Genomic DNA, 144179 nt, shown 5'->3' with positions numbered 1-144179 from the left:
ACAGGGATCTAGTCTACTTATGTGCAAGACCAAGTATAGCCTGAGAGTTGTTCTCTTGATATGTTTGTGGATATTAGCAATGGTCCTCAGTACAAATGGAAGGAAAACTTTCCCTCTGACTTTCCAACATGATTTTCTAGTAAAGTAAAGTTTTATTATACCTTGCTATGCAATATAGATGTCAGAACAGTTCAAGGCACCAAGCTTACATGAAGGATCCTGCGAGTAGAGTCTAGGAATTGCTCCCATAGCTCTTTTTGGCAGGACATGTACAATGCTATGCTGGGACTCTCAGAGGTATAATACTTGAGCCCTGAGGCTGAGCTCAAACCAAGAAGGAAAATACTCTTCCTCCAATCCCATGAGAGGACAATTTTGCACACAAGAGCACAGAATATTATCATATGTAATACCTTCATTGATATAGAGAAGTCACAATGTTTACAATCTTTATTACATACAATTATTTAAACTGTCCTATTTTGAAGATAGGAAAACAAACACACAAAGGTTAAGTAAACTAAGATTGTATTCAAATGGAATATAAACATAGGAAAATTTATTTGAATTTATTTAGAGTAAAATAAGCAGAATCAGATGAACAAAATACACTATGACTTCAGCAACGTAAATCGGGATGTTAGGGGAAGATCATTTATGAGTAACTTTAAAAAGTTTCAGTATGAGATAATAATGAAACACACAGGAGAGGTGAGAGACTATGAGTACAAGTGTGGACACCAAATCTCAATTCTATTTTCAGTTCAATTCAAGAAGTATTTACTAAGCACTTACTTTGTGCCAGAAACAATGCAAATCAGTAGGAATAGAGGTAAAAAAACAGAAAAATAGTCTCTACCAATACTTAATAAAAGGAAGCTGGGGGGCAGCTAGGTGGCACAGTGGATAAAGTGTTGGCCCTGGATTCAGGAGGACCTGAGTTCAAATCCTGCCTCAGACACTTGGCACTTACTAGCTGTGTGACCCTGGGCAAGTCACTTCACCCTCATTGCCCCGCAAAACAAAAACAAAAACAATAAAACAAAAAATCCATATTGGGATAAAAGGAAGCTGGAAAGAGTAGAGAGACATCCAAAGTTCCCAACCTGAGCATCTTATTCCATATAGCTCAAGCCAAGCAGAGCTGCAGATGGAAAGTGGAAAATGAGCTAAAAAAAAAATCCAGGTCCTGCTCTTTATAAAGGAAAGCTTTAGAAGGAGTTTAGAGTTCTACCCTCCAACTAGTGAGGAGAGGCAGCTGAGAGAATTGGGAAGGTGTTGAGTATCCAAGGCTGACTTAAACCACATGAGGAGGAGATTTCAAGTGATCGCTCACTGTGGGAGGGATATTTTAGCTATTTTAATTGTATTTCTTTATCATAAATGAGGTTCTAATACCAGTGTGGAGGTGGGAACAAAGTTAATTATATCCAGTAATTGACCACAATATAAAAACAAAAGGCATCAATAAGATATTTTTAAATTACATTCAAAATCACTAGCAAACCAAAATAAAACACTTTAAAGTTAATCAGTTCATCCCCTTCTCTTATCAAGTTACTATCATCTATTTAGCAAATAGTTTTGCAACATAAGGGGTCTTGGGGGCAGCTAGGTGGCACAGTGAATAAAGCACTAGCCCTGGATTAAGGAAGACCTGAGTTCAAATCCAACCTCAGACACTTGACTTACTAGCTGTGTGACCCTGGGCAGGTCACTTAACCCTCATTGCCCAGCAAAAAGAAAAAAAAAAGAAAAAAAAAGATAAGGGGTCCTAATAAAGTCAAAAAAGGTTCATAAATTTATAAATTTGGAATATGATTTTAGTATTGATCTTCATATATATTTTTATATTTTTTTGTTGTTGGAAGCTGGGTGGCATAGCAAATAGAGCACAGGACCTCTAGTGAGGAAGACCTGAGTTCATATGTGAACTTAGACACTTACTAGCTCTGTGATCCTGGGCAAGTCATTTAACCCTGTTTGCCTCGGTTTCATCATCTATAAAATGAGCTGGAGAATGAATCAGCAAATCACTCCAGTACCTTTGCCAAGGAAACCCCATATGGGGTCACAAAAAGTTGGACATGACTGAAGCAACTGAACAACAATAATAAGCCGATGATAAGAAAGTAATGATGACAGAATAGTTGAGAAAGTATTGAATAAACCTGCCTCAGAGGCAACTTTTCTGCTTTTATCTCTCTTTTAACAGAGATATATTACCTTATAAGCATAAGAACAAGAAGCAAAAATAAACTGGAAATGTGCAAAATTAAATATCAGATGAGTTATATTCAAACTCTACAGAAGAAAAAAGCAAGGTTGTTTTCCATAAGCCTGTTACAAACTGTCTACCATATCTAATATGATTTAGTGATGGACATCAATCTAGGTGGGGTACAAGAGTTTATGTCATTGTTGTTGTTCAATCTTTTCAGTCTTCGCAATGTCAACTTTTCATGACCCCATTTGGGTTTTTCTTGGCAAAGATACTGGTTTCCTTCTCTAGCTCACTTACAGATGAGGAAACTGAGGTAAACAGGGTTAAGTGACTTGCCCAGAGTCACACAACCAGTAAGTGTTTGAGGCCAGATTTGAACTCAGGAAAGTGAGTCTTCCTGAGTCCAGGCCCAGCCCTCTCTCCACTATGCCACCTAGCTGCCCTGTGTCCCTGTACCAGAGCCATAACTAGGATAAAGTAGTTGAGGTTTTGCTGGGGGAGCTTTAATTTAGAAGGAATGGAGAGTACCTATAATCCTTTGTTATACTAGGATGAGCTCCTCCCAAAACTCTTCCAAGCCACCCATTCCCCATTATCCCAGCATTTGTCTCTATCTCTGTTTTGCTTTCTTTGTCTATGTCTCTATTAGTCTCTGTTTCTCTTTCTCCTTATGTATATATGTATGTGTATATATGTGTAATATATACATATCTGTATGCATGTGCATATATATGTGTGTATATATATGTACATATATATACACATATATACATGATGTGTGTACTGTACTAGTCTGAGACAAGATTTGAATGCAAGCCTTCTTGACTGCTAGTCCTTTAGACAGCCACTGCACCTTGATACCATCTCTACTCCCACTAGTGAAGTCAGTGACAGTTATGGACTTAACACTATCTCCTAAGACTTTTTCTAGTCTCTTTACTTTACCTGTGTCAGAGGTCATGGGTCACTGTCACTTGATTCCATTCTCAAGAGGTTTTAGAACCATCCTTATAGCTTCCAAGGAATTATCTAGTAAAACAAAAAACAAACCTTTCATATATTCAAAACTTCATAGAATCATAGAATTTGGAGCAAGGAAGGACCTTAGAGATCATCTAATGCCATCTTCTTATTTTATAGATGAGGAAAAAGTGAGTTACCCAAAGTCACACAGGTAGTAAGCAGCAAGCTTAATTTCAAATGCTGTCCCCTAACTACAAATCAAAAGTCTTTTCAATACATAGTGCAACTGCTAATATCCAAGGTAACGACTACTCTGTATACTTTAGAGGGCCACCCAGATCACAACCCCTCACTGTAATTAGAGAGAAATTTTCATTTAATTTTGCAAAAGACATATAGAAAAAGAAATGCTATTGAAACTTACATTACTGAAATGAGTTTTATGATCACCATCAAAGCTAGGTGGTACAGTGGATAAAGTACTGGGCCTGGAGTCAGGAAGTCCTGAGTTCAAATCCAATCTCAGACATTAGCTGTATGATCTTGGGCAGGTCACTTAATGCTAGTTGCCTCAGTTTCCTCATCTGTGAAATAAAAGAGAAAGAAATGGCAAATCACTCTATTATCTTTGCCAAGAAAACTCCAAAAAGGATTATGAAGAGTCAGACATGACTGAAAAACAAGTAAATTTTAAATTTTCTTTTTGGTGAGGCAATTGGGGTTAAGTGACTTGCCCAGGGTCACATGGCTAGTTAAGTGTCTGAGGCCGGATTTGAACTCAGGTCCTCCTGACTCCAGGGCTGGTGCTCTATCCACTACGCCACCTAGCTGCCCCAAAACAAGCAAATTTTTTAAAAATTAAAGAATACATGGGAGCAATAGCTTTAAGAATTACATCTCCTGAGAAAAAGTAAACCCCTACTACCAATGCACTGGTTCTCTAGTGTTAAGGCTAAAATTCTAGCTAGTCTGTCTAAAATATCTAATGAGTGGTCGCCAATAATTTATAAGCTTTAGCAAGAGTTAGACTTTTCAGCATTTATTAAGGAGAATAAGAATTTGGTAAAGAGAGAAGAAAAAGGCCTACATTCCTGTCTATTAAAGGGAGAGCACATTTCTAGCTCCCTTCTCCACCAGCGTCCTCAGGAAAGAGCGCTAGTCTCTTCCCTCTTCCTCCCACTAGCCAACGTCACTTCCTGACGCCAAAGAAAAGACTCCTGGTCTTGCCCTCAAAGACCTTTGCTTCATGGGTGGAACTCTTCTACAGTAAGTATCCAGCAGGTGGCGTCATTCCAATCGTTACACTAGGAAATCTCACATCCCTGAAAAGAAGGGCCAGACCCTTCTGAGACTCTTCTCCTTGACTCTCTATGCCTTACCAATGTACTATATGGGCAGGCTCCAGGCCAAGGCCACTCTCACCAGGTTTGGTTTTGAAATTGTTATGTCAGAACATGTCATTTTCAGTGACAGGAAGCTCAGCAGCTGCTCACTGCTTTCATGAAGAAGTTTGTGCAGAGGTAAGCTGATGAGCCAGATCAGATGAGTGAAGGAAGCAGCCTGAACAGACTTAGATGTAAGCAGTGCAGTAACCTGAGAACCTGGGTGCTTGGCTGGCTCATGGTAACTGCACAAGCTGCACACTTACCCTCAGGCTGGCATTGAGACTGAAACACCTGTAAAAAAGATTAGTACAAGGACAGCCATGCAAACTGTAAGGAAGCCCTGGGGTGCAACTAGAGCTACCTCATCATTACCATATTCCTAAACCCCTTCCTTCCTTTCTACTTTAATTTGATGCATGTGACTATTGTTATTTACTGCTGTCTTTGCAGACGTTTTTACAGTTTTTTAAACTTGACTGTGGACAGAGAGGGTTGGCAACTTTAATGATAAGAGTTTAAATTATACGATATAGGCTTCAAGTATGAAATAGCCTTTATTTCATTAATCACTGAAAAAAACATAATATGTAAACAAATACAGAAACATAAAGCATTCCAAAAGCCCATTGGACTCATTTGATCCCCTCTAAGATAACCCTAAAGGGTTACTGAATGATTCCTTTTTTCATCAGACCTGCACTGTCAGAATAATTGACAGCAATGGCATGGAGGGTTGGCAAAGTTCAAATCTCCTATCCATCCCTATGGCATGGCTTTATTTCTACAGAATGATCTTCTTTCTCTAAGGAACAAAATTTTGAGTTTATCTTCTTCCAAAAGATAACCAATGCCTGAACAATCAAATTCAGAAATTCTTGGGAACTCTAAACCATGCATAGAAAAATCTATTCTCAGGAATTCTAGTCTCTGGCCTGTGCTCAGAAAAGGGAAACATTAAGGAAAACGGCAACCAGAATTGGAAGTCCATGAACTGCCTCACCTGCTCATCTGGACAAATACAGGCTACTTATCATATGCTTCTCCTGCAAATCACCATTTACTGTTCCTGGGGAATAAGAGGGATTAGAAATTCCCTCCTGCCCCTTTTTGTACTCCATTTTGGAAATCCAAGGGAAATAAAGTGCAGGGAAAGAAGGGAGGTGACAAGATGTTTCACAGCTTGCATTACTATAGACTATGGGGGAAAGGCAGCCTGCCTAAGGAGAGTCTATCCATCAGACTCTCAATGGCCAATCTGCTTAGAGATGATCTTATTCACAGGAAACCAATCAGGAGTTCCCTATGTACTCTCAGCAAGTGTGAGGGTATATTTTATCTCCATAGGAGGTTCCCTTCCAACAAAGGCCCATATGTTGTAATCTTATCAAGTTAATTGGGGAACTCATCAAGTTGATCAGGGTTGCCCTGACCATCCCTCAACCCCTTACAGAAAGATAATATAAACAATATGAGCTTGAAAAACAACTTGACCTTCCACCTAATCATAAAATCAATTTCAAAGAGCTGTCATACAGTGTAACTGATTCTTTCAGACATTTGTTCTAAAAGTGACTCTTTAAATTATTTTCTTGTTTCAGGCTACTAAGAGGACCCATGAACATATCTTCCATGCAGTAATATTAAATGAACTTTTAAAATGAAAACCAAAAATAATACATGGGTTCTCTAGGTTTCAAAAAATAAATTTTATTGATGTCTTTTCTTTTTATGTCACAGCCATTTCGAGGTATAGACTCTCCATAACAACACCCATCTAAAGCACTCTCCTTTGTAACAAGGAAAACTATTGAAGCAAAATCCACCAACACAGTGAACAGGTCTGTCAAAATGTACAATCCTTTATACCTATAGCACAGTGCTTGTCTCTTGAAAGACGAGTTGCCATTTTTCAGGGTTATATATTATAAAAATAAGAGATGTTAGCAGAGCCATAATTAGAAATATTTTCACCTTGGGCCAAAACAGTTGCAGGGAGGGAACAGATCACAGAGGCAGGTGGGTGGATAGAACACTCAGCCTGGTAGTCACAAATACTTTTTAGTTATTTGACCCTAGGCAAATCATTTAACCTTTGCTTGCTTCACTTTCCTCCTATGTAAAATGGTGATAATAATAGCAAGGTTGTGAGGACCAAATGAAATAATATTTGTAAATCATTTTGAAAACCTTAAAAGTGATATATAAATTCTAGCTATTGTTATTACTATTCACCCTAAAACTAAAATCACCCCAATGTGATCAAGACATATGTAAGATATTAACTCTTCCAACTGGCCTGATTATAGGTCATGGACATTTGTCTAAAGACACCTAAAAGGAGCTTCCCATGGATGTGAATGTGTATCTCAAGTCCTTGTAAGAGAATCCCTCTAATTGGTTCAGTTATTGACACTCAAAAAAGAAAAACTCAAGGGCCACCCCACACTGCGGCCTATAAAAAAATGAGTTGAGGAAAATAATAAAATACTTTTATTTTTTAAAAAAATGAGTTGAGGGCAGGAAAGAATTCTCTCTTCTTTCCCTTTTCCCTCATGTCTTCCTCTGGAATGCAATAAGAGCTTCCTTTCTCCACTACCCCTCCCCCAGTTGTTCAATCATGTCTGACTCTATGTGGCCCCATTTGGGGTTTTCTTGGCAAAGTTCCTGGAATAATTTGCCATTTCCTTCTACAGCTTATTTTACAAATGAGGAAAATGAAATTAAGAGGGTTAAGTTACTTGCCCAAGATCACATAGCTAGTAAGTGTCTGAGGCCAAATCTGAACTCAGAAAGATGTCTTCCTGTCTAGCATTCTATCCACTGTGCTACCTAGCTGCCCTTCTGCTAGATTAATCCTTGCCTAAAGTTTGCTATTGATGTCACTCCTCTGCTCAAAGATTATCAATAGTTCACCATTAGCTACAGAATAAAGTTCAGATTCTTTAGTATAGTATGCAAAACCCTCATATTCTAGTGTCAGTTTACCTTTCCAGCCTTATCTATTCCTCCCTTTGACCAACCCTATACTTCTGCAGCTCCCTAAGCATACTCAATGAATTATTTCTCAATTTACTCCTACCTTAGCCTTAGACTATGCTTTAGTTTATACAAACCCCAATATTAGAAATTACTCCTTCAATTCTACTTTCTCTATGTTTCAGCCCCCACTATTCTTGATCATTTGATTTCTATACATCTATCAAGTCTTCTCTTTCCACAGACTTTTCAACATTTCTTCCAGTTTTTGTCATCTTGGCCAATTTGTTGAGTGTGAAGTGAAATCTCAGAGATAATTTAATTTTAGTGATTTGAAGCATTTTTTTCAAGTGGTCATTAATGATTTGCAATTCTTTTGCATATCTTTTGATTATTTATTTATTAAGGAATGATTTGGGGACAGCTAGGTGGCGCAGTGGATAGAGCACTGGCCCTGGATTCAGGAGTACCTGAGTATAAATCCGGCCTCAGATACTTAACACTTACTAGCTGTGTGACCCTGGGCAAGTCACTTAACCCCAATTGCCTCACCAAAAAAAAAAAAAAAAAGGAATGATCTTGTTCTTATATATCATTGTAATTCCCCTTCATATCTAAGACAGCAGACCTTTATTTTATCTATTCGAAGCAAAGATTTTTTCCCACTCAACAATTTCTCCTTTTATCCCACCTGCATTGATTTTATTAATGTAGCAGATTTTAATTTTATGTAATGGAAATTGCCTATTTGGGGGTTTTGTTGCTTTTTTATGTTGATAAAAAGACAAGGTAGCTAAAGTTTAAGATTCTAACATAATTTTGGTTTTTGTGTGTGATACAAACAAGTCACAAACAATTTTTAATTTCAGGACAAATCACTACTCTGTCTCTAGGCTTCATTTAATTCAAGTGTACTACAAGGAGATTGGACTGACTAAGATTCTATGCTTCTCTGCCTATAGTCTCAGTAAAGAAAGTATTTAAGAAGATGTCTGAGGAGGTTACCATAAATTAGAAATTATTTCGAAGCTTTTTGCTTAATGGCTTCTATTTATTTTGCTCAATTCAATTCTCCAAATATTTATTGACTGCTTATTAGATGCAAAGCACTGTGTAGGATATAAAGAACAACATATGAACCCTGCACTCATAAAATAGAAAAACTTGTTCACTGATAATTTGCTTTTCACATTAAGCAACACTCTAGCTGTTCCCAATACATACACATTAAGCTTAGGATTTAAGATAATATTACAGAAAATTCAGGTTAAGAACCAGCTATGCAGGGACAATATGAGCTTCAGAGATCCATCCTGAAATTCATTTTCTGCTCCACTGGCAGAAGGTAGTCTGTGATAAACCTACAAAGAAGGAATAACATCATGTTACTTTTAACTGTTTCTTTATTAAATTTCAAAAAAAAAAGGTTCTTTAATAAATTTCAAAAAAAAAATTGCACTCCTTTATTAAAATTTGTCAATGTAGATGCTTGATCTTAAAAATTCCATTTTGTACCAATTTTTAAAAATAAAGACAGTATCATAAGCAGGGCTGGCTCCAGGCAAAATTGTGAGGTAAGAGTTTGTTGTGGGTATCCCCCCTGAGCTTGCTTCCTATTCTGTAAAACTGAATACTAATACTTGTAGGATCTACTTTATAGGGTGGTAGGGAGGATCATATGAGACAATGTATGTAAAGTGCTTTGCAAAGTCCAAAGCATTCAGTAATATTCGTTATTATTTTCTCATTTCTAAGTAGCAGCTAAAATCCCTTCTTCCACAAGAAGCCATTCCCAGTCCCCTTTAATGCTAATATCTTCCTTTTATTGATTTTATCTAATTTGTCCTATATGAATCTTGTCCGAGCACATTTGTTTGCCTGTTGTCTCCCCATTAGACTGTGAATGCCTTGATAGCAAGGATTGTCTTCTGCCTTTGTAGCCTCAGTGCTTAGCACAGTACCTGACACATGCTTAATGTAAAGAATTAATTGTTATTTGAGGTTTTTATGCCTCTGCGTGCACTGGCCTGGGGCTCCACAAACCGCATGGTGCTCCACCCACTGGTTGTAGCCGATGCCATGGCGCTGGCATCTCAGGTCATCACTACTGGCAGACCCCTACATGGACCTGGCAAAATTATAATGATTGGAAACCTAGTGAGGGCAGTCATATGACTGTCAGAGTGGCCATCCCATTGGCTGGGGCTGTGTGGGTTTTTTCTGGGATTGGGGGAGGAGAATTGGGCATTCTAGCTGGATGCTAGAAGGCAAAAGGGAATTTCTTCTGAGTATTCTCAGCTGATTCCTGGGTGGTGGTATTTTTTCAGGTTGTATAATTTCCCTTTCCCCATTTTATTTCCTTTCTCTTGATCCTACTGATCCTGTTTGTGTTTTTTTTTTTAAGTTTGTTCTTGTTAAAATAAATCCTGTTCTGCCGGTCTCCTTCCTTGCCCCAATATTTCAGCGAGCCACTTAGCTAACACTCCCCAATTAAAAATTGGTCCCCATATTAATAAATGCTTATTGAGTCATGGACTAACTCCACCCTGATTCTCTAGAGTCTCTCATTTTTAATTTACCAATCTGATTGTCAGCCCATGCTCTAGAACTTCCTTTACCATGTTCCCCTCATCAAAACATTCTTCTGCTGTCTCATTCTTAGGTAACTCATCTAGTAAACTAACTAGATATAAGATTGACAGCTGACTGGTTCAGTGTATTAGTTCCTCCAGATACTGCATGCATTTTAACAGAGGCCTTCAGTTCCTTCACCCAATGGCGATTGTGTTGGGGAAATTTCAGACATCATGGGGCCAGTAGTGAAGAACTGGTGGGGGAAGGGATTGGGGGAAGGGAGGAGTTAAGAAAGTCTTCTAGCATCTCTCAAATATTTTGTCGACACATTAGAATGAGCCTGGTTTGTATTTCATGATAATAGCAACAGGAATAACAACAATCACTAGCATTCATATAGTACTTTAAGACTTACAAAGCACTTTACAAAACATCTCATTGATCCTGACAACAATCCTGGGAGGTAGGTGCTATTATTATCCCCATTTTACAGATGAGGAAACTGAAACATATAGAAGTTAAGTGAATTGCTCAGAGTTACATAGCTAGCAAATGTCTAAGGTCAAATTTGAATCCAGGTCTTCCTGACTTCAGGTCCACTGCCCAATCCACTGCAATACCTAACTTCACTGGCCTCCAGATTCCTTCAACACTGGCCTAGATTCATTCAAGTTTGAAATTCCCACCTAACTTTTTTCAGAACAGTACAGCACAACATTTATTAATAACTACTCTTTGGGGCAGTTCTAAATTCACCCAAGTGTACTATCATCTAGCCCACACCTTTTCATCTTGTGCACAATAATAGAATGAGAAACTGCTGAAATGTATTTAACTCATTTTTGGAAATACTCTTAGATTTCTTCAAGAGAGGTGTATTGTCTTGACAAGATAGTAGGAAACCCCTTGTTTTCCAGAGCTAAGGCCCAGCAAACAAGCTGTGCCCTAAGCTTGGCAAAACAGTAATACCTTGTCTTCACCCTCTAGATGATCTTATCCGTTGGCAAAATCACATAATTATAGTATTGCTTTGACCAGTACCAGGTGTTCTCTGAGCTCGGACAAGTACTGGACAAGCTTGGACAGGTACTTATGTTCCAGTCAGGAAGTCCTGCTATGAATCAAACTTGTCACATTGTTGCTCTTACCCCTCATTGTCAGATCTACAAAGCACTATGTAGCCACTGGTCTAAGTACTGAGATCTCCCCACACTGAGTCAGGTCCCCCCAACCAGGGATGGGTCTCCAGCACATGTGTCTATAGCCCCTCCTTCCTCACAAGTCATTTCTCTTACTTTGAAATAAAACTTCTATTTAATTCCTGCCTCTCCTTTCTCTAGCCTGTTCTGTTCCTCTCTGGTCTTCCACAGATCAGAGGCTGGTTCTGGTCTGATTGACAGCCACAAAGATAGAGATGTGGGAGATGATTCCTCCATTGTTTTACTTTGTCTTTATGAGAACAAATCTAGAGTCTCATAATTATTTTGGGCCACCAGATTCTAGGAAGGATATTGATAAGCTGGAGTGCATGTAAAGCACTCCAGCAAGGACAATGAAGATCCTTGAGAGCATACCATATAATGACTGGTTAAAAATATTTTAAAAGAAACTCTAAGGGCAGCTAGGTAGCACAGTGGATAAAAGCACTGGCCCTGGAGTCAGGAGGACCTGAGTTCAAATCTGACCTCAAACACTTGACACTTACTAGCTGTGTGACCCTGGGCAAGTCACTAAACCCTAATTGCCTTACCAAAAAAAAAAAAAAAGAAAAAAAAACTCTAGGTAAAAGAGGAAGCTGAAGTAGCACTGTTTAATAAAATTCAAACTTTTGTGAAGAAATCCAGGAGTCAGTGGTGGTAAGCATAGTGGAAAGATTTGAGGTTGAAATCAATGGAGGGAGAGATAGAAGCATTTAAATAGAAAGAGGAAATAGATGGGGATTTGTAGGGAACCAATTACAAGCTTGACATGGAAGCATAATATTGTAATTAAGGGAGACTTAAATTATCCAGATACCTAATGGAGCTTTCTCTTGGCTAAAAGTAAAAGTCACTGACTTCTTCACTTATCTTAATGGCAATGATAATTTAAACCATGCACTTTAGTCTTTGGAAGAACAGATTTCAAAGCATTGAGAGGAAAGATGGTAAGGGCAATAAGCTTGACTTGACTTCAATTCCTGGGAAATAGAGATGATATGTGGCATGGTCCTGTAAAGCAAAGCTTCTTAAACTATGAGTCTCAACCCCACATGGTGTCATGTAACTAGATGTGGGAGGGGGTCACAAAAAATTGGCAACAATAAAAGGTTATATATACCTATTTTATACACCTATATACCTAGGGTGAGTTGCACAAAAATTTCTTAGGCAAAAATGGCTTGCAAGTAGAAAAAGTTCAAGAAGCCCTTCTTTAAAGAAAGTGTTAGGGGTGCTAAAAGTTACAGTGAGTTTTCTCTGACAAGTAACACCAAAGAAAACAAAGAGGTTTCTTGTTTTGTTTTGTTATGTGAAAGATCTGCTTGAGGTGGATGTTTTGTTTATTTGTTTGTCCTTCATTTTATTTTCAATCTTAATTGTATTTTATTTTTTCCAGTTACATGTAGAGATAGTTTTCAACATTTGTTTTCATAAGATTTTGAATTCTCAATTTTTCTCTCTTCTTCCCTTCCCTCCCCCTCCCCAAGACAGAAAGAAATCTGATATAGGCTATAAATGTACAATCACATTAAACATATTTCCACATTAGTCAAGTTGTGAAAGTACAATCAGAACAAAAAGGAAAAGCCTCAAAAACCAAAAAAGTAGAAAGAGTATGCTTCAATCTGCATTCAGCTTCCACAGTTCCTTTTTCTGGATGTGGAGAGAATTTTCCATCATGAGTCCTTTGGAATTGTCTTGGATCATTTGTATTGCTGAGAGGAGGTAAGTCTATCACAGTTGATCATCACACAATATTTTTGTTACCATGTAAAATGTTCTCCTGGTTCTGCTCATTTCATTCAGCATCAGTCCACTTAAGTCTTTCCAGGTTTTTCTGAAATCTGCCTGTTCATCATTTCTTATATCACAATAGTATTCCATTACATTCATATATCACAACTTGTTCAGTCATTTTTCAATTGATGGGTATCCCCTCAATTTCCAATTCTTTTCCACCACAAAGAGAGCTGCTATAAATATTTTTGTACATGTGAGTCTTCTGTCCTTTAATGACATCAGGGTGATGTCATGACTTACACTGAATTGGATTTAAGTGAGGAAGGGCTGTGCAAGGTCAGCAACCTCACCCTCTCCTCCAGAGCCATCTGAGTCCAGTGGCAAGATATACATCAGGATGACTAGAGATGGCCTCCAGATGTTTAAGGCAATTGGGGGTTAAGTGACTTGCCCAGAGGTCACACAGCTACTCAGTGTCTGGGATGAGATTTGAACTCAGGTCCTCCTGACTCCAGAGCCAGTGTTTCACCCAGGTGAATGAAATGATGACAGTTAACAACAGAGAAAATGCACAGCTGCTCAATTTTAATTTTGCGCGTTTTCCTTCTAGTTAATAATAATGATAATAACAGCTATAAGGTTTGCAAAGCACTTTAGATGTTACCTCATCTAATCCTCATAACAACCCTATGGAATAGGTGCTATTGTTATCCTCACATTACAGATAATTAAGCTAATACATAAAGAGGTTGTGACTTACACTAAGCACAGTATCTGACACATAATAGGTGCCTAATAGTTGTTTGTCCTTCATTTTCCAAGAGAACCAATGATATCATGGGGTGATGTCTAGACTAGAACATGAAATTGGATTTAAGTGAAGCAGAGTTATACAGTTTCAGAGACGTCAAAATCCAGTGGCAAGACAAAAGTTAAGATAACTGGCAATGGTCCAGGATGCAGTGCATGGTCTTGGCATTTTTTATATCTGATTGAGCTCTTAGCACTGCATAGCACCTGCTTTAACCATTTTCATGGTGGTTGGAAGAGACTGTTCTCGTGTGTCCATTCTCCTGGGGGTGGAATCTTCACATGCTTGGGTAAATACACCCCCTAGCTCACCAGAATTTGAGGCCCATGGGTCACCCTCAATCTGGTTTAGCCTGTCTTTAAAGACAGTTTACTATGGTGTGGCTGCTGTGCATGCTACAGCTTCTTGGAGCCACTGGTAAGAGCTGAGTACTATAAAGACACCAAAAGTGAATGAGCAGCCCCTAAAAGTTCTCACACCAGAAGTGCCAGCCCTCCTTGAAAACTCCATACACCTTAAAGAAATCTAAAATTACATGGTAGATTAGAGGATTTCCATAGATGAGTTAACTACATTTCAGCAGTTTCTCATTCTATTATTGTGGACAAGATGAGAAGGTGTGGGCTAGATGATGGTACACTTGAGTGAATTTAGAACTGGTTAAATAACCTTACCCAAAGAGTAGTCCTTAATGAATATTGTACCGTACTGTTCTGAAAAAAGATCATCTGGCTTTACACAGGAAGCTCATTATCCCTCCACCCACTCTTGTTTTCACTCTCCTGGAGATCCTGTCCCTTGCAAGTCCCCAAAGGGGGCACTGACTTAGAGTTGTGAGAGTCTGTTCTTGGACTGGCTAATGGAGAATTGAAGAAGAGAAAAAAATTATTTCAACCATTGCAGTTGAGGGGAGAAAGGCATTATAGATGTATTCTCAGTCTATTAAGTTGTTACTCTGATACACTTTCCTATGCACATGCTAATTATGTACTATAGTTATTAACAGCACTAAAACCAGAAGTTTCTCAGTTTCAGGCATCATTCTAATTAGGGCCAACTTGTTGGGGGGAAGGGATGGAGAGGGAAACTAATTGGTTCACCAGATTTCTTTACCAATTGCCACTGCCTGTGGTTTACTACCATACTTGAAGTTTTCTAAAGGTATTTTTATTACTAATAAAGGTAAAAAAGGAAAAATGAGGTGGGTGGCATAGTGGTTACAGAGCTGGCTTCAAAGTCATGGAGACCTGCCTCTGAACATATTGGCTAGGAAATTCCCTTAACCTCTCAATGTCCCAGACAACTCTCCAAGACTGGAAATTGCAGAGGGTATGGCTATCTGCATTGGGAGAGGAAGTGGCTCCCCAAGAATTCCTTAAATCTGATGAAATTTTAGCTCTAGTGAAAAATAGATAGTTTTTTTTAAAAAAAAAAAAAAGGAGAAACCAACAGGAGGAGTAGAGTCAAGATGGTAAAGTGAAGCCAGTATTTTACCAACATGCCTCCCTCTAAAACAAACTGGAAAAAAAAAAAGATGTCAAACTAAATTTGGGGCAGAAAAACCAATTAAAAGTCACTTTTCCAGTTTAGGGAAGCTATAGAAGACAGAAAGGTCTATGGACACTGGAGTTGGGACTGGCCGGGAGTGCAACATGATAGAAGTAGCACCAGTTGTTGTAGCAGCAGCAACAGCAGCAGAGAGCAGCCCGATGCTGAGGTAAGTAAGGTAAGGGGACTAAACTCAGTCAGAAATAGAGCTGAGCGGATCCTTGTATGAGTACTGGGAAAAGGAACCAATGCCATGTGGCAGCTCTCTCACCCATTACCCAGTTCTAGATCACAACTTCAAGGCAGAAAGAGGAGTGGTTGTCATCACAAGGGAGCAGGGGCCCTGCCTAGGTAAAAAGCAGAGCATAGATCAGGAGGGCTATAACCAGACCTCTCCCAGATCTCACCATTACTAGTCAATTTTGTACTAGAAATATGAACTATAGCAATAAGATAATAAAAAGAAATTGAAATAATAAGCATGGGCAACAAAAACAAAATTATTGCATTTTACAAATAATATGATGGTATACTTAGAGAACCCTAAAGAGTCAACTAAAAAACTAATCAAAACAACATTAGCAATTCGCAGGATACAAAGCAAACCTACACAAATCATTAGTATTTCTACATGTTACCAACAAAACTCAGCAGGAAGAGATAGAGAAATTCCATTTAAAATAACTACAGACCATATAGAATAGTTGAGAGTCTACCTTTCAAAATGTACATAGGAACTATATGAACACAATTACAAAACACTTCACACAAATAAATACAGATCTATACAGTTGGAGAAATATTAACTGCCTGAACCAATATAATAAAAATGACAATACTACCTAATTAATTTACCTATTCAGTGCCATTCCAATCAAACTACCAAAGAATTACTTTATAGAGCTAGAAAAATAACAAAACTCATCTGGAGGAACAAAAGGTCAAAATTATCAAGGGATTCAATGAAAAAAAAAATGTGGAGGGGACCTAGTAGTAAAAACAAACAAACAAAAACCCTCAAACTATATTACCAAGTAGTAATCATCAAAACATTTTGGTACTGGATAAGAACTAGAGTTACATATCCATAATAGATTAGGTATACAATACATAGAAGCAAATGAACATAGTAATTTAGTCTGATAAACACAAGGATAGCAAATATTGTGGCAAGAACTCATTATTGAACAAAAACTGCTGAGAAAACTGAAATGTAGTCTGGCAGAAATTGGGCATAGACTAGCATCTCACAGTTATAACAAGAAAAACTCAAAACAAGTACATTATTTAGACATAAAAGATAATGCTATAAGCAAATTAGGGAAGCACAGAAAAAATTACCTGTCAGATCTATGGATAAAGGGAAGAGTTCATGACCAAACAAAAAAATAAAGATGTTCAATCTAAAGTAAAACGGATAATTTTGATTACATGAAATTAAAAGATTTTGCACAAACAAAACCAATGTAACCAAAATTAGAAGAAAACTGGAGGAAGGTGGAAATTACAGTAAGTTTCTCTGATAAAGGTCTCATTTATCAAATATACAGATAACTGAACCAAATTTAGAAAAAAAATAGCTATTCCTCAATTAATAAGTACTCAAAGGATGTGAACATGCGGTTTTTAGAGGAAAAAATCAAATCTATCATTAATATGAAAAACTCTTTAAGTCATTAGAGAAATGCACATTAAAACAACTCTGAGGTACCATCTCATCCCCATTAGATTAACTAAGATGACAAAAAATCAAAATAATAAATGCTGGAGGGAATGTGGGAAAACAGGTAAAACAAATGCACTGTTAGTAGAATGTTCTGGAGAATAATTTGGAATTATACCCAAAGGACTATAAAACTGTGCATGCTCTTTGACCCAGCAATGCTGCTACTAGCTCTATACTCCAAGGACATCAAAGGAAAAAGAAAAGGACTCATATGTACAAAAATATTTATAGCAGCTCTTTTTGTGATGGCAAAGAATTGGAAACTGAGGGGACACCCATCAATTGGGGAATGGCTAAACAAGCTGACAATCATAACATGTGAATATGACGGAATACTATTGTCCTGTGAGAATTAATGAAGGATATAGTTTCAAAATAACGTGGGAAGATTTCTATGAACTGCTATAAAGTAAAGTGAGCAGAACCAGGAGAACAGTGTGCATAATTAATAATAATATTGTATATATTATCATCTGTGAAAGACTTAGTGATTCTGATCAACATAATGATCTACCACAAGCCTAAAGCACTCATGATGAAAAATGTTATCTACCTCCAGACAGAGAAGTGATAGTCTCAGAGTGCAGATTAAAACATATTTTTTTCCTTTTTTTTCTTACTTTTTAAAAATAGAATATGGCTAAAGCAGAAATGTTTTGCATGACTTCACACATATAATGGGTATCATATTTCTTGCCTTCTCAATGGATGGGGGAGGAGTGGATAGGAGAGAGAAAAAGTGGAACTGAAAATAAAAAGAAAATTTTAGAAAGAAAAAAACCTGACAAAGTAAAAGCTTTCCTTTTCTATTAACCCCTTTCTCTCCCCCCGCAACTTGTGTTTTTCATAAACTATTCAATGTCTTTAAAATTACAAAACAGTAGTTCATGAATGTCAAGCATACCTGGGAAAATCAGGGGAGAGGGTACAGCAGGCACTCAACCCAAACAATGAAGCTTTGCTACTGACTTATAAAGAAAAGAGACTTCATAATGGAGATGACAAAAATTAAGAGATATAAAACCCACTATCACAAAGAATTAAGACTTCCTAACATAGACATGATTTAAAAATATTTTCAGGTGAGACTATTTTCTTTCCTTGGTGTTTTTATTTTGGAGGGGGTTGTTTTTTGTTTTTGCCAAATGTTATAGGGAGATTTTATCTTATATATAGAAAATATATTGGTTTGTATGAGTCATAGGAAACTGATGCAATGAAAAGATCACATGTAAATTAACATCTATAACAAATTCAAGAGAAGATGTCACTTTAAACTTTTTGGCATTTTAATTAGTGTGTGAAAGACTGATTTGATCTGGATAGCCTCCATCTTTATAAATCTCCAGTTTTGCTGTTAGAATTAAATTTTTTTAAAGTAGATGTAACATTAATTCCCTCAGAATTCATATGTCAGAACCCCATATTATAGGACAGACTTGAAAATATCTTTCAAAAAGGGATTAAGCCTGAAAAAAATTTAAGTTGAGACACAAATTCATTATTGTTTCCCTTACATTTATCATTGTAATCACTTTTTCTCCAAGGGCTCCTGCACCTTAAGTTATGCTCTCTACATCACTATTTTGTGTATTTTTTTAAAAGAACCTAAAAATATCTGTTTCCAGGAAAAACACAGGCTTATTATACATGTCCCATATCCTATCCATGGCAATACACCAGAGCTTTGTCTTGGACCCTTCATTTTCTCCTTGCTACATTCTAATTCTTGGTCTTCACTTCAGTTTCCACAGATTTAATTACGATCTTTTCATAGATATCTCTCAGATCTATATATCCAAACTTGATCTCTCTCCTGAACTCCAGTCCCACTCACATCACCAGCTGCTTCCTGGATATCTCTATCTAGATGTCTCATAAGCATTTCAAAATTAACATTTCAAACCAGAATCATTAACTTCTCCCCAAAGTCAACCCTACACCTACGTAACTTCCCTATTTCTGTTGAGGGCACCACCATCCTTCCAGTCACCCAGTTTTAAAACCTCTGTAGTCCTTGTTCCTTTGTTCTCCACCTAATTCTCCCCAATATCCAATCAGCTGCAAAGTGTTGTCAAGTCTACTTCCACATTTTTCCTCATAGACACCACACTAGTTCACTCATTGCTTCTCACCTGAACCATTGAAAAAACCACCTGGTTGGCTTTTCTATATTCAGTCATTTCTTTCTTCAAGTCATCTTTCACATAACTGGCAAGTCAATATTCCTAAAGCGCAGGTCAGATCACTTGACTCCCCTGCTAAAGAAGCTTCAGTATTTCCCTATTGCCTTTGAGATAAAATACAAGCTCCTTTTGTTTTACATTTAGATTTCTTCATATCCTGGCTCCCACCAGGATAAATCTTTCTGCTCTCACTTCACGTTATTCTCTCATCAACATCCTTTTTTGCAGACAAACTGGCCTATTTGCTATTTCCTCTATATGACATTCCATCTCCCATCTCTACACCTTTGTACCCACTTTCCTTCATGTCAGCAATGCTCTTGATCCTCACATTGGCCACATAGACATCCTGGCTTCTTTTAAATGATAACTCCTTCTTATATAAGGGATTTCCTGGTGCATCTCTCTCCTCAGTGTTAGTGCACTCACCCTTCTAAAATTACGTTGTATGTATTTTGTATTCACTTATCTCTGCAAATGTTGTTTCTCTCTTTATGAGCACCATGCCTGACACGTAGTAGTTGCTTAATAAATGCTTATAGAATTGAAATAAACTAGGGTAGGATGACAAAGGTTTTCCCCCAGAATGAGTCTTTCTTTTCTAAAAATAGGAAGCTAACAGATGGTATACTTCGACCCTAACTTCAGCTGCTCCCCAAGTGTGAGTTCTTCTATGGTCTTCCTTGCTTCACCCTACTTACCCAGAGCAACTTCCTCAGCAGTGACTTCACAGTATCCCTGGACCAAAAGATGGGCTGAATGCAAAAAAAAAAAATTTGAGATATTATCATCGACCTAAGTTTGAGATGGAGAGAAGCAAAATGTTTTCTGTTTTCTGTTTACTTTGCATTTAAAATACAAAAACATATATATGAGAACCTTGCAATTCAATTCAGTTCCACATACATTTAACCTACTGTGTGCTAAGCACTATGCCATATCCCAGAGGTACAAAGCTGAAATATAGCACAGTGATATCAAGAAAATCTATTTGGAAAATAAAACATGCATGAATAATTTTAAGGCAAATTAGGTGATAAGTCCAAAGTGCTCTGCGAATGAAGAGCTAACACTTGTAGGGTAAAGTGTGGAGACAGGGAATCTTTTATGGAAGAACTTGGCCTTGAAGAAACAAAGAGAAAGATTTCAACAAGCGGCAATGGGGCAGTGCATTGAGGCAGTGGGAATGCTGTAGGAACAAACACACAGGGATAGAGAGAGTAAAATGAATACAGAGAATAATTGGTAATAGAGTTTTGGATGAAACATGGAAAGTATGGAGAGTAGTGTGGAATAAGCCCAGAAAGGTAAGAAGGAGCCAGACTGTTAGGAGCTGTGAAGGCCTGCTAAAAAGTTTTGACTTGATTCAACAGGTCATAGAAAGTCATTGGATAGCTACCCTTCAGCTCAGGTAATGGATCATATGGCAAGACTTGGAAATAAGAATAGAAAGAACTCAAATAACAACCAGAGCATGGCAGAAACGGTTTGTCCTTAAACTTATTATAACACACATCAAAATCTATGACAATAACTGAATGCTGAGTCTTTCTTTTCAGTACATCGACTACACTTAATCACCTATTTTAAGGACAAAATGAACATTTTATCAGACACACGATAAGAAATGGAGATCATGACAGAGTAAATTCATTATTTTTGAGGGAGTAGAATTTATGTTAATTTTATGAGTCAGGTTATTTCAACATTTTTCAGAGGCTAAAATACTTTAGTGAAAATGGAAATCAACTGATTGAACTGAAAGTCCTGTATTCTATAGTGTACTTTGCTTAGTATTGAATATATAGACCTTTACACTTTGGCTCCAGCCTATGTTGCTGGGTTTATTGCCTTTACTGTCCATCACATACTCTGGGTTCCAGCCAAACTGGTTAACTTGCTGTTTCCTCTACACCAAATTCCACTTCCTGTCTACATTCCTTTGCATAGGTCATCCCCAATCCAGGGCTGTGCTGGTAAACATTTAACAATCAACTCTCTGGAGGAAAAAGAGAAATGTGTGCACAACACATTTTAAAGTTTAGCTTTCATTAACATTTTTGTGCCCTTTAATTCTAGTGCCTTCCCTCTATTGATTATTTCAAATTTATCCTTGTATATAGTTTTTTTGTAGTTTTTTTCATGTCGTTTCCAACATTAGGCTGTGAGCTCCTTGACAGCAGATTGTCTTTTACCTTTCTTTGTATGCTCAGCACTTAGCATGGTGCCTGCCACAGAGGAGGTACTTAATAACTGTTTATTGACTGACTGGGGTCTCTGGGGTATTCAGAAAGGACTAGTACCCCTGGTGTGAGCACTACTGAGCCCTTTTGATGGCTACTTATCCACCTTCAATGTCTGCCTGACACACAGTTCTCAACTGTAATTCCAAGAAACTTTAGTAAACACTCAAACCCTTCAGTAATTTAGGATGAGTGTTTACCCAAGTGAAGACTTTCCTGCTGGAATAGGTAGATGTGAGCATTTTGTTTCAATAAAAATGGCCTGCCTACCATAGCAGGAGGAGATCCCATCCTGCAGTCAAAACACATAAACATGTACAAAAACTTTTGAAAAGATATTTTCACTATTGGTACATGGAATGTGTGCACACTTATAGAAAACAAGAAATCCAGTATACCTGAAGGATGAATAGCCATGTGTGTGCTTTTACCATGACAAACCCTGAGGAGGTCAAAGAGAAATTTTATGAAGACCTGGAGACCCTTATCATCAATGTGCTGAAAGAGGACAGGCTTATAATTCTGGATAACTTTAATGACAGAGTAGGCACAGAAGTAGGACAAAGTAGACTATCAGAAATGGCAGGGAGTCCAGGGTGGAATGGAGTCAACAACAGCAACAGCAACAGTCAGCTATTATTGAAGGATTGTGTGTTGCATGACCTTTTCATCACCAACATTGTCTTCTGTTTACCTAAAAGCAACAAAACTTCATGCATGCACCCTCACAGCAAACAATGGCATTTCATAGACTGTATCATTGTAAGGAGAAGAGACAGATGGTATAAGAGTAACAAAGGTGATATGTGGCACGGAGGTGCTGGACCAATAAGAAACTTATCCTCTCTAAGCTAAATATTTTAATTTCACAATAGCTGAATCCCCAAGCATGACAACTAGCAGGAAATTGTCAACATATTAGAGTGCTTCTCCATATGTGAAAAGTTTGTTACTGACTTGGAAGGAAAACTGAGCCAATACAGTGTTGGTAATAGTAGATCACAAAAGGAATGGGTAGTTTTCAGAGATTTGGTGTACAGTACTACATTTAATTATCTGGGCCAGAACATTTGCAAACATCAGGATTGATTTAATGAAAATGATGGAGAAATTCAGAAGCTACTAAATAAAAAATGGGAACTCTATGGGGTCTACCCACAGGACAGTTCATCTGTCTCCAAAAAGCAGCATTTAATTCCATCAAAAGTACAAGCAAAGTAGAGAGATGCAGGATTCTTGGCTCAGTAAGAAGGCAGATAAAATTCAGTTTTACACTGATAGTAACAATACAAAGTATTTTTATGATGCCCTGATAGCTATTTATGGGCTAAAGACCTTTAGTATAGCTCAACTACTTGGTACTGATGGAGCCACATTGATTAGTGATAAGGACATGATCCTGGAGAGATATGCTGAACACTTCTATAATTGTCATCACCAACTGTTATCAACCAATGCCAAAACTACTGACCATTTACCTCAGTTGGAAGTCAATGCCTCTCTAGACAAATTTCCAATTTAAGAAGAAGTTTAGGCATCTTTTCGTGGCAAAGTGCCTGGTACTGATTCTATTCCAGTTGAGATTTACAAGGCAGGGGATCCACTGATCATACAAAAGCTAATGAAATCTTGCAGGTTATATGGCAAGAAGAAGTTATTCTTCAAGAGTTCAAGGATGCTTCCATTGTCCATTTCTATAAAGGTAAAGGAAATAGATTATGCTGTGGTTTTCATGGGGAGAGGGGGGTCTCTTTCTTAGTCAAGACATCAAGATTCTTGTCAGAGTCTTCCTTAATTGGCTGATCCTTCACCAGGAAGATAGTCACCTCCCCAAGAGCCGGTGTGCCTTCAGAAAGAGCCAAGGAATGGCTGACATGGTGTTTGCTGCTCAGGAGCAGAACAAAGGTCTGTACACAACATTCTTCAATCTAACCAAAGCCTTTGATATTGTCAATCACAAAGGCCTGTGGAAGATCATGGCTAGCTCAGCATTTTGGAGGCCCCTGAAAGAATATGTGGGAGAGAAAGGGTATTAGATTTCTTACCAAACTGAAGGTCTACAGAACCATTATGCTGACCTCATTATTGTATCCCCGTGAAGCCTAGACAAGTCTATGCCCCCACCAGGAAACAGAATCACTACCATTTGAATTGTCTTAGGAAGATTCTGAAGATCTCCTGGCAAGATAAGGTACTGGACACTGAGGTCCTTTCTCAAGCTGAACTGCCAAGCATTCACACTCTACTCCACAGAGCACAAGTCTGATGGGCTGGACTTGTTGTTCAAATGCCAAATGTTCATTTGTCTAAAAGGCTATTTTTACAGAGAACTAACATGCAGCAGGTACTCACATGGTGATTAGATGAAGCAATAAAAGGATATTCCCAAGGTCTTACTGAAGAATTTTGATATCAACTGCGAGACACGTGGAATACTAGCACAGGATCATCCAGGATGGCATGCCCACATCAAAGAAGGTCCTGTGCTCTATGAGCAAAGCAGGATTTCAGTAGCTCAAAAGAAACATGAGATGTGTGAATTTAGAGACATCTCCCTCCCAAATGGTCATATGGACTATTTTTGCCCAGTGTGTACTAGAGCCTTCTGAGTCTGCCACAGCTGAACACGCTGTACATTGGCCCCAACATTGTGATGTCTTTGAGCACAAAGGACAAAAAAACAACAAAGACAGATTGACTGACTTTCTTTGTTTTTGGTCAACAATAAAGAAAACAATAAATTGAGCCCTAATTTGTAGTGTTTTCTGATTTCTGAGATATAAATGCTCACTCTGAAAAAAAGCTGGCTCTGGTATGCCTCTTGCACTCTCATGCCTGAAATGGACTTCTTCCTCACCTCTCCCTTTTTGAATCTGTAGCTTCTTTCAAAAACTGAATTCAAGGACCACTTCATACAAGAAGCTGATCCTGATGTCCACAATTATTAGCATCCATCTCCTGGAAATTCCTTTCAACTTACTTTGAATATTATTTTTGGATTTAATTTTCTAGATATGTGCTTTTTGCCTGTCCCCCATATCCTAAGTTCTTTTAAGTGCTTCATTTTTGTCTTTTTATCTTCAGTACATAGCACAGTATTAGACATATACTGGAGGCTAGATATTTACTTTTTGAATGAATTTAAATTTCTAGTAACATTTTCTCCAAATGATGTGGACAAGTGTAATACAGAAGAAATAGCTCTGGTCTTAGAATGAAAGGAATTGGTTCCAAGTCCAGGTTTCAACACTAGCTGGGTGACTTACGGCAAGTCATTTTCATCTCTCAAATTCAGTTTCTTTATCTACAAAATGTGGGGGGTAATATTAATACTATCTATCTCTCATTTTTGCAAAGTGAATGCTATATGCATGTAAGCAACCATTAGATTAAAAACTACACATATTTTCAGCAAATATCTCTCACTTCTTTGCTGAAGACATAAATTTATAGTGGTATCTTAACTAAAAATGTAAATTTTTAACATACTATAGTATTTCCAATATCTTTTTGTATCCTTCTTGTGTATTTTATATGAGTATCTATCAATTAAGCAATGAATGATGCATTTCTATCTTTCCTCCCAATTCTCTTATAATTTTCTAATTAGAAATAGCATATCCCTTAAGCAATGAATGATGCATTTCTATCTTTCCTCCCAGTTCTCTTATAATTTTCTAATTAGAAATAGCATATCCCTGAACTATCATAATATCAGCTGACTAGACTTGAAATGTATCCTCCCTTTGGAAAAGAGGTTTAATTACAAGCATAATTAAATGGCAGGTTATTGGGTATGAGATGTCAGGAAGAAATATCAATTATGTAACAGCTCTGTTTTCCTCTTCATGCTAAGATGATATTGCTAAGTACCCTCCTAGGAAATGAAAAGAGCAATATAACTCCACAGGATATCCACCAGTCATAGCACCTGACATCTCTTAACATAACCAGGAAGTTTTCCACAGAGGGAACCACTATGATCATTTCCTCTCCCACTTCTCCCCACACCTCCCCTGCCCAAGAGGAGCTGCCTAAAAATATGATGCTGACATGGGGTAAGCTGTTCCCTAAGAGGTGGCCAGGTGGATAGAGTACCCAGCCTGGAGTTAGGAAGTCTCATCTTCCTAAGTCCAAATTCAACTTCAGACACTCACTAGCTATGTGACCCTGGACAAGTCACTTAACTGTTTTCTTTAGTTTCCTCATCTGTAAAATGAGCTGAAGAAAGAAGTGGCACACCACTCCAATATCTTTGCCAAGAAAATTCCAAATTGGAAATGACTGAAATGACTGAACAACAACAGGATCTCCCTGGATCTGCTCTCAGTAGGACCTGGACTATGAGTTTTACCAAACTGTTTAAAAAGGAGTAGTGTTTCCCCATATGCATTCTCTGCCTAGGGGAGAGAAAGTCTCCCCCTTTTCCTCTTCATCAGAGGACTCTCTTCTTATGCAAATGGAGTGATGATCTTGGACATTTCATCATTTCCTTACATATATTATTAAAGGTTCTTTCAAGCATATGTGCCCTCAATACTATTCTCCTTCATACCTCTACTTACTTATGCTGCTTTCTCCTACTTGGAATGCCTAACACCCTTGGCCTTCTGCCTAAGCACATGATATTTTACTCATCCTTGAAGCGCAATTCAACTGCCATTTCTTAAGCAAAGGAATCCTTAATGACTTTAATTCATGCTAATCTAAATTCTTTTTAAATTATAATCTATATTACACAATTAGACTTTATTATAATTAATGTTCCCTTTCATAACCAAACTCCAAGAAAAAGTTGACTCAATTGCCTTACCTCCCACTCATTTCTCAATACCTTGGAACCTGGACTTCCTAACCTACCACTTAAGTGAATGTTCTCTCCGAGTTGTCAGTGATCTCTTAATTTACCTTACTATCTTTCACCCTGAATCTTCCCCCATTTCTGTCAAAGACATCACTATCCTTCCAGTCTCCCAGGTTCATAACCTTGACATTATCCTCCACTCCTCACTCTCCCTCACCCATATATCCAATTAGTTGCCAAATCTTGTCATTTTTTTACCTTCACAATATCACTTGAATCCAACCCCTTCTCTTCATTCATAAAGATAACCCCTAATTCAGGTCTCTCTCACCTAGATTACTGCAATAGCCTTGATCTTTTCCATCTGAAGTTTCTCACCACTCCAATTGATCCTGTGCAGTGGCTTCCTGTTTCTCTAAGATAAAATATAAATTTCACTGTTTAGTTTTTTAAAACCCAACAACTTAGTCCCACTCTTTCTTTTCAGCCTCATTGGACATCACTCCCATCACTCTGTGATATAGCCAAATTGGCCTTCTCTCTATTTCTTATACATAACATTCCATCTCCCATCTTTGCATTTGCCATCCTTGATACTTGGAATAGACTCCCTCTTTACCTATGCCTCCTAGAGTCCTTCTTTTCTTTTTAAGATTTAGCTCAAGCACCTTTGTCTACATGAAGCAGTTATTAATTTCTCCAAACACTAATGCTCTCCTTCCCAAACTACCTAGAATTTAACTATTTTATATTTGTTAACTTGATGCTATAACTGTATATATTTTTATATGCACATGTTGTCTCCCCCTTAATATGTAAGTTTTTTAAAAACAGGAATTATTTCATTCATACTTGTGTCCCTAGTACCTATAGGTAAACAGCACAGTTGATAGAGCACTTCATCTGGAGTCAGGAAGCTCTGAGTTCAAATCCAACCTCAGACACTTACTAGCTGTTTGATCCTGGGAAAGTCACTTAACCCTGTTTGCCTCAGTTTCCTCATCTATAAAGTAAGCTGGAGAAGGAAATGGCAAACCATTTGAGTATCTTTGCTAAGAATATCCCAAATGAGGTCACAAAAAGTCAGACACAACTGAAATGACTAAACAACAACCACCTTAGTACCTAACACAATGCTTGAAAGATAGTAAGCTCTTAATAAATACTTGTTGGGGCAGCTAGGCAGCACAGTGGATAGAGTACTGGCCCTGTATTCAGGAGGACCTGAGTTCAAATTCAGCCTCAGACACTTAACACTTACTAGCTGTGTGACCCTGGGCAAGTTACATAACTCCAATTGCCTCACCAATAAATAAATAAATAAATACTTGTTAATTGATACATTGAATGATAAATTCAATGGCTTTTTCTCAGTCCTCATTCTTGAATTACCTGATGTTTTTGACACTACTGACCACACCTGGGCACCATCTCCTTTTCTGGCTACTGTATCCCTGCTTTCTCTTGGTTCTCTTCCTGACCATTCCTTCTCAGTCTACTTTACCAGGTCATTATCTTCTTATGCACTAAGTATGGAAGACCCCCAAGAATATGTACTGGACCCTCCTTCCTTTAAACTCTATCTTTTAATGATCTTATCAAGCTCTGTGGGTTTACTTATCATCTCTATGTAGATAATATATGTATATGTGTATATATATATGTATTGTGTATTTGTGTATATATATATGCATATGTATGTATATTCATATATATCCCAGGCAGATATATGGCATGTGTATGTGTGTTTGTTTACAGTCCTAATCTCTCTCTCTCTCTTGAATTCCAGTACTACATTACAGACTTCCTTCTAGACATATCAGCCTAAAAGTTCCATAGGCATCTCAAACTTAACATATCCTAAACAGAACTCATTTAGCTTCCCCCTAAAATCCATTCCTCCTCCAAACTTCCCTCATTCTATTGATGGCACCATTATCCTCTCAGTCATTCAGAATCACAATCTCGAAGTCATCCTTGATTCTTTCCTTTCCCTCTACCTTCATACCCAATTAATAACCAAGTCCTGACAGTCCTACCTCCATAAAAATTCTCATATCCATCCCTTTCTCTCCATCCACACAGTCTCTGCCTTAAGTCAAGTCCTCCTTATTAGTCATTTAGACTATTGCATTATCCTCAGAATTTGTCCCTCTGCCTCCAGCCTCTTTCTTCTCCAATCAATCCTCCACATGGCTGCCAAATTGAAATTCATAAAATACAGATCTGATCATGCCATGTCCATACTAAAAAATCTTCAGTAGCTACATACTACCTGTAGAATAAAATGGAAAATATTTTGCCTGGCATTTAAAGCCCTCAACAACTCACCTCCTTGTTATGATACTCCAACTTTCACCTCTATAATTTTGAACAAGTGCACCCTATGTCCCTCCCCACTTCTCCATTATATAATCTCTAGCATATCTCAGGTCCTACCTCCTACTTGAGACCTTGCCCTGCCTCACAATTATTAGCAATCTCTCCTTCTTGAAATTACCTTGTACCTTCTTATCCATATACCTAGAATCATAGATTTAGCACAATAAGAGACTGTAGACAACATCAAATCCAATCCCCTCATTTTACAAATAAGGAATTGAGGCACAAGGAAGTTAAACGAAAGGCCCAGAGTCACAAAGCTAATAAGTCTGAGATAAGATTCCAAATCTAATGCTCTATACACCAATAGTGTCAAATTCAAATGGGAACAGGACCACTAAACTGTACATAAGGAGCCATCTGGGTACATGTTGACTTTTAAAATTACATATTAATGTTATCTGTTTTATTGTAGTTTTATTTCTTTTATTCAATGTTTCATAATTACATTTTAATCTGGGTCCAGCAGCATTCAGGAGTGTTGTGGGCCACATGCAACTCCAGGTCACATGTTTGACCCCTCTGCTGTCTACTACAGAATCAAATGAGATAACATACGTAAGATGCTTTGAAATATAAATGCTATTGTCATGATTATTAGTATTACACTATGCTATCCCAACATGTTGTCTCTCCCCCCAAAAAATAAAAGCTCTATGAGGACCGGAGCTATTTTTGTCTTTGTATCCTTATCCCATCAAGTGGCTCCTTGCATATAACAGATGTTTTTGTTATTGATCAGTCATTTTTCAGTGGAGTCTGACTTTTTGTGACCTTGTTTGGGATTTTTCTTGTCAAAGATACAGGAGTGGTTTACCATTTCCTTCTCCAGCTCATTTTATAGATGAGGTACTAAGGCAAAAAGGGTCAAGTAACTTGCCCAGGGTCACATAGCTAGTAAGAGTCTGAAGTCAGATTTGAACTCAGGAAGATGAATTTTTCTGACTCTAGGCCTGGTGCTCTATCCACTATACTACCTAGTGTGGTTTAATAAAATATATTCTTTTCTGAACTGAATTAAATTGCTTTCCTCACAACCACACTATGAGGTAGCTATTACATATATTATTAACCTCCCCCACCCCACCCCGTTCACAGAAGAGGTAAGTGTGGATCAGAGATGGTTGGTGACTTGCCCAGGGTCATACAGCAAATGTATAAAACAGAATTTGAATTTCAGTCTTATAAAGTTCAATGAACTTTCAACTATAGAAAATGCTTTTTTGCCCATCATGTTTTTCTATAATTGCTTGAATTAATCCTACCCTTTCTCTAATTCAATCATGGCAGATGTGGTTATCTATATTAGTGAGAAGTTTGAGGTTATTTGGGCTTCCTTATCTACCTGCTCTCAACCTCAATGTATCATTATCTCAAGATTCATCTCATCTTTCATCCTAATCTAAGAGAATGACATGCTTCTCATCTTCTCTAAAGTTCACCTTTGAACCTATATTCTTAACAAACTCTTTTTTTGGGGGGGGCAAGGGGCAATGAGGGTTAAGTGACTTGCCCAGGGTCACACAGCAAGTAAGTGTCAAATGTCTGAGGCCAGATTTGAACTGAGGTCCTTCTGAATCCAGGGCCGCTGCTTTATCCACTGTGCCACCTAGCTGCCCTCACCCCTGAACCTATATTCTTAATCCCAACCTTTCAGACCTCCTCTAGAACAATACAAACTATGTCATGTTCACTTTCACTACTGTACCTATACTCACACTCTTTCCCATATCTAAAAGGTTTATTCACACTTCTCCCCACTATATAAATCATACTCATCCTTTGGGACACATTTACTTGCAACCTTCTGGAACTACCATTGTTCATATTCACTATTTCTATTGAGGGAACCACCATCCTCTAAGTTAAAGCTTGTTAAACTGTGGGTCACGATCCTATATGAGGTCATGTAACCAAATGTGGGGGTTGCGAAAAAATTGGCAACAGAAAAAGTTTATGCATACCTATTTCATATACCTATATACCTGGGATCTCATAAAAATTTCTCTAGCAAAAAGGACCACTAGCAGAAAAAGTTTTAGAAGCCCCCCTCTAAGTCACTCATGTTTGTAGCCTGAATTATCTTTGACTCTTCCCTTTCCCTGTCAAATGAGATAATATTTATAAAAAGTGCTAATAGGGCCCGGCACATAGAAAGTAATATATAAATGTGTTTTCCCTTCCTCCTTCCTCCAACTTTTCTCCAACCTTCCACAGTCAAATCCATTATTAAATCTTCTCAAACTACTTCCACAATGTGTCTTCTAGTTGTCCCCTTCTGTGTACTCACCTTTCGTCAGGCCCTCATCGCCTCTCATGTGGATAAATGCAATAAACTTCCTACTTTTAGTCTTCCTGATTCCAGATTCTTCACCTCTCCAAACTATCGCCTACAGATGAAAAAGTTATTTCCTAATGTACACGTCTGATTCCATCCATCCTTGCTCAAATTTTCAATGCTATCCCATTGCTCATAGGATAAAATTCAAACTCCTTAGCTTGGTGTATAAAACTCTCCTCAATTTGACTCCCACTTACTTTTCCAGTATTTTTTATACTATTCCCAATCATGAACCCCCACATTCCAGCCAAACTCAAATTCCCTGAAATCAGTGCTCTGTCTCCTGCCTCCATGAATTCGCAAATGTGTTCCCCAAGCCTTGAATGTACTTCTTCCTTATCTCTGCTTCTCAGAATTTTTGTCTTCCTCAAAACTCAACTCAGATGTCACTTACTCTGAGAAGCCTTACCCAAATCCTCAATTTATTGATGCTCTCTCTTGCCTCAATTTTGCTTGTATTATATTTATTTTTGTACGTATTGTTTCTCTGTCCTCCCCACCCCCAAACACAAATATAAGTTCCTGAAGGGAAGAAACCATTACCTTTTTGTATTCCCTGAACCTAGAATACTGACATGTTAGTATTCGCTGAATCTAACTGAATCCATAGTTGTCTGTATTCCCTTACAACTATAACCATCTTTTGATCTTACACAGTTATACATAACTAATCCAAATTGACAATTTCTCCAAAAGTTTTGTGTTGGGATGAAATTTTCAAACTCTGACAGTACTTTCATTTGAGGAGAAAATATGTAAGAGTAAGTTTGAAAAGGTGTGAGAAATAAATTAAATCAGTGAAGTTGTTATATCGGGTCCTAACACTCTTGGGTTATGATGAATCATCCACATATATTTTCAAGCAAATGGTAGCTTCTTATTTCTGGCCCACTTTGTAATGGGACCATGCTGTTATGTAAAACACTTGTATCAAAGAGTAATTGTCAATGTTAAGTACACAGACAGCAGATATATAACTCCTTTTACATGTAAGAGAAATTATGCACCAAACCAAAAATAATCCTATATAATATCTATAAGGGAGCTGAAAAATAGTTGAAAGGAATATTTTATGATAAATGGTATTTTTGTGTTGACCATTCCTCATTTTAAAAAAAAAAACTGATAAGAGAAGATTGTAGAGAGGATTTTTGTTTATGTATGGTTTGAACTAAATGGCTTCTGAGTTCCCTTCCTAATGTGAGAATTTATGATTCTGAAAAATTTCATTCACTTTCTATAAATTTCTCCATTAAAGTCCTAATCTTACACTTCAATGGGTGTAGAGGTGACTAGAGTTTTTGAAGGTTATTCTACCAAAGTCAAGCTCTGGTAGGTTTTACCAAACTAGATGAAAGGGATTCAGTATAAGTCCACTAATATTCTTACACACACATATGTATATGTGTTATATGTGTTTTATATGTTTGTGCATATATATACATATATATGTACAGAGGTATGTATTATATGTCCAGCATCAAGGACAAGGACACTAAATGAAGAAAGGCTCACTATCAGAAGGCTGCCCATCAGATAATGAAGTTTGGGGCCAACTCATTAAATGTGGAAGGGTGCAATCTGCATCAATTGAAGTAGTGTCCACAATCAACAGTCTTTCACACATCAAACTTGCATTCATTTACCTTCTTGGAAACAAAAATCGTAATTTCCTTTTAAAACAACTCAGGGACTTCCAGAAACCATCTAGTCTAACCCATTCATTTTACAAATAAGGAAACTAAGGGTCATACTTGTCCAGAATCACATAGCTAGTTAGAGTCAGAGCTAGGTCTATAACCCAGGTTTTCTGACTTCTAATCAAGTTCTTTTCCCTTCACATTACTCTCTTTTTCCATAGAAATTTATATAATCTAGTATATCAAGAATGAAAAAGAAAATTTTAAATAATCTACGTGAAAATCAAGAAATGATTTTTTAACAAAAAGAGAGCATCAAGATTTTATTTTGAATCTATGTCTCCCTAATAGCATCATAAAGTTTTTACTATATCTCTGTTCCATCTGATACTGAATGAATTACATGAAAGAGAATTTAATTCAATTAATTTTGCTTATAATTTAAACAACTACGTTATAGTCATCATTGAAAGTTGCTTTTTTAATGCATTCCTTAAAATTTGTTTATTTAACCAAGATCTCTAGGTAGAGTAGGTTGCTTTGGCAGGAATCTTTATGTGGAGGAGAGAAAGTATCATTCTCTTCTAATGTCATGCAAACTCCCTGTATTTCCTGGGACACTCAGTACAGAAAAAGGACATAAATGGAATAATGGAGAGAACATCATGAGCTATGAGGATGTGGACACTTTAGAGTTATATTTCCTTTAAACCTCTTCCTTTAGGAAGTTTTCCATTATTAACTATACTCATCTCCGACAACTCATTAATTTTGGTCCTCTCAACATTTACAAACTAAGCTATATTATACCAATTTTTAACTTTTTTAAATGTTTCTTTGTCAGTCATTACAAATACATTTCTCGTCAGACCTCTTTATTTAATGTATAAGAAAATAAAGGCACATGGAAGGTTAGTTGGTTTTCCCAAAGTCACATACATAGGTACCAAAACACAAAGAATCCTATAATTTAGCAAAATTTTCATGGAATTAGAATCTTTCCATTCATTAAATCTGTCAAATGTGAGATTTAAAATTGGATATTAGATCATAAATCTCCCCTACTTAACCTTTCCCTTAATTTATCTCCCAAACTAGTAAATGGAAGAAGCTTTTGGTTTTCTAGATAGACCTTTTATTTATTGTTATGGTAGTCACAAGGTGATGTTGATTAGAAGGATAGGAAAGTAGAAACACAATACAAATCGTCTTAAGTCTAAGCTTAGTCTATATTCCTTATAAAAAACTCACCAAACCGAAAAGGCCACCTTTGGAGAGAGACCGTCTATGCCGCGCCATCAGGAGTCCCGCCAAGCAGGCAAAAGCCCCCACTTCCGTACTCTCCACCCTGGAAGTCAAGTGCCCCGCAGTCAGTCTGACATGCGCAGCAGGCGGACTGTTCGTCTCCTCCCCAAAAGGGTGGTCCTTGAAAAACTGGCGTCTTTCAGTTATCCTAACCGACTGTTAAAAACTTTCATATTTTACCACACAAAGAAGAAAAGAATTCTGCTCATTAGTTTTCACAGAATTATCAACAGTTGACATTTATATAGCACTTTAAGGTTTTAAAAGTGCTTTACATAACTCGTATCAAATAGAAACAGATTCCTGTGGGCCAAATATTGACTTACGAAACCACAAATTAACATTATCTATGTTGTAATATATTTCCATTTGTTTTGTTTTGTTTTTGTTTTTGTGGAGCAACAGGGGTTAAGTGACTTGCCCAGGATCACACAGCTAGTAAGTGTCAGGTATCTGAGGCTGGATTTGAACTCAGGTCTTCCTGAATCCAGGGCCAGTGCTTTATCCACTGTGCCACCTAGCTGCCCCCTCCATTTGTTTTGTTAAACATTTCCCAATGACATATTAATTAGTTTCAGGCTGCACTCAAGAGTTTCTCCAGCTCCTTGCTTGACACCTCTTCTTTGTATAATCTCATTTGATGGTGAGGAAGGAGGGCAGGGGAGAGTCCTTATTTAAGTGTGCAGAAGAAAGGAAAAATTTGTTTGAGTGAAGGCCGCTGTCCTGTCATTTATATACAGGTATCAATGAGACATAAATGGAGACAGAGAGAGACAGAGAGAGAGAAACAGAAAAAGAGAGGAAAACAGGGAGAGAGAGAGGCAGAGGGAAAAAGAGAGGGAAAGAAAAAGAGAGAAAGACTCAAAAACTCATAGAGGCTGGCAAATAAGTTACAAATGTTGGAGAAACTAGAGGAAAACAGGTACACTACTAAACTGTTGGTAGAGATGTAAATTTGGCCCAGCCATCTTGGAAAGCAATATGTAACTAATGCCCCAAAAGTTACTAAAATGTATACACCCCTTTACCTAGATTACCACTACAAGGCTTGTATCCCCAAAGAAATCAAAGAAAAAAGAAAAGGCTCTATATGTACAATATTTATAGAAGCTCTTTTCATGGTGTCCAAAAGTTGGAAACTAACAGGTGTTCTATTTGGAATGACTAAGCAAATTGTGATAAGTGAAAGTAATAGAATATTATTGTGCCATAAGAAATGATGAAATAGTCTCATAGGGAAATGGAACAACCTCTATGAACTTATGCAGAGAACACTGAGCAGAAATAGGAGAATAATTTTTTTAATGATAACAGCATTATAGGTTTAAAAAAAAGCTTTGAAAAATTATAGAACTCTGATCAATGACATGATAAAACTTGAGTCCAAAAGAATGAAAAATGAAACATTCTGCTTACCAGAAAAATGATAAATTTAAAATGCAAAGACATAGTTTTGAACATGGCCAGTGTGAGAATTTGTTTTGCCAGATTATGCAACTAAGTATTGAAGGCTTGGTAAGTATAGAAAGCTTTTTTTAAAAATTGTGCTCTTTAATCTGGGCAGTAAATGAGCCTAACACTCATCAGAATTGGCTCAAAGACCTCAATCTCGTTAGAATTGGCTCAAGGAAGGAATAATGTACACACTCAATTGGGTGGAATAATCTCTATAAGCCTGCAGGAAAATAGGAGGGGAAGCTGATAAAGAAAGAGGGGCAAAAGAAGGAAGGGCAGAGTAGGGGAAGGCACAGACAGAAGCAAATCCTTTTGAAGAGTGATAGGATGAAAGAAGATGGATAATAGAATAAATATCATGGGTAAGGGAATAGGATGGAAGGGAAACAGTTAACAATGGTAATCATGAAAAAGAGAAAAGGGGGAAAATTGTACAAAAAATATTTATAGCAACTCTCTGTGGAGGCTAAGAATTGAGAATCAAGGGAATGTCCATCAATTGAGGAATGATGGAAAAAGCTGTGCTATATGATTGTGGTGGAATGGTCTTGTGCTACAGGAAATGACAAACAGGATGATCCCAGAAAAACCTGGAAAGACTAATGAACATTGATGTATAGTGAAGTGAGCAGAGTTGGGAGGACATTGTGCATAGTGACAGCAGTATTGTTCAATGAGCAAATGTGAATGACTTAACTACTCTCAGCAATGCAATGATCCAAGACAATCCCAAAGAACTAATGAGGAAGCTTACTATGCACCTCCATAGAAAGAACTGATAAAAAGAACACTTGTGGATTGTACATATATAACCTGGTTGCAATCTTGTGGAGGGGGGAGAAAAGGGAGGGAGAGAGGGAGAAAAATTTGGAACTCTAAATCTTATGAAAATGAATGTTGAAAACTACCCTTATATGTAACTGAAAAAAATAAAATAAATGTTTGTTGCTAAAAATAAATAAATAAATAATAAATTGTGCTCACTAGGAATGGAATAGGAGGAAGGACAGATTAAGAAAAAGTATTTTCTAAATTGAATGCACATCAAAGCATACTTTTTAAAATTTTATTTTTCTTGAGAGTTTTTTATCTGTTTTCTTTTACAACATGACTAATATGGAAATTGGTTTCATATGGAATCTTGTTTTTGATGACTACACATGTCCAACCTATATCAAATTACTTGCCTTCTCATTGAGGTGAATGAAGAGGAAGAGAAAGAATTTGCAATTCAAAATTTTAAAAAGGAATAATTAAAATTGTTTTTAGCTTTCTCTAAAATAATACAGTTAAGGGGGCAGCTAGGTGGCGCAATAGATAGAGCACCAGCCCTGGATTCAGAAGGACCCAAGTTCAAATCCAGCCTCAGACACTTGACACTTACTAGCTGTGTGACCTTGGGCAAGTCACTTAACCCTCATTGCCCCGCAAAAAAAAAAAAAAAAAAGGTAAAACGTAAAATAATACAGTTAAGATGGCAGAGGAAAGGCAATGACTTGCCTGAGCTCTCCAAGACCCCTCTAAATACCTTCAAATAATTCCATAAGACAATTCTTGGAGCAGCAAAACCCACAAAAAAAAAGGTGAAATCATTTTCCAGCCAAAGACAACTTAGATGTTTGGAACAAAAGGTCTGTTTTATCTAGGCAAGAGTGGAGCACAGTCCAGCACAACCTGTGCTGGTGCAGACCCAGCCCTAGCCACAGCCACAGAAAACCAAGAACAGGCCTTGTGAGCCTCTGAATCAGCAGTAGCAGCAGCAACTGCTTCTGGTACTCAGCCCACAGAAGATAAGGGGGTCAAACAATTGGCCAGAAGGAGATTACAGGGATCTCTTTGCTAGCACTGAGGCAGGACTCTGTTGTTTTGCCCATACTCAGATCGAGGTCACAGTCTCGGGTGGCAGTCCCAGGAAGGGGAGGAGCACAAGCACCCTGGAGTTTGTGGCCACAGTGAAATGGGACTCTGTTCATAGTTTCAGGGCAGGAAAACAGGCTTGCCATTTCTTGCAGACCAGAGCACAAGCCAGGAGAGTAGTAAACATACCTCTTCTTAAATCATACCACCTTGGAAGAACTAAAAACTTACAAATTCCTAGAACTATCTCTGAAAACAGCTACACAAACCCCCTGAAGCTTTGGACAGTGCACCCTCCACCCTGGAAGCAGTGCCCCACTTTAACAAAGTTAAAAGTCAAGAAATAGATGGGGAAAATGAGCAAACAGAAAAAAAACATGCTGACCATAGAAAATATCTATTGTGACAATGTGTTAACTAAATTATTAGGGGACTACACTCCATTTTCTAAAATATTGCTACTTATAAATTCATGGCTATTGCACTAGTTTTGTCAGTAAGCATTTATTATTAATTAATATCACATATTATTAAAGTATTGACCACATGTCTCCCTAACTTCCCCACAAGTCACAGGCTTACAGGCCTAAACAATTATATACCTAGTGTATTGAGCCAAGAGGAGAGCACACATGGAAAGAAAGGAAGAAAAGTGCAAGCCCCCTACAGTTCAGTTTTTTCCTCTTTTCCATAGAGACAGCTCCTTATACATTGATGAAAGCTAATTGGCTAGCCTCGTTCAATTCCATTCGTTGACATGTCAAGTCAGAGGGTAGTCCATATTAAAATGAGCTCTACTGTGATGACATCAGGGTCTAATGGGAGATTCCCTGAGGGGCAAAGGCACATTCAGATAGGTGTGGTTTAATCCCATCAGTTCACTGAGCTGGTCAGAGTCTATTCTTCACCTCTATTGTACATCCTACACTCCCTGCAAAGGATTAGAACTCCCTCCTAAAAACTGACCTCTGAAGTAGGGAAAGGTAGAGAGAAACTGGGTTCCTGGGTCCCCCCCAAGAAATCCATTATTAATAATTATTTTCTCACAACAAGATCAAAATATACTTTCTGAAGAAGATAACAAAGTCAAAGCTCCTACATCCAAATTTTCCAAGAAAAATATGAATTAGTCTCAGGCCATAGAAGTACTCAAAAAGGACTTTGAAAATGAAGTAAGAGAGGTAGAGGAAAAAATGGAAAGAAAAATGAGAGTAATGCAAGAAAAACATGAAAAAAAGTCAACAGCTTGGTAAAGGAGAAACAAAAAAATATTGAAGAAAATAAGACTTTAAAAAACAGACTAGGCCAAATGGTAAAAGAGGTACAAAAAGTCAATGAGGTAAAGAACGCCTTAAAAAGCTTAAGTGGCCAAATGGAAAATGAGGTACAAAAACTCTCTAAAGAAAATAACGCCTTAAAAATTAGGACTGAGCAAATAGAAGCTAATGACTTTATGAGAATAAATGATCAAAAGATATGAACAGTTTTCAGATGAAATAATCAAAACTATCCATAGCCATATGAAAAAAAATGCTCTAACTCACTATTGATTAGAAATATGCAAGTCAAAACAATTTTGCAGTACAACCTCATACCTATTGGATTGGATAATAGAACAGAGGAAAATGACAAATGTTGTAGGGGATATGGGGAAAATGAGACATTAATGCACTGATGGTGGAGTCGTAAACTGATTCAAACATTCTGTAGAGCAATTTAGAACTATGGGCAAAGGGCTATAAAACCATGCATATTATTTGACATAGTAATACCACTAGTAGTAGGTTTCCACCAGTCGTGGACGACCATGGATCAACACCTTGAAGAGCCACAGGCCACAATGTGGCTGTGTAGTCCGATACGGGAGCCGCAGCTCCTGCCGCAACAAGGACATTGGAAAACTGCACTCTCTGTTGCCCGTGGGTTCCTGCGTCTCATTAGTTTTTCTTCCTCCAGAGCTTGGAGGCCCATCTCAGCTGCACGCAAGCTGCTCCTGAGTACTGAACTCCAACAGGCATGGTCCTTGGCCATCTCCTCCCAGCTGCCGGTGTCTATTCCCAGAGTCCTCAAGTCTTGGTTGCATACATCTCTGTAGCAAAGCTGGGGGTGTCCAGCAGGTCTTTGGCCTGAGGCTAACTCACCATAGAGTAGGTCTTTAGGAATGCACCCATCTTGCATGTGGTGCACATGACCAAGCCAGCGCAGCCGTCTTTGTTTCAGTAGCGTGTAGATGCTCAGAAGTTGCATGCGTTGGAGCACTTCTGTGTTGGTGATCCTATCTGACCAAGATATGCCAAGGATGCACCGAATGCAGTGCATGTGGAAGCTGTTAAGCTTCTTCTCTTGTCTAGTGTACATAGTCCATGTTTCGCTGCCATACAGTAAGGTACTCAGGACGCATGCTTTATAGACAGCAAATTTGGTTCGTCTTGTCACTTTACTGTTTACCCAGACATGCTTGGCAAGCTTAGACATGCTTGAAGTAACTTTCCCAATCCTCTGATTGATCTCAGAATCAAGTGACAAATTGTCACTGACAATAGAGCCAAGATATGAGAATTGGCTTATGACATCCAACTGGTAGCTACTGATGTGTATCAATGGAGGTGACATAGCACTCTGACACATGACTTTCGTCATGTAATACCACTAGTATTATTACCAGTAGTAATACCACTACTAGATCAGTATCCAAAAAGAGATAACGAACAAAAAGTTAAAGGACCTATATGTACCAAAAAATATTTATGGCAGCCCTTTTCTTGTGCAAAGAATTTGAAATTGAGGAGATACCCATCAATTGGGGAATGGCCAAACAAATTGAGGGATGAAATTATGATGGAACACTATTGTTCTATAAGAAATGATGAGCAGGATGCTCTCAGAAAAAAACAAGAAAGATTTACATGAGCTGATGCAAAGTGATACAAAGTAATAGCAATATTATAAGATGTTCAGCTGTGAATGACTTAGTTATTCTCAGCAACACAATGATCCAGGACAATTCTGAAGGATTTATGAAAACTGTAATCCATCTCCAGAGAAAGAACTAATGGTATCTGAATACAGATTGAAACACAATTTTTTCTAGTTTCTTTTTCTTAAGTTTTTTTGTCTGTTTTCTTTCACAACCTAATATGGAAATATTTTGCATAACTACACATATATAACATTTAATTGCTTGAGTTCTTAAAGGGGGGCAGGGTGGGGAGGAAGGGAGGAAGAGAATTTGGAACACAGTTTTTAAAATAGACATTAAAATTGTTTGTACATGGGGGCAGCTAGGTGGCGCGGTGGATTAGAGCACCGGCCCTGGAGTCAGGAGCACCTGAGTTCAAATCCGGCCTCAGACACTTAACACTTACTAGCTGTGTGACCCTGGGCAAGTCACTTAACCCCAATTGCCTCACTAAAAAAAAAAAATTGTTTGTACATGTAATGGGGAAAAAATAAAATTCTAAATAAATTTTAAAAAATAGTTGACCTTTTTTAAAAATTTGTTTTCACATGTAATTGGAAAAATAAAAAATATTTGAAAATAGAAAAAAAACAAACTGGAAGGAACTAGTACATAGAAAGTATACATGAGAGCACCGGCCCTGGAGTCAGGAGTACCTGAGTTCAAATCCGGCCTCAGACATTTAACACGTACTAGCTGTGCGACCCTGGGCAAGTCACTTAGCCCCAATTGCCTCACTAAAAAAAAAAAAGAAAAAGAAAGTATACATGAAAGCAAAAAATGCTTGTTAGAGCCAAGTCTTATAGGAAATAAGAGAGCATAGAACCAAGGGCACAGGTAAAGCTTTATCTTATCTAATCACATAGAAATTTCTTCCTCTGAGACAAGAGAGATGGCCAGAATGGATGATGATGTTAAGATTTAAGGAAAGAAAGGAATGAAGTTGAGGGAGTTGCCTTAGGATGACCTCTATGTTCTTGAGGAAGTAGAAACTGCTGTGTGGCCATCTCTGGACTATCATGTAGTTATGCAGTTCATTTTTCTTTCTTTCTTTCTTTTTGGTGAGGCAATTGAGGTTAAGTGACTTGCCCAGGGTCACACAGCTAGTAAGTGTTAAGTGTCTGAGGCCAGATTTGAACTCAGGTACTCCTGACTCCAGGGCCGGTGCTTTATCCGCTGTACCATCTAGTTGCCCCAGTTCATTTTTTTAAAAAACCCAAATACAATAAATACAATAAATCTACATGATTTATTTTTATTAGAATCAGCTCCATGATCCATTGTGTTGAGAGAGATTTGGATTGTAATTATGCCATTATATATGCCATTATATATGGCCAATATCCAGTATATTAACTCTTTTCAAACTCCATGCCATCCACAAATTTGTGTTTGTGTAAGTATGTGTCTGAAAGGGACAGAGACACATATAAACTTCATAAGGTTTAGGAATGTTACTCTGCCTTTCATTTCTTTCTATCTCTCCATAATGTCTCTTACAAGTTTTCCATAAAAGCAAAGCTTCCACAAATATGGTTGGCTAACTTAGTTCACAAGGGAAAAATATGTGTTCATCTTGAATTTGAAGTAACTATCCCAATCCAGATAGCTATGTATCTAAGTGTATAAGTGGCCTGGGTTTCCAAAGTATTCACTCCACCCTTAAAAACTAGAAGGGACAAAATCTAGGCGTCAATGGGAGAACTGTATCCCCTCCATACCTAGCCATAGCTATATATGTGCCCTGAAGGAAGACTTGGACTCAACATGTATTCTCTTATAACTTTTCTCAACCCAAAAGGCCAAAGCATTTTTAGAAGTTAAGATATTTCTGTTAGTACCACTTTGATAAATGGAAGCAAGAGTAAAAGGAAAAATTTCAAAGTGGTCTGTCCAAGAATCCAAGAAAAAGAGTTTCAGACAGTTAAAAGATACCTTTGATTTTTCTGACCCTAACAAAGCAATTATAAAAATGAGATAGTTGTTAAAGAAACAATACCAAGAAAGATATGACATCACCACCAGCCAAAGAGATGCCATCATTCCTTTCCCAATTTCTCTTCCCTTTCTGATGTCTTCTATGTATATACACATGCTACCTTATATTATAGTAAATATATCTCATACACATACCTAACACAATTAGATTTTAAGATCCTTGAATTCAGGGACCATATGGTTTCACCAGAACACAACACAGTACACATAGTCCACTTTGGATAGCAACCATTCAAGAACTATATACTAGAGGACTAACAATGTTCTTCCTCTCCAGATGAATGTCATAATCTGAGTAACATGCATTATTTGTCCATTTTGTTTTTCCAATATAGATGGCCTGGCCAATTAATTTTAATATAGATATCTGGCAAGTGCCTGTGAGATTGCTCAGAGTTCTCCCCCATCATATTTGTTTGGAGAGTCAACCTCCATGCCATATTGCCTGCATCACTGGTTCCATAAAGGTAGAGATAATCTGTTCTCTATTCTTAGTAACTGCTTTTCAGTTGTTACCACATCTTATCTCTAGATGAATCACTGTATAATAAATATTGGAAAATCAGGGCCTGACATGAACCTCAGGAAGAGCAGGTACATGTCTCGGGAAGGTGTGTCCCATGTGAGGGAACATATTTCTAAGGGCATACAGGAGATATTGGGCTTCAGCCTGGTGTTGAAGCCAGAGGATTATCCTGCCAGTTTATAGAGTTTTAGACTTGGAATCAGAAAGGCTTCCATTTAAATCCTGCTTTGGACGTTTACTAGCTGTGTGACCCTCGGCAACCTCTTTCAACCTCAGTTCCCAAATCTGTAGAATGGGGATAATAATAAACCTAATTGGTGGGATTATTATTAGTGTCAAATGAGATCTATAGAAATACAAGTAAAATATATGTAAACTTTAAAGTACTACATAAATGCTAGTGCTGTCATTATTACCATTATCCTACTAGAGTTGGAACTCTCCCACTGAAAGCTAGCATGCTATAGTGGAAAGAATACCACTCTTTTTTCTTGTTTTGTTTTTTTTAGTGAGGCAATTGGGGTTAAGTGACTTGCCCGGGGTCACACAGCTAGTAAGTGTTAAGTGTCTGAGGCCAGATTTGAACTCAGGTACTCCTGAATCCAGGGCCAGTGCTCTATCCACTGGGCCACCTAGCTGCCCCAAGAATACCACTCTTAATATCAGTAGAGTTCTGGGATTAAATCTTACTTCAGGCACCTAATAGTTTTATAACAACAGTCATGTCACAACCTCTCCCAGACTCAGTTTTCTCATCTGTAAAATTGGGATAATGATCCTTTATCTGTATCTTAGAGATATATGAAGAAAATGCTTTGTAAACTTTGAAGCACTATGTGAATGAGAGTGGATATTACTAACAGCGGATATCAATTTAGTATCCTTTGAGGCTGAGAGGAGAAGAGAGATACAGTTGATGCTACTTCATGTACAGATGACTTCCCTTTCCCTCACAATCACAGAGATATCTACAATGAAAAGTCATAAGCCTGGCATGTGGGCATGATATAGTAATGATGGGGAATTTCAGTTATCCGGTGTTAGCATTCTCTTTGCTGCCAAATGGAGAAAAGCTAATTATATCATTCAAAAGATGGAAGAAGCAATGATGGGAACTGCTAAACTGTACCTGATTCTGATCAACGAGGAGGAACTCATTGGTAAAGTAGGAATGATCAGGAGGAAAGGGACCAGTCTATCTCAGGATTTATGACAAAGGAGAGAGAAAGCCCACATACTCTGACATTAACAATATATTTAGGAACTGAATTTCAGAGGGTTCAAAAAAGGATTAAAAAGGATTCCATGACCTAAAATTATATAGGGAGAGTCAACTCAGGAAGAATGGAATGCTCTCCAGAATGAAATTCTGAAGACACAAACAGAAAAAAAGAATTCCAATAAGGAATATAGAGAGGAACTGCTTGAAAAAATCTATGTGAATGCACAGATAACTAATCAACCAACATAGTTTTGTTTTGTTTTGTGATGTACAGAAGATGGAAGCAAGGTCAAGTAACAGACAGATGATGAACACAGAATTTTGTCATGGCTCGACATGAGAAATGTCAAGTTCACATGACAACATGAGGGAAGAATGAATAAACAACTGATCGTCTGAAATATGTCTGGGTTTTTAGGTTGACTGTAAAATCAATGAGTCAAAAATGAGACAGGGCAGCCAAAAAAGTCAGTGCAATTTTAAGCTACATTAAGAGAAAGAGGGTATCCAAAACATGAGAAGTAACAAATCCTCTATACTTTTAGTTCAGACCACAGTTGAATTATTGGTTTAATGTCTGGGTCCTACATTTTATAGAGAATTTTGATGAACTATAACATATGCATAAGAAGCTGAGCAGGTTATTGAAATGCCTCATGGTTAAAGGAAACAGTGATGCTTAGCCTTAAAATTGATGCTTAGTGGGGACATGATAGCTGTCTTTAAGCATTTAAAGGACCAACATGTAAAAAAAGAAGTTAATCTTAAAATAATGTAAGTGATAATAATACTAAAGGACATCACAATTAGACATATTTAATCTTTGTTCAAGAGGCCACTAGGTAGCTCTGTAGATAGAACACTGGGCCTGGAGTCAGGAAGACCTGACACTTACTAGCTATGTGACCCTAGGCAGGTCACTTGACTTCTGTTGCCTTAATCCACTGGAGAATGAAATAGCAAACCACTCTAGTATCTTAGTCAAGAAAACCCCATGGACAGCATTGGCATGCTATGGTTTACAGGGTCACAAAGAGTCAGGCATGAGTGAACTACTTAACAACAAATCTTGTTCCGGACAACTGATAACAAAACACACTTAAATGGTAGTAGACTACAGATGAACATTTTTTTTCCCACATAAAGATGATATATAGATAGGAGGTGTAGTGTTTGTGATTGCTTTATGTAAGTCTTTTTTCTTTGTGATAAGAGACGGTTCTATACAGGATAGGTAAAAAACAGTGATAATAAAACATTTTTTTTCTTAAGGTTAGTCTTGCTCTGCTTAACCCCAGAGGAGTTATGGGTAGAAGTTATAGAGATGCAAAATTAGGCTAAAGGCAAAGAAACTGCTTCCAAATTTTTAACACCATCTAAAGGTAGAATGGACGAGCCTTTGGAGTAGGCAAATTATTCCTCATTTAAGGTCTTCAAGCAAAAGCTAAAAGGCTATTTGGTGGGGATACTGTATAAAGAATTTGGGGGTAGCTAGATGGCACAGCGGATAATGCACTGGTCCTGGATTCAGGAGGACCTGAGTTTAAATTTGGCTTCAGACACTTGATACTTACTAGCTGTATGACCCTGGGCATGTCACTTAACCCTCATTGCCCTGCAAAAAAAAAAAAAAAAAGAATTCTCAGTCAGTGTAAAAAGTATTACATGGTGGGGGCAGCTAGGTGGTGCAGTGGATAGAGCACCGGCCCTGGAGTCAGGAGTACCTGAGTTCAAATCCGGCCTCAGACACTTAACCCCAATTGCCTCACTAAAAAAAAAAAAAAAGTATTACATGGTCTCAGAGGACCCAGTTTTGAGATTGTGTGTATGTTATTGGTGGCTTTAGAGATGGGTCTGGGTGTTGTGAGTACTTCAGTGAAGGAGGAGAATCAGTTGTTATGGTGAAAGCACGTTCCAAGTGTGTTTTGGCATAAAATCAAGGCGTGCATAGGAGAGATTTTTGGAATGAATGTGTTTGAAGGTAATAATTGTTAAAGAGGATATGATAGAAAGAGTCAGCATAACTGCGTGTGAAGAATTAAGGGATTCCTCAGCTTAGATCAGGAGTGACCTGAAAGGGAGAATGAAATGGGAATAAAGATTGTTCTTTTCCCCTCCCCAGAATTCAGTGTATTCCAATACGGAATAAGCCTAGGCAATATCTCTGCCCAGGGCCAAGGTAAATTAAAGAGGACTTAGTCTGGAGAGATAATATGTAGGAGGGCAGAAACATCTCCCAGCATAGAAATTGTCTCTTTTCATGAATAATGATTTTTTTTAAGTCTGTAAGACTGTACAATATAGTGTATCTGAATTCAAAGCACCTGAGTTCCCTTCTGGTTCATGTTTCATTAAAAAGAATATCATGTTTATTTGTCTGTCTTGGAATAGGGTGACAAAGAGAGGAGATGGGCACTGGGGCACAAAATATGAAGTTCCAATGCTGTGGTTGCACAGTCATCACTACTAGAACACAGTGCCATAGCAATGTCTCCAAATCTGCTCCATTTCATGTTGACCCTCTAGATTTATGTACAAATATCCTTGGGTTAATCTTCTTTAGTTAGCTAGGTTTCACACCAAGTTCTAAGAAGGATAATATACCCATAAATTGCTTTTCACAATTTTTGCAAGGTAATAGTCCTAGTAATAATTTTGTCATTCTTCTTTGTAATGTTTTATAAATGAGATCTTAGCCTAAACCAATGTGATCTTGGGTTGCCACATAGCTTTTAAATATGCCCCTGGATAAAATATTGCTAATAAAATGCAAACAAATTCTAAAAAAGTTAACTGCCAGAATAAAATAGGCCTTGAGAAATTATTTGATGACCTTACATAAATACATAAATCTAGATAATTCTTACCTTTAAAGTTTAGATAATTGCTTAATTTTGCTTTGCAATGGAGATACTACAGCTGACCTCTAAACCTTTCTAAGTAGATTCACACCAAGGCCAGATTTTCATGAAAACCTACCAGTGCTTTTTAAAAAGAAAAAGAAAAATGCAAGGACTTTATCTTTTTTAATAAAACCAATAGATATTTATACCAAAGGCATTATTAAGTGCATACCAAGCTAGGTGGTACAAGGTATTTAAGTGCTGTATTAAAGTCAGAAGGACCTGAGTTCAAATACAGCTTCAGATACTCACTACCTTACTTGCCTTATTTTTTCTTAATCTGTAATTATGAGCATCAAAAGAGTTAACAGATGTAAAGCATTTGGCAAACCTTAAAGTGTTGTAGGAATTATAGCTGTTATTTTATTATAAGCATTATTGTTATTATCAACTTTGTAACTGTAGGTATTCAGAATTACAAAAAAGATGCTGATGTTCAAGATAGACAACAGCCCTAACTACCTTTATTTCTTTAAACATATTCTGAATCTCCAAAATAATATTGGCATATGATTTATCTTCTTGTTGAAAAAAAAACTGTCCTGAATGATTCTTTTCTTGTAGATATCTTAAATCTTTCAAAAAATGAAATAGAAGTTATTGTACCCTATGAAAACTGTTTATTTGATTCAATCCATATAAGTTAAATTCTTTCAAATTATTGAAAAACTAGAATATATATGCTACATTTTACATTTTAATGTAAAAGGTCATTTGGATTCTATATTTGTAAAAAATTCTCTAACTGGGGCATTTAAAAAGGAAAAAAGTAATTCAGAAGGGTGTTTGTTAGTATGCACCACTGTAGATAAAATTCTGGAGTAAGTGAAATTTGTCTTTTGATATCCTCAAGTTTCCCTTTCCAGTCACTTGCCCCTGAGGAATTGATTTTCTTTCCATTTTGGCAATTAGTTTCACAGCTTCATGCTCTTTTTCTTCTCTCCTCCCCCAAATCAACATTTGTTCTCTGGAATGAATTTGAATTAGAGTAAGTAATGCACAGGAAGTTAAAAATGACTAAGTGGTTAAATATGTTATCAGACTTCGGAGTATCTGCACTTTAATAGAGGACAGAGCTGTACTATATCTACTCATCAAACTGTCTCTACTGACTACAAAAACAGAAGTTGAGTTGTTCATTATTTATCCATAATTATCATATGTCTACCAGAAAAAGGGAGGGGGGGTTTGACTTGATTCTAGGATTCAAGCAACATGTTTTACTGAACAGAGGGTAGCTAAGTGGCATAGTAGATAAAGGGTTCAACCTGGAGTCAAAAAGGCCTGAGTTCAAATCCAGCCTCAAATATTTACTTGCTTTGTGACCCTGGGCAAGTCACTAAACTTCTGTCTTGGTTTCCTCAATTATAAAATAGGAATAGCACCTTCCTCCCAAGGTTGGTACAAGAAAATATTTATAAAAACGAAGCACAATGCCTGGCACATAGTAGGTACTTAATAAATGCTTGTTTCCTTCCTTCCAAAAGAGCTAGGATGCCATAGAGGATTGGGCACTAAAAGAGTTGAGTTTAAATCCTGGCTCCGTTATTTCTTAACTTATGTGACTTTGACCAGGTTACAACTTCTCTGGGCTGCAATTTCCATACCTAGCTCTAAATTTTATCCTCCTAAGAACCTTTCTTCTCAAAATTTCTAGTCCATTCAAATTTATAGACCATAGAATTATCTGGCCACTATGGGCAGTCATCCCTACAAATGGGAAAGGAAAGATATGTAAATATCTAGACCAGTGAAGTCACAGATGATACATTCAACTTAAATATGCCCATTAAAAAGAAAATTTGGATTAACAAACATTTATTTTCTCTTCCTTCCTCCTTTTTCCCCCAAATGAAACAAAGAAGATCCTTCTAACAAATATGCATAGTCAATTGAAGCATATTCCCACATGGGTCAAAGGACATTTTAAATATATGTAGCTTTCAGGAGAATGACTCAAGAGTTCTTAGATTTTATGCCATTCCTAAAACAATCACTGGGACACCAAATGATGTAAAAAGCAAGACATTCATAGCATTTCCCCACCAAGAACCACAAAGGATGGACCTCATGGATCCCAAGGCAAGAGGCCTTCTATTGCTGTATGATGAGTCTGTTATTGCAAAAGTATCTTTTCTGGCAGGACTAGGTTCCACTCTGGCAATCCCAGAAGCAAACTAATTCACAGGATCATAGAATCATTGATTAGAATTAGAAAAGACCTCAGAGCCATCTACTCTAAAACGCTCATTTTATAGATAAGAAAACTAAGGGCCAAAGGGGTGAAGGGATTTGTCCAAGATCACAAAGATACTAAGTAGCAGAGGCAGAATCCAAATCCAGGTCTTCTAGCTCCAGTGTTTTCACTGTAAGGCAGGAGAGGGCTTAGACACTGAATTTCTCTAGATTGCCAAACCAAATCCTAATAGATGAAGTAACTGTTCATGGTTGCTTCCCCACCAGTCATCTCCTTTCTGCAAGGTAGCAGCCTGCCTCAATAAAGAAAGATTTTCCACTGAGGTTTGACTCAGGTCATTTTGGCTCAGATTTAATCAAGTCATTAGACATGTATGCCATGCTTTCCTCAAATGGAAAAAAAAGAGAATAATAACAGCACCTAGCTCACTTCGTTCCTGTGAGGTTCTTGTGCGAATCAAATGAGATATTTGTAAAAAGTACTTAGCAAGGGACAGCTAGGTGGCAAAGTGAATAAAGCACCAGCCCTGGATTCAAAAGGACCTGAGTTCAAATCCAGCCTCAGGCACTTGACACTTACTAGCTGTGTGACCCTGGGCAAGTCACTTAACCCTCATTGCCCCATCAAAAAAAAAAAAGAGAGAGAAAAGAAAAGAAAAGAAAAGAAACATGTCAAGCAGGTATAGGGAACATTAGTAAATAACTATGCCTTCCTATTGAAATATTGCCAAAATAGTAGTGCTAGAAAAAAACAATGCTGGACAGAAGAGAGAATGGTGAGGAGGTAGAGGAGGAATGTGAAAGGAAGGGAATGTTACAGTACATCTGAAAATTGTGAAAGAGACAATTGGAGGAATAATTCCTTCTTACCAAACTAAATTAATAAAGTTTAGATATGAATCCTTTTTTTCACCATGAGCTAGAGAAAATCATTCACAATGATCCAGTGAACAATGAGCTAATTGATTACATCAATAACGAGAAACTCTAAATTAATTTCCAATCATTTAAGTTACAAAATTATTAGAGACATTATTAATAAATATGCTCATAAGGCTTTAATTTTCCCTGTAAAACAGAATTCTCTCTTTTTCTCAATTACATCCAAAGCAAGAAAGATGAACATAATGTGAAGGTATCTCTTGCGGGGCAAGAGGATTAAGTGACTTGCCCAGGGTCACACAGCTAGTAAGTGTCAAGTGCCTGAGGCTGGATTTGAACTCAGGTCCTCCTGAATCCAAGGCCAGTGCTTTATCCACTACACCACCTAGCTGCCCCTGAAGATATCTCTTTCAAAGTCTATACTAAGGTTAAAGCTGTTTTTTGACAAGAAAATAAGTCAAGGATCTCACTAATTTAGTTGCCTGTGTTCTGATAAATATTTAATAACTTTAAGCTACATGTACCAAGTGAAGTTTTCATTATAAAAATTAATCTTATTTTATTTTTATATGTATATTCATGGTAAGCTCTAGAATTTATATTCTTTCATATTGAATTGTATACAGGAAGATTTACTGAAATTAAAACGTTAAGGAAACCAAAATAGGTCAATAACTCCTAACCTAGGTTACTATAGCAGTTGGCATTTAGCTAGTTATTAAGTGCTTTATCCATAGAGCACTCATGCTATCTTACCTTACATTACCTCCCTTCCCCTGCATGTACAGACACACAAAGAAAGCACATGGGAAGATGGTGGAGAGAAGCTAGGAAGTTGCCTGAACTTTCCCGTATTTCCCTCAAATACAACATTAAATCAAGCCTCTAAACAGATTCTGCAACTACAGAACCTACAAAAAGAGAGACACAATCCTCCTACTTGAGATAATTTAAAAGACTTCAGGAAAGGTCTGTCTCACCTGGGTGAAAGTGGAGGGCATGTCAGCTCAGCACAGCTCAGTTTAGTGGGCAGCTCAACATTGCTCCAGGAATTGTTTTATGGCATTATTTGGAGGTATGTGGATGGATCATGTGAGGAGCTCCCAAAGTTACAGCCTTTCCTATGCCATCTTGGCTCTGCCCCCCAGGGTCATTTCTTTTTTTTTGGTGAGGCAATTGGGGTTAAGTGACTTGCCCAGGGTCACACAGCTAGTAAGTGTCAAGTGTTTGAGGCCGGATTTGAACTCAGGTACTCCTGAATCCAAGGCCAGTGCTCTATCCACTGCGCCACCTAGCTGCCCCTGAGGGTCATTTCTTTTTTTTTTTTAATTTTTATTTATATTTATTTTTTTTTTAGGCAATGGGGGTTAAGTGACTTGCCCAGGGTCACACAGCTAGTAAGTGTCAAGTGTCTGAGGCCGGATTTGAACTCAGGTACTCCTGAATCCAGGGCCGGTGCTTTAACCACTGCGCCATCTAGCTGCCCCCCTGAGGGTCATTTCTTAAAGACCCATCTGGCTGCTTCAACTCTTCTGTAATTAGATACCTTTTCTTTCTGTTAGAGGGGTTCTCAATAACATACTAGAATTTTTTGGTTTCTTGGACACCACCACCACAATACTAGATATTTCATGTCTTCCCCTCTTCCTGGAACTCCAGTAGACAAGATCTCTTTTATATTTACGTCTTTCCAGAAATCTAAGTGTACCAATTAGAGTCCACACCTCATTATATAATCATTATTTTCCTGAAGCACAGTTTCAGGCCAAGTTCCTGGAGCAGCAGAACCCACAAAAGAACAAAGTGAGACCATTTTCCAGTCAAAGACAGCTTAAAAGGGAGGCAGGGAAGGTATGCTGTACTGGGGTGAGAGGGGAGCTGTGGTAAAAAGTTTTAACAGTCGGTTAGATAATGGAGAGACGCCAGTTTTGGGGTTTTTTTAGGACCACCCTTTTGGGGAGGAGACCAACAGCATTGCCTGCTGAGCACTCGACTTCTGACTTCTGGGGTGCGAACTTAAAAGGCAAGGAGAGAACGGAAGTGGGAGCTTTTTCCTGCTCCGCTGGTCTCCTGGCTGCGTTGCACAGACAGACGCGGACTGGAGTTTGACTCGGCATGGCTCTCGGTTAACAGCACACGCTTGACTCGGTCTCTCTCCCCAAAAGTGGCCTTGGGTTTTGGTGAGTTTTATACAGAATATAGACTAAGCCTAGACTTAAGACGATTTGTATTGTATTTCTACTTTCCTATCCTTCTAATCAACATCACCTTGTGACTACCATACAATAAAGGCTCTATCTAGAAAACCAGAAGCTTCTTCCATTTACTAGTCTGGGAGATAAATTAAGGGAAAGGTTAAGTAGGGGAGATTTATGATCTAATATCCAATTTTAATCTCACAGAGCACAGCTGTGCTGTACAGATCCAGCCCCAGGCAGATCATGCCTCCAGAGCCTCAGAATCATCAGCATCAGTGGCTACTTCTGGAACTCAGCTCACAGACCTATTTAAGGGGTCCAGCAGTTGGCTGGGGGGTGGGGGGAGATAGCAGGGGTCTCTGCTGTAGCTGAGGTGGAGCACTGTTGTGTTGCCTGTGTTTAGAACCAAAGAGCAGACTTGATCGGCCCAGTAGGGGGAGGGGCACAGGAATGTAAAGCTTGCAACCACAGTGAATCAGCTTTCTACTTCTGGGTTAAAGAGTAAGCAGGGCTGTGGTTACTTACAGACCAGAGCTTAGGCCAGGAGAGCTGAGAACATGCCTCTCCTTAAATTGTACCACCTGGGACCCCCTGAAGCTTGGGATAGTGTGCCCTGGAAACAATGCCCCACTTTAAGAAGGAGTTAAAAGCCAAGAAGTAGTCTAGGATAATGAGCAGGCAGAAAAAGATGTGGACCATCAAAAGTTTCTTTGGTGACAAGGTAGATCAAAATACACCATCAGAAGATAATAACAAAGTCAAAGCTCCTATATCCAAAGTTTCCAAGAAAAATATAAATTGGACCCAAGCCATAGAAGTGCTCAAAAAGGACTTTGAAGACAAAGTAAGAGAGGTAGAGGAAAAAATGGAAAGAGAAATGAGAGTGATACAGGAGGGTCATGAAAAAAAAAGTCAACAACTTGAAAAGCCAAATTGGCCAAATGGAAAAGGAAGTACAAAAGCTCTCTGAAGAAAATCATTGCTTAAAAATTAGGATAGAGCAAATAGAAGCTAAGGACTTTATGAGAAATCAAGACACAATAAAGCAAATCCAAATGAATGAAAAAATAGAGGGCAATGTGAAATATCTCCTTGGAAAAACAGCTGACCTGGAAAATAAGATCCAGAAGAGATCATTTGAAAATTATTGGACTACCTGAAAACCATGATCAAAAAAGAGCTTAGACATCATCTTCCAAGAGATTATCAGAGGAAATTGCCCTGATATTCTAGAAGCAGAAGGTAAAATAGAAATTGAAAAAATCCACTGATCACCTTCTGAAAGAGATCCCAAAAGGAAAACTTCCAGGAATATTATATCCAAATTCCAGAGCTCCTAGATCAAGGAAGAAATACTGCAAGCATCTGGAAAGAAACAATTCAAGTACTTTGGAACCACAGTCAGGATAACACAAGATCTGACAGCTTCTACATTAAAGAACTGGAGGACATGGAATATGATATTCCAGAGGGCAAAGGAACTGGGATTACAACCAAGAATCACCTACCCAGAAAAATTGAGTATAATCTTTCAGGGAGAAAAATGGGAATTCAATAAAAAAGAGGACTTTGGTGCATTTGCGATGAAAAGCCCTGAACTGAATAGAAAATTTGACTTTCAAATACAAGACCCTAGAGAAGCATAAAGAGGTAAACAGAAAAAAAGAAATCATGAGGGATGTTAAAAGGTTAAACTATTTACCTTTCTACATGGGAAGATGAAATATCTAACTCATAAGAACTTTCTCGGTATTAGGGCAGCTAAAAGGAATATACTTAGAGGGCTCAAGTGTGAATTGAATATGAAGGGATGATATCTGTAAAGCTTTTATTTTTTGTTTATCCTTTTTTTTTTCTTGTGGGACAGTCAGGGTGAGGTGGCTTATTTGGGGGGGCCTGATTAGGGCTCAGGGCCTCCCAGGTCTAGGGCTGGTACTTTGTCCACTGTGTCATCTAGCTGCCCCATGATGACATCTTTAAAATAAAATTAATGGGTAAGAGGAATGCACTGGAAGAAAGGGAAAGGGAGAGGTGGAATGGGGTAAAGTAGCTCACATAAAAGAAACAAGAAAAAGCTTATGAAGTGGAGGGGAAGATGGGGAAGGAGTGGGGGAGAGAGTGAGCCTTATTCTCATCAGAATTGGCTCATAGAGGAAATAACATACACACTCAAGTGGGTAGAGTAATATATTTTACCCTACAGGAAAGTGGGAGGGGAAGGGAATAAGGGGGGAGAGGTGAAGGAAGGGAGGGCAGCTTGGGGCAGGGGGCAGTCAAAAGCAAAACACTTTTGAGGAGGGAAAGGGTGAAAGAAGATAGGAGATAAAGTAAATATCAAGGGGAGGAAATAGGATGGAGGGTAATACAGTTAGCAATAGTAATTGTGAAAAAAATGATGAGCAAGATGCTATCAGAAGGACATATGAAAAATGCAATACATCTACACAGAAAGAACTGATGATATCTGAATATATATTGAAGTATAATTTTTTTGTTAGCTCCTCTTTATAAAGTTATTTTGTCTGTTTTCTTTTACAACCTGACTAATTTGGAGATGTTTTGCATGACTGAACATTTATAACATATGGAATTGCTTGATTTCTTAGGGAGTGGTGACGAGGGGGAAGGAAGAGAATTTGGAATACAAAGTTTTAAAAAAAATTAATGTGAAAATTTGTTTTTACATGTAACAGGGAAAATTCTAAATAAATAAATTTATTATCAAGGAAAAAAAAAAGAAATGACCCTACTCAGAGATACAATGATCCAAGATAATTCTAAAGGACACATAAGGAAAATGCTCTCCATATCAAGAAAAAACAACTGTGGAATCTGAATGCAGATTGAACCATGCTATTTCTACTTTTTTTGTTTCTTTTTTTCCTTTTCTGAGGATTTTCCCTTTTTTCTGATTCTTCTTTCACAACATGATTAATATAGAGATATGCTTAATGTGATTGTACATATATAACCTATATCAGATTTTTTTCTGTCTTCAAGATAGGGGAGGGAAGGGAGTAAGGAGAAAATTTGGAACTCAAAATATTATAAAAACCAATGTTAAAAAATATTTTTACATGTAACTGGGGGGAAAATAAAATACTCTTAAGATTAAAAAAAAGAATAGCAAGTTGTACATAATAAATTTGCAGTTTTATATGCAATCATCTTGTTTTTATTTTACTGTTACAGAAATGCTTGTTTTATTCCATAAATTAAATAATTAAATAAATATTTAGACAATAATGACCCTAAAGAGTTCAGTAGACTTTCATTCCAGCTGACTATAGTGAAGCCTAAAACCCTTCTGCACTAAAACATTAGTTTTGAAAGCAATTATTTCCCAAATGTTCTAGGGAAAGACTTCATTTGATCCTTGCAATAATTCTGTCAGGCTCTAGAGGTATTATCTCCATTTTATAGATGAGGAAATTAAAGACTTGTCCATGGTCACACAGTTAGTAAGTATTAGAAGGAGTAAGAGAAAAGAGGAAAAAATGATTTGTGGGTTTTGATTATGGGCAACTGTAAAATGAAGGAACCACTTACAGAAGTAAGAAAATCAAAAGGAAGAAAAGAGGTGAAACAATTTGCCCAAGGTCATACAGCAGAGCTAGGATTAGAAGAAAAAGAACAAGCATTTATTAAGCGCCTACTATGTATCAGCCCCTTTGATCCTCAAAACAACTCTAGGAGGTAGGTGTTATTCTGCACATTTTACAGTTGAGGAAACTGAGCCAGAGATTAAGTGAATTGCCCAGGGTCACATAGCTAGTGAATGCCTGAGGCCAGATTTGAACTCAGATCTTCCTGACTCAAGGACCAGAACTCTAACCACTACACCATCTAGCAATTCTTAATTTTCCTGACTTCTCCATATACTTCAGTGAGTTATTCACACTAGTGCACTGAGGCTCAGCTTAGAAATAAGAGCCACTTCTGAATAAATGAAAATTAAAAATAATAATATATTTTGTAGCTGATTGTAGACCTACAGAACAATACATTTGAAAGTCATTTTCTGAATGATTTCTATTCTAACTCACTAAATCTTTCAAAACTTTCTTTTCATATTTGTCCTTATGAGTCAGTACAAATTCAATATTAGCATAATTATATTGCAAGCCATTGACGTCACTAAGTTATATTACAGTCTTTTCCTGTTAATAAGGACACAAATAAATCATTGGGATTGAAATATTTTAATTTAGACTGATGTGCAGTGGTCATTGTCTTCTTTAACAGAGCTGAACATTCTGGCTTGATCATTCAGGTAGAAAAGTCACATAAATTAAGTATCATCTAATAGGCAGATAGCTATGAAGATAACTTTTTTATTTGACATAAAATCAATTTTCAAAACTTCAAGATGTAATGATGGATCTCTTAGAGAACAAAATCACCAATGTATACTCATTTTTATTCAAATTTTCTGTCAAATGGCAACTTGATCTAGAGAGACTTATGAAAAATCACATGGTTATTTCTTCCTTTAAAAAAGAACTGGGGCTGGGGGCAGCTAGGTGGCACAGTGAACACAGCACTGGCCCTGGAGTCAGGAGTACCTGAGTTCAAATCCAGCCTCAGACACTTAACACTTACTAGCTATGTGACCCTGGGCAAGTCACTTAACCCCAATTTCCTCACTAAAAAACAAAAAACAAAAAACAACAACAAAAAAAAAAGAACTGGGGCAGCTAAGTGGTGCAGTAGATAGAGCACTGGTCCTGGAGTCAGGAGTACCTGAGTTCAAATCCGGCCTCAGACACTTAATACTTACTAGCTGAGTGACCCTGGGCAAGTCACTTAACCCCAATTGCCTCACTAAAAAAAAAAAAAAAGAACTGGGACCTAAAAATAATTTGTGTACAGGTGTATTTTACTTAATCCAGTGACAGTATAGACCAAATTTATGCAAATGAAATTTAACAAATTGAATCACACTTTCCCATTTGTTTCCATTATATTGTCATATATGTTTTATGTTTATTTTTACATTGCTATTCTTCCCTGTCTCACATGATGAACTGGCCTTACTCATTACCAAGGCCTCTACTTGTTCAAGCAATCCCATTCTATCCTGTCTTCTTCAACAGACTGATCCCCCTGTCATCCCCACTCAAACTCTCCCTTTCTAATGGCTCAATTCCTATATGCCTCCAAACATGCCCATATTTTTACCATTCTAAAAAAATCCTCATTTAATCCCTCCATCCTGCTATCAATAGTCCTTTACTTCTTAAACTCCCCTAAAAAGCCATCTCCAATAAGTGCTTCCATTTTTTCTCCTCTCACTGGCTTCTCAGCTCTTTGTGATGCAGCTTCTGACCGTATCACTCCACCAAAACCACTCTCTCCAAAGTTACTAATGATCTTAGTTGCCAATCCAACAGTCTTTTCTTGATGCTTATGATCCTTGACCTCTTTGCAGTCTATGATCACTCTCTTCTCCTTAGTACCATCTTCTCTCTGGGCTTTTGAGATGCCATTCTTTCCTCGCTCTCCTCTTACCTCTCTGACCGCTCCTTCTATGTCTCCTTGGATAGATCTTTCAGACCGTGTCTTCTAACTGTACATGTCCCTCGGGGTTCTGTCTTGGACCTTCTTCTCTTCTCCCACTAACACTGTTTACTTGGTGCCTCATCAGCTCCCATAGATTTAATTACTATCTCTATGTTGATGATTCTCAAATCTATCTATCCTGCTCCAAACTCTCTCCTGCATCCCAATCACACATCTCTAATCACCTTTCAGGCATCTCAAACTGAATGTCCCATAGACATCTTAAACTCAATATGTCCAAAATAGAACTTATTAATTTTCCCCCTAAAACCTTCTTCCTTCTCCCTTCCCTAATACTGTAGAGAGCAACACCAACCTCCCAATGACTCAGGCTTGGAACCTAGGAGTCATCCTGGATTCCTCACTATCTCTCACCTTGCACCCTATCCAATCTGTTGCTAAGGCCTGTCAATTTCACCTTTGCAGGATCTCCCATAAGCCCCCTTCTCTCCTCCAACACTGCCATTACTCTAGTGCAAAGCTTCTTAAATTTTAATACCATAACCGAATATGGGGGTTGTGAAAAAATTGGCAACAGTAAAAGGTTATGTATACCTATTTTATATATCTGGGGTCACATAAAAATTTCTTGGGCAAAAAGGGGTCACAAGTGGAAAAAGTTTAAGAAGCCCCGCTTCTAGTACAAGTCCTTATCACTTCATGCCTAGAATACTGCAATAACCTGTTGGCTTTCCTCAAGTGCCTTCCCATTCCAATCCATACTACATTCAGCCACTGAAGTGATTTTCTTAAAGCACAGGTCCAACCATGTCATTCCCTTATTCCAGAGGCTCCCCATCACCTCCAAGATTAAATTCAAAATGCTGTTTGACATTCAAAGCCATTTTTTTTTTTTAGTGAGGCAATTGGGGCTAAGTGACTTGCCCAGGGTCACACAGCTAGTAAGTGTTAAGTGTCTGAGGTCAGATTTGAACTCAGGTACTCCTGACTCCAGGGCCAATGCTCTATCCACTGCACCACCTAGCTGCCCCTCAAAGCCATTTATAACCAAGCCCTCTCCTGCCTTTCAATCTTCTTACATCTTACTTTAGTTCTCAGAATATATACTGAACTTGAAAGTTTGACCTTAAAATCCCTGAAAGAAGTCAGAAGCATAACAAATAAAAGCTGTGAAGTTCTTTGGACAGGAATTATGCATGTGCCTTTCCAAAGTGTTTGTCCAGGCAGCTGACATGCATGAAACTCAATGCTATCTTTTGTCAGCTCAGATTATGAAATAATATAAAAAGAATGGTAGGGATGGGATAGTACTGGCAGCCTTCATTACATTTGTTTCTTTTCAATCTGGTGGCATTCTTTGTCCCTTTTCTTTGTAACAGACTCACTCAACCACTTTATACTGTTGACGAATAAAACAAAAATCATTGGGGCACATAGTATGGGGAACAAATGTTCTTTTTCAAGAGATAGATCAGATGACCTTTTGAATATAAATTCACTTTTATTTAATAAGTTCTCAGGTATTGACTTCAAAGGAAAAGTAAATGAGGGTAGAATTAGCTATAATAAATGGCTCCAGAAAGTTGTTTCTTTTTATTGGAAGACAGTAAATCCCAAGCTTTACTTAAAATGACTTTACTAGTTTTATTTAGGACTTCAAGAGTATCTAACAAAAAGTAATAATTCATGATGCCCTTAATGAGAGTTTAAGAGATTTTTGAAACTATCCAGTGACTTGCAGATTTAAAACTATTTGGAAGTTCACATTTGAAAGACTGTTGATGCCAGTAAGCTTGCCAGGATGTTTGACTACTTGGCAGTGTAATCAGTTGTTCCAGCAAAATTGCAGGCCTTGCTGGCAAATCTCTCTCCTTGATATGGAAGGTTTCCCACTTATGATGGAACAGAGAAAAGACCTAATAGCAGACCACTGATGCTGGCTATATGGGTTAACAAGCACAAAAGTGAGACTGTAATATAAAGATTATAAGCAGTGTAAGAGTTTCATGGGAATTCACACTAAAAGAGTCAGTCATCCTCTGCCTATTGTTACAACCTTATTGTTAAAATCACAACTTTTTAATTAGAGTCAGAAATCATGTCTTCTCTTTTAAATCTATCCAGTGCCCAGTGCAATATACTAAACAGTCAATGAAAAGTTTTCTTTTAATACCTGTAGTGACTGGAAATCTACTAGCATAGGCCAGCATCAACATTAAATATGTTGCTAAAAGTAAATGAGAAGTTTAATCATTCTTACTTATTCTTTTTTTCATTTTACCAGACCTTTATTTTTTCAAATTACATGTAAAGATAGTTTTCAACATTCACTTTTGTAAGATTTTGAGTTCCAAATTGTTCTCTCCCCCTCCCTTCCCTCCCTCCTCCCAAGAACAGCTAGCAAACTGATATAGATTATACATTACAATCATGTTAAACATATTTCCACATTAGTCATGTTATAAGAGTCAGAACAAAAGGAAAAAAACCCAAGAAATAAGAAACATCAACAACAACAAAAGTGAAAATAGTATGCTTGAATCTGAATTCAGACTCCATAGTTCTTTTTTCTGTATGTGGAGAGCATTTTCCTTCATGAAGCTTTTGGCCTTGTCTTAGATCATTGTATTGCTAAGAAGAGCTGAGTCTATCACAGTTGATTATCATACAATGTTGCTATTACTGTGTGCAATGTTCTCTTGGTTCTGCTCATTTCACTCAGCATTAATTCATGTAAGTCTTTCCAGATTTTTGTGAAATCCATCTGCTTATCATTTCTTATAGCATAATAATATTCCATTACATTCACATACCACAATTTGTTTAGCCATTCCCCAATTGATGGGCAACCCCTCAATTTCTAATTCTTTGCCACCATAAAAAGAGCAGCAATAAATATTTTTGTACATGTGGGTCCTTTTCCCTTTTTTATGATCTCTTTGGGATATAGACCTAGTAGTGGTATTGCTGAGTCAAAGTGTATGCACAATTTTATAGCCTTTTGGGCATGGTTCCAAATTGCTCTCCAGAATGGTTGGATCAGTTCACAACTTCATCAGCAATACATTCGTGTTCCAATTTTCCCACATCTCCAACATTTATCAATTTTCTTTTGTGTCATATTAGCCAGTTGGATAGATGTGAGGTGGTACCTCAGAGTAGTTTTAATTTGCATTTCTCTAACTGGTAGTCACTGAGAACATTTTTTTTTCATATGGTTATATATAGATAGCTTTAATTTCTTCATCTGAAAACTGTCTGTTCATATTCTTTGACCATTTCTCAATTGGAGAATGACTTGAATTCTTATATATTTGATTCAGTTCTCTATATATTTTAGATAGGAGGCCTTTAACAGAGACACTGACTGTGAAAACTGTCTCCCAGCTTTCTGCTTTCCTTCTAATCTTGTTTGCATTGGTTTTGTTTATGCAAAACCTTTTTAATTTAATGTAATCAAAATTATCCATTTTGTATTTCATAACATTCTCTATCTCATCTTTGGTCATAAATTCTTCCTCTCTCAATAGATCTGACAAGTAAACTATTCCTTCCTTTTCTAATTTGTCTATGGTGTCACCTTTTAGATCATGTACTACTTTTGACTTTACTTTGGTGTACAGTGTAAGATGTTGGTCTATGCCTTGTTTCTACCTTACTATTTTCCAGTTTTACCAGCAGTTTTTGTCAAATAGTCTTTGCATTTATCAAACAGGAGATTGCTATATTCATTTATTGCTGTGTTTTGTATGTCTAATCTGTTCTACTGATCCACCACTCTATTTCTTAGCCATTACCAAATAGTTTTTATAGTTGCTATTTTATAATATAGTTTTAGATCAAATACAGCTAGGCTACCTTCCTTTGCATTTTTTTCATTAATTTCCTTGATATCCTTAACCTTTTCTTTTTCCAGATGAATTTTGTTATTATTTTTTTCTAGCTCTATGAAATAATTTTAGGTAGTTTGATTGGTATGGCACTGAATAAGTAAATTAATTTAGGTAAAATTGTCATTTTTATTATATTAGCATGGCCAACCTACGAGCAATTGATATTTTTCCATTTGTTTAGATCTGATTTTATTTGTGTGAAAAGCATTTTGTAATTATGTTCATAAAATTCCTGTGTTTGCCTTGGCAGGTAGACTCCCAAATATATTATATTGTCTATAGTTATTTTAAATGGAATTTCTCTTTCTATCTCTTGCTGCTGCACTTTGTTGGTCTTATATAGAAATGCTAATGATTTATGTGGGTTTGTTTTATATCCTGTAATTTTGCTAACATTGTTGTTTCAAGTAGTGTTTTAGCTGATTCTTTAGGATTCTCTAAGTATACCATCATATCATCTGCAAAGAGTGATAGTTTTGTTTCCTCCTTGCCTATTCTAATTTCTTCCAGTTCTTTTTTTTTCCTCTTATCACTAAGGGTAACATTTCTAGCACAATATTGAACAACAGTGGTAATAATGGGCAATCCTTTTTTCACCCCTGATCTTATTGGAAACACTTCTAAATTATCCCCATTACATATAATGCTTTGCTGATGGTTTTAGATAGATGCTGTTTATCATTTTAAGGAAAACTCAATTTTTCCTATTCTCTCTAGTATTTTTAATAGAAATGGGCACTGTATTTTGTCAAAAGTTTTCTCTGAATCTATTGAGATAATCATATTATTTTGGTTAGTTTTGTTATTGATATGGTTGATTATGTTGATAGTTCTCCTAATATTGAACCAGCCCTGCATTCCTGGTATAAATCCCACCTGGTCATAGTATATGATCCTGGTAACATATTGCTGTAACCTCTTTGCTAATATTCTGTTTATAATTTTTGCATCAATATTCTTTAGGGAGATTGGTCTATAATTTCTTTCTCTGTTTTTGATCTTCCTGGTTTAAGTATCAGCACCATATTTGTCTCATAAAAGGAATTTAGTAGGATCCCTTCTTCACCTATTTTCCCAAATAGTTTGTATAGTACTGGAATTAATTCTTCTTTAAAGTTTGGTAGGATTCACTTGTAAACCCATCTGGCCCAGGAGATTTTTTTTCTTAGGGAATAAGGTAGCAACCTTGTTCAATTGCTCTTTCTAAAATGGGCTTAAGGGACATTACTCCTTAAAGGATTTTATTTCCTCTTCTGTTAATCTGGGCAATTTATATTTTTGTAAATATTCATCCATTTGGGCAAAATAGCTCCTAATTATTTCTTTAATTTCCTCTTCATTGATTGTGAATTCACCGTTTTCATTTTTGATACTAGTAGTTTTCTTATTTATTCTTGAAGTGATGTATATCAAATGCCATTCAAAAATGCTTTAAAATGTTTCAAGGAATATACATTTCGATCACTGAAACCTTGCAAGATATCTTGAGACTTGGGGGGCTAGATTTTTTTCTCTTCCCTACTTATTTATTCTATCATTTTAAAAAAAGCTGGGACAATTAACTCTTTTGTCCTACCTAGTTTCATTTATAATTGCTTGAAATAGAGCTCTGAAAAACCAGGCTTTGATAAAGCCCATTGGGATTCAAATGGAGCTACTTGACCATACCTTAAACCCAAATCACTCTGGCTCTCACTGATTGACCAACAATAAACTAAGCCTCACTTGGTCATTGTTTGGGGTTTTGGTAACTCAGAGTGAGTATAAATAGCAACTGTTTCTGATCTGGCTAGAAACTTTTTGTGTGTGTGAGTAGGCAAAAAAAGGCCATCTTTTGCCTCATTTCTTACCTAACCTTAAATCACTGAATCCTTGTTGCCTCAAACAGAGACCTGGGGAAGACCTTTGCTTAAAAAGGGCCCCACTGCATCTGGGGTCATCTCCACTTGTCCTGCCCTATGTCTTGCCACTGGACTCCCACTCGACTCAGATGACTGTGGAGGAGAGAGGGGAGCTGATGACATCAAGCAACCCTGTCTAACTTAAATTCAACTCACTTGCAAGTCAAGACATCATCCTCCTGATGTCATTGGTCCTCTTTGAGAAGGAAGGGCAAATAACAACAAAATGTTCCAAGAAGAGGCAGCTAGGCAACACCATGGATAGATAGTTCCTGGAGTCAAGAGGATCTGAGTTCAAATGTGAACTCAGACAATCGCTAGCTGTGTGACCCTTAAGTGACTGGGTAAGTCAGTTAACCCTGACTGCCTCCAAAAAATAAATTAATTTAATATTCCAAGGAAAAGAGGTAGACCTTGAATGAAGTACTAATGATTGCTGTGAATTTAATAATGTAGCATTTAGTATTCCTCCTTGGTCAGGAGGGCAAAAAAGCCACCAATATCTATGTAGATATTCAGCAAAGGCCAGCATAGTACCCCCAAGCTAATATTATTCATACTTCTGACTTTTCTTTTTTTGCTGGTGTTGACATGTAGTTCCTAAACCCAGCAACTATCTGACGTAGCGTTAGAAAATTCTTTTAATTTCTATTAATTTTCTTATTTCCAGACTTTTTCCAGTCACCATCCTGTTTAATCCTCTCTTCCATCTGTGAGAGGGTAATGGATTTTGGGATGCCCAGAGTCCAGTAAACCAATAGATTTGAAGGATGCTAGCCAATTAGCTTTGAGCAACATGGAAGGGCCACCTCTCCTCCAGACCTGGAGGAAGGTTCCACACTCAGACACACTCTTGGTCGGGCTTGTGGTAGGGGACTTGGAGAAGGAAGGAGGCCAGGCTGAGCTCTTATCTATCCTCTAGGCTAGATAGGCTTCTTAACTTTCTGAGCCAAGTATTCTCTCTTTACTAGTATTTGGTATGCTTTAATAAATGTTTAATGCCCAAAACTGGTGCTAAAGCTTCTAATTTATAAGTAACAAATATATTAGAAATCCCAGCTAATATTTCCTAAACTTGGGACAGAAATAAGGTGACCACATTTAATTTTACTCCCCTCACTTATTTCCCTGTTAAGTTTGATGTATTTATATACCAAACTCTTTCTAAGTATCCAATCCTCCTTGGTCAGTTTCAGATGAGAGATTGAGGTTCATCTAATGCCCCCATTCTCTTACACCTTCTTGTTTACTCTTCCTCTAACATACCCCAATTATGAAAAATAGTAAGTTCCACCCCTTTCTTCCTCCCTACATAACTGCATTCCTTTTACCCTTCCCTTCAGTTCCTCTCTTGAAACCCTCAGGACACTCAATCTTTGTAATTTAAACTCCCTTTTTCTGTTTCCAGTATTTTTTTTCCTATTGTGGAAACTCTGGATTTAAGCTCTACTATTCCTAGTATTTTTTTCTTTGAAGTTATTCACAAGTGGACTCATAATTTTCACCTTGTCCTCTGGTTCTGAGAGATCTGAGCAGCTTTCCTATATGGTTTCTTGAAAGGTATTGCCTAGGCTCTTTTTTTTAAAATCATGGTCTTCAGAAGCCTGTGATCCTTAAATGATCTCTCCTTCACCTTTTTTTCAGATGAGTTCTTTTTAAAAGTAGTTACTTTACATATTCCTTTTTTTTTTCAGTCTTTTGATTTTGTTATATTTCTTATTGTCTCAAGGAGTCACTGATTTGCTTGCACTGTTCTAAGTTTCAGGAAGTCCATACTTTGAGTAGGGATTACTACTTTCTGTCTAACCTTTCTATTCTTCTCCCAGTTTTTCCCTCCAGAACTTATATTTCATTTTTTTCTTCATTTCTTCAGGAAATTCCTGTTGTCCCTGAGAGAAATTCATTTTTTTCCTTTAAGTCTCTGCTTGCATTTATCATGGAGTCCTCCTGCCTTCTCAACTGGATGTGGAAGGCATCTCTGGATAGACAATAATTGTTTTTTTTTTCTTTGTTTTCTTTGTTTTTTTTTTTTTTTTTAGTGAGGCAGTTGGGGTTAAGTGACTTGCCCAGGGTCACACAGCTAGTAAGTGTTAAGTGTCTGAGGTCGGATTTGAACTCAGGTACTCCTGACTCCAGGGCCAGTGCTCTATCCACTGCACCACCTAGCTGCCCCCCTAGACAATAATTCTTATCGTGATTGCTATCTTCTTCAATTTATTTACTTCTCCAGCCTTAGTTCCTAGACAGGGACCTTGTGCCAGGACCAGGATTCACCTCTTATGCTTTTGGGTGGGACAGTTGGCCCTGCTTGATCTTAGTATAATGATAAATTGTGAATGACAACTCTTCTTAGCAATACAATGATCCAAAACAATTTCAAAAGACTCATGATGGAAACACATCCAGAAAAAGAAAAGATTGAAGCATACTATTTTCACTTTTTTTTTACTTTTGTGTTTTTTTCTTTTTGGCCTGTTTCTTCTTCCCAACATAATTAATGTGGAAATGTGATTTACATGATTGCAGATATATGACCTATATCAAATTGCTTACCATTTTAAGGAGGGGGAAGAAAGGGAAAGAGAAGAAAATTTAGAACTCAAAGTTTTATTAAAATGAATGTTAAAAATTATCTTTACATGTAATTGGAAAAAATAATATGCTCTTTTTTAAAAGTCAGATTGCAAGAGGTGGAGTATAGGGTGAAAAAGTGTATGCATTGAGATGTAAACAACTTGTTCCAGGAATTCAGCTATGTTAAAGAAGATATTTGACAGCTTCAAGGGATGACATGATTGTGAGAGTATAAGAATGGAAGAGATCTGGATACAGGCTTTAAGGAGAAAGCCAATAGATAAGGAGAGAGTAAAGATAAGCTCAAGATGATTGAAAGGGCAAATTTCCAGAAGGTATAAGAGGTGGGATAAAGGAAACAAAGAAGGTTGTCCCAGGCAAGGAGTCTGTCTTGTCAGCTATTGGAGCAAAGGAAGAGTGAATGGAAAATAAAAATGAAAGTATTTGAGGTGCAGAACTGGGGAGAAAGGGGAGCTCATGATGGATGACCTCTAATTTGTGAATAAAGTATGAGGCAAAGTCCTGTTACAGGAATATAAGTGACTTCAGGAATAGATGTGGAGAATGTGATGAGTTAGAGAAAAATAAAATAATCGGAATGCAATATTGAAAGCCAAGTTGAAATAGATACAATCACTCCTCAACATTCATGGTGATTTTATTAATAACTTCATTTTCACTTTCCCATTGGCAACCACAAACATTCAGGGCTATGCACTGAAGAGAGAGAGAGAGAGAAAAAAAAAGGCACCACACACAAGTTTATATCTGAAAACAAAGGAAGAAAGTATTGGTAACAGTGTTCATGAATCCCCTCCAGAAAATGTTAAAGTAACCTCTCAAGTGAGTGATGAGGGAATCAAAAAAAATGGAAGGGTAAATGAGATGGTAGTCATCCTCACCCCTTCATAGATGCTTACATAGCCAAGCCAGCATCCCACCTCTCCTGCTGCTGGTGGCACTGGAATCCGGAGCATTCTGCAGGAATAGCAGAGCAGGAGAGCAGCATGCAGCAGCATAGCCAGCTACACCAAGCCAGGCTAAGCTGCCCCAATTCAGGGTCTGAGCTCTCGGACTCACCAGGACTCACCCCAGACATGTGCTTTTCATGAAAGAACACTTCAATCACTGAACTAAAAGGATATTAGAGATGGTGGGTGTTGCCCCTTTCCCTTTTGTACCTTTCCCCCTATCCATCCCAGTACTTTGTTGTCTTTCTTCTCCCCTGTACTTTATGGATTATTTTATGGCTACTGTGTTAGGAAAAGTACATATTATCATAATTAATATTTTGTTAAAAAGTATTGCATGCAGAAAACCATATTTTCCGCAATCTCTAAAGAAAGATGAAAGTTTTTAATGGTCACACGATCCTAACCCCCTATTTCCCATAGCTTAAATGTATTGACATTTGCATTTTTTACTTTCACTCAGTTTTCTAGAAACATTACTCCACAAAAGTTGAAAATTGACTTCCAGTGCCAAGATGGCAGAGTGAGGAAGGAACCCTTTGGGGCTCTCCCAAATTTCCCCTCAAAACCAATAGAAAGCTACCTCTGAAATCATTCCAGGGTCAGGGAAGCAGCCTACCAGCCCATCAGGAAAGATCTGTCTTAACTGGGTGGGAGGGAAATGAGGTCAAAGAGAAACAGTAGCAGCAGTTTCTGGGCTCACAGCAGGAACCCTGAAGCAGGGCTCTGAGCCTGGGCCAAATCACCAGTGAGGCTCTGCCTTCCTGCAAACCAGCAGCACCCTAGGCAAGTGGACAGTATGGGCAGCATAGCAGGGACCCCCCCACTAGGCACCCCACTGTGAGAACAGACCACTAAGGAGGCCTTGACCCCACTACTAACCAGCAGTAAAACCCCAACCTAGACTGGTCAACAGCAAGTTCCCGCACCTGGGGCCAACCAGCAGAGAGACCCTTTTTCCATAGCAAACCAGCATCAAGGGGCTCCAACCCTCAGCAGATCTGTAACAAAATTACCCCTCCAGGGCCTGCTAACAGAGTGACTCAATTATTATAGCAACTCAGCAGCAGGGCCCTCACACTTGGATGGTTTTGCAACAAAATTACTCATCCAGGGCCTGCTATTAGACAGGCCCTGCTAACAGAGCAACCCAGCAGCAGGGTGACACCCCTGGGGAAGACCAACAATAAGATGATTCCACCAGGGCCAGCCACCAGAAAGACCTTAAATTTTATAAACCTGGCACCAGGACACAACCCCTGGAGAAGGCTAACCCACACCGAGTGGAGCCCAAAATGGAGGACTGAAGCCCAAATACCAGTCAGAAGGGAGGCTTACTCTACAGAGAAAGCAAGTGGTTAAGCCCCTAAGCTCAGTAAAAGCTGCCAGTAAGATCCAGAAGCTTAGCAAAAAAACTTGGGACAGTGCAGGAATACAGCCCAATTCTCATAAAATCATCAAGTCACCAAAAAAGGCAGAAAAATGAACAAAAAACAAACAATAAAAAAGGTTTGACTATTGACAGTAACTATGGTGATAGGGAAAATCAAGTATAAACTTAGAGGAAGACAATAGTAACAAAATGGCCACAGGTGAAGCTTCAAAGATAAATGTAAATTGGTCTCAAGACCAAAAAGAATTCCTGGAAGAGCTTTAAAAGGACTTTAAAATGCAAATTAGAGAAGTAGAAGAAAAATTGGGAAAGAAATAAAAGTAATGCAGGAGAACCACGAAAAAGATATACAAAAATTTACTGAGGAAAACAACTTCCTAAAAAACAGATTTAGCCAAATGGAAAAGGAAGTACAAAAGGTCACTGAAGAAAATAATTCTTTAAAAATCAGAATAGAGGGGGAAGCTAGGTGGCACAGTGGATAAAGTACCGACCCTGGATTCAGGAGGACCTGAATTCAAATCCGGCCTCAGAAATTTGACATTTACTAGTTGTGTGACCCTGGGCAAGTCACTTAACCCTCACTGCCCTTAAAAAAAAAACCCACACACACAAAAAGAAAAAAGAAAAAAAAATCAGAATGGAACAAATAGAAACTAATGAGATATCAAAATACAATAAAACAAAATTTTAAAAAGTAAAAGAAAATAAAAGAAAATATAAAATGTTTCATTGGAAAAACAACTGACTTAGAAAAGAGATCCAGGAGAGTTAATATAAGAATTATTGGACTACCTGAAAGCCATGATCAAAAAAAAAAAAAAGCCTGGACAATATCTTTTCAGAAATTATCAAAGAAAACTGCCTTAATGTATTAGAACCAGAGAGCAAAATAGAAATTGAAAGAATCCACCAAGAACTACCTAAAAGAGATCCCAAAATGAAAACTCCCAGGAACATCAAAGTCAAATTTCAAAGCTCATAGATCAAGGAGAAAGTACTGCAAGCAGACAAAAAGAAACAATACAATTATCATGGAGCTATAGTCAGAAATACATAAGATTTGGCAGCTTCCACATTAAAGAATGACGGAACTTGGAATATGATATACCAGAAGGCAAAGGAGTTAGATTTACAACCAATAATCACCTTCCCAGCAAAAGTGAGTATAATCTTTCAGGAGGAAAAAAATGGATATTTAATGATATAAAGGACTAAAAAGCATTTCTGATTAAAAATCCAGAGTTGAATAAAAAATGTGACCTCCAAATACAAGACTCAAGGGAAACATAAAAAGGTTAAAAAAAAGAAACAAGAAAAGCTGTAAGAAATTCAATAAGGTGAAACTGTTTATATTTCTATATGATAAGATAATATTTGTAAGTTTTAACAACTTTATTATAAGGGCAATTAAGAGTATGTGTAGACAGAGGGTGTGGTTATAAGGTGACACTGATGGGAAACAATACCCCAAAAAACAAAATAAAGGGGTAACAGAGAAATTGCATGGAAGAAGGACAAGGGAAATAGAATGGGATAAATTGTCCTACAAGGAAAAAAAAAGGCATGAAAGAACTATCAAAATGCAGGGGAAGGTATAAAAGGGATGGGGATTATAAAAGGGGGGCTGATACAAGGGAAGGGTTATTGAGGAAGGTGGTGATCATAAGTAAAACACTGAGGAGGGAAAGGGTGAGGGTGACAGGTAAAAAATAACATGAAGATAGTCATCATAACTATAAATGTGAATGGCATGAACTCACCCATTAAATGAAAGCAGATAGCAGAATGGATTAAAAAACAAAATCCTATAATGTGTTGTTTACAAGGAACACATTAAAAACTGAGAGTTACACGTGGGGTACATGTAAGGGGCTAGAACAATCTATTGTGCTTCATCTGAAGCAAAGAAAGCAGGGGTAGCAATCATGATTTCAGACAAAGCAAAAGCAAAAATAGATCTACTTAAAAGAAATAAAGAAGGACACCATATCTTGCTTAAAGGTATCACAATGAAATCATATCAATACTTAAGATATGTGCACCAAATGGTATAGCATCTGAATTTGTGAAGGAGAAGTTGAATGAGTTACAGAAGGAAACAGATAATAAAGCTATCCTAGTAGAGGGCCTTAACCTTCCCCTCTCAGAATTGGATAAATCTAACCAAAAAATAAACAAGAAAAAAGTTAAGGAAATGAATAAAATTCTTGAAAAGTTAGATATGATAGAACTCTGGAGAAAACTAAATGGAAATAGAAAGGAGTATACCTTCTTCTCAGCAGTACATGGGAACTACACAAAAAGTGACCATGTAATAGGGCATAAAAACCTTACAACCTGATGCAGAAAATCAGTAATAATAAACACATCCTTTTCAGATCATAATGCAATAAAAATTACATTCAATAATGGACAATTGAGAGATTAAAAATCAATTGTAAATTAAATAATCTGATCCTAAAAAAAAAGCGGATCATAGAAACAATTGATGATTTCATTAAAGAAAATTACAATAATGAGACAACATATTCATTGCATGCAGCCAAAGCAGTACTTAAGGGAAAATTTATATCCCTAACTGCTTACATCAATAAAATAGAGAAAAGCAGATCAATGAATTGGGCATGCAACTAAAAAAACTAGAAAATGAACAAATAAAAAATCACCCAACTAAAAACCAAATTGGAAATCCCGAAAATCAAAAGAGATAAATAAAATTGAAAGTAAGAAAAAAATTGAATTAATAAATAAAACTAGAAGCTGGTTTTATAAAAAAAAATACAATACAATAGGTAAACCATTGGTTAATCTGATCAAAAAATGGAAAGGAGAAAACCAAGTTGCTAGTATCAAAAATGAAAGTGGTGAACTCACCACCAATGAAGAGGAAATTAAAACAATTATTAGGAACAATTTTGTCTAATTATATGCCAATAAATTCAACAATCTTTTTGAAATAGGTGAACATCTACAAAAATATAAATTACCAAGATTAACAGAAGAAATAAAATATTTAAATAACCCAATTTTAGAAAAAGAAATTGAACACGCCATCAATAAACTTCCTAGGAAAAAATCCCCAGGACCAGATAGATTCACAAGCAAATTCTACCAAACATTTAAAGAATAATTAATCCCAATAGCATACAAATTATTTGAAACAATAAGTGGAGTTCTACCAAATTCCTTTCATGAGACAAATATAGTGCTGATACCCAAACTAGGAAGAGCAAAAACAGAGATAGAAAATTATAGACCGATCTTGCTAATGAATATTGATGCCAAAATATTAAATCAAATACTAGTGAAAAGATTACAACACAAGGATCACAAGGATCATACACTATGACCAGGTGGGATTTATACCAGGAATGCAGAGCTGGTTCAATATTAGGAAGACTATCAGCATAACTGACCATATCAATAATAAAACCTACAGGAATCATATGATTATCTCAATAGATGCAGAAAAGGCCTTTAACAAAACATAGCACCCATTCCTATTAAAAACACTAAAGAGCATAGTAATAAAAGGAGCTTACCTTAAAATGATAAGTCATATTTATCTAAAACCATCAACAAGCATTATCTGGTGGGGGGGGGGGGTTGTTTGTTTTTTACAAGGCAATTGGGGTTAAGTGACTTGCCAAGGGTCACACAGCTAGTAAGTGTTAAGTGTCTGAGGCCAGATTTGACCTCAGGTCCTCCTGAATCCAGGGCCGGTGCCCCAGGAGTCATTTTTCATAGAATGGCATCTACTCCAGAGCTGTGTCCATATAAGGGAGGAATTGAAGAATTGTCCTTGTATCACCTCCCCCACTGGCTAAGAAATACTGCCTCCCCTTTAGCTAGTTTTTGCTTGTGGATTATAAACCTTGAGTAATCAGAATAATGGTGAAAAAGGGGAGGGGCCAGTCGCCTTAGGGACCAGGAGATAAAAGGCTTGCAAGCCTCCATTTTGGTGGTCACTCCACAAGATGGAGGAGGGATGGGCCATTCTACCGAGAATGACAATAAATCGCTGAGTTCCAGAAGTTATTGAAGTAATTTTTCTCACATCTACTATCTACCTTCAAAGAAAGAACTGATATTGATGGAACAGGGACTGAAGCATGCTATTTTTCACTTTCTTTCATTTTCTTTTATTCAAGTTTTCTTGTACAAAATGACTATATGGCAATGTTTCACATAATCACACTTGTATAATCCATATCTGTTTACCACGTCAGGGAGGGGGTAAGGGAGGGACAGAAGGAAGGATAAAAGTTGGAACTCAAAAGTATAAATGAAAAGGTTTATTTTTTTTTTAAGTTGAGGATTAAATGTAACAAATTTCTGTTGAACCAGTCAATAGAATTATGCAACATCCAGTGTCTCTCAGCATGGTGATAGTCCAAAGTTACTATTCAGTGCTGATATTTTTAAAAAGGTGGAGGGGATGGGACAAGAAGGCAGGGGGTTCAAGGGTAGAAAGCTCTATAAAAATGAATGTATCAAAATTTGAATGGGGGAAAAGTGAAGTTAGAACAAGGCTGATGAACTGGGAACACAGCAAGTGAAGTCACAATGAGAATAAATTTAGGAGGAAGATGTAGAGATGATAAGATTTATGTTCTGAAAAAGAACTGGATCATGGAGATCAAACACTTATGATGATGAGATAAAGGGTGTAATAATAGTAGTAGTTAATAATGGCCAGTATTTATGTAGCACTTTGAGACATTCAAAGTCCTTCACACATAATTTCATCCTCACAATCCTAAAATGTAGGTGCTATTGTTATTCCCATTTTAGAATTGAGGAAACTGAAGCAAAGTTTAAAGGACAAAGAGATGCTATAAACATTTTTGTACAGATAAGTCCTTTTCCTCCCTTAAGACTGCTTTTGGGTAGATGCATATCTTTTAGAGGGAGCCAGGTTAACCAGATTGCAAAAAGGAAGTGAGTTAAGAGGGTAAACACCAAGGGTAGGGTTTTGTTTGTTTTAAACACTCCATAGGGGAGGAGTTCCTTGGAGCACAAAGGAAGAGGGTATAATCAGAAAGACACTTGGAAGGGTAGGGAGGATGGGTACTTGTTTGAGGAAAGGTGGTAGTGTGGGAAAGAAGCCACAAAATGTTATATGAATATAGCATTTCCAATTTCATCATTTTACTGATGATAAAACTAGAGTCCGGGGAAGTTGTGATTTAACCAAAATCACAGGGCTAGTGTGCAGAGATAAGGTATGGAATGTAATAGACTCCAAAGAATAAAAAATGCATATCACAGAGGGCAACGTGAATGTATGTGAAATCAATACTAAGTCATCGGGAGATTAGAAAAGTTCTAGACACTAGAAGGTGGACAGTGGAGGAGTAGCCAAGAAAGATCTCACATATGAGGTCAAGAATGAAGTGAGCTTTATAGGACTAGGGATCTGGAGAGAGGGCGATGAGAAAGGAGTGAATTACAGGTATGGAGGGCAAGCCTATGCAAAGGCACAATCAGCACTGAGCACTCCCTGGGGGTGCCCGCAAAACGGTATCAAAAGCTTGCTTTAAAGGGCAGTTCTCCCCAAGAAACGTCCTCCTTCCTCGTTTCATTCTGGTTCTCGTGAACGTAGCAGAAACAGCGTCCCGGGACAGGAGAGGTAGGGAAAGCTCCCCAGTCTAGGTCAGTCCTCCCCTTCTCATCCCGTTCCCCAGCTCCTGAGTCACCATGGAGATGGGGCGTGAGGGTGGGGGTGGGGGGCAACCAGGCTCCACCTTTCCCGTCCCGGAGCAGCCCAGTCTGGCTGCACACATTGACCTTGCCCTCCTTTCCGAGATCCGCGATAGGGCTGGAGCAGGAGCCAGAGCCGGAACCGGAGCCGGAACCGGCCACGTCAGTCACTGAAAGCCAGCAGCGTCTCCCCAATTCCCAGCTCGGCCCACTCCCCTCCAGTCCTCCGCCCCAGCGCCTCTCCCACAATGCTTCGCGCCGTGCCTGTCCAGGCCACGCCCCCTATTCTCCTCGCCCCGCCCCGCCCAGCCACCAGCTCCTAGGAGTGGACTGGGCTACCGGCCGTGGGCACTGTCTCCTCCTCCTCTTCCTCCTCTCTTTCCTCCTCTTCCTCCGCCTCTGGTTCCCTCGGGCTGCCCCCTCGGCTCCGCTCCCGTCGCCGGCCGGGCGGCTGTCGGACTAGTACGTACTCCAGCCTCTCCCGCTCCGCCGCAGACACCCTTCCCCACGCGCTCCCTTCTCCTCCTGGTCCCCGGGCGGGAGGGAGAGATCGGGGGCGGGGATAAGGGCCCGAGGCGCCCGGCCCCCTAGAGGGAAGCCTGGGCCGAGAGAAACTGCCCCGGGGTTGGGGGGGGGGGCGGCTTGGCCAGAGGAGGCCCCACATCCTGGGAAGGTGATGCCAAAGAAGTTGTAGCCTCCTTCCCTGACGGGGCTGCCGTCCTTACCTCCTTGGGCCTCTCCCTCCAAGTAAGCTGCCCTCGCCCTCCCCGTACTTTCCCTCCCAGCATGCTTCTCACGCCTCCTGGCCCGCCAGAGGGTCCCCACTCTGCCCACTCCCACGTTGTCAGCACTTTCCTCTGCCCGACCCGGAGTCCGGCCAGCTCCACCAGCATCTCCAGATCTCCATCCCCACCGGCTTCCCCAGAGCCCTCTCCGGCCTGACTTCCCCTTTCCTTGGCAGAGAGATGGGGGGTTTTTCACCCAGGCCGTAGAGAGGGGGCGGAGGGAGGAATGAGGCTGACTCCATCCTTCCTAGTTTGTGATAGACTTGCAACCTGCTGCAGTCAGGTTCACCTGGTCCGGGGACTGAGATGTGGACAAGAATGCTAATAGAGGTCACAGTGTACCTGAGTCGAGGTTCTGTCAGTTTTAGTAATTAGTTGTTTTGTTTTTTTCTTGGCATTTTCCCAGCCTCAGTATTTATTCCTAGCCTGTGTGCCTAGTGGGAAGGGTGGAAATGGTTTAGAGCTGAGGACGAGTAACAAACAGGTAAGGAACATAAAAACATACATGCTTCCCTGCCCCAATATATTGAAACTTGAGTTAATAATAATAGCTAGCATTTATATTGCGCTTTAAGGTTTGCCCAGGGCTTTACAGATTTTAATATCATTTTTTCCTTACAATTCTGGGAGGTAGGTGCTGTCACTAAGAAGTAACTGAAGCAGACAGATTATGTGACTTGACCACGGTCACACAGCTAGTAAGTGAACTCAGGTCTACTTTACTACCATCTTTGTCCTCTGTCCACTGTGCAGACTAAGTAATGGAAAAGACCCTAAGAGAGACTGAGACTGACAATGTTCTATTTGATTTTTACAACCCAGTGAGGTAGATGCCATTATCTTCATTGAAACTGAAGCTGAGGATGGTGAAATGCTTTGCCCGTTGTCTCACAGCTAATAAGTTTCTGAAGCATTTTAAATGTAATTTAGCACAGTGTCTTGCCCACTGTAGGCACTTAATAAATGTTTATCAGTTGATTAATTGGTAACTTATTTTACTCTTTTGTCAATTAACAAGCATTTACTTTATCTTCCATCTTCATCCAGATAAAAAAAGCAAACCCTTATAACAAATGTGCATAATCAAGAAGTCTATTGGTTTTTATAAGACTTTGCATCTAAAGTATGTAACTCTGAATTTACTGTTATTAAAGTGAAGTTGTTTTTTCTTTATTAGATTGTAAATGCCTTCAGAATTTGAATTCCATTTTATAAGCAAGATGTTTGTACATAGCACAATACAAACACTAAAACTTGTAGTTAGTAATTGAGTTTCCTTGAGAAGTCAGGAAAAAGTCTAGCTTGTAAATTACTAATGAAAATAGATTGAGAAATTTTTTTTTTAATTAATACATTCAAATCTATTTCTTGGGTGGAGCTACGAGGTAGCAGTAGATAGGGTACTGGGCTTGGAATCAGGAAGACTCATTTTCATGAGTTCAAATTAGGCCTCAGACACTTATTAGCTGTGTGACCCTGGGCAAGTCATTTAACCCTGTTTGTCTTAGTTCCTCATCTGTAAAATGAGCTGGAGAAGAAAATGGCAAACCACCCCAATTTCTTTGTCAAGAAAATCCCAAATGGGATCACAAAGGATGGGACGCAACTAAAATGATTGAACAACAAAATTACTTGGGCACTTGAGGGGACTGACAAACCACTCTATTAGGCCGTCTCTCCCCCTCCCCCTTCCTAAGAAACATATTCAGAAAAGTGAAATGTAGTTAAAATCTTAATCAGTTGAAGAGGAAAAAAAACTGGAGAACATTGGAAAATGCAAATCTTGAATTCATGTGTAGGATTGCTCTTGATCTTTCTTGGTGTTTGATAGCAGCATTAGCTGTTCTTACCTTTTGACTCCTGAGTTACTGCACAAAACTCCATTTGGTTCCTGAAGCAAAGGTGTACTCTTAAGTGAGCCTGGTATAGCCATATATCACAACTAAAAGGTCTAATGTCATCATTTGATAAACAAATAAATTCTATCATTTACTTTTGTGGTTGAAATGGATTTTTAAGTTCCTGATTTCCTCTCTTCAGGTTACAGTTTTTGCAGAAGACTATTTTTTAAAACTTCATACATGGACTAGTATGGACTATATCTCTCAAGGTTCAGTACTAGAATCAACCTGAACTGGCTGTATACCCTAATATTTACTTGAATTAGAACTTATGTAAGAAAAAAGGATGGAAGGCTGGTTAAAGAAAGGAGACTATGTTAAAGACAAGAAAAGGACTTTTCTCTGTTTCTTAATTTTGGTATATCTGACCACTTTAGTCTACACTGATAAGGATTTTTACAGTTTACTTGGAGTTTCTAAAGAAGCAAATAGTAGAGAAATAAGACAAGCTTTCAAGAAGTTGGCATTGAAGTTACATCCTGATAAAAACCCGGTAGGTACAAATTATTTTTACATATCTTTGATAAAGTTACTAAAATGCTACCATGTTTAATAGAATTGTTTTAGCTCATTTTGAATGTTTTTTTATCCTATAATAAATTTAGAATTTTAAGTGATGCATATTGATACATTAGCACCACAATATACATTTTCGTTTGCTATCTTAGAAAAGAGATACCGTATTTAATCATTGTAATAGCTGCTGTTAATAAGTACATTTAGTGGTTTATGCCAAAATATTCCCCTTATGTTATTTGTGTTGGTGTCTAGGAATTTTGTTGTACTATTAATATAAAAGCAATATAGTGCATCAGTTGAAGGGATCAGTTGAAGCTGGTTATTTTAAGCATTTTGGAAAATAAAGAAATTTGTGTCTCCTCCAACATGGAGGGAGGGAGAGAGGGAGACAGAGAGAGAAGAGTGAGAATGAGAATGAGAATAATAATATTACTTAGAAGCAGCTCTTAATAGTGATAAAGAATATTTGCTCTTTGGTACAATTTGGAGAAAACAGCTTGAAAGAGTTTATGTACAACTTATAAACAGAATATTAGTCAAATATTTTAAGGGCACTATAAACCCAAAATTGTTGCTTCAGATAGTTTTGAGAAATAAATAACAATTTAAAGTGGATTTACAATTTACCTATCACTTTTAATTCTTCCACTAGATGAGTTTTTTAATCTTTCATTAGGGTTAAGGAGGAAGTCATGGGTAGGTTATACTTTACAACTTTGTTCATTGAGAACATTTTAAAAGGTGGCCATTTTAATTATATAATCTAGTGAAACAGTTCAGAGTACTTTTAATTATATTCACAAGGTCTGCATTCTTTATTTGATGTTTTTGTTATCATTTCTCTTCTAATAGAATTTATTTTTACTTTTTAAGTTCTCAAATGAAGGGTTTCTCTCCTTTCTATATCATTAATCTAGACCTTCCTTGTAAAACATGTCATTAAAATGATAACTTGTACCCAGAAAGTTTTATAATTCATAACTAATGTATAGTATTTCAGAGATTTATATTGAATTATTTTTAATTCACAGGTGCATTGGTTTATAGCTTTTCTCAACTGCAGCATAGCTTTTTTTCAGATGGAAAAGTGAACTACCATGATTTATGTTTTTGGTTAGGTTTTAGGTAACCACATTGTTTTTTACACGATTTAGTCATCTTTTTTTCCCCAAGTGCATTCCCTGAATGTACCATATATCTATACTGTTGAGGGTGAAAGTGAAATAGAGGCGGGTGTGTGTTGGTAAATATTTAACATTTAGCTGTCCAGAAAGGAAAAAATGGACACATACTTTTAAGCTTAATCTGCATTATTAAATTTTTGTCATCACTTTCTCAAGTCTAGGTAATAATTAAACAATAAATCAAGTCGTGATTTGTAGTTTGTTAGCTGATTTTCAAGATGCAAATGTTCACATTAAAAGTTTAACAAACCAGTTTGAATGGGTTTTAGCATACTCTTTTGTTTTGTTTTTGTGAGGCAATTGAGGTTAAGTGACTTACCCAAGGTCACACAGCTAGTAAGTGTTAAGTGTCTGAGGCCAGATTTGAACTCAGGTCCTCCTGAATCCAGGGCCGGTACTCTATCCACTGCGCCACCTCGCTGCTCCTCTAGCATACTCTTAGAGGAGACATTTCTTATTTTACTATATCCTTCTCATACTTTGTAATGGTTGTAAGAACATAGGAAATAGGTCTCAACCTTTGGCATCTTCGTGTCATTTACTCTTCCCATCTTTGTCTATAACACTTAAATTTTCCAGGACTTCTTAAATAAAATCTCTAGCTGGGTTGTAAAGTGATAAAACAAGTTCATGACTTTGTAACCAGTCTCTGCCATTTTTCACTAGAACAACCCAAATGCTCATGAGGAGTTTCTGAAAATAAATAGAGCATATGAAGTATTGAAAGATGAAGATCTTCGGAAAAAATATGATAAATATGGAGAAAAAGGACTTGAGGATAATCAAGAAAGGGGCCAGTATGAAAGCTGGAACTATTATCAATATGATTTTGGTAAGATATTTTATGATAACTTCACAATATTTATGGTTTTTAAGATTATATTGAAGGCTTTTGTTTTTATTTTGTAAACCTTAAAACATCATATAATAACTCAATCTGTGTTTACTTGCTTCTCCCGTTGTTACTATATCATATTATTCCAATAAAATAAAAATAACTCACTACATATATATTATTGACATAATTTTGAGGTACTACATCTTCTAGTTATTGTTTTAATTTAAATTGTTGGGTTTTTTTTTTAAATCCATAGTAAGTTGATCTTGTAATATCCTAAGAACATATTTGTTGAGACATCCTTGAATAGTTGCAAGAAGTAATTCTAATAAAAGGGTTCACCTTGAATTTAATTGTAGGGTAAACCATTACATCAAACACTCCATATTTTATGTCTGCCTAATAAAAGCCTGTGGTTTGAGAAAGTGGCAGAAAGACAAAGATTGAGATTAGGATGAACAGGGACATAAAAGGGAAATGAAGTCTAAAAGACAGAACAAAAGAAGGGGGAAGGAAAGTAGAAGAGAATGGGTAGATTCCGACTCCAGCTCTATCCCCTAGTACTTAGTAGCTAATGTATTAAGCAGTCAGTTTCATGAAATCATTGTATTCAAGCTTTATTTTTCACTCATTAAATGTGTTACTATTTCTGTGCATGTTCTCTTCAAGTATAAGATTTACAATAATCTGATTTTGTAATAATCAGTACTCGAACTTCATTCCAAGTGCAATTTATATTTTGTTTTGTAATTTTGCATGTGTATGTGTGTTCTTTTACAACTAGGTATTTATGATGATGATCCTGAAATTATAACTCTGGACAGAAGAGAATTTGGTAAGGCTCTAGAAGCATATAACTTTATCAGAGCACTATGAAAACAATACTCTCATTAAGCGAAACTAATGTTGTCCACATTATAGACAGTTTTTTATTCAGGTTTTTACTTTATATAGCTAAAGTGGCAAATAATTTGATCTGTTATTTGAATTGGTAAAAGAATAAAGCAGGCAAAATGTCTATTGCAAAAAATATACATTTTGGAATATATCCTCATCTTTTGAATTATTATAAAGTACTTATGTTTTATTATTTGCATTATCGCTATATCAGTGACATCATAGGTCCAGTCCCTATCCCCCTTTAATTGTACACTAAAGGTTAAATCTTTATTTATTTGGTGCCATCAAACTATATTCAAGTTAAAGTCACAATTCTATCATAATTGGGTAGCATATGGCTTTGGACATGCCACCTAACATCTCTGGGTCTCAACTTTCTCATCTTTAAAATGAAGGAAGTTAGAACCTTCCAGTTTTTTGATTCTGTAAATATCTTGACATCTTTCAGAGAAATGTAAGTCATCAGGATATTTATTTTTAATAGATGTATCTATAAAGCTTCATGTATTAGAACCCTCAAAATACTTTTTAAGTAGTGCTAAATTTTATTTAATATTTTAAAGGAGTAGTATTCAAATATTTATACTGTAAAAAACTATTGAGGACCCCAACGAGGTTTTGTTTTTGTGGGTTATATCTATCAATATTTACTGTATTAGAAATTGATTGATGTAATTTTAAAATATTATGCAAATAATTTAAAAATAATAAACCCATTACAAGTTAACATAAATTACATTTATAGGGGGAAAGCCTATTTTCCAAAAAAAAGTTACTGAAAGTGTCATTATTTTATGTATTTTTGCAGATCTCTTTAATATTTGGCTCATTAAAAAGTGGCTGGATTCTAATACCTGCTTTCGCATTCATTCTGTTGTAATATATTGATTTAGTTGAATTATTAGATGAAAATCCAGCCTCACAGAGATACATAGTTGAAAAAGGGAAGAGTATTTTAATAGGCAAGTAACATTTTAGCATTATTTATGAAAATAGTTTTGATCTTGTGGACCTCCTGAAAGGGTCTCAGGGACCCCAGGGATCTCTGGACCATACTTTGAGAACTGCTGATCTAAGTAAAATAAGATAGACTTGAATATAATTTAGATGTATTTATTTTAATAGAAAAACTGCATCATCATACTTAATAATGTAGTGTTGAATATATGTTCTGTCATGTAACAGACACATAATAAGTTGAAATAATTTCAATAGTAAGAATCCTCCATAAGAAGAGTGGGTATCTAGAGGCAAATTGAGTAACCAATCAATCAGATGAACATTTTAAAACCACCTACTGTATGCCAGGCTCTATGATAGGTTTGTGGACCAAATTCAAGGCACAGCTTAATCCTTGGCATTTTCTAGATTAAAACTCTTTCTATAGAAAATACAGGGTATCTTGCAGTCTCTTAGTGCAATTTTAAGCTATTAAAGCTTATTAATATCTTAAGCTATTAAAACTGTAGTAAGACTTTTGGGATACCATGTTTGTTCATAATGCTCCCCCTCCATAAAACTAAAAATCAAAAGCATAGTGTAATGTAAACACTGAACTGGGTGTTATAAGACATGAGTTCAAACACTGACTCTAATTCTCTTAACTAGCTTCAGAACCACAAGCAAATTATTTAAGCTTTTTCAGCCTCATTTTCCTTGTCTGTAAAATAAAAGGGGTTGGATTAAACCTTATAAACTTGATCCAGGGAGATACCAAAGAATATCTTGTTTCTTTTTTATTGTTGGTTATTCTATGTTAATTAGTAAAAAATATTTAAGTACTTACTATGTGCCAGGAATTGTGTAGATATTGAAATGCAAAAATAGTGCCTGCCCTCAGTGAGCTTATGTTCTAATGGGGGAAAACAACATGTAGATTTATTGGTATGTACAAAACATAAAGTTATATACAAAGTTATAAGAGCGAAAAGCAATAGGGTATTGGACAGATCTTCTGTAGGAGATAGTACTTGAATGGGAGTCTTCGAAGGAAACTAGGGATCCTGGAAGATGGAGGAGAGCATTCCAGTGACAGGGAACAATCGTGCAAAAACAGGAAATGAAGCCTCATCTAAGAGGAACAGCATGTAGGCCAGTGTCGCTGGCCAAAGTGTATGTGGAATTAGATAGTGTGTAAGACAATTGGAAAAGAAGGGGCAAGCAAGGTTGTGAAATTCTTTAAATGCCACACAGGAGTTTTATTTGATCCTGGAGTTAATAGGGAGCCCTTATATTAATTGAGTAGAAGAGTGACAAAGTCAGACCTATACAAACTAAAAATAATTGGAATGGAGAAAAACTTAAGGCAAGGACGCCTTAGAAGACATATTACAATAGTCCAGGCAAGACATGAATAGGGCCTGAGAGAAGGGCACATATATGTGATATTGTGGAGATAGAATTGGCAATTTTTAGCAACTGATCAGATAAGTGGGGTTAGTGAGAGTGAGGAGACAAAGATGACATTGAGGTTGCAAATTAAGGTTAGCTAGAATCATGCTGCCCTCAACATTAATAGGGAAATTCAGAGAGGATGGATGGGTTTGAAAGGAAAGATACTGAATTTTGATTTGGACTCCAGTACTGAGACCTGTTTCCATTGCACTTAGCATGTTGGAATCTTACACATATTGTCCTCCATGTCTGGAATGTACTCCCTTCTTATTTTTGCTTCAGAAAATTATTATCTTCCTTCAAAGCACCATTCAGATGCTACCTCCTATGTGGAGTCTTTCCTGATCCCTACTACAAATTATTATCACTCTCTGAAATTAATTTTTATTATTCTATGTATATTTTGTTTTGGCTTATTTGTGTAAATGTTGTATCTTCCCAAGAGAATGCAAACTTTTGTTTGTCTTGGTATTCCCCTGCATCTTGCCAGGGAGTATATAAGATGCATCTGAGAGTTATTTCCCATATTGTTAGGTAGAACACAAACATGTCCACATAAGAATTTTCCAATTTTTCTTATTCTTAAACCCAAGAGCACCTTGCCACTCTTAACTACAGTTTTATAGTGAAAACAACTTTGGTACTCTTAACTAGGAAAAGAAGAGAGGAAATAAATGAGTCATTAGCGTTTCCTTTCCCTAAATAACCATCTTATGTCCTGACAAAAGGGAAGTTTTACATAAGGGGATGCTACAGGTGTTACCTGTGTTATCTGCTACCTCAGAAATTCAAAAAGCTTGTTCCAGCTATTTTAAGAAGCAATTTAATATAGTAATCAGATTTTTGAAATTGCTCTAAAATTCAAAACACAAACATGGCTAGAGAAACAGTGAACAAAGTAGTGACTCTCGTAATTTACTAGAATTAGTTATTTAAATATAAGTAGGTTTTGCCAACTCAAGAGGAAACCCAAAATATATTCAGTGCATCTCAAACCACTGAATGATTTAGTTCCTTAAATTACATAAAATTTAAAATTAGTAACCACAATTAAAAAAATAGAAGGGGGGAAAAACATTTGCTGAGTAGATTTCTCAGGTACATGAAGAAATAGGAGTGGAATGGAAAAAAAATTAAATTTACTTTAAAATTATGTTGAAATATGAATTCATTCAACTGGCAACAGTAAGATTTTTGTTTTATATCCTTTCCATAAGTTATTGTTCAGATTATCATTGTATACTTTGGTATGTTTTTTCATGAGCATCATATGATTTAGCTCTATATATTGTTTAGTTGGTCTTCATAACTAACCTGAATAAATGATACATATCTAGAATATTATGGAATCTTTGCTCTACTATGATGTTAAAGATTTACAAGGCCTTTAGTCTTAACCCTACCTACTCAACTTCCACCTTCCCTCTTACTTGTCTTCAATATTTTCCATCCTTCAAAGTTTTTTACTTGAACCTTGCATTTGTTCTCCCTTTCACATCGAAACTCCCACAAAGAGCTTTCTACACTAATTGGCTCTTCCACTCATTTCTCAGTCTTGCTTTCTGGCTTCTAACACCGCCATTGACGTTGACAGCATCGACCCTGTTCTTTACAAGATTAACAAGTGTTTTCTTAATTGTTAAATCCAGTCACCTTTTTTCAGTCCTCATCCTTCTTGACCTTCAGTTTTTGACACTATTGACCATTCCCTTTCCCAGACACACTCTTTCCTTGATTTCTCTGATATTGCTCTCACAGTTCTCTTCTTAATTGTCTTTACTATTTCTCATTCTCTTTTGTAGTCCTTTTCTTCCTGCCCAGTAAGTATGGGCATCTCCAAGGTTTTTGTCCTTGTTCTTTTTCTCTCTATGTTCCCTCTCAGTGATCTTAGCAGATCACACAAGGTCCACTTGTCGCAATGCATATTCCTCTCAAATCTATATAGTCAGCTTTAATTTCCCTCTGTAACTTCAGTTCTGTATTACCAGCTGCTTGCTATACCCATCCCCATGGGTATGTCCCATGGGAATCTCAACCTCAACGTGTACAAAATGGAACTCATATTTTCCCATTTCTTTTGGTGACATCATGATCCTTTCAGTCATTCAGGTTTGAAATTTTGAAGTCATCCTTAAACCTTCTCTCCCCCTCATCTCTTTTACCCAATCATTTGTCAAATCTTGGCAATCCTACTTCTATAGCACCTATTGATCTTTCTCCTTTCCACTCACTGCTTCTACTCTGGTTCAGGCCTTTATCATCTGGATTGCTGAGTAGACTCCTAATTGATTGCCAACTTCTGGTCTCTCCGCTCTCTAACCAATCTTTCACATAGCTGCCAAATTAGTATTCTAAACAATATCAACACTTATTCAAAAATCTTCAGCGATTTCTTATTGTCTCTCAAACTGGAATTGGAAGCAGTAAACAATCTGGATTTTACCTGCCTTTCCAGGCTTATTTCATAATATTCCCATTCACAAATTCCCTGTTCCAATTAAAAACCACCTTAGCTGCCCCTCATTATGACACTCACTCCCACCTCTGCTTTTGCACAAGTAGTCCTCCTGTGTATGTGCCCCCCCCCTCCCCCTTCAAGGAATCCATAACTTCTCCCACATGAGACTCTTACCACTTCCCTCTCCGTTATTAGGGCTCTCTTGAAATCAATTTGCATTGCTTACAAGTGTGTTCATTGTATCCCAACCGTGGGATGTTATTAGTTCCTTGAGGGCAAGGACTTTTTAGTTTTTGCCTTTGTATCCCCAACACCTAGCACAGTGCTTGACACATAGTATTTATTCAATAGATGCTTACTGGTTGATTGAAAAGGAGACAAGAAGAATATTTTGTGAGAAGGCCTAGTTCATTCCCTTTGTTTTAACTTTTGTAGTTCTATATCTGGAATTACCCTGGGGTTTAAACTACTGCTCACCTTACCATATACTAAAATGATCCAGCTGGGATAAGAGAGGTTGGTTAGTATTGAAAAGGGTAAGGGAGGAAAGAGAAGACATTACCTTCATATTTCCTCAGAAGTCAAAACAGCCTGGTCTGTGCCTTACATTAAGAAAATCAGGCAAGAAGTGTGCCATATTAACTGGGTTTTCAAAAATAAATGAATTTTAAAAATTTATATTTCCTGGATTTTCTTTTTTTGTGAGCAAGACAAATATAACTAAACTAAAACATTTAGGAGTCTTTTTTTTTTAATTAATCATTTAAATTTGATTTTTCATGTGCTTTTTAGATGCTGCTGTTAATTCTGGAGAGCTATGGTTCATAAATTTCTACTCCCCAGGATGTTCACACTGCCATGATTTAGCTCCCACAGTATGTATTCCTCTAGCATGTTTACATTAGGTTTTTCATTTTTCATTTCCAGCAAATTTGTTTATTTAATCATTTTTTAAAAATTATTTTATCAGAAATGTTTTGGTGAGAAATAATTATAACTCTTAGAATATGATTTTGCTTCCATAAATACAAACTTTTATTTGCTTTTTCATTTTTCCCCCTCAGATCCTTTTGAAAAAAGTAATGATTTCAGTCTTCTTGGAAGTAAAAAAAAAAAACACACACAAAAAAACCCTTATTTTCTTTCTTTTTTTCTTTTCTTTTGTCTTAGTGGAGGGAATTTGCTAAAGAAATGGATGGTTTATTTCGCATTGGAGCTGTAAATTGTGGAGATGATAGAATGCTTTGCCGAATGAAGGGAATCAAGAGTTATCCAAGCCTCTACATTTTCAAATCTGAAGCGGTAAGGAAAAAAAAATTAGTTTTTCCTGAAAATGTTGAATGTATAATAAAGAATAAAACAAATTCAAAGAAAACCCATAAATTTAGAGAGATTTTCAGTTATAAAGAAAACTTGTTTTTAAATACCATCCAACTTCCATAGCCATGATTGCCTTTGCATTATTCTATTAGACATTTTTTAAAATGTCACTACCTTCATATATCATCACGATTAATTTCTAGTTTGGGTTCTTTTTCATAGTGTAAAGGGTATTGTCTTTAACTTTTGAATAATTTATTGAAAATAAAATAAATCCTACTGTCTAGTTTTCTCCAACTTTAACTGATGGCCATATTTGGCAGTTCTTAAAAATTAAAAACTATTTCATTTCACTTTGAAAAATTAGTTTATGAAAATTTGCTTGACTCTTAAATTTTGTTGCAGTGGCAGTTGTTTTTTTTTTTTCTAAAATAGATCCACAATCCTTGGAATTAAGCAAAGAAGAGATTTAAAGTTTTGCGTCTTCCAGACATACATGGAACAGCTTGTGATTTCATCTTTTTAATGAACATTATAAGTTATCAGTTTTTATACTTACAAATTAAACATATGATAGAAACTGCAGCATCTTGTATTCATTATAATGGAGGCTTATGAGATGATATATTTTAAATATTTAAAAATTTATTTTTTATACCATTTTAAAAAGTAGACTCCAGTGAAGTATTTTGGAGAGAGATCAAAGGACCACTTAGTGAATTTTGCGATGCGGTATGTCACAAGCACAGTGACAGAATTATGGGCAGGTAATTTACTTCTTCAGCTCAATCCTGATACCAGTTTATTCTTAAATTAATGATAAGTATAATTTGATAATGGTAATATTAATGGACTTTTTAAAAAACACATTAAATTGGTTTTAGAACCCCTTTGTCAGATTTCATACAGTGGCCCCATCTTGGGGAGGGATGTTTTTGTCCAAGAAAGCATGCAACTAGTTAATTCCTTACCTCAATAATAGGTTTTGTGACAAATGAAAGGGGTTTTTTTGCAGAATTTACTTTGATTATTAATACTAATGTGAGTAAGGCTAGAGGTTGAGAGATGGGGTAGTTAGAGCTAGATTATGCAAAGAGAAAACCTCTTTTTCAAAATATAGTAGAGGTGGAATTACATTTAGGTATATTAAACAAATCATATGCTTATTATTTTTTAATGTGGTTTTACAACTTTAAGAAGATTGGCTATTATTATTCCTGTCACTGACTCTCTAACATTGGACAGGTCATTTAATCATACATACTAAAGTCGTTCTTAACCACCTATGAAATAAGAACTTAATGGCTAAAAGACTTTATTATATGTAGTATATATCCATGAAACATTTTAAGATCTTTAGATGAAAGTACTTTATAAAGTGTAACATTTCCTAAACTAATGATATTGTAATAGGTATCAGTCTAAAATTAAGTAAATAATTTCATCTTTTAACTGAGAGAAGATTTTATTCTTAACAGTTTACTGAATGAGTTCAGGGAAGTATAGCTACATTTGAATGTATTAAGTAAAAATTACATTAATTTAAAAGTTTTTCATGCTATTTTGAATAATTATGACACAATCATGAAAATTGTTTTGAAATGTATTCCTAATTGTTTTTAATGTGTCTGTATATGTTTTTGTTTTTTAAAGGAAATTTTGTTAATGCCATTGAAACTGCCTTTGCCTCTGGTGTTGGCTGGCTCATCACTTTTTGTTCTAAGACAGGAGGTAAAATATTTATTTTCTTGAGACAGTAACATTTTAGTTTAGATGATATTTTTAATTTGTAGTCTAAAATGTTCATTCAGAAAAAAATTCTAAACTTAAAATCCTCTTTTAAAAATCTCATATCTAATTTGAATAATTTCCCTTTACTTCATTGAGCTCAGTTGATTATCAAATAATAGATAATTGAAATATATAATTTCTGTGTTTATGTTTCACAAATTTTCAGCTTAAGGCTTTACATTCATTCCCATAGTTAATTTTGCAGGCAACCAGTTACATGGTTACTTTACTTTATGTTCTTAAAGCTTTTGCCAATGGATCATAAGCTCTGGCAGGTTTTTACATGCTTTTAAAGTTTAGAAGATGGTCTGAGTGACAGAATGAGACAGAAGACTGAGAGCCAACTTCACTAAGAATTGAAAGGCTCATCACTAGTAGATTACCCTCGGTGATGAATTATTTGACCAAGGCAACCTATGAAGCAAAGAAAAATTTAAAATAAACTTCCTTTCACAGTGATGATTGTGAAATGTCAGAAAAGGGTGCCAAGCAAAGAATCACACCATTTTTAGGCCTTTTGTAATATTAATGTGAGATCTTGGTCCAGTGACCAAATAAATTGTCCTACTCTGGAAGAAACTGATGTACCCCAATATTGGTCTTCTCATGACAAACAAAAGCAGAAAACAAAAAGAGAAATGGCTCAGGTTCTTCTTGGAGAAGTTCATAAAGATGCTGAATGAGTTGTTGGTTTTGCCATGTGCCTAAAGGTAGTAAGAAACATCATTTCATGGGACATTTAGTCATTCTACATTTCAGTGTTCATGATGAACATAAGCAAAGAGATCACCATGAAGATAATTTCAGCCTATATGATAGCATCAGTTGTAAAAGATGGAGTAAAGAAATTCTATTAAGAATGTAGGAGGATGGGGGGCGGCTAGGTGGCACAGTGGATAAAGCACCGACCCTGGATTCAGGAGTACCTGAGTTCAAATCCGGCCTCAGACACTTGACACTTACTGGCTGTGTGACCCTGGACAAGTCACTTAACCCCCATTGCCCCGCAAAAAAACACAAACTAAAATAATAAATAAAGAAATAAAGAATGTAGCAGGATTCTCTAAACCATTTCACTTTGATTGATATTGATACTTATACTGAGTGACTTTAAATGAGAAAGTGGGCACAGAGCAGATTAGTGAAAAGTACGTTAGAAAATATGTCTTTTACTAACTGTGTGACCCTGGGCAAGTCACTTAACCCCAATTGCCTCACCAAAAAAAATATGTCTCAGGTTTAAGAAACAAAAGAGATCAACAGTTTATAGGCTACTAAAAAACCTGGTGTTTATGTATCTTAAATGCTTTCTTCTAGAAGAAAGTATTGGATATAGCATGCACTGAACAACATAAAAAATTAAACTAACTATATCTTTATTTTGATACTCCCTTATGTGGGAATCAGATTCTCCTGACTGTGCTATTAGACCTAGTTAGAACTAAGGTCGGAATCAACAGTGAAGAAGAAAAAAATGCTAAAGATTAGAAGGCATGACAAACAATTACAACACCTCCAAACCAGACATATTCAAACAAGCTATTGATGCCAAAAATTGAGAAATGGAAAAAGCTAAGATGATGACCTTATAAAACTATGATAATTTCTTTACCTTTCTTTCAGATTGCTTAAGTTCACAGACACGTCTTAAGCTGGCTGGCATGCTGGTAAGCAGAAATGAACTTTGTTAAAAGTATACCATTAAGTTAAATAATATATTTGAACTTTGATTTGCTTTACCAACAACTGAACTTGTAAAACTTTCTATGGAGATCAGTAAGTTGGTCATCCATATCAAGTAAAAACTAGAAAGGTATTTGCTAACATTAAGGATAGAATGATAATGAGAAAATGGTGAGTATATTTTTATTCATTTGGAAATGAACTAATTTGACCCTAGTGAAAAATAATATGATCAATAGTATGAAAAGTATTTCAAGGTGTCTATGAACAATCTATTTTTAAAATAAGAGCCTTAATTTCTAGTAATGTGATTTTGCATCTTAAATAGTTACTTTTAAATTTTTTCCTACATAATATAGCTTTAAAAGTTTTCAGCTAACATATTTTCAGTTGGTAAAGTTTATCTCTACTTTTTCTTTTTTTCTTTTTACCCCCTAGGAAGGCCTTGTTAATGTAGGCTGGATGGACTGTGGCACCCAGGGTGAGCTATGTAAAAGTCTAGACATCACATCAAGTACTACAGCTTATTTTCCGCCTGGAGCCACCTTAACTAACAAAGAAAAAGGAGGTGTTTTGGTATGAGTCACTTTTAAATAATTTCTTTGTGTGTTTGCCATTTTGTCAGGTGGTCAAGTTGTGAAATCAGTTTTCATTTATCTATGTGTAGAGTATATTTAAGAAGAGTACCCACCTTCTGCAAATGAAGTTAGGTACAGAATGACTCACCTGTTGATTCTTGGAACCTGTCCTTCTCTTAATACCAGAAGTACCAGGTGCTTCAATTAATGCAACAAAGATTCTACTTCAAAATAAAAATTTTCATCCTATCCCTATTTTCTTTGCCTTATGGATTAAAAAAAAATATATTGTGCCAACATGGCATGGTCCTTGAAGGTATTCTGAAATTCTGGTCCTTCTAGTATGCATCCCCAAATCACCTTTGCTCTTTAGTTTCTGTGTCACTCAACAGATTCCCATTGACCTCGCAAAGTCAGTCTGCTATCTATCTTTGCTTCTTATATCCTTTATTTGTGAAGTTGATTTTTTTTTAACCTAAATGTAAGACTTTTTACTTAACTTTATTTGACTTAATCTTATTAGATTAATCTCACTGCTTCAACTTGTCAAGATGTTTTAAGATCCTGATTCTGTCATACAGAGTATTAGGTGTATCTCCCAATTCAGTGTCATCTCAAATTTGATAGGCCTTTGTCCAAGTGATTGATAAAAATGTTAAGCAGCACAGGGCCAAGCACAGTTCCCTGGGGTTCTGCACTGGTAAACTCTTGCTGCATTGACTTTGAACCACTAACAACAATTCTGTTTTTTACAAATTTTGGACTCTCTTCTTTTTTGAAATTATAGACAATATTTGCCCTTCTCTAGTCTTGAGTTTCATGATCTTTTAAATATTACTGATGTAACTCAGAATTCACATCTTTCAGTTTTTTCAGTGCCTGAGGAAATTGATCATCTGGGCCTTGATGGTTGTTTTTTAATTCATCAAGGCTAATTTGGTCTTTTCTTACTAATTTTTTAATTTACCTTGGAGATTAACTCCTTGCTAGCCATCTTTGTATTGTCGTTTCTGTTGCAGAACTAATTTTCGTTGGCAGAGCAAAGAACCAAAATGAGAGCTGAGCATCTCTGCCTTCTTTATTAATTATCATTCCATCTACACCTTGTCCCATCCTTTTTAATTAATCTAGCTTTTTAGAAAATAATAATAAATTGTCCTTGGTTTTTCTTACCAGCTTTTACTCATTGTGAGTTTTAGCATGTCTAACACAATTTTTGCTGTACCATATCATGTTCTATTATCTGCCAATATCTCCTTTATCCTTTCAAGTAATTCCCATTATTCCTCCTCAGTTGAAATTGTTTTTTCTTTATATCTTTAGAATTTTATTCTTGAGTTTCTCCCATCCTTCCTGTGCTGACTTCCTCTTATAATCTTAGCCTCTGAGTTATCCTACTTCCCCTTATTCTAAACCCTTTGAAATTTGCTTTCCTAAAATCTAGAGTGTTTATCAGACCATGACTGGATTTCTTCTGAATCACAAACTCAAAGTGAGTGGTCACTTCCTCCCAGGGTTCTCATCATTTCCAATTAAATAATTAGTTGTAAGGGGTTAGAATCAGGTTCAATATATAATTTCTCTTTGTTAGTCCCTCCACCTTTTGAAGGATAAAATTATGATGAAGGCAAATAAAGAAGTTATCAGATGCTTTGCTTTTTTTTTTTTTTTTTTAGTGAGGCAATTGGGGTTAAGTGACTTGCCCAGGGTCACACAGCTAGTTAAGTATTAAGTGTCTGAGGCCGGATTTGAACTCAGGTACTCCTGACTCCAGGGCCGGTGCTCTATCCACTGCGCCATCTAGCTGCCCCCAGATGCTTTGCTTTTGACAGAGGGAGTACTCCAACAGATTCCTGGATAACTGAAATCCTCAATCACTACTGTATTATTCCTTTGTATCAAGATTTTGATCAGTTTCAAACTTTTTATCTATTTCCACTTTCTATCTTAAGTGATTTTTAGTATATACTTCAGTGAAAAGAAAAATTATTTATCTTTCTCCCTCCTTTGTCCTTCAACCCAAATGCTTCCTTGGTTTCTTATTCCTGGATGTCCTCATGGTGGTAGGAGTTAGGAATACCTGTTCAAATCCTGTCTCAGTGGCCCTGAGCAAGTTACTTAATCTATCTCAACCTTAGTTTCCTCATTTGTAAAATGGAGATAATAATAGCACCAACTTCACAAGGTGGTTGTGAGTTTCAAATGAGATAGTATATGTAGTGTTTGGCAAACCTTAAAGTGCTTTGTGAAATGTCATCTGTCGTCGTCATCATCATCATCATCATCCATAGTACCAGGCACCCTTTCTCTCCCTGTTACTCATCCTGTTTCTTCTGGATAAGATATGCCCATATCTTAACCACCTTCTAGTTATGAGTTTCATCCCGCCAAGTCTTAGTAATACTTATATAGTTATATATGCCTCATTTTGTTAGGATCTCTAGTTCTTCTTTTTGTCTAAACTTTAGGAATTGGAAACTAAGAGGTTTTACTGTTGGCTCTTTTCTTGGATTTGTCTTTTGTGGACCTAATGGATATCTCACCTGCTTTTGTCTTGTTTCTAGTTTCTCAACTCCTTGGATGCTAGAGAGATATATTTTGAAATAATGCGCCATCTTCCTGATTTTGAAATACTCTCTGCAGATTCACTAAAGGTAATACGTAATATTTAATTACACTAGCAGCTGATAACATTTCAAGTTAAGTTAAACTATTTTAAAATCACCAATTTGTATATTCTGCCATTTTGGTACACATAAAGGTTTAGAAGTAGCCCAAACTAAGGAAGAACTTGTGAGAATTGTTTGTCAGACCATACTAGGAGCGTTAGTACCTTAGTTGTCAACACCAAAGATTTCTACGTAGTTATTTCCATCTCTACTCCACCCCCTACATCCTTCCTGTGAAAGGTGAACAAATTTATCTTAACCATGTATAAATAAACAATGCTCATCTCCTGTTAAAGTCTTCACTAATAAGAGTTTCTTTACATTTTCATTACTTACTGACATTTAGGCTAATGTTCCCTTAATATAATGAAGGTGGTCTTATTATATTATAACAGAAAAAATGAAATTATAAAATGAACATTTGAATAGGTCTACAGTTTGGAATGCATATTTGAAGTAAAAAAGAAAACAGATGATGTTACTCATTTAAGAGAAAGAAATGAAGAATTGATATTCACAGTTTCCCATGTTGTTCTTTGTCATCTTAAGGATCGATTGGCTCATCATAGGTGGCTACTCTTCTTCCAGTTTGGAAAAAATGAAAATTCAAATGCTCATGACTTTAAAAAGTTAAAATTTCTTCTTAAAAAGGAACATATTCAGGTGAGAAAGCATGTTTCTCTGTTACATAAGTATAATTATATGTCAGATTTACATGAAATTCTCTTTTCAAACAGCCTAGTTTGGTTTGGTTTTTCCATTCCAAATTTTAAGAGACATAACTGTCAGTGGTTAAAATGCATTTCCTTTAGGAGTTACTATTGTGATCAATCTGGCTTTAATACTAGTTTCTATTAAATGTAAACATACTATGGGAGAATAGATTTCTTAAACAATTTGACAGCATTTACTCTGAAGCATCCTCCTAAATTGTTTGAATTCTTTAACTGAGAGACTTTTTTTCTTTTTTGAAATAAAATTAACTTTCATTATGAGGTTAAATAAATATTTCTAGGATAAACAGTGAAAATTTCTGATATCAATAAGTTTTTTCATTCTGTGTGGCTTCTATTTCATTTGGGATCAGTAGAAAGTACATTAGAGAAGAAAATCATATTGGGAAATAAAGATTATATAAAAAAAGATATCAATAAAAAATTTTTACTAAAAGCTGACAAATGACATTTAAAATAGGAAACAATAACTAAAATTTTTCTTTTTTAAAAAAGAAAGTAGACAATCATATATTCATTGTATGATATAATTTTAGAAGATCTTTATCATTTTAAAATTTTTACTAGATACCAAGACTTTTCATATTAGACCCAAATGAATTTTCTCTTTTTTTAGGTTGGCAGGTTTGACTGTCTTTCTGAACCAGACACCTGCCGTAAGTTTTATGTTCATCAGCCATCTGTGGCAGTCTTTAAAGGTAAAGGAATTGAAGATTATGAAATTCATCATGGTAAGAAGACAAAATATAAAACTTAAGTTACCTTTATTTTAAATAGTACTATTTAATCTTCATACTACCCTGTTTCATAGCATCATAAAATTTTTATTTATACAAATAAAGCTATAATTCTTCCTTTTGGTTGCTTTATAATTTCATGTTCTCACTGCTATCTTCCTTAAAAACTTTATCACTTAAGAGTTCCTTGCTGTCATTTAGTAATCTTTAAGAATGTTTTCTCTTCAGCTGCTTCCTAAAATTTTACAGTAGTCAGAAATATGCCTCTAGAGATAATGTTCCCTCTCACTAGAAGTGAAAATGTAAAACCTAGATGACTACTTTTTAGGACTGTTGTAGAAATTATTTTCCTGAACCGTATGGATTAGATTTGGGTAGCCTCTGATATATTCCAGCTCAAAGATTCCATGATTCTTATGGGAAAAATCTCTTGAACTCATTAAATTATTTCACCCTTACCTCTTTTAAAAAATTATTTTCCTTATACTTAATAGTTTTTAATCATTCAGCAAAAACTGGGGCAACATTTTAATCCATGAGGTGTTTGGGAGGTTATTTTGTTAGTCAAGTATCCAGAACTCCTTGTTTCAGTTCTATTTTAGTATGATGAGTACAGGTTCTAGGCTATTATTGACCATTGTTTTCCATCTTTCTCTTATATATGACCAAACTTTGCATTTGAATAAGTCATATTGATTACATTCTCTACATGTTTTTGCATGTTAGCCATCCTAGTTTTTAGATGGGCAGCTAAGTGGCAGAGTGTATAGAGCAATAAACCTAGACTCAGGAAGAAGACTTGTGTTCAAATATGACCTCAGGCACTTATTAGCTGTGTGACTCTGGGCAAGTTACTCCCTCTGCCTCAGTTTCTTCGATTACAAAATGGGGATAATAATATAATAGCACTTGCCTTACAGGGTTGGAGGGAGGATCAAATAAGATAATAATTGTAAAGTGCTTCACATAGTGCTGTCTGGTACATAGTAAGTCATATATGGATGCTTATTCCTTTCCCTCTTCTCTATGGGGGAGCATCATGAAAAGATGTATGTTCTATGCCAGGTTTTGCTACTTACTTTAGTTATATAGAGTCTTGGGCAAATTACTTTTTTAACTTCTGTGAACCTTAGTTTCCCCATCTGTAAAATGGATGGATCAAAAATGTACATACCAAAACAGCTAAAATGACTAATTTACTTTTTAGAGTCTCAGAATAGTGGAAAAAGCACTGGCTCTGGAGTCAAATGAACCGTATTCAAATCCTTCCTGGGTGACTTAAGGCAACCCATTTAATGTTACTGGACCTCAGTTTTCTCATCTGTAATAAAAGAGCATTGGACTATTTTCAGTCCCTTCCAGCTCTAAATCTTTGATACTATAACCCTATGTCATTCTTTAACTAAAATTCAAGTTATTAAGAATTCCATAAAGAGAAGTGGTACAAAATATAGTTGGGAATAAAATGGCATTAAAGTGGAATGAAGAGCTAAAATCAGTTCTCGATTAGGTTGTCATCTTATATTTAATATTTTGAATATAGGAAGCTTGAATATTTTCTATATATGTGAAAGGTAGTTGTAGCTGTTCCCTTTTTTTGTCATTCATTTTCAAAGGAAAGAAGATCCTGTACCATATACTTGCATTTGCTAAAGAAAGCGTTGACTCTCATGTTGTCACACTTGGACCTCAGAATTTTCCTGACAAAGAAAAAGAACCATGGCTTGTTGATTTCTTTACACCTGTAAGTAAGTTATGTTTCTATCTTATTCTTTTTTCAAATTAAAAAAATTATCATTTTTAATATATTTGCTAGTGTTGTTTCCTTTGTGACAAAAGCATCTTTGTTTTTTATTTGTATCCTCAGTATTTAGGAGATGCTTAATAAATGCTTGTAGATTGAGTTCCATGATGACTATTCCAAGCACTGTACCTACCATTTGATTCAGTCAAATATTACATTTTTATCAACAAATGAATATTGATGGACATGCATTTCAAAGAGTTATTTGCTCGCATGATGTACAGTGGAGAAAACAGCATATCTTAATGAAAAGGGCATTGGCTTTGGAATTAGGAAGGCCTGATTCCAGTCCTTTTTCTAACTCTTCATGACCCTGGCCAATTTAGCTGTTCCTGATGAGCTTCATATAGTTCTCATATACATTAAAATCATAGAAAGGTTGTCCTCTACCTATAAAGATAATGCCAATGAAATAGGTCTTTGATTTATTGATGTGCAGTTGTCTGCTTAGTGCATTGTACAATACAGGTATATAAATATTCACCAAAGAAATAACTGCTTAACTAATATGTTACAAAAATTATAAAGTCCTATTTTCTTTTTCTTACTAGTAACTAATCTCTTTTTTTTTTCAAGTGGTGTCCACCTTGTAGAGCCTTGTTGCCAGAGTTACGGAAAGCATCAAAACATCTGAATGGGCAGCTTAAATTTGGCACCCTTGATTGTACAATCCATGAGGGTCTCTGTAACATGGTATGGTATAAATGTAAAAAATTGTTTGATTTTTTTCCCAGTCTTTCTTTTCTAAGCAGAAAATGTTACCACAAAGGAACTTCTTTAAAAGTTTTGTTAGTAAGAAAATTTTTTTCACATTAGCAAAAATTTCTGTTCAACATAGGGCTTGAGAAATATTAAAATTAAAGCTTTATAATTTGTTAAATGAATACTAAGTTATTTAATTTCTAGAATACATTAAGACCCCATTATTATTTATCACTTCATGAATTCAGATGCTTGCTAGGTCAAAACCATATCAGCCACTTTTAGAACAATAAAAATATGGTATGACATGTTTTGCCTATTAGGTATGTTTTAGCCCTAGGAAGAACTTTTCAAATGCCTATGGAATTTTGTGAGTAATAGATGTGGTTTTACATAAAAGGTCTCCTAAAATACAACTACCGGATCTTCTTTTGAACTCAGATGACACTTTAAGCCTAACAAGAGGTGAATGAAGCAAGATTGCATGATTATTAAATTTGAGTCCAAAGCTCTTTTCATCACATTACCTGTTTCTGACTGATCATGTCCAACTTGCCATTTGGATTGTTACATGGCACCATCAAAGTCAATTTTAAAGGTTTTTTCCAGACTGCATGGGGAAATAATGAGGAAACAGAGGTCCTTGATTTTCAAAATAAATAAATATTTCTGTCATCAGATCCTATCCCTTTGAATTCTGTGACTTCTTTCAGTATTTAATCCACAAAAATGGCTCTGAAAGTTGTTTAATAAAACAACAAAAAGTTGTATCATATAGTGTTGGAAATGCCATAAAGGGAAATATTTGTATAAATAGGGAAATTTGATCATTATCACATTTTTCTAAAAGAAATGTAAGGATATAGTTTTACTACTTATTGATCTAATAGATATTTTAAAAATCAGGTCCTTTGTTTAATCTTCATATTCCTTGCTTTCCCTATTTAGTTTCTCCATGTATAAAACTATACCTCTATTAAAATCCATGTGTATTTTGGAAGTTCTGTTTTGGTCCAAGCAGTCATGGCTATCAGTTTCACAAAACAAGATAGATTTTGCATAAGACTATTAAACTATGCTTCTAGAGCTACCACCTATGCAGTAGTGCTTCATCTCATGCAGTTTCTCTAAGTTTTAAAATGTACTTCTTACTAATGACCTGAACAAGTACAATAACATTAGAATCTTAGGTTCAGAAACCTAATATTCTAAAGCTGTGATTATCACCTGAAAGGGATCTGAGACATATATCATTCTCATCTAATACCGTCAAGTTACATATGGAGAACTTGAGAACGTGAACCCCTTGAATTTTGCTTTATCCCAGAATCTAGCATATATAAGCATTAAATAAATACTTGTTGAATTAAATTGAAAAAATTAGCCAATCGTAGCTAGAACAAGTGCTAAACTGGTACTCAGACTATTAAAAAAAGACATAGAAAAAGGCTTCAGGCAACAAGACCAGTGCCAATATGCATTGCTGCAATGAATACCCACCACACTGAGATAAAAGACCCATTGAAATAGATAAAATATAATTTTTAAGAAACTTCATATTTATATTATCTTAATTTACTTTGTCCCAAATTTTATGGTTTTCCCTAAAATCTATTAAGTGTCCTATTGCTAATCTTTTGAATCTCTACTATATATACCTAATTTCTAGAAATATTTTTTTAATTTTTTAATGTAAAATTAACCTTGAATAATGGACAAATTCTGCTATAAGCTGTTAAAAATGTTTAGCATACCATCTTTATATATGTATACAGCACTTCCTTAAAAGTCCCAAGGATAAGAATTCTTATCTTTCCTGAGATCAAGAGCCCACTGAGGAGTGATTTGTATTCCTTCCCTATTTTATTTTCACTAGATGAGAAATGGGCACCTTGTATGGTATGATTTATTATTGAAATCAAAATATGACCCTTCAAAATCATAGCTGACTTAATTTTCACCAATTTCATTATTTTTTATTTGTAAAATTTTCTATTTGTAGAAAAGATAAAAGGAAAGAGAGTGGGGAAGAGTGTTACTGTACTCACAAATGAAAAATGTAGTTGTTAGCCAGTGGACAAAGGTTATAATTAAGACACAGAATTGGGCACCAACAACTACTTTTCCCGTTGTTTGTGACAATGTCAGAAAGCCTTAAAGTTAAGACAATATCTTTCCCTTCATAGTCTCTTTACAACCTTTCTCTAAAACAAATGAAGCCAGACATCTGATCACATATCCCCTAGTGAGAGCATTGCGGTAATGTCATTGGAACCCATAGTATCTACTCGTAAACTATGGGTATAGAAACAGCACTATGTTCATGAAAGCTCACAACAGTATTTCTAACTTTCTTAGCCTAGCTAAAACATCCAGTCACCAATAGCAAGTAGATGACTACATATTTCAAACTCCTAATTAGGAAGGTTCAAACTTATAAAAAATTGTGTTAAAAATACTGACTCTATTATGTCCTTTCTTTTCTAATAGTATAACATTCAGGCTTATCCAACAACAGTGGTATTCAACCAGTCCAGTATTCATGAATATGAGGGACATCACTCAGCTGAAGAGATTTTAGAATTTATTGAGGTATGTTATACTATAGTTTATTACTGCTGTGTCTGTGTCCGTGTGTGTGTGTGTACTTCATTGATAATTTCTGTATAAATGTTAATAGTTTTAAGGCCTCAAAATCATGGTAATTCAGAGTTAACTCTAAACTTTAGAGCCATGTAAGTGTTCATTACACATATTTCTATAGAAGTTTAGTGGCAGCTACTAAAGGCATAATAAAAGTGGTAAACTTGAAAATGCTTGATATAACAAAGACCCTAATAAAAGTAACATCAGCACTGATCATATTCTTGAATAGTCATTCCATCTCTGTCTAATAAATTAAACTGCAGTGGGCTAAGCTGATCACAGGTGGCCACACTAAGTCCAGTACCAATATGGTGAACCCTGCAAGTGGTGGGGACCACCAGGTTGTTGTCTAAGGAGGGACAAACCAGCCCAGGTCAGAAATGAAGCAAGTAAAATTTCCTGAGCTGACCAAAAGTGGAATTGGGTCCGTGAGTGGCCACTGCATTTTCAGCTTAATTGAGCTAGGGAAAACCCAGTCTTCCTTCACTCATGCTCACCCCACCCCTCCACAAAGCTTTTTGCAGCTGTGGGTAAGATGAATTTGTGTGGGGAAAAACTATTTCATTTTTGTCTTTCTATCACCTGCACACAGTGTTTGGCACATACATGCTTTATAAATGCTGGTTGATTGATTGAATTGACTATACACATACATACACACACATATGTATGTATATATATATATATATATATATATATATATACACACATATATATAAATGTATAAAATAATTAAAGCTGTATTCTCTTATTTCTGGTATATTTAGGATCTGAGGAACCCTTCTGTAATTTCTCTAACACCAGAGACATTCAGTGAACTAGTTAAGAAAAGAAAACGTGATGAAATCTGGATGGTTGATTTTTATTCTCCTTGGTGCAGACCATGTCAAATGTTAATGCCAGAGTGGAAAAGGATGGCACGGGTAAAAGAGAATTTGTTTTTCTAAATCTTAATTTTCTTTTTATCTTATAACTAAAGTTGACATATTAGACAAAACTTAAATGAAACGCTGAAGATGAGATTCTTTTACCTAACATTTTTGACCATAGCACTTGAGATTCTACCACATTTCAAACTTCTTGGCCTATTCATGCAGTAGATAAGAGTGTCTTAACTTTTTTGTCATGGCCTCATTTGGCAATCTGCTGAAGCTTATGAACCCTCAGAACAATATTTTTAAATGCATTAAATATGTAGGACTACAAAGGAAATGAAAGATTGAAATAAAGATAAGTATTTTTTTTCCTATCCAAGTTCACAGGCTCCCATGGAATTTATACACAGACCTCTTAGGGATCCATGGACTCATCCATGGAAATAGTCATCTGCCTGTTAATGTTTCATTACTATTTATATCTGGGTTGTTACCAGTCTCTTGTGATATCAAAGGCTGCTGCTTAAAGTTATAGCTAATATATCATCTTGACTTTTTGTAGTGTCATGTTTAAAATAAGAGTCTACCCTGCCTTTGCGATTTCTTTCCAAACTAGTTTGGAATTTAAAATGAGGACAGATGTGGCATTCATTGTAAAAGTGTTTATTTAGATTTGAAAATTTCATACTTATCAGGTTAACACAATGATAACCAACTGAAATAGGTTGGGAAAGGGTAGGGAAAAAAGGTGGATTTTATTTTCATTAGCTGAAAAAAATAAAAAATTTAATTTAAAAGAGAAATGAGATTGGAAATTATTTGGGCACAAGGCCTGAAAACACAGCTGCTATTTCAGGGTTTTTAAAACTTTTTAAAAATACATTTTCAAAATCTTGACATTACTACTTTCTCTCTTCAATACATTTTTTAACATTTTTAAATTTTGAGCAAGTATGACTGTTTGGGTCAGCATTGAAAAAGCTCTCATTATAGTAGGTTCTCTTATTTGAATCAGAAAACCCTTAATTTATTTTCTTGTAAAAGATAAATTAAAATGAAGTAGTTAATCTGAAATAATTCTGAGAGGTGAGCCCTAACAACATTCAGATAACATCATTTCAGAGATCTTCTATTTTGACTATACTTGTCAGTTAGGCTTGAACAGTGTAAGGTCTTTTGAGAACACAATTTTTAATTTCTTTGTAGTATTGCTTAAATTTGTTTTAAATTTGAGTTACTTGTTTTCTAAATATTTAAAGCATAGGTTAATTTCTCTAGTTTAAAAATATTTAGAAGAAAATTTATAGCAGCATTTTCCTTCTAATCACTTCTCTGTACTTTGTTTATGATCTCTTATTTTTCCCTTGTAGTTGTTAAATGGCCTAATCAGTGTTGGCAGTGTAGACTGCCAAAAGTATTATTCCTTTTGTAGTGAAGAACAAGTCAAGAAATATCCTGATATAAGACTTTACCCTTCAAAATCAAACACAGCTCATCAATATTAGTAAGTATTTTTTTCAAATTTGAAGACTTATTTATAACATACAGCTATATAGTTAGCATATAAAAGCATTAGATATTATATTTACTATATTAGGTCAATGATAATACACAGCAATGGCATGGTTATTATAAAAGTTTCTATTATAGTATAAAATCTGTTTTATCTTTCTTTAGCACCCTGAAAATGAAAAGCTCTAAAAACCATCAGCCTCACTCTAGTAATCAATAATGCAGTTTTTCCCTGTTCTGCTTTCTGTGCAACAATAGGATTAGCCTTTCTGAATTCAGAATAAGTATCTTACAAACTTTAGTATGTATAAACATGCTACCCTTACTAGCCTTCTGCTTCCATGACAAGTATATGGGACAGTTAATTAACAGGAAATCATAGGATTGTAGCTTTTGGCCATCTTGTCCAATGCTTTCATTTTATAGATAAATAACAATATGTTTTCTAACAACATACAAGTAACAAACAATTTTAGAGACCCTCAGTGAGCTGACATAAACTATTCTGCTCACCGTCCCTGTAGAACTTCTATGAGGATAATTGAAGTAACTGGAAGTAATATATAGTTTCAGAACATTTGAAGCTTTCAGATTACCATCCTGGTATAAAGGACCTTCAAGACGTACTATGGCCAAAAAATTAGTTGCCATTAAACTCATCTGGAGCCTCTCTGAATATGCAGAAGATAGTGTCAATTTGAGCCTTTCCTTGATCTATGTAACTTTTCTAACATCTTTTAATTCAGGGAAGTTATGTTTATTCCCTATAAGAGATTTATATTCATCTCTAATGATAAATACAGTGTGGTTTCTTTATCATTTATGTCTGTCTAAGAGTAATAGCACTTTGTGTTATTTGTATTATTATTTTTTTAATTTTTAAAATTTAGTAGCCATGTTTTCTTATGGAAGAAAGGGAAAATTTCTTGACTCTTTTTGCTTAATGCAACAATAATGACAACAACAAGAATATCTAGCATTTATATAATACTTTAAGGTTTGCTAGTAAGGTTATAATAGTTTAAAAAAATACCCTAGCACCTAAAAGTACTCTAAGAAATACAATATTAAAAAGTTTTAAATACATCTGGTCTTCTGGTAATTAAAGACATCTAATAGTTTGTATTTATCCACAACTATGTGAATAAAGAATCTAATAGATGATGAATTCTGCTTTGAGGTTTAGTTTAATTTATAAAGTTATTTAAAGCAGCAGTTCTTAGAGTGTGGTTTCAGGACTTCTGGAAATCCCTGAGACTCTTGCCGGTAGTCTGAAAAGTCAAAAACTATTTAAATATACTGAGATATTTTTATTTCTAGTACCATAAACATAGAAAAATATATTCTCAGTAATTTTTAAGAGTGTAAAAAGGATTTCTGAGACCAAACATTTTGAGATCGGCTCATTTAGAGAACTCTTGCTTTAGGACCATTGGTCCATTGATATGTGGCTATCTGAAACAAAATGGCTAGGGCTAACTTTGAGCAGAAATACTGGACATTCTAAGACTGAAAAAAAGACAAATCTATAAATACAGGTGGCACTGTTAAAGCAATGGCTATTTTCCAAGGATGGCATAATAAGGTAGTAGGTGAAGGTAACTGAGTTATTTTTTAAAACAAATTATTTCCTAAATAACAGCTCACACTAGTTAATGAACTTTGACAGTGCTTTTGTGTAACTTTTAAATATATAAAGGATACCAGTAAATATAACATGTTGTTTCATCTCTTATAGTACTTATAATGGATGGGATAGAGATGCATATTCTCTAAGAACCTGGGCTCTAGAGTGAGTAAAATTAGATGTTTTAAGAACTGCATGCCTTTCACTTATTTTTATAGTTTATTAGTATTGCTTTAGAGTGCACGGTCACTATCATATGCTATCTCAAGCTTATTTAAAGTATCCACTAAAAGTTTTTAACTTATTTTCAACATGAAAATAAGGCCATGTTTGAATAGAGATGATAATTTCTGCCCTATGTCATAGGCATTGTTAGACTCAAATTATAAAAGATTTTATAAGCAGTATAATAGAAGATAATGTTATTATGTTAAAGTATTTTGAAGATTATATGATGTCTTACATTATTACATTTTAAATGTTTTCCTTATTTTTGTGTGGTGGAAATTGTTTTTTATGGTGTGTCACAGATATTTGCCTCAAGTGTCCATAGAACTTACACCACAGACTTTCAATGACAAAGTGTTAGAAGGAAAAGATCACTGGGTAGTTGATTTCTATGCTCCTTGGTGTGGACCTTGCAGAAATTTTGCCCCAGAATTTGAGCTTTTGGCTAGGGTAAGTGTTATTCAGCCTCTTCACTAATTTGTAATATCTATTTTAGACATTAAGAAAATAATTATAGATCTCTTCCTCATTGGTTTACTTTCTTAATATTAAATGCTAAGTACAAAATTATTTGAAGTAACTTTTCTAACATCTTCCTTTTAATTCAGGGAAGCTATGTTTATTCCCTATAAGAGATTTATATTCATCTCTATGATAAATACAGTGTGGTTTCTTTATCATTTATGTCTGTCTAAGAGTAATAGCACTTTATGCTATTTGTATTACTATTTTTTTAAATTTTTAAAGTTTAGTAGCCATATTTTCTTATGGAAGAAAGGGAAAATTTCTTGACTCTTTTTGCTTAATATACTTTTCCCCCCTAAAACTCTAATCTTCTTCCACTTCTTCACTAGCATTCTTAAAATTATTTTCCCCCCTTCATCATCTCCCACTTAGTATAATTACTTCTTTTTGTAATGCAGTTATATCATGAAAACTCCAGGAAAAGGGTATAAAACATAATGCAGGCCTTTTAGAGTTGCCCTTTTGACCTCTAATATTTAAATCAGGGGGGAATCTAGAAGAAAGAAGGTAAAAATGTTTTTTCTGATCCTTTAATATAAAAAAACTAAAATTTTGATTCTTGTTGCTATAATGTAGGCATTTGGTTGAAGTATATCTAAATAGATACTGTCAGTATAAAGCATAAGTAAACTTTTTTTCCCCCCTGTTTAGACTGTTAAAGGAAAAGTGAAAGCTGGAAAAGTAGACTGTCAGGCTCATGCTTATACTTGCCAGACTGCTGGCATCAGAGCTTATCCTACTGTTAAATTTTATCCCTACCAAGGAAACAAGGTAAGTATAGTATCTCAACCTGCTCTCTTTGAAATTTAGACTCAAAACATGATGTGGACCTTTTAAAAAGCCTGAGGCACTTCCATTCTCTAGATTTTTGTCTCTTTGTAATCTTTTGGAGCATTTCAGTAAGGCAGTAAACATTTATTAAGCCCCTCCTATGTTCCTGTACTCTAAGCACTAAGGAAACAAAAAGACAAAGACAGTCCCTGCTCTCAAGGAACTCACAATCTAATGGTAGAGACAACAAGCAAACATACATACATACATATATATATATATATATATATATATATATATATATATATATATATATATATAAGCTGTAGACAAGATGAAAAGAAATAATTTAAAGAGAGGAGGCACTAGAATTAAGAGAAGTTGGTAGCACTAGAATTAAAAGAAGTTGGTAGAGGGTTCCTGTAAAAGATAGTTTTTTAGTTAGTACTTAAAGGAAATCAGGAAAGCAAATGGGCAGAAATGAGGAGAGGAGAACATTCCAGGCATAGGGAATAGCCAGAGGAAATGCCCAGAACAGCTAGGAGGCAGTGTCACTATAAAAAAGTGTATGGTGGGCAATAAAGTGTAAGAAGATTGGAAAGGGAGGAATGAAGGTAGGTTATAATAGACTGTGAATACCAAAGGATTTTGTATTTGTTCCTGGAGGTGATAACAAGCCACTAGAACTTATTGAGTAGAAGGGTGACATAGTTGGCACTGCACTTTAGGAGAATCACTTTAGCGGATGAATGGAGGATGGATTGGAGTGGGGAGAGCAGGCTATTGCAGTAATCTAGGAATGAGTTGATGATAACCTGCACCAGTATGGTGGCAGTACAAGAGGAAAGAAGGGGGCATATTCAAGAGATGTTACAGAGGTGAAATCGACAGGCTTTTTAACAACAGATGGATTTGGCAGGGAGTGGGGGGAATAGGGATAGATGGGGCAAGAGATAGGAACTGAAGATGACTTCTAGGTTGTGAGCCTGAGGCACTGGGAAGAAGTTTAGGGGTTGAGGGGTTTAGGGGGAAAGGTAATGATTTCCATTTTGATGTAATTTAAGATGTCTACTAGACATCCATTTCAAGGTATCTGAAAGGGAGTTGGAGATGTGAGATTAGAGGTCAGCAGAGACATTGGGGCAGCATAGAGATAGTAATTAAATCCATGGAAGCTGATGAGACCAGCAAGTATTAGAGAAGGAGAAGAAAAGAGGACCCAGGACAAAACCTTGAGGGACCCCTGTGGTTAAACAGTATGATCTGGAAGAAGATGCAGCAAAGGAGCAGTAAGATAGGTGTAAGGAGAACAAGGAGAGTGGTAGCCTAGAAAATCATTGAAGAGAAGAGGGTAATCAACAGTGTCAGAGGTTACAGAGAGATCAAAAAGGAGGAGTATGGAGAAGAGGCCACAGGATTTTGAGACCTTTGTAACTTCGAAGGGCCACGTAGGTGGTATAACGAATAGAGTACTGGGCTTGGAATCAGGGAGACTCATCTTCCTGAGTTCAAATCTGGCCTCATATACTGACTAGCTGTGTGACCCTGGGCAAGTCACTTAACCCTGTTTGCCTCAGTTTCTTCATCTGTAAAATAAGCTGGAGAAGGAAATGACAAGCTACTTCAGTATCTTTAAAAAAAAAATGGGGTCATGAAGAGTTGGACAGAAACAACAATGAATTTTGATGGAATAATGGAGTCAGAAGCCAGATTATAAGGGGTTAAGAAGTGAGTGAGAGGAAAGAAAGTGAACAGCTGTTTGAAGGAGCTGTCAAGCATTTTCATGTGATTAGAATATGCCATGATCTTTTATATCTTTCCTCTCCAATTAAGAGAATCAACTATAGATTCTGAGACCTTTGGTCAGCCTCGTTGTCTTTAATGTGAAAGGGAAAAAAAGTCTCTATGTCTCATGTGCACTCTTTCTTTTCTCAGATGTTCTCATCTTTTGTCAGTGCTTTATCCACTATATCCATTCTAATGATTGTATTTAGTATTTAAAAACTTAATCTAAAATAAATGTTTTCATTTTTAATTGAAAAATAAACAATTATTTTTCTAGTTCAGTTTCCTTAGAATGTTGACTCATTAAGGAGGATAGGAACGATATTTTATGGGCCTTATTGATGACATCTGTTATATACATTAAATAACGATTTTAATTTAGATCTTCAAGGCTTGGTCTTGGGCCTTAAAGAAAGTGTAGTATAGTGGAAAACTAGAAATCCAGTACCTTCAGTCTAATCCCAGCCACAATCACTAACTGCCCACCTGATCTTGCACTTAGTTTTGTGACTTTGGATTTAATCTCTCTGAATTAGTTTCTAAGATCCCTTATATCTTCAACATTTTATAAAGAAATTCTTTATATGACATTGGGGAAAAAACAACTAGTTTTGTTTAATGATTTTGTGATATCAGGGAATAGTAGGAGAAGGGAATAAATTATTTCCTTTTTTTAATTTATACTTGAGAAGTACCTAATTACATACCCTTTCCCTGGTGGCACTTTCCCAAAGTACAAACATAGTGTCTAGGAATAACAAGTCACTCTTTGAGTGGCTTACCTGAAACCTCAAATGTTAAAGAGTAGTAATCATGACAGTGTCATTTATGTATCACAAATTTAGTTGGTGTTAGTTGACTGAGTCTTAATGTGAGTATTAAGCTTACGTATTTTTATTACAGCTTAATGATAATGAATTTACTAGTTTAAAAATAAGATGAAAATTTTGGTTCTTCATAATATGAGTACTAGAGTGGGAAATCATTAAACATCTCTGTGGATCAGTTCTACCAAATTTCCATCTGGCATATAAAGCTAGGAATAATTGTTTACCATTGATTTAGACAGTATTATTGTTAGATGAATGTGTAACTGACCACAGGAGTCATGTATAAAAGTAGTAATGCTTCCATGTCAGCCTAGGAAGAAACAGCAAATGTTGCCCCTTTGGGAAATATTTTTTTAAATATTTAATTAGGGTACTGCTTATTTATTTAGAGATCTTAAAATTTATAGAAATGGGAACAATATAGCCTGTAAGACAAGTTCAAAATTACAAGACCCACATCATTTTTCATGCTAAAAAGCATGATGCTATTCTGAATAGCAGGTTTATATTACTGCTATGTTTTTTCTTATCTTCCTGTCAAGATTCTTCGAACAAATTACCTCATAAACTGAGTCCTCAGAGTTAGCTAAATAAGCACTTTATAAGAATTTCTTCTGACAAAAGGACAGTATAATCATCAAATATTTATATATATATATATATATATATATATATATATATATATATATATATATAGGTGAGGCAGTTGGGGTTAAGTGACTTACCTAGGGTCACACAGCTAGTAAGTGTAAAGTGTCTGAGGCTGGATTTGAACTCAGGTCCTCTTGAATCCAGGGCTGGTACTCTATCCACTGCACCACCTAGCTGCCCCTAGAATATATGATTTTTAAGAACAAATGGAAATTTCACTTTTCTCAGTAACACTTTTCTAAGCACAACTTGAATCTTCAACATTAGTCATATAAGTTGTGCATTCAAATTAATAAATCTAAATTTTATCTAAGCTTTTTATTTTGTAGAAATTTTATTCTAAGCTTTTAATTTTTAAAAAGCTTAAGGTAAAATGGACAACTGGTTTTATTTAATCTAGACTTGACAAATAGCTAGGTTTTTTCAATAGAATTCTGATATATAGTTCCTAAATTACAAATACCTTTTACATCCTCCTCCCCACCTTCCCCAACCCCAGCAAAATACAAACATACATGCACAGACTTGGTTAAAAATGAATGATGAGAGTGGGTAAATGTCTTGTAGGACTAGACCACCTGACCTCTTTCATTCAAGCTTTGTTTAAACCAACTTTGCAGATAGGATGAATTCTATCCTTAAAATATAATTTAGTAATTCGTTTCTATTTGGCTTTGAAAGATATAATGTGAAATTTCCTTCCATCACCTCCCATACTTTTTCCTACCCCACCCATCTCCACACCTAAACAAAAATATCACTTCCTAATTCCATTGGCTCTAGTTAATTCTGAGGGGTATGGGAATAAATCTGGAGGTGTCACTGCAGTTCATTGACTCTGACCTATAGTCAGTCCACCTGTATCAGTACCATCTATTAGCTTCAGTTGCTTCATCTGGAAAATGAGCTGGAAAAGGAAATGACAAGCCACTTGAGTATCTTTTCCCAAAAAAGCCCAGCTGCCAACTCTAATCTTGTTTGACTTTTTACTCTTCTAAAGTAGCTGATGAGCCCAAATTAATATCTTCCTCTTTTTCTGCATCTGTTTAATAAGAGCACTGACTTGGGATTCGGAGACGTTGTGTTCAGATCCTGTCTTTCATACTAACTACTTTCAGTGGTCTGTTCCCATATTTTAAATGGCAAATAGTAAATATAACTGCTTATTCAATTATTTTTTATTCTGAACTTAAGCACCTAAAAAAGAATATTTCTGTATATGCAGAATACAAAAAGATGCCCTATAAAACCATGAAATCTCCATTTCATATACCACTTTTTAAAAAAACAATTACATATTACTTATGAAGCTACCCTACTAGATATGCTTCCTTCTGAATCATTTTTCACAGTTTTTCTTTAAAACGTTGCTGTCCTGTTATAAATTGTTCTCCTGGTTCTTTTGTGTCCACTTCACTCTGCATTGCTTCATACTACCCACAATTTTCTGAAATTGTCTTTTTGTCATTTGTCATATTCCATTTTATTCACACACATATATGAAAGTTAAACTATTCACCAGTTCATTCTTTGTGTAGAATCAGTATATTTGTGCTTATTTTTTTAAACCAGATGTGTGATTTCATCACTGTAAGAAACACTTGTTCCATCTTTTCCTGTTAGAATGTTAGCCCCTGCATTATCATTATCTAAGCAGTGATCTAAGGGATCTTTTTCCCCCTTTTAATCCTCCCTTTGGGATCAGAAAGTGTGTTTTGCTTATAGAGGTTTCTTCTGCCACTATTGTTTTCATTCTTAAATCCCTCTTCTCTCCCCATCTTTTTTTCTTGTTGAGTTTGCTGTTTCTATATAGGTAGGGCATGTGGGTGGGTGTGTCCATGTGTCCATGCACACACACACCCATGCGCATACATGTACCTTTGTGTGTTCAGCCCTTCTTTGTCCATTTCAGATAAGAGTGAGGTTCATCTGATGTCCACTTCCCCTACTTCTTTCTCCTTGTGTGTATACTCTTATTCTCATATGTCCCAATTATAAGAAATAGCAAATTCTACTGCTTTTTTCTTCCTTTTTCTTCTGGTTATTACTTTTACCCTCTTCTAACTCACAAAATAGAATCAATATACCCATAAGTCCTGTTTTTCTTATTTATCTCCCTTACTGCCCTTTTAAAACGGGAAGGTTCTAAAGGGATACTTGATCATTCTTCTATTAAAATGTTATCATTACATCATCATACAACTCCTTCCAGTGGTTCAAATAACCTTCTTAGGTTTCTCAGTTCTTGTGTTTATATTCCAAACTTGCTATTCAGCTCTGGTCCTTTTATTAAAAATGCTTAAAAGTCCTCTGTTCCACTAGAGATTCATTTTTCCTCATGTAGGATTATAGTCTGCTTTTCAGGGTAAGTTATTCTTGTTGTAAGCTTATCTCTTGCCTTTTGGAAGATAGTATCTCAAGCCTTCACACACTCATGGTAGAAGCTGTTAGGTCTTCTAAATGGTTCCTTGGGTACTTGAGTTCCTCCTTTCTAGATGCTGCAGTATTTTTTTCTTTGACATACAAACTCTAGATTTTGGCTATGCCATTCCTAGGATTTTTCCTTTTGGGGTTCCTTTTAGGAGGTGATCAGTTGGGGCAGCTAGGTGGTGCAGTGGATAAAGCACCGGCCTTGGATTCAGGAGGACCTGAGTTTGAATGCAGCCTAAGACACTTTACACTTACTAGCCGTGTGACATTGGGCAAGTCACTTAACCCTCATTGCCCTACACCCCCCCCCCCAAAAAAAAGTGTGTGTGTGTGTGTGTGTGTGTATGTGTGTGTGTGTGTGTGTGTGTGTGTAAAATAAGAAATTAAAGGAGGTGATCAGTGGCATCTGTCTTTACTTTGGCTTCTGAGTCTAAGAGATCTGGAGAGTTTTCATTTATGCTTTCTTGAAATATAGTGTTCATGCTTTTCTTTGTTTAATCATGATTTTCAGGAAGTCCAGTTAAATTAAATTAAACTGTCTCTCCTTGTCTCCTTGACCTGTTTCCCAGGTCAGTTATTTTTTTATATCAACTTTTTTTTAATCTTTTTATTTTATTCTATTATTTCTTGCTCTATAATGGAATCATTTATCTCTGTTTGGTCTATTCTTGTTTTCAGGGAGTCCATTTCTTGGGTAAGGTTTTACCACTTACTCTTCTCAGTTTCTTATTCACTTTCTAGTTCTTTCCTCAAAAAGGGGCAGCTAGGTGGCGCAGTGGATAGAGCACCGGCCCTGGAGTCAGGAGGACCTGAGTTCAAATCTGGCCTCAGATGCTTGATACTTACTAGCTGTGTGACCCTGGGCAAGTCACTTAACCCCAATTGCCTCACAAAAAAAAAAAAAAAGAAATTCTTATTTCATTTTTTATTCTCTTTAGTAGTTCTTAAGTATTCATGTAGTAATAAGGGAATTTTTTTCCCTTTGAGTTTCTGTTTACATTTAGAGCAATTTTTTTTAAATGGTGAGTGTTTGATATTTTCTTGGTTTCTGAATCTGGGCTTTGTGCCAGGGCCAGGATTTTCATACACACATACTCTCTCTACTTATACACACTATGCTTTTGGGTGTGGTGGCCATCCCTCCTTGGTCTTACCCTGGATCTCCTGCTTCCTCACACTAATCTCCACCTCCCAAGAGGGATGTCCCTCCCACTCCACCCCCAATCTTTGTGGTTCAGTGTATTGGTTCCTCTCTCTGCCAAATCCAAGCAGAGTGTTAGGGACTTCAAAATCACTGAGCCTGAGCTGTGACATTCTGGGTCTGAGCACTGAGGCACCACATTGTTTGTTCCTGTACCTTAGGACTTCTCCACCATGAGGTTTTCTGGCCACCCTAGAACTTTCTCAAGGGAGCCCTCCTTTCTTGCTGCTCTGGATACAGACTTATAGGCCACATGGGTGTTTTGTGTCTGGCTCTGTTTGTACTTTCTTTAAGAACCTCCCTTTCCTATTCTGGCTGACTTTTTGTTCAGTTATTTGATTTTCTTAAAACAAAGGTCTAATCAATAAACTCTAGTAGCTTTCTGTTATCTCCAGGAGCAAATAGAAAATGCTCTGTTTGGCCTTCAGAGCCACCCTTCATAATCTAGCTCCTTCCTCTCCACTGACACTGGCTTTCTGGCTATCCCCCATGCCTGGAATGCTCTCCCTTCTCCACTCCAACTACTGACCTGACTTTCTTTAAGTCCCAACTAGAATCCCACCTCCTACAGGAAGCCTTCCCCAAATCCCTTAATTCTAGTACCTTCCCTCTGTTAATTATTTCCTATTTATCCTGTTTATAGCTTACTTTATATTTTCTAGAATGTGTTTATATATTGTCTCCCCCCGTTAGATTGTAAGCTCCATGAGGGCAAGGACTATTTTTTGCTGCTTTTTGTATCCTTAGGGCTTAGCATAGTGCCTGGCACAAAGCAAGTGCTTAATACATGTTTACTGAATTGAATTAATGAAGAAATAATTTACTCTAGTTTCTCAATGGATTTCTAATCATTATTTGGTCTAATGTAACTTCAGACCAATCACCTTTTTTTTTTAGGAAGCTATCTTGGCAGTAAGTCTAAATATCAGCCTTTTGTGGGTTATCCTAAAGACCTTATGACCATTTATAACATTGTTTTTGTGGGTAAATGCTTTTTTATTTTCAAAAAATTGACTTAAGAAACAAACTTTTCAAATACAACCCATTCATAGTTTGGCAACTACTCTTTTTTTTGTCCCTAAGTGTCATATTTTCATACATAAAAAAAGATAATTAAGTCATTGTCTTTCAATTGCAGAAAAATATTCTTGGCAAGCAAATAGATGTCAGAGATGCAAAAAGTATTGCTGACCTATTAGATGAAAAATTGAAAGCGCTACAGAGTAAAACACAGAGGGAGAAATCTAGAAACAAGGTAAGAAATAAATGCAATTACTGAAGATGATAAAAGCTGTCATCTGTAAGAAATTTTGCTAAATGTGATGAATAAAAATATGAGAAACATAGTTTCTGGGTAATTTAATCATTTTTTAAATAAAGTCCATACTCAGACACTTGACACTAGCTGTGTGACCCTCATTGGCCCACCCTCCACCCCCCCAAAAAAGGCCTCAAGTTATTAATAAAAGAATGCTCATTTGGCTGTCTCTCTCTGACCAAAGACCCCTAATGGTGGTGTGATCATAGCTTATTTGCCCTCCAAAGAGAAGGTATTCTCGAGGAATGCTTAATCATCTTTGGTTAATCAAATGGGAGATGGGCTGTCTTGGTGTACGTGACTTAGGTCACTCCTCTTGGTCAAAGAGAGATCAATTTCTGTATCACCTGTCTTAATAGTAGTGAGAATCAACATTTTCCCAGGACCTGTCTGAGCAAACACAGTAAGCAGGAATATACCCATTAGCTCAAACTTAGAATTTCTTTCACCATCTGATTAAATCTTGGCCTGGGTAAATCTCTAAGAGAAATTTCCCACACTGGTTGATTTCTGGATAAAACTTTGAAATTTTCTCGAGAAATTTTCATTTCTTACAATGTTACACAAGTTTCATAGTAAAATAAGTAAAACTATCTAAAAAACCAAAATACTGTAGAATTTCCATTTGAGAAGTATTCCATAATCAAACCCTTTTTATTCTAAAATACTGAGAAAGCTATCCCAAACCATCATTGGGGGGAGGGGAGGAGGATACCCAATTGTAGCTCTCAATCATTAACCATTTATTCTTTGTTTATATATATAAAGCAAATTTAACTGGAATATAAATGCACTGGAGTCATTGTACACTCTATCATATTCTAATTACAAAACTTTATCACAGATCTGTATTGTACATCTCACTGTCTCTTTTTCTTTTCATCAAGCATTGCAACTTCTAGTCTCTTCATGGAGAAGTTAATTTTTTTTTCCTATTTTTAGTGTTGGCATTGAAATAGATTTTTATGACCAAGTTACCAACATTATATATTATTCTAAATTTGAAAGATGGGGTGGTGGTTATAATTTTAAATCTCCATGGTTTCAGTGGTCAAGAAAGTACTTTCCTTCCATCATGATGGTGTTACTTTATCATTTTATTAGGGACTTGTGATTTCATCATTCTATTTTCCTTTTTTGACAGATCACTTTATAACTGATTTAGTACATAGTTTTTTAGAGTTACTGTGGTCAAAAAATTCATCATCCTGGGGCCAAGCTGATGATGTGCTGTTCAAAACTTAGCTAGGTTCTTTTGTGAACAATGGAAAAGTGGGCTGCTCATACCCTCGGCCTTTCCTGTTTTATAGGACCTATTTTCACTGTGTTCTCTTGTAGTTAAACCTTGGAGAATACAAGTCATCTTAATGCCATGCTGGGCACAAGAATAGGACTTCAATGGAAGTTTCATTACAGTTGTCTCAAAACGTATTATAAGATTGTATATGTACCATATTAAATACATTTTAAATGTACTCTTATCAAGTATAAAGAGGCAGTACAAGGACTTGAATTAAGTTAAGGGAAAAGTATGATTTCATTAACAATTTGAAATTCTATAATTCTACAACTGATATTATTTATATTTAGTAAAAAGGTTGCATTGGGGAATAATTTTGAAAGTTTAAAAGGTTGAATTGTTTATAGTAGCCTAATTGCTTTTTGTATTATGAATTTTCCTTTCTGTTTCTCTGTCCTTTGTTTTAATAGGATGAACTCTAAAGTGAACTTGAAGATGGAGCAAAAAAAAAAAAAGTTTTGTGACATCAGAAGGCTTCATACTTAGAATGTTATATTACATTCATAGCAGGAATAAATGAACATTATTTTGGACTCATGGTTGTGCTTCCTGAATTCTGTACATATTTGGTGCAGAAGGCTTCAATTTTTGTGGTAGGGGAACTCCAGACATGAGATTGGACTCTACTCCACCTACATTATTCCAGAAATACACAAAAGGGTTCCCTTTAATCTTATGATCAAGTTTAGAACTGGAATCAGATGGAGTTTTGTGATTTTTCAAGCACTCTCTGTTCTTCAGAACTCTATCCCTACCCATAAACTCCATATGAAAAACTACTCAGCCTGCCTGACTTTAAATATGCAGAAATGCCATTTTCATGAGATCATTCTGTTTAATAACCAGGCTCTTTAAAGTGAAGAGATCCTGAATTATTTCATCTCCATCCTTCTAAAGGATAAGGAATTTTTTTTTTCCTCACTTGGGAAAAATAGTTTGCATGAAAGATTTGCTCGTCTCCCAAAAGCAAAATGATTTCATGGGTTGTTTTATGATCCAGAACATCCAAGATAAGTTGTATTACTTGTTTGGCCAAAGAACTGTTGCTAAACAATTTATTTAATCAGGTGTTCAAAATATACATGTGTTTTAAAGTTTATTTTATGATATCATCAAACTTTAAGTATGATGTATGCAGTTGAATTTGAAGCATTTCACTGGATTTGTATATTTATCCATTGAATACTTTATGCTATTATTTTATATCATAGAGTATTTCCAATACTTAATAGTCCCATTTTGTCAGACATTTCTTTGGATTGCAAAAATCACTTTCCAGGTTTGTTTTCCTCACTGCTTACAATGCTATTACAACTAATTTTTCATTGGCTATTAATTTTCTACCAGAAAATAGTGTTTATTCAGATTAGTATTACTAATAACAATAATTGAGATTATTTTTATAAGAAAATTAAGTGGATAAACAAGGAGAAGAAAGGGTATAACCACTGAACTATCTGGGATTAAAAGCACTTTTAAAAGAACAGTTAACACCAAATACAGTGTGAGTAAGATCTATGTCTCCAATATAAGATTATATGGAATGATAAAACTCTGGTTTTATTAAAGGGAATTGTCTCTCAGCTGTTCTGACACTATCAGGAGATGTCTCAGCATAGTTTCAGAGTCAGTATAATGGAGAGTGTTGAACTTGGAGTCAGGAAGACTTGGGTTCAAATCTTGCCTATGGCACTCCTTAGCTACATGACCACCACCAGCAAGCCACTTAACCTCTATGAGGTTATTCCTACCTTCCTTATCTATAAAGTGCTTTACTACCTATGATACAAAGTTGCAATGCTCAAGTGAGATCACATTTATAAAAACATTTTCAAATTCCAAAGTACTGTATACATGTCAGCTATTATTATTAAGTTTTTGTTTTTACTATTTTAGCCCTATCCTGTTCTCAATCCCTAATTCCAAAGGTGTTTTCCTCAGTAATAATAATACATTTGTGCTTGACATACATTTTCATTTGATAATCAGAAAAACCCAATGAAGCAATTTGCAGATAACGAAATGAGAAGTTAACTTGTTCATAATGACATTGGTAATAAGTGGAAAGGAGACAAGATTCAAGAACATCCTCGCACAGCTGTAATATACCCAAAGAATCACAACTGTTTTATTTTTTCTGATTGTTAGAATTTTTTTCTTTAATGATGACCTCATTCAATGCCTTTCTGGCATAATTTCTAAATTACATACTCTGGAAACCAATCATAGATGTATATAGCTGTTCAATAACTTTGGGACAGTCATCACTATTAATATTCATTTAACAGTGACAGTTTGAATAGATGATCAGCCCCATAGTGAGCAACTTTCATTTATGAGACTAAGGTAGAAATTTGCACAACTAACTCATTATTGCAGTACTTCTGAATATGGATTACCTAAAGAATTCATTCATTCATTTAGTATTTATTGAATCTATTAAACCTTTAGCACTGATGGGGCTACAGAAGAATTTTTAAAATTGGACATACTCTACATTCTCAGAGTCCTGAAGGGGCTATACACAGAGGGAAATCTGTGACCCACATTTAAGGTAATAACTTTTTTACTCAATAATTTCCCCAATAATTTATGGGGAAGCTAAAAGAAAAGAAAATAAAGAGCATCATTGTTTGGCCTATTAGTATGTCAGAACTATCCCCAAAACTCTGTAGGGCTAAGCTACAGATTCTTAAAAACTACACCACTTGTATCTCAGGACTGCTTATTGCCAATTAAAAAAAATGATAACCAATATTATAATAGTCTTCCCAAGAACTGATAGAACTAAAGATTTTTCACTTCCAGAAGTATGTACTTATGTACTCTCTTCCTGGTAGCAGCATTAGTCATTAATGAGAAATGCTATTTCTGTGGTCAACATCTTAAGTTCTACTTAGGGTACCTGAAATTTATTCCTATGAACCAAACTTCATTCTGTTATGGTAGCAGGATTTGAGTGCTAATAAGTCATATAGCTCAGATTGTTTTCCTCAGTGTTAATTATCCATCACAGGCTGAATTTGAAATAATGCATCTAGTTAAAATTAAATAATTGGTTGGTTTTTGTTACAGTTGATATTAACCCATTGCCAATTTCCCAGAATTTTTTGGTCTTTTTATATACTTTTGGTTCAAAAATGTGTGATTATGATAAAAATAAAATGTTTTTGTGTGAATAACTTTGCATTTTATTATGTTTTACTCTATTTTGTTAAACTTTTCCCAATTACATTTCTTATTAAATTTTATTTTCAGTTCCAAATTCTCTCCACCCACCACCACTCCCCCACCCATTGTGAAGGCAAAAAGTGCAAAACCCATTACAAATATGAAGTAATAAAAAACAAATTTCTGTAAAAACCATATGGGGGGGTCAAGAAAAAGAGGGGAAAAAATATGCTCCTACACTTTAAGTCTATCGATTCTTATCTGGAGGTGGATAGTATTTTTCAATATGAGTCCTTTGGAACTGTAGTGATTCATTGTATTGATCAGGGTTACTTGATCATTCACAGTTAATCATAATATGCTATTACTGTATAAATTGTTCTCCTGATTGTGCTCACTACAATGCATCAGTTCATTTAAGTCTTCCCAAGTTTTTCTGAAACCATCACCTTTATGAATTCTTACAACACAATAGCATCCCATCACAATCATATACCATAACTTATTTATCCATTCCCCATAGGATGGGCATCATCTCAGTTTCCAATTCTTTGCCACCACAAAAAGAACTACTTTTGTAGATATGGGTCCCATCTAATCATTTTGGGGTATAGACATAGCAATAGTACTGCTTAAGGCAAAGGCAATACACATTTTAATAGCTTTTAAGACTAGTTCCAAATAATTGGTGTTCAGAATGGTTGGAATAGTTCACATTTCAACCAACAGTGCATTAGTGTACCTATTTTCCCACATCTCAAACATTTATCATTTTTCTATCATCGTCATTCTGATGGGTATGAAAGTGGTACTTTTTATTTGCATTCCAAATTTTTTTAAAGTAAAATACATAAAGTTAATAGCTATTCCCTGAAGGTGCTTAGAAAATGGGACAGATTCTCCTAAGTATTATTATTATCAGAAAAAAGATAACTATATTATTTCCCATGGGAATCAAGTTCAAAAGTCTGGAAAATCTTGACATGGTTCTTTGAAGTATCTGCCTTTTCTTGTGTAAATGGTTGATCACAGGAGCTTCATTTGATGGAACTATTAGAGATGAACCTTTGGGACTTTCACTGTCTTTTACTAAGGCTTCCATGTCTTCTTCTAGATGGTATGGATAGGCCTTTAGCACCTTTTGGGAGGACTGAAGACCTTTTCTGGGCCTGGTTTTTATTGATCCATTCACATCTGTCTGAGGATAAGTGTGTGTGGAGGTAGATGATTTGATTGGCTCAGCTACCCTGGAGAGAAAGGAGGAGAATCAACTATAGCAAAGTTAAAAAGTTTACCTACATCCTCTTGGTGGGAATTAATAAATTAACAGTACAAACAACTCCGTTTTGTGACTAGTGAGTCAAATAGTAAATGCTTGCTCTATTCCGGGCACTGTGCTGAATTCTAGGGTACAAAGAAAGGTAAAAAGTTCCTTTTTTTAAGAAACTCACAGTCTAATGGGGAGAGAACTATGTACAAAACGGTAGGTAAATTTGATACATACTACATAAAGGGAAAATAGATAATCTACAAAAAGAAGGCACTGAAATTTAGGGAGATTGGGAAAGGTTTCCTATAGAAGGTGGGTTTTTATCTGGGACTTTAAAGAAGCCAGAGGTAGAGATGAGGAAGAGAATTCTAAGCAAGGAGGATGGTCAGTGAAAATGTCCAAGTTTAAGAATGGATTGAGGTCTGAATCACTAGATCAAAGAGTTGATCCAGGCCAAAGGTTGGGGTAATGGAGAATTAAAGTATAAGATGACAGAAAGGGGTCAGGTTATGAAGGGCTGAATATCAAGTAAGAAGAGTTTATATTTGATCCTGAAAGTGATAGGAAAGCCGAGATTTTTTTTTTTTTTAGTAGAGGTGGGTTACATGGTCAGACCTGTGCTTTAGGAAGATGATTTTTGTGGTCAAGAGGACAATAGACTGAATTGAGGAAAGACAAGGCAGAAGACCGACCAGCCAGCCAGCTATTGCAGTAGTTTAGGTATGAGGTGATAAAGGCCTGTACCAAAGTGTTGGTGATCTCAGAGAAGAGAAGGAAGCACATGCAAGAAATGTTATGAAGATAAAATCCTCAGGCCTTGGCAACAGATTGAATATGGGGGAAAGGGAGATAAGAATGAAGAATCGATGATGATACCTAAATTGGGAGCCTGGGTGTCTGGAAGAATGGGGTAATCTTGATAATAGTGAAGTTAGGAAGAGAAAGGGTTTGGGGCAGGGTGAGGGCTAGGGTGTGGAAAATTAGTTTAGCTTTGAACATACTGACTTTAAGATGTCTATGGGACTTCCATGGGGCACTTTGGTGGCACAGTGCATAGTGTCAGAAAGACTCATTTTCCTTAGTTCAATTCTAGCCTCAGTCACTACCTGTGTGACCCTAGACAAGTCACTTAACCCTGTTACCCTAAGTTCCTCATTTGTAAAATAAGCCAGAGAAAAAGATGGCAAACCATTCTAGTATCTTTGCCAAGAAAACCCCAAATGGGACCACAAAGATTCAGACACAGTTGAAGTGATCGAACAACAGTAATTGGGACTTCTAGTTTAAGATGTCCAACAGACAGAGATGTAGGACCGGAGATCAGCAGAGAGGTTAGAGCTGGAAAAGTCAAGTTAAGAATCATCCAAATAGGGATGATAATTGAATCTCTGAGATCTAATGAGATCAACTGAAAGAGTATAGGAGGAAAAAAGGATGACCAAGGACAAAGCCCTCTGTGTCACCCAGGGTTAATGGGTATGACCTGGATGAAAATCTAGCAAAAGAGACAGAGTGGTCATATAGATAGGAGGAGAACCAAGACAGAGTAGTATCAAGAAAAGCGAGAAAAAAGAGTATAAAAGAGTAGGGTAATTTACAGGGTCAAATGCTACAGAGATGTCAAGAATTATAATTTTTAAAAAACCATTAGGTTGGCAAATTAAGAGATAATTAGTAACTTTGCAGTTGAATGATTGGAAACCAGCCTGTAGAGAAGGGAAAGGAATGAACACTTATATAGCACATACTATGTGCCAGGAGCTTTACAAATATTATCTAATTTGAGACAACAACCCTACAAAATAGATGGTACCTCCATTTTACAGTTGAGTGTGAGAAAATTATTAATAATGGACTTTTTGGGGACACAGGGACCCCCCACCCCCCACTTAAAGGCTTTAGCTAATCTCTTTTGGGACCAGCCCATGAATGGATCAATAGAAATAGAAATCAGACTAACTTAATAGAGACAATAGAAACCACACCTACCTGAAAGCCTTAGCCCTCAGAAGGTCTGTCTTTCACTAGACCCTGAGGTTAGCAAGGTACAGTTCATTTTAATATGGACCACCCCTCCCCCCAGTCATGTCAATGAATGGAGTTGAATGATGCTAGCCAATTAGCTTTGAGCAGTGTGTAAGCCACCCCTAGGGAAGGGGGAACTGGGGTGAATGACAGAAGGCTTGTGTTTTCTCACTCTCTCTTGTGCTGGGTACCCATTTGAGGTAGCCATGCACTCTCCTCTCCCACTTGGAAAAATGTGCTAGGTATGTAACTAGTAAGGAAGTCAGGCAGACATGCAGTCAACTCTTTACTAACATTTAATATAATTTAATAAATGCTTAATGCCCAAAACAGGTGCAATAGCCGTTAATTTATAAGTAGCAAAATATCTTAGAAACCCCAGCAGAGTTCACCAATAATTTAGAACAGAGACAGGTTGGCCCCTAATATTTCAAATGACACAGGAGGAAACTGAGGCAAACAGAGGTTAAGTAAAGAATCATACAGCTACTAAGTGTCTAATGCTGGATTTTTTTGTTTGTTTGGTTTTTTGTTTTTTGGGGTTTTTTTGTGGGGCAACGGGAGTTAAATGACTTGCCCAGGGTCACACAGCTAGTAAGTGTCAAGTGTCTGAGGCTGGATTTGAACTCAGGTACTCCTGAATCCATGGCCAGCGCTTTAACCACTGTGCCATCTAGCTGTCCCCCTAATGCTGGATTTGAACCCTTAGTGTGTCAAGCAGTTCAGGTAATGAGACCAGTGTTGGGGAGCTGATGGAATGGCATCTCTCTCCTATCCCTTTAAACAGGCCAGGCAAGAGATTAAAGCAAAGAATACCATCTCTCTGTCCTTGGTAGGAAAGTAAACAAGAGGATATCAGCCCCAGAGACCAGCAAACAATGGAATGGTACCTCCATGTTACGTATGATGTTTTTCTGTAACAAGATCAGCATTTGGGTGGTACCATTTGGCCATGTGTGCCCCCCGCCCAGATTTGATAAACAACTACTAATGATGTGTATATTTGTGAGATTTAGGAAACAACTACAGATGAGGTATGTGTTCCCAAATCTGGTCAAAACAAAACAAAACAAAAACCAACCCTGATAAATACTTGCAATGATGTTAACTTTGATTGATAATTTTCTTCAATCATAAGCTTATAATAATCACCAAACAGAACTTAGATGTAACTTGTAAAATGCTCTTAGCCAGAACCGTAATAACCTACCAAAAGCCCCATCCACCACCCTAGGTTGCTACTAAGACACTCCCGTGTTCCCCACACTCTGGGATTTGAGGCTTAGATGTTCACCCCAAAGCAGCACATACTGAAGGAAACTTACCAGAATGCCACTTCAGAGGGGACAAATGACCTGAACATAGAGGGAGCATTGTCATGAGCACTATTGGAACCTCTAGGAATCAGGTTGGTGGTTTGTTCCTAGAAGGGTGGATGTTTTTATTGTTAGTCAGTGAAGTTTGATTGCATGCATTAATGAGTATAAATCTAATTAGTGTTTCACCAGCCCTAATATATATATATATATACACACACACATATATATATACATATATATATACACATACATACATACACACACATATATATATACATATATGTATATATTATAGGTAGATAGCGATAAATTCATTTTAGACATGACCAGTAATAATAACAATAATAGCTAACATATAGAATTTACCATGGTCCAGGCACTGTGCTAAGTGCTTTACAATTATTATCTCATGTGGAGAGCAATTTAGAACTATGCCCAAAGGGTAATAAAACTGTGCATACCCTTTGATCCAACAATACCACTACCAGATCTGTATCCCAATGAGATAAAGAAAAAAATGGGAGAGGGGGGAAGGACCTATATGTACAAAGATAGTCATAGTGTCTCTTTATATGATGGCAAGGAGTTGGAAATTGAAGGGTTGCCCATCAATTGGGGGATGGCTAAATAAGTTGTAGTATATGATTGTAATGCAATACTATTGTACTATAAGAAATGATGAGCAGGATGCTTTCAGAAAAACCTAGAAAGACTTACATGGACTGATGCAAAGTGAAGCGAGCAGAACTGAGAACATTGTACACAGTAACATCAATATCTTACAATGATTATCTGTAAATGACAACTCTTCTCAGCAAAACAACAATCCAAGACAATTCCAAAAGACTCATGATGAAAAATGGTATCCACATGCAAAGAAAGAACTGATGGAGTCTGAATCATATCAAAGCATAATATTTTTTTCACTTTATTTTTTGTGGGGTTTTTTTCTTTCACAATACCACTATGGTTTGCATGACTGTCCAAGTATAACCCATATCAAATTGCTTGCCATCTCAGGAAGGGGGGAGTGGAGGAAAGTAGGGAAAGAATTTGGAACTCAATTTTTTTTAAAGAATATTAAAAAATCTTTTTACATGCATTTGGACAAAAACAAATATTATTTTTAAAAATATTATCTCATTTGACCCTCCTCACCTGGAAGGTAGGTGCTATTATTATCTCCATTTTACATCTGAGAAAACTGAGACAAAAGAGGTTAAGTGGCTTGCCCAGGATCACACAGCTAGTATGTTTGAGACTGGATTTAAACTCAGGGCTTCTAGACCCAGCATTCTGTGCACTATTGCACCACCTAGCCACCTTGAGAGTAGATGATAAATTTATACTTTAGTTCAGCTAATAACCGGCACTCTCCAACCAGCCACAGGTGGCAGCCTTAAAGAAGCAAGGAAAAAAGGGTGTTGTAGTTGCATGAGTTTTCTCACCAGCAGGGCACATGAGGTGACATTGAGAAACAATGCCAAAGCCTCTCAAGGCTTGTACTTTCTTACCCTCTGTTATCTTCTGCCTAATGATGGGAAGGAACAAAATCCCTTCCACTTCCTAAACATCAGAGACCACATATATGAATGTACCAAATGAGCAGGGAGATGGAATGTTATGCAAAGGGAACAGCTAGAAGGTAAATATAATGAAAACAAAGAATATCTCCCATGGAGAAGAAACATATGCCTTTAGATGAGAATCTTGTTATAGGTCTAATCTGAGGGGAGCTGTTGCATAGGAGACAACTTCCTGTGCTAAAATGTTTTTCTTGTATTGATAACATCTTGCTTCAGGAGAAGGAAAATCAGAGCTTCTAAAGGCAACTGGCATCCAAAATGGTGGGAGACTATAGACCCAGAGATGTATTTACACAGGAAATAGGAAGGATATGAGTCTGGGAGGACAAGGGTAGAATCCATTCAAAATTTGGGACACAGGGTAAATTCTATCAAAGACACTCTTAGAGACAGGTTGGAGGAGCAGGCTCTATAGATGCCTATTGTGTTTAAAATCTAAATGTGAGGGGCAGCTAGGTGGCGCAGTGGATAGAGCACCAGCCCTGGAGTCAGGAGTACCTGAGTTCAAATCCGGCCTCAGACACTTGACACTTACTAGCTGTGTGACCCTGGGCAAGTCACTTAACCCCCATTGCCTCACTAAAAAAAAAAAAAAAATTAATTAATAAATAAATAAAATAAAATCTAAATGTGGGTTCTAATTTGCCCCCCACACACAGTCTTGGGGTGGGGGTGGGGGGAAGCTGGCTAAAATCACACAAGAATTTAGGCTTTTGAAGATTTATTAAAGCTTGGATCTATTCGGTATAACCAGAGAGAGAAACCTTTCCTTTCCTAGCAGCCCACGTGAAATTCTGCCACCAAGCTGATGTCCCAAACGACAAAGAGAGGCCCTTCTGTCTGCCGCCACATGCCTATTCCTCACCAAAAAGAGGCTGCTTCCATCTTCAAGCATTTACTTCCTAGTTCCTCTCTCCCTCCCCAAGAGGGGAGGTCCTTCAAGCAGATTGGTTGAGAGTAGTCTCTTGCTAGTGTCGGTAGTACTCCACCACAACCCAGGTGTGGACACTATCCAATCACCCTTAAGTAGCTACTTAGTCAGTTTCTGGTTCTCACCCAATTCAAACAATACTTACATCAATCAGGTGGGACCCCTGGGCCTCTCCCAAATTCTATTATTTTATCACACTATTCATGCCTCCCTGAAAGACAGTTCTAGACTAACCCATGTGGACACACATAACCTACATGGGAAAAACAGCCCTCCCCCATATCCACCTTACACATATTTTGAAATATATTTAAAATGTACATTAATATATCATTTTAAAATATGTTTATAGAGAGTCCATTGGGTTAAATTATGTCTCAAGCCCTTTACAGCACTAACATTCCATGATCACATGAATGCGTTTTCCAATTTATAAGACATTTTTCAAACATACTAACTTATTGAGGAGAAGCTGCCTGAAGTTTTAGTAATTTTAATTATTTATTGAACATTCATTCTCATGCAAAATCTTCACTGTTATTCTACCAGATGACTAAACCTGAATTGGGACTAGCAAAAAACCATCACAATGTCTAACCAATCAGAATCAAAAATTTCTGCTTTCAAAAATCCCAGCATAAAATCCAGGAGGCTTCTTCCTACTAGTCTTCAAGTGTTCTGATCTTCTATCTGTTGATCAGGCTGGATAAATCAGAAAAAAATGGGACATTTTATTTCATGTAAATGGTCTTTTTTAAAAAATAAATGACAGGAGAATAGTACATTCCTCTGTGTCACATTCTTTGGGTCAGAGTCTGATTTCAGATAGGAAGCATGCACTGTCAAGTCCCTCAAAAGAGCATCACTGGGTCTAAGTCTGCAAATGTGCAGCATACATCTGGAGCTCCCCTCCATATGGACAGATTAGACATACTGATAGCACAACTGGTGAACTTCCCCCCTTTCCCTTTATCATTCACTTCCCTTCTCAGAAACTCTCTTCTGGATGAACTCCCTGTTCAGGGGAACCAACATGACTGAAGTAAAGTCAGTTCTAAAGAGCAGGAACATATGGGGGCAGCTAGGTGGTACAGTGGATAGAGCACCGGCCCTGGAGTCAGGAGTACCTGAGTTCAAATCCGACCTCAGACACTTAACACTTAACACTTACTAGCTGTGTGACCCCGGCAAGTCACTTAACCCTCATTGCCCTTTAAAAACAAACAAACAAAAACAAAACAAATAAAGAGCAGGAACACTTATCCTGTTACACTGAGAAGAGTAATGGGCCACATTAAAAAAAAAAGCTAGTTTTCTCTCATGTGTGAAGCTGTGGATTTGAAATGATACCTCTCAGAAAAACAAAGAGCAAAAGTAGCAGATCAGTGGCCCAATCATCACTTTTCACAGTCCCAAAGTAGAATTTCCATAACTTTAACTGGCTCATGTCATCCAAGGACTTATTCCACAATAGAATGTTGCTTATTCTGTCCTGAGCATCCCTTTCTTTTTTGTAATTATTGTTTAATTAAGATTAGATCTACTTGCATAATCATTCCTTCCATTAAAGAGTACTGGAATTTTTCTGCCCAAAGTGATGACTGAATACTTTTCTAGGTTCCAAATGTCATAGATGTCCTCATCTATATTTTATTTCTCTCTTTCTCCTCTCTCTCTTTCTCTCTGTTTTCCCCATTTCTCTCTCTCTCTCTCTCTCTCTCTCTCTCTATATATATATATATATATATATATATATATAATATATATGTTTGTGTGCACATGCACATTGCTAGAAAGGTAATCTGTCTTATTCATCTTTGCATTCCCTGCCCCACCCCAACACACTGCTATGTACACAGTAAGTTTTTCTTTTTTTTTTTTTTTACAGGGCAATGGGGTTAAGTGACTTGCCCAGGGTCACACGACTAGTAAGTGTCAAGTGTCTGAGGCCGGATTTGAACTCAGAAACTCCTGAATCCAGAGCCAGTGCTTTATCCACTGTGCCACCTAGCTGCCCCCACAGTAAGTTCTTAACAGAACCATGTAACCAGCATGGGACAGTACAAGGTTTTACCTCAGATCACTAATATCTGAGCATGCTCCTTCAACTCCCTCTATATTAACTACCATTTAAGCATTTCATTTCTTGGTACTCCAGCTACAATTATTAAGCACTGTATGGCCCACTGACTTGGTACCCCTTTTTACAGAGCCCACAGGGAGAGGACTGGGCCTCCTCCTTTCCACTGATCCTGGCATCATGGCACTGATAGACTGTCTTTTCCATGATTCCAGTGCCTACTGCATCTTCATCTCTTTGCCCCTCAACTGTTGCTGTTGCTGTTTAACCACAGGTGAAAACATTCCTAGTTATGTCTCTGATGCCTAATAAATGTTTGCTGAATTGATAAATTAATGAAAATGTTTGCTAAATGAATAAATGAAAGAAAAAGAATTTAATAACTCCTTGCTGCATTCCAGGCATGAAAACATGATGGCTCCTGAACTCAAAGCACTTCCATTCTAATATGGATAGTCAACAATTATAGGTAATGGTGGTTAGGAAAAGATATTTAGTCACAAAGATGGCATGTGGAACAATAGGATAATGGATTGAAACGCCATAAAATGGCAGTGTTGATCTAATTATTTTCCCCCAAATCAACAAGAGGTGGAAAGTAAGGGGGTGAGGGGTAGGGAGAAGAAGTTTGGGGCCTGTCTGGTTTTGAGGGAACAATAATAAGGTAGAATGTAAATGAATGGCCTAAATGATTTTCAGAACCTTTAATAAGTTCTTGTTTTTCAAAACGAAAGACAGAGCTCCCAGTGAAGCTGTTGTGGGGGTGAAAGAAGAAGGGAAGGGGCAGCTGGATGGCGTAGTGGATAGAGCACTGGCCCTGGAGTCAGGAGTACCAGAGTTCAAATCCGGCCTCAGACACTTAACACTTGCTGGCTGTGTGACCCTGGGCAAGTCACTTAGCCCCAATTGCCTCACTAAAAAAAAAAAGAAGAAGAAGAAGGGAAGAAGTCAATGTTTTATTTTATGGAAGACCTCCAAAGGATCAAAGTACTAAATATCAGAGACATATAGTACCTTCATAATTGATTATTCTTGTGCCATTGTACAACTGAAGTGACAAGCGATGCTAAGATAATCACAAAATAAGTCTCAATGTTAGTAAAAAAGTGGTTCAATTCAATAAACATTTTTAAACACCTACTACGTTCTAGATACTATGCTAGACACTGAGAATATAAAGATAAAAATTCAAACAATTCCCCCTTCAAGAAGTTCTTATCCTACAGGAGAAAAACAACATGCACACAGTTAAGGAAATACAAAAGTGAAAGGATTGGGACAGCATGGCAGTAACTAGAGGATTAGGAAACATTTTGAAAACCTTTCATACATTCTAGGAGAAAAAAGAATGGGACTCAGTCAGAGACCTTGCCTATCTAAGTACTAGTCTTGGCCCTGGCCCTGCATTCCCTTCCCATGTCAGTCCTAAAGCACAAAATAATAATATGATCTTACATCACTGGCCTAGACCCAATTCAGTTGAAGCCAACTCACTTATGATCAAGTCATTTAATGCAGGAGTTCTAAACCTTTTTTGTATGTGTATCACGGACCCCTTTGGCAGTACACTGAAGCCTACAGACCCCTTCTCAGAATAATAATTTAAATCATAAAATAAAATACTTGGGTTTACAAAGGAAATCAATTATATTGAAATACACTTATTGAATTTTAAGATCACAGATTCACCCCAGGTAAAACCCCCTGATATAATGACAGTTGTTTTTGTTTGTTTATTTGTTTTTGTTTGGGGTTTTTTTTTGCAGGGCAATGAGGGTTAAGTGACTTACCTAGGGTCACACAGCTAGTAAGTGTCAAGTGTCTGAGGCTGGATTTGAACTCAGGTCCTCCTAAATCCAGGGCAGGTGCTTTATCCACTGCACTGCCTAGCTGTCCCCTTAATGACAGTTTTACCAAAATTTTACCTTAATTTTAACACTATAAATCCTAATGACACTCACTAAGAGTCACCCCAACTTTAATGTTTTTCACTTTAATTTCAACCTTACTCTGTTATAACCTGAGATAGGAGTCCAGAAAAAAATACAGTACTAGATTTGTAGTCTGAATTTGAACCAAATCCTAGCACACCTATTTATTACCTATATGATTTGAGACAAGTCACAATTTCTCTGGGACTCAGTTTCCTTATCTATAAAGACAAGATAATGTCTAAGGCCCCTTCCAGCTACATATCTATAACTATGATTTCTTGGTTAATAGCATCAAAAGACCTACAGAGAACCAGCAGAAGACATTACCACAATTATCCAACACTACCCCTAAAATCACAAAATTTCAAAATTGAAAGAGATTTCAAAAGCCATCAAGTCCAAATGTTACCAAAAACCAAACCAAACCAAACCAAAACATATCATACCCAACAAGAAATTAAGCCTTAACTTGGAGACAGACCTCCATTGACGCTAAAACCTTTTACCTCCCCAGACAACCTATTCTATTTTTTTCCCTAATGTTGTTTTTCCCTTACATTAGGCCTAAATAGTAAATTTGTAAAAATTTCACAGGTGATGGTTTAAATATCTTTTTATACTTCCTTCTAGGTCTAAGATTCTTTGATTATTAATAATCAGAGATCTAGGTAGTGTAGGAATTTTTGGATTCAAATCCCATCTCAGACATTTACTATCTATGTAACCCTTGATAAGTCATAACCTTCCTCAGCATCAGTTTCCTCATCTGTAAAATAATGAGGATGACTGCCCCTACCTCACAGGATTGTTTTGAAGATCAAATGAAATATATGTAAAGTGCTTTGAAAAACTTGAAATGCTATATAATTCCAGTTATTATTATTTTTATCCTTATAGAACATCAACGCCTTCTAAAACTCATGGCTTTATGGGTAGGGATGTGGGAAATGACAGAAATGTCCAGTTTGCTTTTTTATTGCTTTTAATATTCATCCTTGTAGTTCTTTATTCCTTAAAGAAATATTTTATTGATTTCTAAATATTTATTATAATATATAAAATGTTATACAATTATTATATAGTTACATATTATTGTATGATATATAAGTATATAGATGTAATAATGAAATTAAATTATTAGTATTTATCAATATCATTTTATTAATGATTCCCCACATAAACCCTGAGTTGTTATTCCTTTCCACTTCTGAACTTTTGCTACTTTTTACTGTGTTTACCACCTAGCATGCTCATCGAGCCTCCAGCCATGCACATTCTATTCATCATTCAGACTTTCAGAGCTAAAAAGGAACTTGGGTTTTATCTAGTCGAACTCTTCCCTTTTATAGAGGAGGAAACTAAGGCCCAAATGGGTAATGTGGCTTCTCCTCTATAATACAGCCACTATTAATGGCAGAATGAGAGGAAAAAACTCAGGTCTTCTAAATCTCATCCTGTTGTAGTTGTTCAATTGATTTAGTCATGTCCAACTCTTCATGACTTCATTTGGGATTTTCTTGATGAAGATACTGAAGCAGTTTGCCATTTCTTTCTCTAGCTCATTTTTACAGATGAAGAACTAAGGTCAACAGGGTTAAGTGATTTGCCCAAGGTCACACAGCTAGTAAATATCTGAAGCCAGATTTAAACTCAGGTCTTCCTCATTCCAGGTCCAGCAGTCTATCCACTGTGCCACTTAACCATGATTTCATCCTAGTGATCATTACATACTCCCTTCTGTTAAGTAAATCCCATTTCTTTCATAAAGCCTTATCTTACTATACTAGCCCACATCAAGCTCCCCTTTCACTAAACTCTTTTTAATTTTAAAAGTATCTTTCGGGACAGCTAGGTGGCACAGTGAATAAAACACCAGCCCTGGATTCAGGAGGACTTGAGTTCAAATCCAGCCTCTAACACTTGACACTTACTAGCTGTGTGACCTTGGGCAAGTTACTTGATCCTCATTGCCCCACAAAAAACAAAAAACAAACAAAAAAAGTACCTGTCTCATATTTGGGTCCTTAAGCATAACATAATCTTTTATTGTCTTCCAATTGTATGGCCATCAGTCCCCAGACAAGAATATAAGCTCCCCCAGAAGCATGACATTTATTTTTTTTGTATCTACCCCATAGTGCCTACTTTCAAGGTGGGCATATTATAGCTCTTTAATAAGTACTCACTGATTTGATTTGTTGATTTTATAAATTAGAATTGCAGAGCTACATCATTTAACAGTACATAATTTTGTCTTCTCCAGTCAACATAGTACTAAGCTTAGATATGTCCAATCAACAAATCACCTAAAAACCTTAGGCAAAGTCAATCAACCAACCACCAAAAAAAAAGATCATTTTGGAGAAAGGAACAGTTAGAAGAAGGGATATCTAACAAAGTGGTACTCCTCTCCATTTTTTTTTTGAGGCAACTGGGGTTAAGTAACTTGCCCAGGGTCACACAGCTAGTAAGTGTCAAATGTCTGAGGCCGGATTTGAACTCAGGTCCTCCTGAATCCAGGGCCAGTGCTCTATCCACTGCACCACCTAGCTGCCCCCTCTCCTCTCCATTCTTAAAGACAATAATTTATATTATTTATCTACCCACTCACCTACCCAGGTACCACAAACAACCCATAACTCTCTATATCATATTTTTAACCTGCTGTGCTGACTTTATGTGAACTCATCATCACACTTTTCTCCTATAGCTTATTATTAGATTTTTTAAAATTCTTCCCAACTTCTTTCCAGTTACCTCTGGGCTTTGCTTCATTATTCTAACATTTAAATCTTACAACTAACTCTCAAGTAGGTATTTTCAGAAGTTCTTGGTACAAAACCTTGAGGTCTGAAGGAAGACGCATTATCTCAATCCAGAGGATAAACACCTACACTATGGATAAACATCACATCTACTATGGACTAAGTGTCAGGGGAACAAAATTTCTGGCAGACATGGACCAATTCATTCAATATCAGCTCAAGGCATAAAATCTGAATCCAAGCGATAATTCTTAAGTTGAAGAAACTTGAGTGGCTCCTTTACAATCATCCCAAATGGTAACTGGTAGGCAACAAAGCTGCCATGCCTCAGAGGGAATGAGGGACTTCCAGCACAAAGATGGCAGAGTGAGGAAGGAACCCTCTGGAGCTCTCCCAAATTTCCCCTCCTAACCAATACAAAACTGTTTCTGAATCATTCCAGGAGCAGGGAAGCAGCCTACAAGCCCATCAGGAAAGGTCTGTCTTAACTGGGTGGGAAGGAAGTAAAGTCCAAGAGAAACAGTGGCAACAGTAGCAGCAGTAGCAGCAGCAGTTTCTGGGCTCACAGTAGGGAGGGACCCTGAAGCAGAGATCTGAGCCTGGGCCAAATCACCAGTGAGGCTCTGCCTTCCTGCAAACCAGCAGCCCCCTAGACAAGTGGGCAGCCTGGACAACATAGCAGGGACCCTCACCAGGCACCAGCCGGCTAGCCTCCTACACCGAGGTGGCCTTGACCCCACTACTGATTAGTAGTGGAGCCCTGACCCAAACTGGTCAACAGCAAGTTCCTGCCCCTGAGGCCTACCAGCAGACTCGTTTCTCAAAGCAAACCAGCAGCAGGGGACACCAACTCTCAGCAGATCTGCAACAAAATTACCCCTTCAGGGTCTGCTAGCAGAGTGACTCAGTTACCATAGCAAAAAAGTAGCAGGGTCCCCATACTTGGATGGTTTTGCAACAAAATTGCAACCCCAGGACCTGCTAAAAGAGAGGCCCTGCTAACAGAGCAACCCAGCAGCAGGGAACCACCTCTAGGACGGACCAATAACATGATCACTCTTCTAGAACCAGCCACCAGAAAGACTTTATTAATTTTGCAACCCAGCACCCGCCCACACTCAGGGGAGTCCAAAAGGAAAGACTAACCCCCAAACACCAATGAGAAGGGAAGCTTATTCCACAGAGAAAGCAAGCAGCTAAGCCCTGAAGCCCAGTGAAAGTCACCAGTAAGACCCAGAGCCTCAGCACAAAAACTTGGGACAATGTAGGAATAGAGCCCAACTCTGTCACAAAAACATTGTCACAAAAAATTAGAACTATAGTCAGAATTACACAGGATTTGGTAGCTTCCACATAAAAGAACATCATAGGGGCAGCTAGGTGGCGCAGTGGATAAAGCCCCGGCCATGGAGTCAGGAGTATCTGAGTTCAAATCCGGCCTCAGACACTTAACACTTACTAGCTGTGTGACCCCGGGCAAGTCACTTAACCCCAACTGCCTCACTAAAAAAAAAAAAAAAAAAAAAAAAAAGAACATCATAGCCAAATTTCAAAGCTCACAGATCAAGGAGAAAGTATTGCAAGCAGCCAAAAAGAAACAAATGAAGAAATCAAAGCTATCTATTGCCATATGAAAAAATGCTCTAAATCACTATTGATTAGAGAAATGCAAATTAAAACAACAAAAAAGGAAAATAATGCTGGAGAAACTGTGGAAAAATTAGAACATTAATGCATTGTTGTTGGAGCTGTGAATTGATTCAACCATTCTGGAGAACAATTTAGAGCTATGTCCAAAGGGCTTTGAGGCTGTGCATACCCTTTGTGAAATACCACTATTAGGTCTATACCCCAAAAAGATCATTAAAAAGGAAAAAGGACCCACATGTACAAAAATATTTATAGCTGCTCTTTTTGTGGTGGCAAAGAATTGGAATTTGAGGGGATGCCCATCAATTGAGGAATGACTAAACAAGTTGTGGTATATGAATGTAATGGAATACTATTGTGCTTTAAGAAATGATGTGCAGGGCAGCGAGGTGGCAAAGTGGATGGAGCACCGGCCCTGGATTCAGAAGGACCTGAGTTCAAATCCGGCCTCAGACACTTGACACTTAACTAGCTGTGTGACCCTGGGCAAGTCACTTAACCCTCATTGCCCCCCCCCCCAAAAAAAAAGAAATAGTCGTCATGCTCTTAAATGTGTGATACTATAACGAGAAGCATTATATAATGGAGAGGGGAAGTCTTCCATAGAATAGAAGCCTTGGATTCTAGTCCTAACTATCTATAATACAAGTTGTATAAATTAGCTCGAATTATATCACCTTTCTAGGCTTCAAGTCTCCTCATCTGCAAATGAGAGATTTGAATTAGATAAATTTCTAAAGTCTCTGCCAGTTCTGATATTCAATGATTTTATGAATTCTATGAATCACTCTGAAAACATACTTAGTGGAATTTGTAAGGAGCTTAACATCTGCTTAGCAGATGTATATTCTTAGTGCACTTCTTCAAGTATTTTTTTATGATGACACATACTATTTGCTTCATAGCTTGAGAAAGGCAAGAGTCCCCAACAACCTGATAAAAAAAAAAGAATCCTTTAAAGGTACAATTTTTATTCTCTCTGAATCCTGAAGGCATTTATTTCCCCAATACCCTGACTCTTAGTCCATGGTATTGGTACATATCATTATGGTATCAATATGTAAATAGATCATGTATGAAAATGGGAATTAAATTAAATACAGAGTAAACTAAGCCAGTTTCATTCCAGGACTCATACACAGCTACAGGTCTCCTGCCCCTTACAAAAGGGGCTAGACTAGGAGCAGCCCACAAAATTCAGAGTTCTGAGTTGTTCACCTGGCAATTTAACTGATCCTTCTCAGTCTCAATGATATTCTGCTTCCATATACTCTGGTCTCACCTCCCACCCATCTCAGCCCTGTGATCAGGACCTACCTGATAACTCAACCAAGATTATTGATATCATCAAACAAAACTCCCTGTAACCCCCTGAATCAGAATATCTGAACTTCCAAATAAATCTCTTAAACAGTTTGCAGGCAATTAGCATGAAATTCCAAACAAGTGATGAATAGTCTATCTCCAACGCCCATTCTCCCATTTCTTGCTTCTATTCCTTTACGGATCATATGCTCTATCCCTGCCACATGTTGAATGTCTACCCAAATTTTATTTTTAATTTCACTGATATCTTTTGATTTTATAACACTCTTTCTGAACTCAGGTCTTCCTCACTCCAAGTCTAAGACTTTATCTACCATATTACTATTCTTGTTGTTCGTCGGGGTGATGTCATGACTTGCACTGAATTGGTTTAAGTGAGGGAGGGCTGTGCAAGGTCACCAACTTCATTCTCTCCTCCAAAGCCATCTGGGTCCTATGGCAAGATATACAGCAGGATGACTGGAGATGGCCCCACATGTTTAAGGCAAATGGGATTAAGTGACTTTCCCAGGGTCACACAGCTAGTAAGTGTCTGAAGTGAGATCTGAACTCAGATACTCCCAACTTTAGGGCCAGTGCTCTAATCACTATGCCACCCAGCTGCCCCACTACAGACCTATGTAGAAAAAAATGAAAAAGGTTTGAATTTGAAGTCTCAAACAAGCTAATTTGGAAGAAGGGAAATTGTCAACTTGGTTAAGTCCTGTTGATCCAGAAAGGACCATTCCCTTCGTTCTGTGGTTATTGCTTACCAACCTGGATGTAGTATAAGGAGAAGAAAATCTATTGAGTTTTATCTATAAGCAAGGACCTTAAACATAGCAGATACTCATGCTTATGAATAGAGCAGATTTATCAAATGCTGCACTTGAAGTCAAAATGACCTCAGTTTGAATCATATCTCAGACACTTACTAGCTGTGTGACCTTAAGTCAGAGTTTCTGACTTCTGAGTCTCAATTTCCTCATCCATGATATAGGAATAACAATAGAACCTACTTCAAAGGCTTGTTGGGAGATCAAATATGAAAAAATATTTAAAGCACTTTTCAAAGCTTAAAGTCATATAAATAGGAACTATTATTATTATCATTAGTGAACTTTTACACAAAGCTGTTCCTCATTCCGCTATTCAAGGCTGCCCTCCCAGCTAGCTACCTTTTATTTGATTACCTTATATTTATTTTGCATTTATTCTGCATATACTTATATAATTTATACCTTGTCTCCCTCAGTAAGATATGTTCCTTAGAATAGGAATTGTTTTACTTTTTTGTATTTGTATACCTAGAACTGTTCCTGGCATATAGTAGATGCATAATAAATGCTTATTGATTGATTATTATAGCCTATAGAAAGAATTCACTATACCTCCAAATTGTCCTTTGCTGCCATATCCACTAAGCTAATCTTCTGAGTTTATGCAGATTTGAAGGGGCTACACTCTTCCGGTTCTCTCTATCATTGGAGGCAGAATGGTGTACTGGAATGGGCACTGGATTTGGATTTAGATGACATGGTTTCAAATCCCACCTCTGTCACTGTGCTTACTAACTGGATGACTTTGGGTAGATTTTTTTTGTGGGACAATGAGGGTTAAGTGACTTGCCTGGGGTCACACAGCTAGTAAGTATCAAGTGTCTGAGGCTGGATTTGAACTCAGGTCCTCCTGAATCCAACGGCTGGTGCTTTATCCACTGTGCCACCTAGCTGCCCCCTAGATATTTTTTTGATCTCTGGGTTTGAATATTTTTATCTGTAAAATGAGGAGATCTGAAATAAATTACTAACATTAGGAAGACCCCCAAGAAACTTAAAAGACCCCAACTCCTAAGAATCCTTAAACTTTAGATACTGAAACCAAAGATTTCCGAAATAAAAAACAACTCTGTTTCCCACCTCAGGAATGTGACATTGCCAGGACACATGGATCAGGTGGTCATGCAGACCTTGCAATATTTAAAGACATTTCTATCTATGATGTAAGCACCGATAAGCATATCAAGTTCTGCAAGGACGATATGCAAGTTACATACATTATTTATATGTGTATATATATTTATGTGTGTATATCTATATGTATATGTGTCTATACATCTGTGTGTATACGTGTGTATATTTTATTTGTACATTAACAAGATGTGTGACTGATAGTTTTTCACTCAATCCCTAAAACATACCCTCCCCAGTTATTTTGCAATCTCCTTACTTGGCACAGAGTCTTCTTTGTCTGAAATGTATAAAAGGTTAATTCTCTTTCCATTAAGAGAGATAGTTTCCATCATGATTCTCTCCCAGTCATGTATTCCTCTCTACTAATAAATCTCTCTATTTTACAAGATTTGCTGTGAGCCTGACAATTCTTTGGATGGGTTAGCCCCCGCCTCACCCCCCCTTACCCCCCCCCTCGCCCCATCCAGGTCCTGAGTTCTACTCATAACACTTCATACCTCTAAATCTATGATCCTAGTTTGTGAATCTGAACATTAGTACTCCTCCAAATTATTTCATATACCTGGTTCCAGTGCTTTCCCCCCCTACTCTAGCTTGAGTATAGTCATAGACTTACCTACAAATGCAGAGTTAAAACATAACTCATTTGCTCAGTGATAAAACAAAGGCAGAATTCTTCATTTTCTATCAGTAACTTTGTTTGGTTTTGACTGCTCCTTCCCTAGGATAATCTCATCACCTGAAATCTCATCATCATGCAGATTGACTCAGTATTCATACTCAACACCTCAGCACCCTCGGTTGCCTATCTCCTATGATCCAAAGGCTTGAAGATAGAATCATAAACTGTCCCCAAGTTTTCCCTTATAGAATACTCAGAACTTTCCAGGTAACTTTTTGTTTTGTTTTGTTTTTGTAAGGCAATGGGGGTTAAGTGACTTGCTCAGGGTCACACAGCTAGTGTTAAGTGTCTGAGGCCGTATTTGAACTCAGGTCCTCCTGAATCCAGAGCTGGTGCTTTATCCACTGCACCACCTAGCTGCCCCTAGGTAACTTTTTATGTTCTATCAATGGCTCTGGTTGGTACCTCCCCCTACACTGTGCCCCTCCCTTTTCAGCTTTCTTTTGTATACTGTCTTTCCCCCATTGTATTGTAAGCTCCTTGAAGGTTCTTTCTTCTCCTTCTTTGTGTCCATAGCACAAAGCAGAGTGCCTATCACATAATAGGTGCTTAATAAATGTTTATTGACTATTGATTGACTTGACTAATCTTAACATTTATTCAGTTGAAGGAAGAGGTATTTATAAGCAAACATCACATTTACTCAATAGAAGGAAGGGAAAAGGAAATCATTATGATTCTCAATAGAAGACAAGAGCAGGAATAATCAGATTATAACAGCCCACCCATAAACCTAGGTCACTAATGCATTTCCATAGGGAAGAGTAGGCAGACACCGAAACCAAGCAGGGAACTACATGGGTGAGAAAACCCATGTCCCTGGGGGATCTCATTGTTGTTGTTTGTCCTTCATTCTGGAAGAGGACCGTGACATAAGGAAGGGGATGTCATATCTTGCAAGTGAATTGGATTTAAGTGAGGCAGGGCTGTGCAAAGTCACCAGCCCCACTCTCTCCTCCAGAGCCATTTGGGTCCAGGGACAAGATATAGATCAGTATGACTGAAGATGGCCCAGGATACAGTGGAAGACCTTATCCTTTTTAAGCTAAGGTCTTTGCCAGGTCTCAGTTTGTCTGAGGCAACGCCCATTCAGTGATTAAGGATAGGTAAGAAATGAAGCAAAGAATGAATGGACAGAGAGAGAGAGAGAGAGAGAGAGAGAGAGAGAGAGAGAGAGAGAGAGAGAGAGAGAGAGAGAGAGAGAATATATGAATGAGAATCAGTCTGGAGGGGAAGAGTCTTAGGGTTGCTGGCCAAAACAGAAACAACTGGGGAACTCATAACTCTGAACCAAAAGTACTGATATCCTTGGTTTCCTTCAGGAACAATTTATACAACACAAAGGCTGTCTCTTCTATCTGTTCCATTCTGGTACTCAGAACTGCACAGCTGGACAAAGCCCTTCTATTCTTTTTAAATTTTTTTGGGGGGGGGCAGAGCAACGAGAGTTAAGTGACTTGTCCAGGGTCACACAGCTAGTGTCTGAGGTTGGATATCAACTCAGGTCCTCCTGAATCCAGGGCCAGTGCTTTATCTACTACCCTACCTAGCTGCCCCCTAAAGCCTTTCTATTCTTGAGCTGATAAAGCAATAATAAGCTCTTTTTGCTCATAACTACCCTTAATAGGATACTAAGGAAAAATATTTCACTCTTTCAGTGACAAGCAGTCACCTTAAGATGTCTATTTTGTCCAAGCCTCCTATCACACAAGCACAGCTCACAGTTGCGGGGTTTGGGGATGGGGGGAGGGGGTTCTTGTCTTTTTTTTTTTCTCCTTCTTAAACTGTAGATGGCAGTAAACGATAACCTGGCATCCCTGACAGGTTTACCATATTTCAGGCCATAGATGGCACTAGAGAGCAATAAACTGGATAGGTTTCTGCATACCAATAGTATTCAGATCGCCTTCATCTGCAAATTGTTGAAGAGCTCTCCGCCAATAAGTAAAGCAATGCCTCTTCCAAAGAGTGAGCTTCCAGAAAACCAGCTAAAAATTCAGATGTTTCAGCAAATTCACTCAGCCTTCTATGTCTAAAGCTTCTTAGGATTCCGTCTGAGCTTATTTTACTTTCATACTTTTTCTCCTGTCTCTTCCTATACTTTCTTCTGTTGACTTCTCCATAACTTATAATTCCTCAAATCAAAACTTTCTGGTGGTCAGTGACTAAGCTATACCTTATAAAGTCAAACTCAAGAAATCCACTTTCAAGTATGAATTCAACAATCTTTATATAACCTCTTTATTGTTTCTAACAGTTATTTGGGGGTTGGGGGAAGAGATAATGAATGCTGTTTAGTTTGGCCCATGTAGGTTATGTGTGTTCATATGGGTCTGTTCAAAGGTAAACAAGAATAGATATTCTGTATCTCTTTTCTAAATGGACACAGTGGATAGAGCACTGGGCCTGGAGTTAGGAAGGCCTGAGTTCAAATCTGGCCTCAGAAACTTACTAGCTGTGTGACCCCTGGGCAAGTCACCCTTTTCTTTCCATTTCCTCATCTCTAAAATGAGCTGGAGAAGGAAATAGCAAACCACTTCAGTATCTTTCCCAAGAAAACCCCAAATGGGGTCACAAAGAGTTGGGCATAACTGAAAATAACTGAAAAAAATCTCTTCTCTGCACCCTTCTCCAAGGAAGGCTTTAATTGCTGCTGGGAGGAGCAGCCAGAGATTGGGTGGGGCCAGAGACTGGCTACTGTACTTTGCTCAGACAGAGAAGTTTCCATGCTAGACTTCTATCTGCTTTCTTAAATACTGGTAGTCTAGTTTTAGTCTGAGCTAAATTCCTAATCACTATTCCTTAATGGGAAGAGTTCCAAGCTATATATCCTATGCTTGACTCCCTTCCCAAGCTATGCCAGTTCCACAGTGAAGACACTTAGTAAATAGCAAATAAACAAACCCATTTATACAACTTAGAGTAAAATAGAAATCAGAGAAAGTATACAGATGAGAATATATACCAGACAATACAAATGGAAGGAGCTAGATAACTAGATAACTAGATAACTCATTGGGAATTGGGAACTAGATAACTCAGCTCAAATATGAGAAAGAGTTCCAGATCTCAGTCAAGGGGAAATTCTCTGAAGTCTCCAATGAAGCAACCTGGGGACAGAAACATAATATAGACTGTCAGCTTCTCTATGCTGGTCTCATCCCAGAGTCTTTCTCTCTTCATATACCTAAAGAGAAGGTAGAATGAGACATGTCTCTCAGTGTTGCTTCCTAGAACCCAGCACCCCTTTTCTCTCCTCATCTCACCAACTCTACCCTTTCCCCTCCCATATGTTTAGAACATGGAATAATCAATCTCCAAGGAGGAAAGAGTCCAATGTGATTGGCCCTTTGAACCAAGAATTAAATTAGATCGATAATTTTGTCAGTTATAACCTAAAACTCTAAGGACAGTCACATGTAAATGTAACAAACTAAATGGACCACAATGCCCTGTAGCCATCCTTGCCTCAAATATTGTTCTTCCTTCACACAGGTCCTCTTAGTACATTCACCGAGGAGCAGTTCTCTATCTGGTCCTTAGAAAGACTGGGCTTCTTCATAAGTTGATTTTAACAATTTTCCTTTCTCAAAGAGTCTTTTTTTCCTTCCCTTTTCAGTAACCAAATTAACCACATAGGAAATGAGAAGGAGGAGACAGAATAAGCCTTTATTAAGCACCTACTGTATGCCAGATACTGAACTAAGCACTTTACAAATATTATCTCATTTGATCTTCACAACTCTGTGAGGTTGCATGATTATTATTCCCATTTTACAACTGAGGAAACTGAGGCAGAGGGTTTTTGTTTTTTTTAAGCTAGTGTCTAAAGGCCAGCTTTGAACTCCAGTCTTCTTGACTCTAGGCCCAATACTCCATCCATTTTGCCACCTAGCTACCTAAGTAATGCTTTGCACTACAAACATGTTCCCCGAAAAAGGTTTATTGTGGAGGGACATCAGACAATTCTTAAATTAAAAAAAAAATTTATATTAGATTATTTTAGGAGTCAAAGAACAATTAAAAATTAGTTACTTTATAGCTCTGCACAATACAAAGTGAAACAGGAAATCAAAACAAACTTCAGATTTTTTAACTGACATTTAAATAATACTTTATGGTATTATTTAAATGTCATGGTATCACAAAATTTTGAAGCTAGATAGTGCAAGTATTATTATATCCATTTTACAGATGAGAAACCTTAAGCCTCAGAGAGATAAAGAGATTCTCTTTCGGTCATAGATTTTGTAAATATTAGAATCAGACCCAAATCTGGGTCTTTTAAGACTGCTTTTTCTGGTGCTTTTTACATATATGTAGTTCATATCACTGATCTTAAATTGACTTTTCATTTGTTCCTTTTTACTGCCAACAGAAATTGACAGGAAAGTGGGGGCACAAAAGAGACGTTTTTGTAACAAAGTCAGGGGAAGAAGGATACATGTCTGAATTTGTTGAGATATATATTGAGGAGGAATTCATAAGTACAGTTTTAGCTTCAAAGTTGATAATATACTACTGTGTAATTTATAACAAGTTTGTGATATAAATCAATGATTTGCCAGTGTGTATATTAGCAAATGCCATCTAAAAACAACACTGCCTAGTTCTCTATAAAAATTATATACAGATGAAAGATATTTACTAAATAATTTGTGAATGAAAAAGTATACAGACTAAGGAAAAATCCAATGCAGAGACCTTTCCATCAAATAAATCTTTTATAACATGGATCTGATGGTCAAAAAGTAAGAAACCAGTAGGTAGCACAGGGCAAAAGATATCTCACTCTGGTTTTTTAAATCAATTTTTATCAATTATTGTTTTTATAATCCTAATTTCCTCATCTACCCCTTCCTTCTCCTTCCCAAGAGCTAGCTCATATAACAAATAATTTTAAGGAAAAAAAGGAAGTAGGGAACAAAATAGGCAAAACCAAGCAAGATTGTGAAAAAAAAAAGGTGAATATACATGCAATGTTCTACCTCCATATCAATCTGCTTTTAATTGGACTCAAATGAATTCTTTACTAACTTAAATTTTACGCTAAGAATTGACCCAGATCAGAAAAAGTAAAATAAAGGAAATTGGCCATGTTTCGCCTATTTTCTCCTCATTTGAGTAAGAAGCCAGAAAAAAGGATAGAATGTCATATGGTTTCCCATTAAACCTGTAACATGGCCAAATTCAGGCAGCCTGAGTTTTTTAAAGTATATAAAGCCCTCCCATTACTTAAGTCAAAACATCTTGCAGTTCATCAAAACTTAGTTTTCTGGAAATGAAATTTATCTCAAATCCAGAAGCATATTGTTCAAAAATAGAATTCTCTCAATGAGCTTTTAGAAAAGTTTTATTTAGTATATACTGGGCAAAGTTGTCATGCACCCAATTTCTTAGTTATAAACAGAGCAGAGTTTTATGCAACCAATATTTTTTAATGAGAAAATTCTTAGTGGATAGAATACTGAACTTAGAGTCTATAAGAACTGGATTCAAATCCTACCTTATACATTAATTGCCAGGTATCTTTGGTCAAGGGTTTGATCTCTCTGCTTCAGTTTCTTCATCATTATAATGAGGGTAATACTATTTTTTAGCATTTACCTAACCTCTTATTTGTGAGAATCAAGGGAGATTATATATGTAAAGGATTTTCATATATGTAAAGGATTTTACTAAATTATCATATACATATCAATATTGTTAGGGAGAAGTATATACTACTTTTTATGTAAAATAATTTTTTAAATTGCTCATTTACCAGAATGTTCTCAATTAGATGTGATAGGAAATAGTACCCATCATCACCAATAAAGATTAAGATTTCTTAGCTGAAAGGCATTCTATGACTTTGGGAAATTATAGGACATTTATCTTGACAGTTTTAAAAGATTAATTTAATACATTCCTTTCAAAATCTCATGTTTTGTATCACACATGTAAATAAATGTATATTCTTGGGTAATGAAATGAAAATTAGAGGATTATTTTCATTTATGTGACAATGGACAATTTCATAGTGATACTGAATACAGATTTTGGTTTGCATCTGTGACTGTATTCCCAGTATGGAAAGTCTCTTCTCTAAAGTGGATTAGTAACACCTGCAAATTGCAGTCCTGGAGAGTTGCCTGGGGGCACTGAGAGGTTAAGCATTATGCCTGTAGTCATATAGTTGGTAGGCATCAGAGGCAGGTTTGAACTCAGTTCTTCCAGACTTCAAAGCTGGTCCTCTAAGTAGTAGAGACTGCCAAATTATCTCTCAATATAGGTTAGCTCTTTAAAATCTGGCAAAATATCATTGAAGAGCAATAAATATATATAATTATATATATATAAGATCATCCATTTGAAGCTGAACATGACCTTAAAAGCCATCAAGTTCAATGCCCTAATTTTAAAGATGAGGAAACTGAGGCCCAGAAAGTCTTGCCCATGGTTATACAAGCAGTGAGTTTTAATATTATGAAGGAGGAAATAAATATTTTGTTGTGTTGGTGGTGGTGTTGTTGTTGTTGTTGGTGGTGGTGGTGGTGGTGGTTGTGGTTGTGATTGTTGTTGTTGTTCAGTTGTGTCCAAATCTTC

The 144179-nt window shown here is 36.7% G+C and overlaps 1 protein-coding gene across 6 annotated transcripts; it reads left to right on the top strand.

Moving 5' to 3' along the window:
* Nucleotides 1-74512: 74512 nt before the first annotated feature.
* On the top strand, nt 74513-118062 carry DNAJC10 (DnaJ heat shock protein family (Hsp40) member C10). Of its 6 annotated transcripts, none has more exons than XM_043995647.1 (25): nt 74513-74666; nt 75396-75473; nt 75624-75687; nt 77030-77383; nt 79260-79425; nt 80216-80266; nt 85976-86058; nt 86354-86485; nt 87177-87270; nt 88157-88234; nt 89918-89961; nt 90416-90553; nt 93120-93209; nt 93774-93887; nt 94575-94689; nt 96312-96439; nt 97076-97192; nt 99692-99793; nt 100615-100770; nt 102093-102226; nt 103973-104026; nt 104392-104539; nt 105266-105385; nt 113421-113537; nt 115311-118062. In XM_043995647.1, the coding sequence occupies exons 4-25, from the start codon at nt 77177-77179 to the stop codon at nt 115320-115322; spliced, it is 2400 nt and encodes a 799-aa protein (XP_043851582.1). In that variant the 5' UTR covers nt 74513-74666; nt 75396-75473; nt 75624-75687; nt 77030-77176; the 3' UTR covers nt 115323-118062. The 6 variants fall into 6 exon arrangements, with proteins under 6 accessions (XP_043851582.1, XP_043851584.1, XP_043851586.1 ...); XM_043995649.1 differs by having other exon boundaries at nt 75620-75687; XM_043995651.1 differs by lacking the exon at nt 75396-75473 and having other exon boundaries at nt 75620-75687.
* Nucleotides 118063-144179: the final 26117 nt, after the last annotated feature.

Source organism: Dromiciops gliroides, chromosome 3, assembly GCF_019393635.1.
Source record: "Dromiciops gliroides isolate mDroGli1 chromosome 3, mDroGli1.pri, whole genome shotgun sequence".
NCBI classification, from domain to species: Eukaryota; Metazoa; Chordata; class Mammalia; order Microbiotheria; family Microbiotheriidae; genus Dromiciops; species Dromiciops gliroides.
Note: the sequence above shows the minus strand (reverse complement) of the source record. Positions and strands in the feature narration are given on the sequence as shown.

Excerpts from the sequence above, each read along its gene's own strand:
- DNAJC10 (XM_043995652.1), top strand. The coding sequence starts at position 77,177 with ATGGAAGGCTGGTTAAAGAAAGGAGACTATGTTAAAGACAAGAAAAGG. Across the intron at positions 79,426-80,215 it reads CTATTATCAATATGATTTTG|GTATTTATGATGATGATCCT; the intron begins GTAAGATATTTT and ends TTTTACAACTAG. Across the intron at positions 100,771-102,092 it reads AGTGGAAAAGGATGGCACGG|TTGTTAAATGGCCTAATCAG; the intron begins GTAAAAGAGAAT and ends TTTCCCTTGTAG.